General features: G+C 34.6%; 14 protein-coding genes, 1 non-coding gene and 1 pseudogene across 17 annotated transcripts in view; 12 read left to right on the top strand and 4 right to left on the bottom strand.

Annotated features, from left to right (window-relative positions):
- The first annotated feature begins 30,055 nt into the window (after positions 1-30,055).
- On the top strand, positions 30,056-31,221 carry LOC116141338 (annotated as a pseudogene).
- Positions 31,222-35,402: 4,181 nt separating this feature from the next.
- On the bottom strand, positions 35,403-38,183 carry LOC116141384 (1-aminocyclopropane-1-carboxylate synthase). Its single transcript, XM_031426895.1, has 4 exons — positions 37,970-38,183; positions 37,716-37,847; positions 37,415-37,575; positions 35,403-36,581 (listed from the first exon to the last, which is right to left on the bottom strand). Exons 1-4 carry the CDS (start codon positions 38,114-38,116, stop codon positions 35,582-35,584), a joined length of 1,440 nt encoding a protein of 479 aa, XP_031282755.1. The 5' UTR covers positions 38,117-38,183; the 3' UTR covers positions 35,403-35,581.
- An 8,079-nt stretch (positions 38,184-46,262) lies between these two features.
- Positions 46,263-49,742, bottom strand: LOC116141321. Its single transcript, XM_031426840.1, has 9 exons — positions 49,591-49,742; positions 49,230-49,500; positions 48,993-49,094; positions 48,802-48,884; positions 48,591-48,707; positions 48,168-48,270; positions 47,410-48,079; positions 47,072-47,265; positions 46,263-46,723 (listed from the first exon to the last, which is right to left on the bottom strand). The coding sequence occupies exons 1-9, from the start codon at positions 49,707-49,709 to the stop codon at positions 46,607-46,609; spliced, it is 1,776 nt and encodes a 591-aa protein (XP_031282700.1). The 5' UTR covers positions 49,710-49,742; the 3' UTR covers positions 46,263-46,606.
- A 6,317-nt stretch (positions 49,743-56,059) lies between these two features.
- On the top strand, positions 56,060-65,984 carry LOC116141369 (exocyst complex component SEC10b). The gene is made up of 25 exons (XM_031426877.1): positions 56,060-56,236; positions 56,813-56,896; positions 57,011-57,274; positions 57,365-57,439; positions 57,882-57,983; positions 58,110-58,160; positions 58,456-58,561; positions 59,253-59,363; positions 59,929-60,020; positions 60,428-60,596; positions 60,675-60,751; positions 60,904-61,002; positions 61,098-61,188; positions 61,316-61,401; positions 61,482-61,655; positions 62,364-62,417; positions 62,488-62,616; positions 62,736-62,828; positions 62,920-63,066; positions 63,327-63,424; positions 63,733-63,817; positions 64,228-64,286; positions 64,827-64,925; positions 65,010-65,093; positions 65,490-65,984. Exons 2-25 carry the CDS (start codon positions 56,813-56,815, stop codon positions 65,563-65,565), a joined length of 2,505 nt encoding a protein of 834 aa, XP_031282737.1. The 5' UTR covers positions 56,060-56,236; the 3' UTR covers positions 65,566-65,984.
- Positions 65,985-69,706: 3,722 nt separating this feature from the next.
- Positions 69,707-75,498, top strand: LOC116141371 (WRKY transcription factor 22-like). Of its 2 annotated transcripts, XM_031426882.1 has the most exons (4): positions 69,707-70,350; positions 70,467-70,577; positions 70,736-71,289; positions 75,424-75,498. In XM_031426882.1, exons 1-3 carry the CDS (start codon positions 69,929-69,931, stop codon positions 71,253-71,255), a joined length of 1,053 nt encoding a protein of 350 aa, XP_031282742.1. In that variant the 5' UTR covers positions 69,707-69,928; the 3' UTR covers positions 71,256-71,289; positions 75,424-75,498. The 2 variants fall into 2 exon arrangements, with proteins under 2 accessions (XP_031282742.1, XP_031282739.1); XM_031426879.1 differs by lacking the exon at positions 75,424-75,498 and having other exon boundaries at positions 69,708-70,350; positions 70,736-71,598.
- Positions 72,576-75,318, bottom strand: LOC116141370 (pentatricopeptide repeat-containing protein At5g28460-like). The gene has a single exon (XM_031426878.1). The coding sequence runs from the start codon at positions 75,283-75,285 to the stop codon at positions 72,997-72,999; it is 2,289 nt and encodes a 762-aa protein (XP_031282738.1). The 5' UTR covers positions 75,286-75,318; the 3' UTR covers positions 72,576-72,996.
- Positions 75,499-76,722: 1,224 nt separating the features above from the next.
- LOC116141387 (pentatricopeptide repeat-containing protein At5g28460-like) lies at positions 76,723-79,535 on the bottom strand. Its single transcript, XM_031426897.1, has one exon. It carries the CDS (start codon positions 79,430-79,432, stop codon positions 77,144-77,146), a length of 2,289 nt encoding a protein of 762 aa, XP_031282757.1. The 5' UTR covers positions 79,433-79,535; the 3' UTR covers positions 76,723-77,143.
- A 1,748-nt stretch (positions 79,536-81,283) lies between these two features.
- LOC116141376 (proline iminopeptidase) lies at positions 81,284-84,625 on the top strand. Its single transcript, XM_031426888.1, has 10 exons — positions 81,284-81,659; positions 82,086-82,222; positions 82,317-82,490; positions 82,727-82,963; positions 83,056-83,156; positions 83,265-83,337; positions 83,423-83,491; positions 83,694-83,801; positions 84,015-84,140; positions 84,284-84,625. The coding sequence occupies exons 1-10, from the start codon at positions 81,338-81,340 to the stop codon at positions 84,476-84,478; spliced, it is 1,542 nt and encodes a 513-aa protein (XP_031282748.1). The 5' UTR covers positions 81,284-81,337; the 3' UTR covers positions 84,479-84,625.
- A 335-nt stretch (positions 84,626-84,960) lies between these two features.
- Positions 84,961-88,486, top strand: LOC116141391 (54S ribosomal protein L17, mitochondrial). 2 transcript variants are annotated; one of them, XM_031426903.1, is made up of 8 exons: positions 84,961-85,021; positions 85,186-85,347; positions 85,722-85,787; positions 86,556-86,630; positions 87,419-87,548; positions 87,632-87,757; positions 88,005-88,153; positions 88,233-88,486. In XM_031426903.1, the coding sequence occupies exons 2-7, from the start codon at positions 85,193-85,195 to the stop codon at positions 88,146-88,148; spliced, it is 696 nt and encodes a 231-aa protein (XP_031282763.1). In that variant the 5' UTR covers positions 84,961-85,021; positions 85,186-85,192; the 3' UTR covers positions 88,149-88,153; positions 88,233-88,486. The 2 variants fall into 2 exon arrangements, with proteins under 2 accessions (XP_031282763.1, XP_031282762.1); XM_031426902.1 differs by lacking the exon at positions 84,961-85,021 and having other exon boundaries at positions 85,034-85,347.
- A 1,272-nt stretch (positions 88,487-89,758) lies between these two features.
- LOC116141408 (probable WRKY transcription factor 43) lies at positions 89,759-91,199 on the top strand. Its single transcript, XM_031426920.1, has 2 exons — positions 89,759-90,198; positions 90,816-91,199. Exons 1-2 carry the CDS (start codon positions 89,798-89,800, stop codon positions 90,991-90,993), a joined length of 579 nt encoding a protein of 192 aa, XP_031282780.1. The 5' UTR covers positions 89,759-89,797; the 3' UTR covers positions 90,994-91,199.
- Positions 91,200-92,764: 1,565 nt separating this feature from the next.
- Positions 92,765-93,932, top strand: LOC116141328 (desiccation protectant protein Lea14 homolog). Its single transcript, XM_031426847.1, has 2 exons — positions 92,765-92,991; positions 93,683-93,932. Exons 1-2 carry the CDS (start codon positions 92,786-92,788, stop codon positions 93,930-93,932), a joined length of 456 nt encoding a protein of 151 aa, XP_031282707.1. The 5' UTR covers positions 92,765-92,785.
- A 531-nt stretch (positions 93,933-94,463) lies between these two features.
- Positions 94,464-94,536, top strand: TRNAA-AGC. Its single transcript has one exon. It is a non-coding gene; the product is annotated as a tRNA-Ala (tRNA).
- A 404-nt stretch (positions 94,537-94,940) lies between these two features.
- On the top strand, positions 94,941-95,552 carry LOC116141337. Its single transcript, XM_031426855.1, has one exon. It carries the CDS (start codon positions 94,941-94,943, stop codon positions 95,550-95,552), a length of 612 nt encoding a protein of 203 aa, XP_031282715.1.
- An 18,780-nt stretch (positions 95,553-114,332) lies between these two features.
- LOC116141413 lies at positions 114,333-115,225 on the top strand. The gene has a single exon (XM_031426928.1). The coding sequence runs from the start codon at positions 114,418-114,420 to the stop codon at positions 115,075-115,077; it is 660 nt and encodes a 219-aa protein (XP_031282788.1). The 5' UTR covers positions 114,333-114,417; the 3' UTR covers positions 115,078-115,225.
- A 2,600-nt stretch (positions 115,226-117,825) lies between these two features.
- On the top strand, positions 117,826-118,863 carry LOC116141324 (RING-H2 finger protein ATL67-like). The gene has a single exon (XM_031426843.1). The coding sequence runs from the start codon at positions 117,949-117,951 to the stop codon at positions 118,549-118,551; it is 603 nt and encodes a 200-aa protein (XP_031282703.1). The 5' UTR covers positions 117,826-117,948; the 3' UTR covers positions 118,552-118,863.
- Positions 118,864-119,704: 841 nt separating this feature from the next.
- LOC116141323 overlaps positions 119,705-120,153 on the top strand; it is a 1,689-nt gene continuing 1,240 nt past the window's right edge. The window contains exon 1 of the mRNA XM_031426842.1: positions 119,705-119,788. The gene's annotated coding sequence lies outside the window, so the exon portion shown is untranslated. The remainder of the gene's footprint in view (positions 119,789-120,153) is intronic.

Raw genomic sequence — 120,153 nt, 5'->3', positions numbered from 1 at the left:
AACTGAAAAACTCCCTTAGTGTTCTATTTTCTGCCATCTCAACAATTATGACCTCTGATTCAAATGTAGCCTCTCTTTCTCTTCTTTCTCTGTTAAGTCTTCTAGTGGTTCTTTCAATCTCATGATCAGCAGCAACCACTGGTTGACGTCTTGCTCTTCGCATAAACTACACAGAAAAATAGAAAAAAGTGAGACCACAAACCAACCAAAAAGAACAACAACAATTAAAACAAAAATTAAACTCCAATCTAGCTAACACAAGAAAACTCAATGTTAACACAAAACTCAATCCCCGGCAACAGCACCAAAAACTTGATGCGTTGTTACTACAACATGCAATGATATCAAGTACACTAGTCGCACAAAGTAATAGAGTGATGAGTGAGTATCGTTCCCACGAGGATTGATTGTTAAGCACTAATTTTCCTAAGTGTTTTTTCAAGTTGGAGAAACCGAATTTGTTTGGATTAATGGGAGAGATTAAAACTAAAACTAAAACAAAACTTACTAAGTATTAAAATCTAATTAATGAAGGCAAGATTTAAAGGCGAGAGTAATATCAATTTAACAAAAGGTTAGGGTTTTGACTTCATTCGGACTCTATGGATGAATTCTACGAATTATGCTATTTTCACACTCACATGCACGGATCGTAAATCGAATTCTCTAAGTTGTCAAACATACCTTCTGAGGCTATGAATTCCTACTTTTTCCTATTAAACTTCCGCACCCAACAATTTGAAGAATAATAGATCCAAGTTCATTAAGCTAATGGAATCCTAGATTGATTTCATTGATTCTCAAATCTATCTCTAGCATTCAATACTACAATAGTGATTACCCAAGAAGCTTAATATGATTCATCTCTTAATCTCATCATATTCATCACATAAAATCAATAAAAACGGAATAACCACACAATCTGCGCAATAGAATATCAAAATAACAATAATCAACTGATTAACCCATAGAAATTCGAGTTACATCAAAACTCTAACCCAAAATGGGTTAGTTCATAACTAAATCAACACAAACATCAAGAATAACAATAAATGTAGCATTCAACATATTGAAATAAAGAGAAAAGAAAAGAAATCTCCCTTAGTTGAAGAATCCACGAAGTTGAATCTCAAATCCTCTCACTTTCTCAACAAAAATGTCAAATCTATCAAAACTCAATGAAAACCAGATGAAACTAGACGACCCCCCTCAAAATGGCAAGGTTTTTCTTATATAGCTCGCCCCAAAAGACCTAAAACTTTCCTAAAATAAAACTATGTGTTTTGGAGAAACTAAAATTCACAGACTTCGCTGCGGCGAAGGTAAAAATGATTCTCGTGCTTAACTTCTTTCGCCGCGGCGAACCTTCATGAAGAATTTTGAAATTATAGAATTGCCCTCCGCTCGCTTCTTTGCTTGAATCTTTGATCTTCGATGCTCTTCCATGGGAACAAGCTTCATAGTGCTTCAATCTACTTCCAAACTCTCCCAAATTTTGAGATCCGCTTACTTATGGGTCCAGAAACTCCAATTCGCTCCTTATTTGCTCAAAATGTCTGTTTTAGCCTGCAACACAAAATGTATAGAATTAAGTAGCAATTCAGGCATAAATGAACTAAGAAGTATCTAAAATCCGGCCAAAAAACCTAATTAAAACAGTATAATTCTCGGATTATCAGCCACCTCCTTATACCCTTCTAAAACCCAAACCGATGGGGTGTACTCAAAAAACCCTAAAAAGCTAATGTGGCCATAGCAATGGCCACCCTCAACAACAAAGAAAGCTTGAAATACATAGGGAAGAAGACAAGAGCCTTACTGAAGTGTAAAATGTGGTGGGAGTTCCCTGGAAACTCATCATAAATGTGAGAGAGCAACGGCGAAATAAGAAACAAATAAACTTTAGGGAATTGCAAATGTATAATTTTGATGAAGGATGCCCACTTTTATACGGAGACGAAGAGGCGGGATTCGACCTCAACCATCGATCTTTGACGAATCTCAACCCTTTATTCATCTAGCAATATAGACCGTTCGATGTGGCCATGTGTCGATCATCCACAAGGGGCGATTAACTGTCAGAATTCTACAATCATAATCATCCTCGCACGTCGCCTCGACTTCATGTCTAGACAGTTGTAGTCACCCACGTGTGAAGAAAAGTAACTGCAAAAGCCGACTACCTTTAATGCGACACGACCACGTGAAAATTACTCGCATGCCCCTAGTTTCAAATTCCAGGTTTATCATGAATGTCACAATAGGAAAAAGGCTAAGTCTTGTTCACGTCAACTGAAATTAAGTCCGACTCATGAAGCTCGGCCAAATCTGCATTCAACATACAACTTGTGAAGTTCGAGCTTAATATCACATCGAGCAATTAGTCTTTGAAGTTCAAAACAAGCACCAAACACTAAAGGACAGATGTTGTGTGTGATTTTTCCATTAAGCTCAAAGTAGTTAGAGTTCCGCAAGGTTGTAGTCCGACCCAAAATCAGGTCAGCTCAACACTTGTTCGACCCAGCATATATAAGCCCGTCAAGATATAGTTCGACTCAACATAAGCTAGTCGCGACCAATCCAGACAGTTGTTTGAGCAAATCATAGATAAGCTCAAATCTCGGATAATTTGGAAGAGATCAGATCAACAGCAATGATAGCGCGATCCTAGCACTCAATCACAAGAATATCGGAGTTGCACCTTAATCTTGATTGTAATTTCTTTAATTTCGCTATTTCCTTTGTAAAAAACTTGTATATAAACCCCTTCCAACGATGGAAGAGGGGTTAGGAAATTGTTTAAGGCATAGTACTAATTTCTTGTAAGCTCTTTAAGCAAATAAGAAAAGTAGTGGACGCAGACTCAAGATTTAAACTTGCCGAACCACTTTATAAACATTTCGTGTTCTTTACATTACTGTTCTTGCATTCATATTACATTGCTGGTTATGTTTAATCACGCGCACATCGGTTCCGATTCCACCAAGATCAATCGGATCACTCTTGGTGTAATTCTTGCATCAACATGTTACAATACAAAAATTGAGGATATTCTTATCTTTGCAGCAATAAATTTAAGATTCTACGTGAGATAAGGTAGAATAATGTCGCCTCAAATTGCGGTAATTTACATGAATTTCCAAACTTAAATTGAAGTATTAAGGTCAATAATATTAATAATGTCATCATATGGACAGATATATCACCATAAAATCTCAGACCGTAACAAACCGTAATCGAGTTCGGTGTATACTCATAAAATTCAACCAATCTAATTATAGATAATTGACAATGTAGATTCCACTATGTTTTTAATTAGTCCAGACAATGTCTTCAATTGCACAAATCATGTTACTCATGGCACAAGAGGAATTCAAAGTACAAAATAATTTGGTTCCTTGAAGACTTCATAACCTCAACCACGTGCGATGCCTATTCATTTTTAACAAATCTTTCAAATGTACATATTTACTAATTAATATTACGTATTTTAGATTTATTTATCAATTTTGTACCTCAAATGATTTGACTCTACTCTTAAATGATCAAAGAACTGATCAATCAAATGTCAAATATTGATCAATGTTATGTCACTTAATTAAGATTTAAAAATTGAAATAATATAACAATTCATTTAAAATGAATAACTTAATTTCTCTCTTCTTTAAAATGAATAAAAGCACAAAAAGTAGGTTGACTGTAAATGGAAGTTTTCCAGGGCCAACAATTCAGCCTCCAAAAGGCGATACTATGTTCGTTAATGTCATCAATCAAGGAACATATGGCGTCACCATTCACTGGTGATAACTTAATTTCTCTCTTCTTTAACATTAATCAGAGCTAATGAATAAAATATCCAAAATAGCTTAAGAATTTTCCTTAAGCAACATCTTAATTTTATCCATGGAAAAGTAAACTCTATCAAACAAGAGGTAGTAGGAATTTCCAATATAAATAATACTACATAATCATACAACATTATGTGACAAAAAATGATTGGATGAAAGTTTAATTTACATTTAAAATCAACCAATCATACTTTGCCACATAATGTTGTATTAATACTATTACTCTTTTAACATTATCTTACTTATGATGAAACAGGATTTTTTTTTTTTTTTTTTTTTTCAGAAGGCTATTTTTTTATTTATAACAATAAAATGCCTACTTCATTGACCATAAAAATTGTTTGATAAAAAAAAAAAAAAATTCTATTTAATATAATAATTTTACATTTAAAGTGTATATTTTAATTTTTAATTTTTTTAAAAAAGAAGTTAAGATAGTGCTTATGTCTTCATGATAATTAAACTTATTTAATCTTGCCGAATAAAATTTTTTGAATTTTTAACAAAGGAAAGGAAGAGAACTGCTAAAATAAGAAATGGTATGAATAACTCTAACAATAATATATTTTTTCTATGAATAGTGATTCGGACATTTATTATTTTCTTTTAACAAAAAGCGTTCCAAATTACTGGATCAATATTGTTTCTCAGGATTAAGATTATTATTTTTTAAATTAAATATTAAATTTGAAAATTATAAAATTTTGTTTTTACAAAAATTTCACCCAGGCTACAGCCTAGGTGTATTTGCTTCCTCCCTTGATCTTACTGAAAGAAAAAAAAAAAAATTAAAAATTAGCACCGCAAATGGTTCCTTGTCACAAACACAAATTATGTTTGTCAAAATTTCATAAGGATTCATAATACTTTTTAATAATTGTAGATGCGTTATATATATATATATATTTTTTTTTTTTTTTTTTTTTTTTTTTCATGTAGTATAAGTTGAGAGACAAGTGAAAATAAATTACTTTTTCATAGGAAATCAAGTCAATTAGTTGAAAAGATAAATCACCTATTTATTGGAAAAAGACAAGATCATTAAACAAATTGGATTACTCGAATATTTTTATTAATAATTTAAGTTTATAAAAGTTTGATATGATATTATGCAATTTATATATGCTAAAACCTTTATATATATATATATATATATATAATAATATATATTATATATTATATATAATATATATTATATATTATATATATATATATAAATACCTTTTATCATTTACTTTAACACTTAAAATTTGTTATTTCAAAAATAGGGGAGAAATCATTTATTCGATATATCCTTCCATTTTTTAATCATAATTTTATTTTGCAGAGACAACCTATCGCCTTTCGGTTGAGTACGATAAAACATATCTTCTACGCATGTGAATGCATCAATTTTTCGGAATCGCGAACCACAGCCTTACAGTTGTTGCGCAGATGCAGTATACATAAAGCCAATAAACCAGTTACATAATGATAACTCCTGGACACACAATGGACGTTTTGTTCACAGCAACCAAAATCAGCAACTATTACATGGCTTTTTCTCCTTTCCATGACAGTGTTGCCACATTTGCAACTCCACCGCCGTCGCAATCGTTCAATATGAAGGCAATTATTCAATCCCTTCATCTCCTTTCTTCCACCTCTTCCTGCTTACAATGACATGGATGCTGGACAAACTGCAAGTTTTAACAATGTTAGTTTTGATACTCCTCAGATTGATATATTGAAGCATACACGGGTAAAGCTTTCAATTAACTTTATGATATTCAATTTTGGATATGCTAAAACCTCAAATTTTTTGCGGGAGTTTGAATAATGTTTTCGACAGGACTTCCCAAGTCAGCCACCTTTATTTTCAACTTCACAGGAATGTGTCGAACGTATCAGAGACACAACACAAGCACAAAGGCGAGGATGATCAAGTATGGTGAAGCAGTTGAAATTGTGTACCAAGGGACTCCCTATACCTTAGATGGCGTACATGGGTGGACAATTTGTTTGCTGGAGTTATTCGTTCTTTTTTTTTTTTTTTTTTTTTTTTTTTTTTTTTTGTTATCGCTCGAACTCTTTTTAATTTATCACTGATTATGTTTTTGTTTGTTGTCTTTGTTTCATACTTATCTCTATGCTTTGATGATTATGTCCTTATGAGATATGTTTTTGTGGTGTTTTAATTTTTGCCTCTTGTTGATTGATTGTTGATATGTTTTGAGATAGGTTTATGGATGAAAAAATTGTATTTTGTTCATAAGTTTGACAAAAAAGGGGAGATTGTAAGTTATTTTGTCAACCTATGATTCTAGTGGTATAACACTAGTCATGGTATGAACATTTCACTTTTAATTTTACACAATCATTCTGTTTAAATTTCCAGTATGACCACCTCATGTTTAAGGTAACCACCTTCTCTTATCGGATGAGCACCTTTGAGTCAAAGTGATCACCTCGTATCTAGCAGTTTTATTTGAGTTATACGTGTTATGCTTCTAGAATGCATGAGTTGTTATATTCTCTTTTGAGATATTTGTATTGTCCATAACACTTGTCAATTTCATATTCAATGTGCTGGAAAGTTTCATTTTCTTTGATAGGTGGTATCTTGATATTGGGATAAACTTTTATAAAGGTGAATTCAACAAAGTTATTCCTTGCCACACGTTCCCTTGCATTGGAGCCCGAGTTTTCTATATATCGGTCTTCTCCAATGCAATTCTTTTTAAGACTAATTATTCTTCTGATAGTACTCTGAAAATTGCTTGAGGTTTCTTTTGATTTGAATAAGGTTTCATATGCCTTAGGTAGGCTTACAAATACCTTTGATAAACTTTGTTTATTTGTTCATGGCTGGAATGTGGCTTTCCATTGGTGATGCTTGATGGGATTTCAAGCTTTTGAAGCTGAAGTGAGTCTTCAATGTTGATCCTTGAGAGGGGCTCAAGGCTGACTAGGTGGTCTTGTGAACGTGGAGCTTTTTATGGTAGTTCAAAGTTCGACCAAAGGATGGAGTTTGAAGCGTTGCAAAACAGGGGTTGTTCTTGCAACTCATGCTTAACTTTGGCTTTGTAATCAAACTACAAATGTTTACCATAGTGGATTAGTTTCATCTGGATTTGGTCCCATGGATGTAGGTATTTTTCCAAACCATGTAAAATCCCCTGGTGTGCTTTATTTTGTTTCATGGTTATTGTTTTGGAATGGTGATGAATGAACACTAAAATCAACTTAGCAACTCATTCCGCTTTAGGTTTAATTCACTTGGTAAATGATTAAGGGTGCGTTTGTTTTAGTATTTGAGATAGTATTTTTGATATTTTTAGAGTTAGGTAGGAATAACGAGGTAGGATTTAACAATTAACAAAAACATCCCCTATGTTTAGTAATTTACTAAACACCCCTGTAATAAAAACATTAAAAATTATAAAAACACCCCCACCCACCCATTAAATACCGGCAGCCAGCCACCACCATCGGAGGGTGGTCGGAGTCACCGTATTGGCACACGACTGATTAGATCTTGCCGGTCTTGCACTGTGATAGCCTTTTCCAACCATATTCACCATGGATCTGATCGAAAAATGTCAAATCTACGGCCAGATCTGGCCGTGTTTGGTCATCAACGACGGCCAAAGATATCCATCAACAACGGCCAAAGATATAGTCATCGTTGATGGTCAACGACGGCCATATTTTGGTTGTCATTGAAGTCCAGCTACAGCCAAAGATCTGGCAATCGATGACCAGATCTTTGGTCGTAGATGTGGCCAAATCCACGATGGATCTAACTAGTAAATGATAGATTGGTGCACTACCGGCCAAATCCAGTCGGTAGTGCGCCATTATACCAAATTCCGGCCACCTATCGAAGGTGGTGGCTGAAATCTGACAAATGTAGGTGAATGGGGGTGTTTTTGGTTAATTTTTAAACTTTTTTGGGGGGTGTTTAGGTAGATTAATAAATTTAGGGGGTTTAAAAAATTGAATAAAATATAATAATATTTTCAAAATAGGGAAATAGTATTAATAGGATAGGGAAAAATATTAAATCAAATAGACCCTAAATCTTTCAAAATACATCTTTACTTTATAGTTATGCAATTGTTTTAAATTTAATAGCTAGCAAACCATCTCGAATGGGTAGAAACTTAGTATTAAATATCCCTCCATGCTTTGTAATCTCTTAATAATTAATCCATAGTCTTATACCCCATCTAATTAGATTACTCTCTCCTAATAACATAATTTATCACGTGAACCTGCACCTTTGTACTTGTTTATTGTTGTGGCAGTCAGCAGAAGTACAATTCTACAAGTTTACACAAAGATGAGTAACTAAGCTGAAGTATATGTGCTAAAAGTTGAAGTGAAGTAAAAGATCTTTTTATCAACGACTGAGAATAAAGCTTTTTAAGTCAACGGCTGAGATTTAAGATTTTGTTTTTGTTGATAAATTTAAGATTCTACGTGAGATAAAGTAGAATAATGTCGCCTCAAATTGCGGTAATTTACATGAATTTCCAACTTAAATTGAAGTATTAAGGTCAATAATATTAATAATTTCATCATTTGGACTGATATTATCACCATAAAATCTCAGACCGTAACAAACCGTAATCGAGTTCGGTGTATGCTCATAAAATTCAACCAATCTAATTATAGATAATTGACAATGTAAATTCCACCATGTTTTTAATTAGTCAAGACAATGTCCTCAATTGCACAAATCATATTACTCATGGCACAAGAGGAATTCAAAGTAAAAAATAATTTGGTTCCTTGAAGACTTCATAACCTCAACCACATGAGATGCCTATTCATTTTTAACAAATCTTACTAATTAACATTACGTATTTTAGATTTATTTATCAATTTTGTACCTCAAATGATATGACTCTACTCTTAAATGGTGAAAGAACTGATCAATCAAATGTCAAATATTGATCAATGTTATGTCACTTAATTAAGATTTAAAAATTGAAATAATATAAGCTTGGGAAGCATATAATTACATTTTTTTTTTTGTTTTTTTTTTGTATTATCTGATCTAGGATTGATCTATAATAAGTCGAATTCATTCTATTAAATTTGCATCTTAAATCTACAAAAATTAAAGTTCATCTCTGTCTATCACTTAGTTAAGATTAATGATTGCTAATCTAATCAATGCATTAAAACATGATAATAGAAAGTTAGGTTTCCATCGCTTTAGCACTGTTGGGGAATCTCTCTTAGGCCGCACCTTTTTTCAGAAAAGCCAGCTATGAGCTTTGAAAATTTTTCCTAGATTTATAAATTCGTTCGTCATTCATTGAACTTACTTGCTGTCGGTATACATTGCACGGGAAAGACAAAAGAATAGATTAATTTACTAGACGTACTAAAATAAATATTATAAAATCTGCATGATGTGAATGCTTACATTTTATATCTTTGTCAATATCTTAGTCTAAAGTCTAAACCAAATTTGAAAAGTAATTATTGATATCCCCATCACTAGCGAGGGGTATTTCCAATTCGATTTAGCCTACACAAACTTAGATTTTAATTTTTCTAATTCAACTTTATCTTTAGTCATGCATTTTGTTGAGTGTATTATATAATATGTTAGTCTGTAATAGAGTCTCTTCTGGGGGTAAGAATGATGTGTGTCTTTTTACATTCTTTGCATAATTCCCTTGTTCCCCTGATATTCACATTAGGAAAAAAAAAAAGAGAGAGAGGGGTAAGTTCGTATATTATTTTGAACGTGATTCACACTATAAATTTTTTACATGTTTATCTATAAAATTTGGTATAATAGTGCCACTTTACATGATAGAAAGATGTGTGATTGATACATAGGTGATTGGCTCTATACGTGCTAAAAATATGTTTACATGAAAATATATTATTAAGAAAGTAGTACTCCAGACCTCGTTTTTAAAAGCAGCCATGAATAATTAATTATACATTGCGAAGTTATTTTCATAATTAACGTCTACGTTACATGGGAAAACACAAAACAATTCATCATCGTATAATGTGTACTAAAATACATGTTGGAATAATTAAATCAAAGGGTTCAAAAATTTATTATATAGTCTTAAATTAACTTAATTTTCTGTAATTAAAAACAACGATTGATAATCACGAAAGGAAAATATTTTAATCGATCTTAAATTCATTTTTCTATAACTATATTGTTTTTTAGAGAACAACAAAACAATGACATTTTAATTTTGAGTAAAATTTAAAAGCCGTAACTCAATTTTGTATACCGGCAATTTGACTGGTCGGATGACAGAAACGTGTGGAAGGCTTCCAATTTTTTTTTTCCCTCTCCAAAAGCACTTTACTTTTAGTATAAGTAGCTGAGAGATGTGCTAAGATCACGAAGAAAGAATTAAGGCGACTGAGAACACGAAAAGACAGACAGAAATGGGTAAAACAGCATGGGTTTCATCTTAGGATTTTGTTTGTAGGGCGCTTCTCTGCATAGCAACCGAAGTCATTATTATGATTTTGTTGTAAGTGCTTTATTTAGCATTTACAGTTTTTGTTCTTAAACTTTCTTGTTTCTGTAAGATTTATACTACACAATACAGTTTTTTTTATCTCTTGTTATTGCTGGGATGTTTTTGTAGCTAAAAGATGCGAATTTTACAAAGATGTGTAGCACAAAAAGCATGTTGACTGTAAATGGAAGTTTTCCAGGGCAACAATTCAGGCTCGAAAAGGCGATACTATGTTCGTTAATGTCATCAATCAAGGAACATATGGGTCACCATTCATTGGTGATAACTAATTTCTCTCTCTTTAACATTATACAGAGATAATGAATAAAATATCAAAATAGCTTAAGAATTTTCTTCTATTGTACTGGCATGGAGTGAAGCAACCAAGGAACCCATGGTATGATGGTCCCGAGAACATAACGCAGTGTCCAATTGCGCAGGATCCAACTTCACTTATAAGGTGATATTGTCCCTGAAGAAGGAACTCTTTGGTGGCATGCCCATAGTGATTGGACTCGGCCACAGTCCATGGTGCCATTGTTTTTTACCTCCTCGTGGAAAATATTATCCGTTTCCTAAGCCTTACAAGGAACAAACAATCATACTTGGTATTCAAATTTTACATCTATATTAATTTGCTGAAGCACTAAAACATTTGACTTTCAATATTAATGATTGGCAGCATGTGGTTCAAGGGAGACGTGATGGCGATTATACTTAATTCAATCGCAAGTGGAGCCAATCAAGTATCGAAGATGATACACCATCAATGGCGAACCAGGGGACTTTTATGGTTGCTCCAACGGTACTTTATCATGTGAAATTAAAATTCATTAGTCACATCTTAATTTTATCCATGGAAAAGTAAACTCTATCAAACAAGAGGTGTAGGAATTTTAATAGATAATCTATACATACAACATAATAATCAACACATTTCATACAATTTATATTAAAAAATGATTGGTGAAAGTTTAATTTAATTTAAAAATTAATAATTATATTTTATCACATAAATTGTATGTGTGATTACTCTTTTAACATTATTTACTACGGTGAAAGGGATTTTTTTTTTTTTTGGGGAGCTAATTTTTATTAAATATACATAAAAAAATGACTACTTCATTGATGCATAAAAATGTTTTGATAAAAAAAAAAAATCATTTAATATAATAAATTACATTTAAAGTGTTATTTTATATTTTATTTTAAAAAAAAAAAAAGTAAAGATAGTGTTAGTGCACATGATAAATAAACTTATTTAATCTGCCGAAATAATTTTTTTGAATTTTTAACAAAGGAAAAGAAGAGAACTGCTAAAATGGAAGAAAAGATGGTATGAGTAAACTCTTAACATAATATATTTTTTCTATAATAGTAATTCGGACATTTATTATTTTCTTTTAACAAAAAGCTTCCAAAATTACTGGATCAATATTGTTTCTAGGATTAAGATATATTTTTAAATTAAATATTAAATTTGAAAATTATAAAATTTTGCTTTTACAAAATTTACCCAGGCTACAGCCTAGGTGAGCCTGTATTTGCTTCCTCCCTTGATCTTACTGAAAAAAAAAAAAAAAAATTAACACCAGCAAAGGTTCCTTGTCACAAACACAAATTATGCTCTGTCAAAATTTCATAAGGGATTCATAATACTTTTAATAATTGTAATCGTATATATGTTTAATTTATATATATATATATATTTTTTTTCATAAGTATAAAAGTGAGAGACAAGTGAAAATAAATTACTTCTAGGAAAATACAAGTCACTTAATGTTGAAAAAGATAAATCACTATTATGGAAAAAGACATGATGTCATAAACAAATTGGATACTAGAATATTTTTATTGATAAATTTAAAGTTTATAAAAGTTTGATATGTTATTATGCAATTATATATGCTAAACCTTTATATATATATATAATATATATATATATATATATATTATATATATATATATATATATACCTTTTTCATTTTTTAAAAACTTAAAAGGTGTTATTTCAAAAATAGGGGAGAAATCATTTATTCGATATATACTTCCATTTTTTAATCATAATTTTATCTTGCAGGGAACCATCGCCTTTCTGTTAGGTACGATAAAACATACTTTTACGCATTGTGAATGCTGGATGAACGAAGATCAATTTTCGGAATCGCGAACCACGCCTTACAGTTGTTGCGCAAGATGCAGCATACATAAAGCCAATAAATACAGTTACATAATGATAACTCCTGGACAACAATGGAGTTTTGTTCACAGCTAACCAAAATCCTAGCAACTATTACATGGCTTTTCTCCTTTCCATGACAGTGTTGTCACATGCCAACTCCACCGCCACCGCAATATTCAATATGAAGGCAATTATTCAATCCTTCATTCTTTCTTCCCACCTCTTCTGCTTACAATGACTGGATGGTCGCAAAACTTCACTAAAAGAATAAAGAGCTTAGCAAATAAAGAACATCCCGTCAATGTTCCAAAAAATATCACCACGAAAATCTTTATAGCAGTTCTTTAAACAGTTTGTTGTGTCCCAACAGTTCATGGTATACTGACTCGGTGATAGGACGGCTGCAAGTTTAAACAATGTTAGTGTTATACTCCTCAAATTGATAATTGGAAGCATACTACGGGTAAGAGCTTTCAATTAACTTTATGATATTCATTGCGATATGCTAAAACCTCAAATTTTTTGAGGAGTTTGAATAATGTTTTCGACAGGACTTCCCAAGTCAGCCATCTTTTTCAACTTCAAAGGAAATGTGTCAAACGTATCAGAGTACACAGCACAAGGCACAAAGGCGAGGATGATCAAGTATGGTGAAGCCGTTGAAATTGTGTACCAAGGGACTAATTCGGGTCTGCTTCTAGTCATCCAATGCAATACATGGCTTCAGCTTCTATCTCGTCGGGACAGGCACTGGAAATTTCGATAATGTGACTCCATCCAGTCACTTATAATTGGTTGATCCACCGAAAGTTAACACCTTTAATCTTATTAAGAAGGATGGGCTACAATTCGATTTGTTGCTAATAATCCTGGTAACTAAAATCTCTACCCTTATACTTAAGTTGTTTGTTTATTAAGAATTACTTATATGAAGTTGTCTTGCCACTTCTTTTTGTTCAATAACATAATAACATGTATAGTCACATATTTGCCAAAAAAAAAATTATTTATCTACCTATTACCATAATTTATGAATAATTATCCATTATTATTTATCAATAATCACCACCATAGATAATTTCGAAATCTAGTAATACTTGTCTTTGTGTTATTGAAAGGTATGAAGATGTTAACAACGTGAGGAGATGAGATTGTCTCATATATAAGCTTTTCTCGTTTCTTTTATCAAACCTTAATTTGCAGATAATGTTTCTCTCTGTAGTGTTGTTTATGAATTTTAATTATTGATCTCTAACTTAGAATAATTTTAATTTTCAACAGGAGTGTGGTTTATGCATTGTCATTTTGATAGGCACGCAACTTGGGGAATGGATACAGTTCTTATTGTAAAGAATGGTTCCACTGCGAAAACGTCGATGCTACCGCGTCCTGCTTACATGCCGCCTTGTTCTTGATTAATTATATTTTCATAATAAAGTTGTTTGTGTTTAAGTAGCCTACCTACAAAGGCTAATTGAACTTTTGTAATGTACCAAAAGCTTTAAATAATATGTTCTGGGAATAATTTTAGCTTCAATAAACGGAATATAATAATTGAAAAAAGATAAATAATACTGTATTTGTAATTTTGGTATAATGGTTTCTTCAATGAAGTATGTTCCTCTTACTCTTCGAAATGCCTCCTTAAATTGCGGTAATTTGCACGAATTTCCTAACTTAACCTAAAAAATGTCCGTAAAATATTAATTGAAAGAAGGGGTAGGTCAATAATATTAACAATTTTGATTTGGACTCGTATATACTACAAGAATTTAAGCTTTCCGCAACAAAATAATTTATTACTATAAATATCCAAATTGTGACAATTTCACTAATGTGAGGAATTGTATTGGTCACATTAAGCTCGTACTCTTAAGTACTACAAGAATTTAAGCTTCTCATAACAAAATAATTTATTACTATAAATATCCAAATTGTGACAATTTCACTAATGTGAGGAATTGTATTGGTCACATTAAGCTCGTACTCTTAAGTACTACAAGAATTTAAGCTTCTCGCAACAAAATAATTTATTACTATAAATATCCAAATTGTGACAATTTCACTAATGTGAGGAATTGTATTGGTCACATTAAGCTCGTACTCTTAAGTTTATAATCACGAAAGAACGTTTGATCATCATAATATAATTATTTATTACGATAATAATAATTTGTCACTTTAAATTAATTTATTGTGATAAATTATTTATAGCAGACAATTTTTATCACCACAACTAATATTTTGTCACAATTGAATTACATTTAAAAATAACATGATAAGCTTTATGATGAAAAAATAATATATTATGCTAAAATTGATTTTGTCAAAATTGTGAATAGTGACTAAATTATTTGCTCATAATTTTAATCAATAACACTACGGACACCGAAATATTTACACCGAATTTTTGTACCGGCCGACGTGGAACGCGTTCTCCCATTTCTTTATAATTTTTTTCTAGTGAACGACCGTCCATCAAATTTGGACGGCCGTTCACTCACATAGACGGGCGTCCATATGCGAGGGACGGCCGTCCATATAATATGGACGCCCGTCCCTATTAAAATAAAATAAAAAAATTTGTAAAAGTTTAGGGACGGCCGTCCATCCATTATGGACGACCGTTCATTAATTTTGGACGGGCGTCCATATGCGAGGGATGGCCGTCCATATAATATGGACGTCCGTCCCTATTAAAATAAAATAAAAAAATTTGTCAAATTTTATGGACGGCCGTCCATCCATTACGGACAACCATCCGTTAATTTTGGACGGGCGTCCACAAATATGGACGGGCGTCCATATGCGAGGGACGGCCGTCCATATAATATGGACGCCTGTCCCTATTAAAATAAAATAAAAAAATTTGTAATAGCTTAGAGACGGCCGTCCATCCGGACGGGCGTCCATTATTTGTGGACGCCCGTCCAAAATTAATGGATGGCCGTCCATCCATTATGGACGGCCGTCCATTAATTTTGGACGGGCGTCCACAAATAATGGACGCCCGTCCTTCACCCAAATATGAAAAAAAAAAATTTCCATGGGGACGCCCGTCCACCAATTGTGGACGGCCGTCCCTTAATTTTGGACGGACGTCCGTAATTTTTGGACGCCCGTCCAAAATTAATTCGTAAAAAAAATATTTTTTAAACACTGAATGGTCGTCCCAAACTTGTGGACAGCTGTCCATTAATTGTGGACGGGCGTCCATACTGAATGGACGCCCGTCCATTCATTATGGGCGACCATCCCTTTTGTAAAGGACGGCCGTCCAACCCTTATGGACGGCCGTCCATAATGTTATTAAAATTTAAAAAAAAAACATTTTCGCGTTTTAGTAATAAATTATTTTTTGTTTACATTAGCTTCTCCAATACGTTCTCCAATAACAAGCGCTAAAGCAAAAGAAAACCAGCGCCAAAATTCGTTGTCCCCTTCTGCTTCGTCGTCCCCTTCTGCTTCATCGTTGCCGTCTGTTCCTCGTCTCAGTGTTGCGTCTGCATTCCTCAGCCATTTCTTCTCGCAACAAACGTTTTCTCCTCATTTTCCAGCTACCGTGTGAATAACGAAAGCTATCATCTGTTCATTTCATCAAACTTCGTTTCATCAAACTTCATTTCATCAAACCATAGCCAATTTTTTACAGTCGAAAGAGAGATACACCATAGCCAATTTTTTACAGTCGAAAGAGAGATACAGGAAAGGGAGATTACAGAGATTTGTGCAAAGGGAGATTAGAGAGATTTGTGCAAGTTAATAATCGATTTTTATATAATTTATACATTTATTTAGTTTTTTACCGTGAACATTTGTATATAACTTATCCATTTATTTAGTTTTGTATTATATTTTGAATTGAATATATGTTACAATAGAAAAACACTGATACAGAAAATTTGTTGCTGATTGTTATGAATCAGATTTCATGAACGTGAACACTAGTATTGGATTTGCATTAAATTACAGAATATGGAAGAGTCCAGTTTGCCTCAAAATATGGAAGAGTCCAGTTTGCCTCAGAATATGGAAGAGTCCAATTTGCCTCATTTCAATGATATTGAGGTAAATTCATTGTATCGTATTGTTTATTTATTTTGATGTGTTGTATTAGTACATTCTAATTTTATGTATTATAAAATATTAAATCAGGAAAAAGCGGGGAGGACAACTAGGCATGTATGTTATACGTGTCTTCGTAATATTGCGTTTACGGCAGTTAGATTTAGTGCATGCACAATTTGATTTAAGGTAAATTACATACACCTCCCTGCCGTCTGAGAAAATTATAATGGCACCAAAAAGTTAATGAAATGAGAAAAAAAAAAAAAAAAAAGACCTCTCTAAGAGTCTAACCAACTCCAAGCAATTATTTTTAACCAAAATCACTCATTTCAGAGTAAATATATTTTATCGCATAATTAATTTTCACCTATTCTAAGTGAATTTCTTTTTCTTTGTGTAATTTAATCAAAATTTTGACTGATAATAGTTTGGGAAGAAATTCATTCATATATTATGGTGTTACTAAATGCATAAAATATTTATCAAGTACACCCCATTGGATATAGTTATATCAACAAAGCTACGGACATCGGCACTTTTGCACTGAAAATGTGTACTAGCCTACGTGTACCCCTGACTCACACCAGCTGTTGCCAGCAATCCAGACGCTTATTAAACAATAAATATTTTTTTAGTGAACAGTCGTCTATCAAATATGGACGGTCGTTCACTTACATGGACTCTCGTCCATATGACGGGGGTCTATTTGCTACAGACGGGCGTCCCCATTTAAAGGAAGCCCGTCCATAAGTAAAATGGATTAAAAAAATTTTATAAAAATTTTGGACGGTCATTCATAGGTTATGGATGGTTGTCCCTAAATATTGGACGGGCGTTCATATTTTAATGGATGCCCATCCATTAACAATTCTTTTTAAAAAAATTAAAAAACATTTATGGATGGCCGTTCATCGGTTATGGTGGCCGTCCATTCATTTTGGACGGGCGCCCGCAAATAAGGGACACCCGTCCTTAACCAAAATATGAAAATTTAAAAAAAAAACTTTGGGGATGCCAGTCCACCAATTGTGGACGGTCGTCCCTTACGTTTGGACGGACGTCCGTAAGAAATGGACGCCCATCCATTATTTTGGTTTTACAAATCAAAAAAGAAAAACTTTGGACGACCATCCATAACATGTGGACGGTCGTCCCTTAAGTGTGGACGGGCGTCCGTAAGTAATGGACGCCTGTCCACTATGTATGGACAGCCGTCCATAAGGGTTGGATGGCCGTCCATTATGTGAAGGATGGTCGTCCACACTTTAATGAAATGTTTTTAAAATAATTTTTTTTTTTTTATTTGCGAAATAACACTAGCTTCTCCAATACGCTTCTCCACAAACCAATGCCAAAATTCTTCAAGCAAAAGAAAACCAGCGCCAAAATTCTTCGCCGCCTTCTGCTTCATTGTTGCCGTCTGTTCTTGGTGTCTGCGTTGCGTCTGCATTTCTCAGCCATTTCTTCCTTAACAGCCGTTTTTTCCTCATTTTCCAGCTACCGTGACAAGAACGAAAGTATAAACTTTTCATCAAACATTTTTTTACAGTGGAAAGGGAGATAAGAAGATCAAAATTTGTCCAGATTAGAAAGATTTGTTGAGGTTGTTAATTGATTTTTATTTAACTTATGTATTTATTTAGTTTTGTATTATATTTTGAATTGAATATATGCTACAATAGAAAAAAACTGATAGAGAATATTTGTTGGTGATTGTTATGAATCAGATTCGTGAATACGAACAGTAGTATTGATTTTGCATTAAATTACAGAATATGGAAGAGTCCAGTTTTCCTCATTTCAATGATGTTGAGGTAAATTATGCTCGAATCCTTAACTTTTTCGTTAACATGATTTTAAATTTATTGTATCGTATTGTTTCTTTTGATGTGTTGTATTAGTACATTCTAATTTTGTCTATTATAAAACTATTAAATGATCAGGAAAATGAACGTGATGAATTAGAAGATATGGGATGTGCAGAGGAAGAAGTGGAGCCTCATATTGGAATGGTATTTGATTCAGTTGATAGTCTGGTGAAGTATTACAAACGGTATGGTAACAAAATGGGATTTGAAGCAATAATACGTACGTTAAACATAGGTGAAGATGAAGAGATGAGATATGTGACAGTGGCATGTTCTTGTTCTGGGAAGGAGAGATGTAAGTCCAGAAATACCTTGGAAAAACAACATGTTGCCAAAACAAATTGTAAGAGTCGAATTAGTGCAGCTTTGAATGGTGAATGCAAATGAGAAATTAAATCAGGTGTACTTGAACATAACCATGATCTTACAAGTCCGACAAAAAGAAGATATTTCAAGGTTAACCGAACGATACAGCCTTATGTGAAAAGGCGACTTGAAGTTAATGATGTGGCTAGGATTAGATCGTGTAAAAATTTTCAGTCATGTTCAGTTGAGATAGGAGATGTAGAGAATTTGACGTTTCTACAAAAAGATTGTAAGAACTACATTGAAAAAGTGAGAAAGCTACAACTTGGAGTTGGAGATGCTTCGACAGTACTTGAGTATTTTAGGAAAATGCAAAAGAAGAATTCAAATTTTTGGTGCATGATTGATGTAGATGAAGAGACTCAATTATAGAATGTACTATGGGTTGATGCTAGATGTAAGGCTGCATATAAAGAATTCGGTAATGTTATCACCTTCGACATAACGTATCTGACGAACAAGTATGACATGCCATTTGCTGCTTTTGTGGGGGTTGATTATCATGGACATTCGACGTTGTTAGGTTGTGGGTTAATTTCTCATGAGGACATTGAGACATTTGTATGGCTATTTCATTCCTGGCTTGAATGCATGGATGTTGCTCCTAATGGAATAATCACTTATCAAGTTAAGGCCATGCAAAACGCAATTGAGATTGTTTTCCCTGATACAAGACATAGGTTGTGTTTGTGGCATATAATGAAGAAACTGCCTGAAAAGTTAAGAGAGTATAAGGAATATGAAACTATAAAGTTTAAGTTGCAAAATGTTGTGTATGATTCCTTTACGCGTGAAGAGTTTGAAGAGCGGTGGAACCAATTTGTTGCTGTGCACAACCTTCACGAGAATGTATGGTTATGTGGATTGTATAAAGAAAAAGTACGATCGGTGCCTGCATTTCTTAAAGATACTTTCTGGGTAGGTATGTCTACTATCCAACGTAGTGAAAGTATGCATGCATTTTTTGATAGATATGTAAATTCCAAAACCACTTTGAAACAATTTGTGGAACAATATGATATTGCATTGTGAGCTAAAGTAGAAAAAGAAAGGGAGGCTGATTTTAGATCTTTCAAATCTTGGATATTATGCATAACTAATTACCCTATTGAGAAACAATTTCAAAGTGCATACACAACTGCAAAGTTTAAAGAGTTTCAAGAAGAGATTGCGGGGAAGATTTATTGTGAGTTATCTGTTCTGAAAAAATGTGATTCATACGAGGAGTATCAAGTTTTGGAAGATGTTTGGTTTAGAGATAATAGTCGCCGTGTTCCGTATGCGATATACTTTAAAGAAAGTTCATGTGATATTCGTTGTACTTGTCATTTGTTTGAGTTCAGGGGGATTTTATGCAGACATGCCATTATGGTGTTAATTCATAAAAGGGTTTCACATGTTCCGGAAAAGTATATTTTACGGCGTTGGAGGAAAAATGTGAACATATGTCATACGAAAATTAAGGTCAGTTATAATAGATGGAGCATCAACATTGAAAGATAACGTTTTGATAAGTTGTCTAATTTAATGCTGACAGTAGCAGATATGGCATCAAACAATGAGGAAGATTATAATATGATGACGGAGTTTATGATTGAGATGAGGAAAAAGTTTGAGCAAAAGGAAACCGAGGGAGGGCTTGGTACAAAAGTGAACATCTCTTCCACAACTGGTTTGACTAGTCAAGATGGGGATAGTCCTCCGAAAGCCAGTCTAATTATTAGTCCACAGGCAACTCGTAGCAAAGGTCGTCCTCCATGTAGAAGAAAGCAATCGAAGATTGAAGAAATTGTACATAGGGTTAAAAAGAAAGAATTACAAAAACAAAGAATTGATATGACTTATACATTATTTGAGTATTTTTTTTTAAACATTATTTACTTATTTGAAGTTTATAATAATATCGACTTGATTATTAATGTGTTATGATACTTTTTAGGAAAAGGATCATCGGTACAGTGACAACAGGAACAATTTCTTTTATGTATTTCCGTGGCCGATGCAAAAACTCAAGTGTTGTCGAACGATGTTGTTACTACCCAGGTATGTGTTATGTATCTTGTATAATTGTAATTGCCTTAAGTTTTCTATAACGTGTGCTAAATTACGGTTGTTAAACAATGACAGATATAAAATGGTCCAATTCCAAATATCGCAGGACAAAGTAATTTCTATACTGGACAGGAGTTTGTAATTTCTATACTGGACAGGAGTTGTTGACATATGTATAAACAAAATACAATCTTTATTAACAGCATCTACTCAAATCAATCTATTTATAAACAAAAGGCAAAAATTCTTCATCATGGTGCAGAGGGTGGAGGTTGACTGAAGGATAAGGAGGCTGTTGAGAAGTTCTTCATCATGCTGAAAATTTCTGTCATGCGTTCCCCAATGATGTTAATTGTTTCTTCAATTCTTGATGCAAACGTGTTGAAATCACTTTGCAATTGATCATGTTGTTCTTACATTTGCCTCTCAATATGTGAAAAAAACTCTTCTTGAAACTTTTCCATCCACTCAAATCTGCTATCTATTTCCTATAAAGTATGAGAAGACATATCTTCTACATTTTCAAATGATCCAGGTTCAGTACTCGTTCTTCTTCTTTTGTACACATAGACTTGTCCTTCATTAACCCCTTTTGGAATACTGACACCTTCCTGAACCGTTGCATCTCCCTCCATTTCATCCCCAATCACAAACCATTGTCTTGCCATAGTCTTTTTAATCAAACCCATTTTATTCAATGTCACATCCCCCAACACATTATTTGTTAACGTAATCTTATTTGTTGCATCATCAGGGGTGATCTCAATATTCAACTTCTCACATATTAACGTAACAAGCATTCCCCAATATATTTCTCCTTTTTCTGCTTGAATCTCTCCCAACTTCTTAATCAATAACTTCGCTGAATTAACTTACCTCCCTGCTACTGTTGCTTCCATGAACATTAAATCTTTAACCGTCACATTTCCATTTGTCTATTTCCTACCGTTAAATGTGAAAGTCAGGTATCTGTGAAATACTCTCATAGCAGGATTCTTTAACTTTGTAGATTTACACCTATGTGGATGGTGAATCCCTATCCCAAAAACATCAATTCAAGCTTGTTTGGAATCTCAGGTTCTAGATACGTTTTCCAAACCTTCACAATCAAATCCTATCCAGGTTGCTAAATCTTATGGTGTCACTACAAAGTTCTGATTCTTTAACCTAAAGAACATTGTATACACCTGAAACTCATCACTATCTGTCTCTGCAACTTCCAAACTACCAAAAAACTCATATATCAAATGCTTATATCCATCATATCCCATACTGACCAAACGGTCCCATTTCAAATTATTAATCCAACCATTGATTTCATCACCTAAACCTAAACTTGTTAGAAGTCCTAAATCCAAACTTCTTCTAAGGCAAATATCTCTTTTCGACACGCTCTTGTATTGTTTTTTATGTCGCAAGTCTTGAAATTGAATTTCAGATGAGGATGTGCCTTCCTGAGGAATGGTTGTATTTTTTGCCCTCACCATTTAAAAATTAATAAAAAAACAAAAAAAAAAAAAAAAGTCATCATCATAATCTGCCAAAGACACAGAGCCAATTACTCTTAACATATACACTTTGAGATAAGAACTCAATTTATACAACATAGAAAGGACTGTGTGAGGTCTGTGCATATTTGACACTAGAAGTAGTTTTGACAGTCAAAATGGCCTACATTTTTCAGTGAACAAACTGTTTTGAGCTTAACTCTTGCCTTACAGTAATCATCAGAGTCAAGGCATCAATAGTTACAAAGGATGTCACAACAATGAAGATGGATCTGTCAATGCAGTAAACTGTGGACATGAAATTATTATAGTTGTTATGTTGGCAAACTGTACTAGTTGATCCTATGACATTCTGAAAATGAAAACATGAAATACTCATGCATTGTAGACAAGCCTAAATATCGTTTCCAAGCAATAAACCCAAAAAAAAAATAATAATAATAATAAAAAAAGAAAATATTAACTGATATGCCTCCTATAACTAAATTGTACAAGAAGAAGAAGAAGAAAAAGGGCAAGCTAGTAAATTCAGTGGCCAGGGCAGCAAGGGGAATTCAGTTTAGAAATTAGAAATTGATGAGAACACCAAACCAGGCTGCAAAGAATTTTGTTAGTAAAAACTCACTGACACAACTCTGTAATTGCAAACAAACTGGTATATATATATAGAATTGAAATGGGCAAAACTCTGCAAGCAGTATATGTTTACTAACAGAATTCTTTGCAGCCTGGTATGGTGTTCTCATCATTAACATACAAGTTACAGTTTGTTCCCTATCAACCAAAAAAAAAAAAATGCGACAACTAAATAAAACTGTGAATGGTTTCTAGGATTTACTACCCTTAAACACTAAGTCCTAAACCAAAATCAATTCAGCAGAAGAAACATGCATGAAGACCACAAAAAAACACCCACATAGACTATCCCTTAGTGGAAAAATTGTCAAGAAACAAATACAATAAAACGAACTATTTTAGGAATAGCAGTTGTTGCCATTGAACCAACATCACCAAGAAATGTCACTTAATTTAGTTATCTGCAGGAAAAATTTACATGAAGCTACTACAATGGACTATGACTCTTGATATCAATCAAATAACCTGCTGCACATATCTCAACCATCTTATTATCCATCAATCACACAACTAAAACAATCTTCTATCACTAAACTTTGCACAATATCAGAATTGCAGCTCTCGACCAAACTTTAACCACTGCAAAATTATTCCCAAGGACCAAATATTTTGTCTCTACAGATGAAAAACCAAGCAATATATTTGTACTTTATTTTGTTTAAATTTGACAGAAACAGTTTCAAGATTGCATGCAGTGTAAATGCAGAGAATCAAATTCAGGCCTAACACATTCATCCAATGGCATGCAGTGTAAATACAGAGAATCAAATTCAGGCCTAAGACATTCATCAAAATAAACTAGATTTCTCTTTATCAATGGCAGAACACTTCTATTTATCAATCACACAAACCAGTCCCACCAAATTGACTGGATTTCTCTTTATCAACTCAACTCCATTCAACACATCCATCCAACAAAAAAAGAAAAAATTCAAAAACAAAAGTGTGTAATTACCAATTGCAGATGAGAAAGACGAAGAACAAGCGCAAAACAGGAATCCAGAAGAACGAGAGCTCGAAGACAAAGAAGGAATAACGCAGATGGAAGACGAAGACGATAGTGATGGCTGTGTGTTTTAATTTTAAATAAAGCTTCCCCAAAATTTTTAACCTAATACGGGAGGTTTTTTTTTTTTAATTTTAAGTACAGTAAAGGACGACCGTCCATAACTTTTGGACGGTCGTCCATTACTTAAGGACGCCCGTCCATACTTAATGGACGGGCGTCCACAAGTTATGGACGGCCGTCCATAGTTTTAATTTTATTTTTAAAAAGCAAACATCCATTCCTTATGGACGCCCTTCCAAATGTAAGGGACGGCCGTCCTAATTTTTTCTTTAGTTTTTAAAAAGCAAAATAATGGACTTACGGACACTCGTCCAGAGTTAAAGGACGGCCGTCCACAAATTGTGGACGGCCGTCCAAAGTATTTTTTTTATTTGTAAAACCAAAATAATGGACGGGCGTCCATTTCTTACGGACGCCCGTCCGAACATAAGGGATTGTCGTCCACAATTTGTGGACGAGGGTCCCCAATTTTTTATTTTTTTTATTTTCATATTTTTTTTAAGGACGGGCGTCTATTTCTTACGAACGCTCTTCCAAAATTAATGGACGGTTGTCCATAAAGGGTGAACGGCCGTCCTTAATTGTTTTCTAATTTTTTAAAAAGATTTGTTAATGGACGGACATCCATTAAAATATGAACATCCGTCCATATTTCATTTTATTTCTGGACGGGCTTCCTTTAAAGGGGGACGCTCGTCCATAGCAAATGGATCCCCGTCCATATAAAATGGACGGGAGTCCATGTAAGTGAACGGCCGTCCATATTTTATGGACGCCCGTTCACTAGAAAAATATTTATCGTTTAATCACGTGTGGTGTGAGTCAGGGGGACACGTAGGCCGGTACACGTTTTCGGTGCAAAAACCCCGGTGTCCGTAGCTTTATTGATGGTTTTATGGATGTGCCAAGAAATAGGGGTGGTGCATTTAGTAAGTGTTACATTAAGATGAACTCTTTTTTAAGCCCAAAACTTTATTGAGATTGATATACGATTTAATGCCGTTAATTTTCTCGGCCCAGTAAACTGGCATCCTCCTTCTATAATACGACATGAAGGGCCCATTGAGGGTATAAAGGCCGACAACCTATCACATTTGAAAGGCTGACAGTGGTGCCCTTAGAATTGACGAAATTATGGGAATTTCTGAATTTGTTAAGCTGCAAGGCTAACTTTATCCCCTTCTTATAGCCCTTGCATAGAGGACAACCCTCAATCAAAATGTTACCTCACCTATTATATATTTTACTGTCATGTTCATGTTTATGCCCCTTAGAATTTAAAAAGGAGTAATGATATGCTTACTCACGATTTTACTAACTATTTTACTATCCTTTATAAATATAACGCATAGTACGGGTATTATACTCATAGTACGGGTATTATATGTAATTTTAACAAAGGTAGTAAGATAGTTAGTAAATTCGTGAGTAAGCATAACATTATTGTTTACAAAGTAAAACAAGCGTGAGAGAATGAAAAACGAGAGTAAAAATAAACAGTGTTTCTATTACAGTATTACCATTTTCAAGTTCCAGAAGTATGTAATCTTAAAAAGGTAGTAATGGTGTGACTTATTCTCAACAATTAAAGTATGTGACCTTAACTATATAGTATTAAAATGGCGTAATGATTAGGGGTGTTCAAAATAATGTAAAATCCAAACTGAATTGACAACTAAACCGAATTTTCGATTATCTGAAAAATCAGTTCAGTTTCAGTTCAAAAAATTAAAAAACCCAATTTTTTATTCGGTACTAGTTTCGGAGAAAATGGAAATCGATTTTACTAACCGGTTTACTATAAATATATTAAATTAAAATATAAAACAAAAAATCATATTTATTATTAAAATATTAAATATTAAATTAAAACCAGTTTAAAATGGGTTAACCGATTTTTTCCTTAACCAGTTCTGTTTCGATTAAAAAAAAATTTTAACCGAAAAATTAAATCGGCTTACAAAATTGGTTAACCAATTCGATTTTAAACACCAACGATGTGGCTCATTTTCAACAATTGCGTACGTGACCTGCACCATATACACAAATGACCAGGCAGAATCTTACACATCAGAACGTCAGTGTCCTCAACTCATTAAATGTGGATATAAAAGAAGATGCTTGTTACAAGTAAGTATTAACTGATAAACAAATGTTGAGAGGTTGAACAATGTACACTTAAAAAAAAGTTTGGCCCCATATTATAAAACTGACTGAATAGGAATAGGCGAATAGCCATTAATGGTTCGGAAAATTTCTGTTTTTAGTTTGCATAGATGAAATTTATGAACCACGCAAGCCCCCACTGGCTGTGGACCTCGCGTATTGTCGTGTCATGGCAATATAGGCCGGTGCTACGTTTAACCTTAAGGCTGGACAAGAAAAACTCCTACGTCATAGTATTAATTGTCTGCATGCAATGAAAAAAATAAAAAAAAAAATTGATGACGTGTAAGAAATTTTCTCGTCCAGGTGGATTGGATACGTTCATTTATAAAATTTTCATAACCCGCCACAAACGGAAAACCGAGTTTATCCGAACCGGTTACAAAATAATTCACTTAGAAGCAACTTAAATTGATAACCAAAATTAAAAAGCTATATCAATTGTTAAAATAATAATTAACGTGTTAGATTATTGTTAAACAAAATTTTAACGTAGATTTGAAACACAGATATATGATTATATAATTTAATCAAATGGATTTAAAAGATTATCAATTAAACATTATCTAAATCATTGAATTGCATTGCATCACAAATTTATGTCAAAATTTTATATTATAATAGTTTTAACAATTAATTAATTAATATATGTCAAGACATTTAAATTTTTGGCATAACAATAAATTTATATAAGATCATTTTTCTTTACAGGTGCTTAGTAATGTTAATGTTAAGTGCCTAAGAGCCCATACTAATGTTTTTCTTCTTTTTTCCATCACACATTAAACTATCTTACTGCGAAAGAATCAATCAGAAAACAAATAGTGATAAAATAAATTTTCAACAATATAAGAAATTCAAAAAATACATCCAATTAGGCAATCACACTATAATCGTGCTCCAATTATTATTTTATTACCTTATTACTTCATATTAGGGGTAGGCAAAAAAATAGAATAGAACCATAACCAATGCGTACTCGAGGTTTCGGTTCTGATTTCTACCCAGAATCGGCCCTCACAGGGTCAGTTGAGGGCTTGTTCTGATTCTAAAAAATGGGAATAAGTGTTATGTAGTTCTGGTTATGATTCCACCACTGTAGGAACCAAAATTAGGACTAAGACCCAAGTTGTCATTTTTGTGAATACTAAGAGGTAATTATACTTTTCCCGAGTACTTGAAATTGAAAACTAGCCGGTCCGATTTCGTTCCAAATCCCAGGAGCTTGTCAGTTTTGATTCCATGGGATTTGGGCGGATACCTAGACCTGCCCACCCCTAGTTCAGATATAGCATTGCCTCATCTGTGATGACGTAGAGAGTTGAGTGTGTTGTAGCTTCAATTCTTAGGATGGCCCAACAGAATTTCGTAGACTACAAAATTGCAACAGCAAAGGAAGTGGTGTGAGAAATCAGTGACTTTTCGATCAAACTTGTGATGACAACGTTTTAGACTTGTTAAAATGTTAAATGTGCATAAAATATGATCCCTCACTAATCAAAATTCAGTTAACATGATGATGGTTTGGTAATGCTACTTTAGCTCCTTCAAATATGGTGATTACGTTATTATTGCACATATTATTATAAATTTAAGTTTAAATGATCAAATAATATAACCATTTTTAAACACTTTTTTTTTGATATTTTAAAGTATTAACTTCTACCTAATTCATTCTCTTATGAAGTATTAAAATGAAGTTATTTGAGATTAATTAATTTTTTAATTGATCAATACTGTATACAGATTAATTGATGAAATATTTAAAAATTAATAATTTAACTTTAAAAGGACCATGGATGAATTCAAAAAAAAATCTATTTGGTTATCCAGTAATACTGAATGAGAAGTCTTATGTTCCTATTCAATCAATGCACAGGACAACGGTGGTTCAAAGCTTTAATTAAAAGTTGTTTTTAAAGCCATACATAATTAGGAAAAAGAAACCTTGAAAATCCGTGGGTAAAAAACCCATCTAATCAACTAGTATTTGTGATTCGCTTAATCTACGTAGCCTTATGGGTCCATTTGGGCTGCTAGTAGTGGCAAATTTAGGACCACCTATCCTCACTTAAATTATTAGTAAGAATGTCTGCATTTTAAATTCACTGCTGGCATGGCATGAAGGCTCATGTTTGGCTTGGCAGCCCCCGATTGTAAAAAATGACTGTTGTGTGTGTTGATACTTTGACTGCTGGGGTCCATAATTATCTTATGGCCCACACTGACGAATGACGATTCACAGTCACAGACGGTTTTTTTCATTCGATTACATCGTTGGAAAGTTCACGCGCTAAAAAAAGGGTAGAAGAATTTTTTAATATCCTAAACTCTAATATAAAGAGTCTATTCATAAAAATAAAAAATTTAACAAATTTTATCTTAAAATATAAATTAGAGAGTAAGTTTGACTCTCTATATTTATAGAATCAATTTCACTCTCTATCCTAATTTAATTAATAAACTACAAGTTCTTATAAATTTTTATTTAAATTATCCTCTCATTAAGCTCTTCTTAAAATAAAAAAATTTCATTAAATTTAAAAAATTTATTAAATTTAAAGAAATTAGTTTTATATTTTAAAATAATAAAGTATGCTTTATTTATATGAAAGATGTTCTTCAAAATAAAGAGCACAATTAAAGTGCTCTTATAATTTAGTAGTACAAGTTATAAATCAAATTTAAAACAATAAAAAAAATATATATTTACTTTTTAAATATATTTAAATAGTATAATATACTAATTAACTAGTTTTATTGTGTGATTTCTTATCTAAAATCTAATTACATTTAATCATTTTAAGTTGATTGCTGGTTTAATTTGAAAATGAAAGACCGGTGGCACAAAATTAAGCATGTGGTGGTTGTGGTTGTAACGCCCCTATCAATCGCGTGGACATGAAATAGAAAGGTATGGATGTCTAACCTATGCCGTCATTGAATCATGCTCTTGAGGCAGACGGGCGTTTATAGCTCCACTAGTTTACACATCTTCAACATTCGTGCAGTGGCGAGGGTGAAGTTGATCCGATTCCTTCTCTCTCCCTCTATTTTCTCTTTCCTATTCTGCATTTCTTGTTTTGATTCGGATTTTTTTCGTTGCAATCTCTTTATCTTTTTCAACAAAGCATTATTCCATTACGTCTTCTCTACTCATATTTTTTTTTTTTTTTCAATGATATTATCTCTCTTATCTCTTATTCTCTCAACATTGTCTCTGAACTCGTACCACTGATCTGCAATTTCCCTCTAAAAGCAACCAGGAATGAAGGTTTGATTTCCACTATCGCATCTTTTAACTATTTATCATTTCTTACTGGATCTTGTTCCTTCATCTTTTTATTTATGTTTTTATAGGAATATAACGCTTATGTTGTTTATTTTATTCAGATTAGTAATTTGTTTAGTTGTTCTATTTTATGAATTGAAATGGATGGGCCATGGGTTCATCTGGGTCTCTTTCTCAAAAGGCTTTGAAAATTGATTAATCTTTTTTCCTCTATATAATTTTATTTATTTGGTTTTTTGTTTTAGTAAATAAACATGTCTTGTGTTTTAACAACGTATTTTTGCTTTTGAGCTGTAACAGTTATTGTCTGTCCAGTTTACATCGATCTAGCTTTGTTTAACATTTGTAATTGTTTTCATATAGAACATCTTTTAACGTTATAAATCAAGTTTGATATCGTTGATGGGTTTGTTGTATCATGTGATGTGATTCTCATTGGAAATAAATATCAGAAGATTGGCTGTTTCTGAAAATAGATCTTCGGGATTTGCGTGTTTGCAGAAGTTTGTGTTGAAGTGTGTTTGCACGATGACAAAGCCAAGCAGAAGGCCTTGAAGACAGTCTCTACTTTTCAGGTATCAAATCGATTTATTTATTTATTTTTCAAAAAAAAAAAAAAAAAAAAAAACATTGGAAAGAATTAAAAACTTCAATTTTAAGCGATTATTATAATTATATTTAAATATGAACATTCCTTGCATGACATCTGCAAAGAAAACTAATTGATATTTACTGTACCACCAACTTTTTTAAGTTAATTAATTTGGTGTTTGACAATTTCTCACTCTTTAAGAGTGGTCCACTATTAGAAAGTTCACTAGATATATATGGATCATTAACAGCTTTGACGAAAGAGGAAGAAAAACAGGGAGAAGTTTGTTAATGGATCATTTTAACTGTCCTTTTCGCTTACGCTACTTGGAGGATAATCAATACTAAGCATAAATTACAGAAATATCCAAAAATCAAACCAATGCATGAGCTATTAAACATTTGATTACACGTGGAGCTTTTACCTGTATGCTTGACATCTATATATTCCCACATCCTTCAATAATTGAATAAAACCACATATTAATTATATAAATTTTAAAGATTTATTGATGCTAATCTATATTATATAATAGTGGTAAGTACTTATGGAATTAAAATTTCAGTGGTTATTTGTGAATTAGATTATTTATAAGAGTTTTTTTGCTAGAAAAATAGTTTTATAATCCAGTGTTTGTAAAATTGTAGGAATCGATGCTATCTCGATGGACATGAAGGAAAAGAAATTAACAGTGATAGGAACCGTTTGTCTGTAAACGTAGTGAGCAAATTGCGAAAATACTGGCCAACGGTATTATCTTAGTTGGGCCAGCAAAAGAGCCGGAGAAGGAGAAGAAAGAGGAGCCTAAGAAGGAAGAACCTAAGAAAGAGGAGAGAAGCAAAGAAAGAAGAACCCAAGAAAGAGGAACCACCAAAAGAGGAGGCTAAGAAAGAAGAACCAAAGAAAGAGGAAGAAAAGAAGGAAGAGCCAAAGAAAGAGGCTGCACCAGCTCCACCACCACCAGACCCAGTTTTAGAGCTAGTTAAGCTTACAGAGCTTATAATCCTCATATACACATATTATCATGTTCAAAGCATCGAAGAAAATCAAATGTTGTGTTATATGTTAAACTTTTTTTAGGCTGTGAAAAGTGAATTCAAAGACAACTTTCTGAATTGGTGATGGATTTGAATGTCATCAATTTATGCATATAAGAGGCAGGACAACACCCAGAACAAACTGTACGTGTATATATAGTCATATGCCTCGTTGTTTTGTTCATGCATGAGACCGATGTAGAGAGAATAAATAAAATTTTGTGTTATTTGTTTTTCGATGTATACCTAAGACTTACTTATTGGTCTTCTCTTCTTTCTGCAATACCTATTCGCAAATTTTTTTATAAAATCCATTCTCACTTTAGTTTAATTTATAGAATCAGTTGGTAAATAAAGTTCATAACGTCAAAACTTAATTCATATACTCTGCATAAATTGAAGTGTTCTGTGATTTTCAAACTCCGAAAATGATAGTAGTCGTGTCATTCGAATTAGTCTATCAAATTCTCTTCGATTTGCTATTGCTATCCTCTGGCCGGAAAAGGACGGTGAAAGTCGCTGTGGCTTTAAAAACTCGGGTGGGTCACATTGAAGCTTTTCCTTTCAGAATTTTCTGCCATTATTATTTGAGGCACACTTGTTTATACAGAAACTGCAGGGTCATGTTTCCTTCAGATTTGGGGTCTTAACAATAATCTAACTGAAGAGGCATTTTCTGTGGCCCATGGTCGGTTTCATATATCTGTATTTTTTTTTTTTTGTGGTTATTCTTTCCTTTCCTGATCATAGAAACAGTGAGTTTGACGGTGATGTGAAATCTTTGTTTGAGAACCAATGGTTTGTTTCATTATTGTTTCAGATCTTATAATCTAAGTTACTGCACCTGATTTGGTTAGCATCTCATAATTGATGCAAGGTAAATAGAAAAGATTAATCCAAAAGTTGCTTCCTTAATTATTATAATTAGTGACTTAACCAACACTAAGAACATCACTTTAAAAATGTGTTCCAGGTAAGATCCACGTCATGGATTTGCATTATCGTCCTTAAAAATCAGCAATTCCATGTGAACAACATGTGAAGCACAACATGTGACCCACTCTCACACCTCCTGTATATACTACCGTCTCAACTTATTCAGTAAAAACAGTGGAGCTACATTGTATCTGGATCTGGTCTTCAGTAACCATGAAGAGTGTTTAATGAGTAAAAACAGTGGACCTACATTGTATCTGGATCTGGTCTTTAATAACCTGAAGACTGTTGATACTTGATTTGGACAACGATTTTACAAATGCAAAATGCTAAAAAGTCACACATAAGCATATTATAGTGAGCAAGTGAGGTATTATGATAGCAATAGCATGCAAATACGTAAAGCAAAGATGACAAGAGAGTTTTTATCATATACTTAAAGTGAACCATACATTCATTGTGATTGTTTATATAAATATTTTTTTTCTGATCGTTACAAAAGTTTACAAGAGATAGCGATCTGCGATATGAGATTACAAGTGTTTGTGTTCTAAGAGAATGTCAAACTAGTTTTTTTCTAGTAGTGTGTCTTTTCAATTTTCTTTGTGAAAATCGTGTGTGTCTAACACTATTTTATGAGGGAGAGCTATCTATTTATATACGTTTTGCTCAAAGTAATGATTACATTTTGCAAGCGGTCTGATGTTGTGAAGATCATTTTTGCCTTCCCATTCATTGATAACTCTCATGTATATCCTTAAATTAAATGAGGCTTGGATATATGTACGAACCAAATTCACTTAGACACATATCCTTTAGATGATTTGAGTAGAGCTGGGCATTTGAGACTGGGTCTAAAAACCTGACCCAAAAACTCGATTAGGACTAGTCCTAGTAGGCCTGGTCCCAAAACCGGACCAGGCCTAAAGAGGAGGGCTCGGTCCCTCCACTGGGCCCAAACCTTTTTGGTTTATTTTTTTTAGCCCTAGATAATTACATAAAACCCCCTATAAATTTTGAAATAGACAAAAATTATAGGGGTTAATTTTTTTTTTTACAAAATTAAAAAAATTTGCTTTTAATAACCTTGGCTGCTCCCCTTAAAATTACTAATCTAACCCTAAAAATCACATAAACCCCCTTATAGAATTTTATTTCACCCCTAACCTATAAAAAAAGATAGGGGAGAAAATAAAATTTGACAGGCCCATAGGATTGGTCGTAGGGACTGGGCTGGGTCCTGAAATTGCTCATGGGCATGAGCAACTGGTCCCAAATGGGACCAGTCCCTAATGGGTCTAGGCGCGGGCTCGCTTGGGACCGGTCCTTGACCAACTATAGGTTTAAGTTTTGACAGCTATATTCCTTTTGCTTTTAGATACGTGTCAAGCATAATTTAAACAGTAAAACGTTTTACTGGATTCTGATTGGTACTTGATGATTTCAGAGTTTATTTTTAGGTATAACAGAGAGATAGACTGAAGACTTTAACATTCCACTCAAAGAAAATGTGGGACTTGCCAAAATTTTACATCCTTTAATTATGATTCAAGGAACGTAAATAGCAACGTTAATTAATTAATTAATTAATCTCCTGCTTGGTCCTCCGACCAGTACCTTCATCTTTTACTGGTATTGACGAGTGAGCATATATGTATTTTTTTTACACCAAACTTTACACCCCATTCGTCAAGTGCTTGCCGGTCACTGAGCTGAGTTTAGTCTTTTCACATTCGGATGACTTCAAACTTCAAAGCAATCTTCATGCAGGAAATTAATACTAAGAGAAATACAAAATTCAAAATCCTTGACCATTAGTGTCGAATATACGTGCAAGGAATAAAATAGACAATTGAAGTTTTAGAGATAATATCAAAGGCTAAAGCATACAAATTAAATTTGATTAGAAATTGATTTGTGTTGAATTGAAGATCTAAACGGTACGTTTGGTGCCTCAGTTTCCATTTTTGTTGGAGAAGAGACGTGTGTTTATAAATAACTTTTTTCAGTCAACGAATTTAAGAGCACGCTTCCTGAGATATCGCTGACACTTATGACTTGTGTTTTTAATTCTGTCTCACACATGAGTAATTTCCAATTTTACATTACCAAGATTCCTTTCTTCTTGTCAAGTCCTGTTTAGATGATCACCATTAACGAGTCAATGGATAACAATGGCGGGGGAGTAAACTTCAACCACTTTTTCGTTTTCATAAACACAATTAATAATCGTGGGTTCATGTTGCTGAGTAGATTGGACCTAAGTTAGGCAACCAAGGAAATTGAGTATGTTAATGTTTTGTTTGATGATGATTGGTGGGGGCAGTCGTGTCTCGTCAGAAATGATAAAAGGGATGGATTAAACTACATTTTTTATATAATAAAAAATAAAAAATCATATTTTATATAAATAAAAAACATTTAGTTGATTTTTAAATATATAAAAAAAAATTATTCAAATACAATAAACTTTTTAAATTTTAGGTGAAAGAATATATTTAAAAAAAAAAAAAAACTTAATAGGGAAAATAAATCATATATAAAATATATATAAATTTATTATTTATTATTTAAAATAAAAAAAGAGACTCTTTAATTTATATTTAAAAAATAAAAAATTTATTAAACTTTTATTTTTATGAATAAATCAAACGTATAAAAAAACTTTTGAATATGCTTTAATATCATATTCAGTTCATTAGTTGAAGAAGAAGTGTGTGGAAATAAAACACATATATAAATATTAGAAGCACACGACACGACAGATTTGACAACAACAGTTCGCCTCAAAAAAACAAAAATAAGAAATAGCTATTAATGCAGTGCGAGTCATGTTCCTTATTATCCGGATTAAGTTAATTAATTAATTAAGACAACGCAGCTCTTTTGTCTCACAATTTTTTTTTAGTATATTTAAGATAAAAATTGGCTCTGTAATTTGATATTTAAGTGTAACATGTTTTTATTAGCACATTTAATAATTGCCCATATGTCACTGTCCCATCATTCTGTACTTTATACAAATTGCACGAGGCATAAACAATACGGGCCGGCATGACGCATTGCTGCTTGCTAATTGCACTTATATGCCATCTCATTTAGCTACTTATAATAATTAATTAGTAATTATCAATTATCAATTCAAACAGTATATAAAAAATATTTGCTGAGATTCGATATATATAATTATGTTAAACATAGAATCGAGAAATAATTTTCGGACTCGACGAAACACATAAGTCTATGACTTTAAATTACACAATTTAACCTTTCCTGGCAATTGTTAATTGCCTTGTGGAATTAACCCCACAAATACAAATACAATAATACCATTTTCACAATGTAAATTTTTATTCTCCCACAAAAACGCTCCACTGCATTAATGGGAAAAAAAATTTACTGTTATTTCTTCAAGGAATTGAGTGATTTCCGTAAATATACTTTACTTGTATGCTATATATTTCTGATTAAGTCCTTGCTAGAACTAATGGTGACTTAGGCATTGGAGAGTGAGGAGACATCATATGGGGTGTCAAAACACCCTGATCACATTTCCTAGACTTGAGGCTGAGACGAAGATTCGGTTGCCAATGTTTCCTTGTTGCTGTATTCTCACCACCTTCCTTGCCTTGACTCACAAATGCTTCAATTCTTTTGAGTGCGATGTCCACAGTCTCATCATCCATATTTGCAAAGCACACCCTAAACCAACCTGGCTCTTGGCAACGAAAGGAGGAGCCTGGTGAAACATTAAGTTTCACATTGTTCACTATCGTGTGCCATAGTTTCATTTCTGCTTCAAGTGTTTTTTGTGGAAGGAGGTGTCGCAAATCCATCCAGAGGAAAAGACCTGCATTTCCCTTCAAGCAATTAATCCCCACTTGTTCAAGTCTCTTTGTGAAAATATGGTACCTTTTCACCAGCCTCTTTGAGCTTTCCGCCAGAAACTTTTCAACAAATTCATCATCAGATAGCATTGAAGCGAGAAAGAATTGAGTTTGTGAGGATACTAAACCAAAGCTTGACATTTTGCGGCCACAACTCACAACTTCATCATTATAAGAATAAACAATGCCAACCCTAAAGCCAGGGAGGCCCATGTCCTTAGACAAACTGTAAACAATGTGGATGAGATCGTGATTACAATCCATTTCTTGGATGACTTCAGCGATGCTTATGAACTTGGGAGAACAGAAGAGAGTGGCAGCATATATTTCATCGCAGACAAGGTGAATGTTCTTTTCATTGACGAAGCTCACTAGGCTTTTTAGTGTATCTCTGTCAAGGGTGATGCCAAGTGGATTTGAGGGGTTTGTTATGATCAAGCCTTTGACATTAATGTTGGCTTCTCGAGCTTTTTCATATGCTTCTTCCAACGCAGCTCTGGTTATCCGGAATTTGTTTGAGCTGTCGCAGTGAACAGGAACTATTTCAACTCCAGTGCGCCATCCCAGGTCCCGGTCAAATCTGCAATCCCATATTCGATTTATTCAGTATAACCGATAAGATTATGAAACATTTTTTTTCTTAATCTAAGTTTGGATAAAATAAAAGGAAGAAAAAGTACACATTTGAACTTTCTGGGAAATTAAGAAATTCTTTTTTTTTTTTCTTCTATTTTTTTATTGTAAGTGATAGACTATTCACATTAACGTGGTCCAAACAATTGAATATGGAAGAAGAATGTAAACTAATTGGAAAATAAACTTAAGCCTGTAGAAATTGTCCAAAACACCAGCTGTATACTGTTTGAATTTTGACGACATGTAGCATCAGAGAAAAGTTCTATACATTTTAATTGGCACGGAGTTCTGTGTCAGCGGCACCTAGCAATTAATAGTCAATCTGAGTAGCTGAGTAATTTCATAATATTTTAAATTCACACTTAGTATTTATGAGGTTGACCCTAATTTATGGAATCAAACCAAATTTTTTATTTTTTTATCTCACTGACCTATAATTTAAATTCATTAATTAATTCCAGATATGGGAAATTGACCTCTTATTATAATTAGTTGGTGAAAACAAAGTCGACAATTTCGTAATGAGAACACCTAATTGTTTATTCTTTGAAAGCCTTGTGGGTGTGACCACGACTTCAAAGCCTCCGCAATTAATTTTTTTTGGAACTACCTTTTCATGTAGTACACTAGTGCTATTAGCGTGCATTTTTTTTTTTTTTTTTTTAATAACTTAGCTCAAAATCACTCAAGAAATTACCGCAGAAAGCACAAATTTGATCCGGAACCATCTTAGAGAAACAAAGACGTTAGTGTAAAAGAGAGAGAAGAGGTGCCTACGCAGGATAATAAGGTGTGGGTACAAGAAAAGCATCCCCAGGGTCGGCTAAACAGAAGATGATTTGCTCGTTTGCTCCCGTAGCTCCACCGCCCATAACTATACGGTCTGGATCAAATGTTACTCTACCACCTCTCACTCTTCCCATAAAGTTCGCCACAGCCTGAAATATAAGATAATTAATGCCACTTCTTGGTTCAGCTTTCTTAATCAGATTATTCATCGTATATTTAAAGCGATGAATTGTATATACGTAAACTGTAGCATGCATAAGAATATATATGTAATCATCAAACACAATACCTGTCTAAACTCTGGCAAGCCATGATAATCCTGGAAGTTTGCAATATCCTTAAACTCGCCAACTCCTTCAGCAGTACAAATGGAGGCATAGGGATTTTTGCGAATCCAGTCTTCGATTAAATCAAAGCAAAGCTGAAATAAAAAAAAAAAAAAAAAAACTACATGTTTAGTTCTCATCTCTGGTGACGTTAATTCCTCTGCCATTCTCATAGTATATATAACAGAAAACTTGAGGTTGAAGATATTCGGCAAACCTGATTCTCTGCAAGACCCATTTGGATAACTCCTTGAGGATTCTGAGTAAGGTGAAAAGGATTCCTATCAAATGCCTTCCACCCCTCAAAATAAGGAGAATCTTCCCCGTGGCGGTTATTAGTAGCAATCTTGGACAAAACTCCCATTTTCAGTGTTCAAAAAACTGTTCTTCTCTCTGTGGATAGAGCAGTGTGTATGAATATTAGAATATATTCGCAGTTTGAGTGTGCCACAAGCAGAGAGAAGTAATGCCTATTTATAGGCAGTGCCAGAGTGGATTGGGCTAAATGTTTGTTGACGTGGTGAATACTGAGAGAAAAGTCAGTTCAAAACTTTTGAAAACCGACACTACAATTGGAAATAAATGGAGTAAATTGGTCTTATTCTAAATCGTAATGGCTTGCGTGATTCATGCATAAGCATACACATGTGTTAAAAAAAAAAACAAGTGTATACTTGTTAGTAGAATTTTAATTCTCTTGTATTTATTCTTGGAATTAAAATTTATTGAATTTTGCGGGTAATAAATAAATTAGTCGTTCTTGTTAATACTCCATGTAGGAATGAAAAATAATGAAATTTCCCTGAAGCAACAGAAGATTTACACGGTTTGAAGTTTTAGGATAGGAAGGGCAATGTTGACTTAAATGAGGTTTTTGGACGGTTTTTTGGACTTATCCACTATCAATTTTTGGTGATTTAGTACATTCCTTCTTTTTTTCTAACTTAATACAGGAAAAAAACATATCACTTGGCCGCTTTGCATGATTAAAATCAGAACCATGCAATTCTCATTTTACACGTACACACACAGTGATCAGATTATGCTAGAGACAGATCGAACCCACCTCCGACCACACTATACGTGTAACTAAATGCTGCCCGACACGGTTGGTTTTCACATAGGCGGACGGTCTCTTTTTTTTAATCCGCGTTTGGTCATCATCAAGAAGAAGCAGTGCTCAATCTGTCCGTATCAAGCAACAAATCTTTCTTTTCCACATTACAGTGTTCATATCGTAGTTCAGTTTTAAGTATACATTGGCACTAAAATGTGGTTGAGAATAAATTAGTTAAGGTGTAACCACCAGAAATGGCAATAAGCTTTACCAGTTAACGTGCGCCATGGCCAAATCCATGGATTTCCATTATTAACTTAATTTCTTACACGTTTCTTATACTCCCAAAAAATTTTCTTTCTTTCCTCTTATCTCTCATTTCACCAAATATTTCTCCTCGCTTAAATGGCTTTCACTTGACTATCCATAAATAACAATACAAAATGTGTTATTGGGAGATTGTGACTCACAATCTTATTTATTCCTATGTAAAATTGTATGTCTTTAAGAAAATTATTTAATAAAGAATATTTTTATGCCAAAAATACATACTGGTGTCAACATCACCAATTAAAACTAAACAAACACTCAAAAACAAAGTGGTATTAACTGTTAAAACCCAAACCTCCTTAAAGAGATATTTTATATCAATTCTATCTCATTTTAAGATAAAGATTAAAGAGTGATCTCTATGTGTCAAGACTTATAAAATCACTCATTATATTAACCTTAAAGGTATAAATAACAACTCTTTTCATGAAAGAAGGAGGTTGGAGGCTGGGCATATGAGAACTAGGTATATATTTGAGCTTCTGCCATTATTTTTTCTATTTTTGTATGCCTTATAGGCAATATCAGCAAAATAGTCAAAGAATAATAAAATAACAGTCGATGTAGGCTTCGCTTTAAGCATCCGAACCACTATAAAAATCCCTCTTGTTAATCTTTTATTTATGTTTCTTCAAACATATATCATATCAACACCATAATCAACTCTCATAATTATATCATATGTAATTTCTAAGACTTGCTTAGCACTTAGCACGTGCGAGGTCGTTGGTGTCAAAATCAAACATCAACAATTTGGCACTAGAAGGAGGGCATGATTCACATCATCTCTCCATGTTTTTCCAGCAAGTCTCAACTTCTTCAGCAAATTCTAGCTTCTTTTCACGTTATAACATGTGAAAATTTGAGCAGAATAAAGTCTAAATCTAGAAAAGCGGCAAACACAATAGTTGTAGCCCTTCAAGTAAGCTTTCTGATGGTCCAAGAATCATTAAAATCCGAGGTCTACAGGTCAAGTTATCGTCAAAATACTAAAGCTTGTTTCAAATAGCGTGGCCAGATCACTCAGACCGCACGTATCAAAGCTCTCAGATCGTATGGCTAGATCGCTAAAATCGTGCGCATTAGAGCTCTTAGATCGTGTGGCCAGATCATTCAGATCGCACGCATCAAGCTCTCAGATCGTGTGGCAAGATTGCTCATATCACACTCATCAAAGCTCTCAGATCGCGTGGCTTGATCATTCAGACTGCACCCATCAGAGCTCTCAGATGACGTGGTTAGATCGCTCAAATCGCATACATCAGAGCTCTCAAATCGCGTGGCCAGATCACTCAAATCGCACGCATCAGAGCTCTTAAATTGTGTGGTCGGCCTTCAGCTTTAATTCTTATAATGGTGCATGACCGACGAGATTTGGTCGGTCATGCGCCTTTAAGGCCTTTTCTGGCCATGGATCCGGAAACAGCTAGATCTGGCGTTTCTATGGTCGTTTCATGGCCGAAGATGTGGCCATGAAACGGCCACAGATCTGGTAGTGAAAAGGCCAGATCTTTGGCCGTGAAATGACCATAGATCCAGCCATTTTTTCGGCCATGGATTTATGATCCATGGTCATTTCTGGCTTTGCCGACGCACGGTCGACCATACGATTGGCCATGCACCATTATGTCGACTATTGGTGGCGGCCGACGGCGGTGGCTGGTTGCCGTCAGTGGCTTGGGGCGGATGGGGGTGATTTTGCTACAAATTAAAGTTTTATATGGCTGGGGTGTTTTAGCAAAATTTCAAACGTAGAGGGTTAAAAAGGATGGTTCAAAAAAAAAAAAATATTATTCTATTAATATTTTAAAATGAGGGCAAGATAGTAATCTATATGAAATATTACATACCCATCCATTGATCCTCCCAACTAAACATATTATTTACCAATTTATTTGAATCAACCAAACATATTTTATAAACATTCTCAATAATATTCAAGGTAATCTTTCTTGCTGTCAATATAATATACCCTTATAATAAAATATTATATGATCTAAACGCCCCTTATGGATAGAGTGTCTTAGAAACTAAGATTGTTTTCGCTCTAGGTATTAAGTTGAACGTGGTTTGAAACTAAAATTGTTTCATTCTGTTAATTATGTACCGGGTTTATGGTATTTTGTACTTTTGTATATCATGTTTATAAAAGCATAGTGAATTTTTCTCATTTGTGGATGTAGGCGTGTTATACCGAAACACGTAAATATCATGTTTCTTTGTGTGATGTGATTTTATTCTTACTTAATTAATGTCAAATGCATATGGATGTATCTCCTAGCATGCATATCAAAGTTTTAAAGATTTTGGTTGGTAAAAAGTATTCTCAAAAACTCATATTTCTATATCTTACTCTATTGATATATATCTACCTTGAAACAGCGAAAGGAAAATCGATTTAAATAAGAAAAAGTAGATATTTGACCTCATTATTCAAAGCAGAAAAACTCTTCTCCTTTTCTTGCATCTCAAGGGTCACTCGGCATACTAATTGAGATTTGGTTAGCCTCTGCCTTTTACAGGCTATGTTCAAATGCTTCAATCATTTCGCATGGGAACTTGAGTTTATTATTTTAAGGGTGTTTTGTATCAATCGAAATCATTTTCAAATAAAAAAGAAAAAGACAGTTGCAGGCTTGGAATTGGATGTATGAAATTATTTACAGAATATACGGAGAAAGGATAGTTTAACATAAATAAACAGTATGAAATTATGAAGTTAAGAAAACTTAGGCTCCAAATGCATGCGCAAATAATAAATTAATTGCAGTTCTTTTCTTACCAGATACAGAATTAGGTAAGCAATCCAATAGCTACACCATTAAAGATAATCTAGATCAATGGGCTGGAACACAGATTAAGAATATTAGAGAATTACGTACTAAATTCCAGATCTTCTATTTATCTAAAACGTATACGGTATACCTCTACTCTTTTCGTATTAAATAAGTTAGTATAGGCAAAATACGGGACTTCAGCCTCAAAATTTGTCTTCATTTTTTATGCATGCCGTGTATAGCAAGTAATTAATCAATTGGGTCTGATTATCCCCTGCATGAAAGTTAATAGCTTTGTCGATTACAGGAGCTAGCTAGCCGGAATACCCAAGTCTTCAGGTGGTCATTAGTATTGTCTACACTGCACTTATACAGTTATACAAGCAACATCGTATACTACTACTGGTCCACTAAATTGACTCTGGGATTTTCTTTCCGACCAAGTATCTTAACCTAACCTTTCCTTTCCTTTCCTTTCCATACACTGTAAGTCAGGCCAAGGATTTAAAATTGACTTTGCATCTAATTATGTAATAGTGTATTTATAAATTAAAGTAAACGCCTTTTTCCCACCTAAGGTTTGACGTAATGACACATTCTTACTCAAAAAGTTTCAAAATATAAATTTTTCACCCAAAATTAATATTTTGTTATTAGCCAAAGCTGATTTCGATGTCAAAAATGCTCTTCATCACCATCATTTGAAACTCCGATCTCCTCTCTACAAAACTTTTTTACTTCGACACTTGATTTTTTGCCGATTATCTGTCACTGCAAAACTAGAGTTTCCTATTCTTAGTTGATTTTTAGTGTAAATATTCAATCAGTCATACCAATTTGATCTACCGATTTTTACTCTACAAAACATCTCTCATCCTTGTTCTTGGTAACTCGTTGAACGTCGACTGAGAAAGTGAAATGTATTTTGAGTATTAACAAAATATAAATTTTGAGTAAGAAAGTGTCGCGAAGGCAAATCTTGGGTGAGAAAAATTCGTTTACTCTTATAAAATAATATGGTAATGACTAATGTGAGGTCAGTTCATGGAATCCGGTTTGAAACTATATTACTCTCACGTAAAACTGTAGCTATAAACCAAATCGCATGCCACACAGCTTTGACTTTGCTTCAATTTAACTTGCTGTGGTATTTATTAGTCATAAATATAATAAATATAGCAGAAGAAAATTTGTCGGTCAAACTTGAGTTTTTTATCAAACCTTTAATCGTGTCCAATGAGGTTCATGTGAGGTTTTTTAATAGGATTCAATTCAATTAGTTCATAAAATATTTATTAAAAAAAAAAACAACAATGTTGAAAATTCTAGATAACAAAGTCTAAGAATGAAAGTCTACAAAAAGACTTAAAAGAAGTCCTCAAACGAAATCAAAATTCAAGTTAACATGTTGTCAAGTGAACAAGGGCCGTCAGTGGTCCCGAAATTTCCAGTTTATTGTAAATCCATCATTCATAAACTTATGTATTTCAATGGTGATAGAGACATGTGGGTGGCTATAAGAATTTGGACTATCTGTCAGACTGTCACCATCACGGTCAACCAAAGTGAATTTTCTCTTTCTAAGGTGTGTTCATTTGGAGTATTGGACCCGCTTGTCAGGCTGTCTTCCAATATTGATGAATTTTTGAAAAGGATAATACCGCGCCAATAATTCTTTTTTACACATGTTTTTTCTAATAATTCTGATGCAGTAGTTTATAATTAGTGAATTTATAATTAATTAGTAAAATTTATAAAAATTTATTATAAATTAATCAATTATAAAATAATTATGTCAAAGTTATAAGATAAAATTTGTGAAAGAGAATTGATAACGTTGTATTATTATTTTAAAAAATATTAAATCTTGTTTTTGAAACTTGAAAGGTTAGCAGACACATGTATTTATCCTATATTCTCGCCACCCATTATCTGACAATTGTTCATCTTAACTTTTCTTACTTTGTCTATTTGGATGTATCAAAACAAGACTTAGATGGCTGCAACTGCATGGCAAGAACTAATTTTCAATTTGAATTGTCATAAATTTTTTGATTCTTTTAACTTCGAAAATTAATAAACTCCCCTTTTTTTTTCCTCAATGAAAGGAGCATGATATTCTTACGTATAAAGGTATGAGACTAATTCTCGATCGAGGTTTAAGTAAATGTCTCTGACCACAAACTACTTCTAGTAAAAATCAAACCCGTGATAAAGTTTGCTCAGACAATTGTTCATCTTAACTTCTCTACTTTGTCTATTTGGATGTATCAAAACAAGACTTAGATGGCTGCAACTGCATGGCAAGAACTAATTTTCAATTTGAATTGTCATAAGTTTTTAGATTCTTTTAACTTCAAAAATTAATAAATTCCCCTTTTTGTTTCTCAGTGAAAGGAGCGTGATATTCTTACGTATAAAGGTATAAGACTAATTCTCGATCGAGGTTTAAGTAAATGTCTCTAACCACAAACTACTTCCAATAAAAATTAAACCCGTGATAAAGTTGGCTCAGACAATTATTCATCTTAACTTTTCTACTTTGTCTAGTTGGAGTATCAAAACAAGACTTAGATGGCTGCAACTGCATGGCAAGGACTAATTTTCAATTTGAATTGTCATAAGTTTTTAGATTCTTTTAACTTCAAAAATTAATAAATTCCCCCTTTTTTTTCTCAGTGAAAGGAGCGTGATATGTTCACGTATAAAGGTATGACTTATATGAGACTAATTCTTGATCGAGGCTTAAGTAAATGTCTCTGACTACAAGCTACTTCCAATGAAAATCAAACCTGTGACAAAGTTTGCTCATGAAAGTCCAATTACCAACTAGACCACGACTCATGGTTATAAAGCCATACAGGCCCCCTTTACTGTTAGAATTTATACGTTATTCATGGGTTTCTTCTTGGCTCTTGCTCTTGCTCTTGACCATTACTTAGAAGTTAAAACTACTCAGTAGAATTTGGATGGCAGAGGAAGGCGAATTCAATATCTTAAACATTTCTGAGTTATAGTCTTCTTGGTAGGTATATAAATGTTATAGTAATCTTCCAATCATATTTTAACCATTACCAACTATCTTAGAAATCTTCAACCTCTTTTAGTAATAAAATTACCCATATTCTAAAGCAAAACTTACAAGCTTCCCTTCTGGTCTTGTTCTCGTTTCATCTTAACCAACGCCTGCAAGTTGCCCTTTCGGTCCACTCCTAACTTCACGTGTTTCAAAGTCCGCAGACATGGTGTTGTTAATTCAACACTTCTACTTCAATACTATAACATATCCACTATGCAGGCACCAAGAAAACTCAAATTTCTGCAGGCCAAAACCATGGAAAAATCAACAACTAATCCTTTAGAAACTATCGAATTTCCCTTTAAAAAACAAGAAACAACTACCCCTTACTTTATGTGATTAGTAACTATCATCCCTCACACATTGTTGCACGTGGGTGGTTTATTGTTGAAATTGAGTATCCATATATTCACTTTTTCGATCAGAAAGTTGTCCGAAAGTTCCTCTCCCTCCATGCCAAACTTCAGACAGATTTATGACTACATATTCCTTTTTGCCAAATTTGTAAGACAACTAAAAATTAAAAATTAAAAAAAATGGTGAAATTCAAAATTTCATATAATTATTTTGAGTTTTGACCATGCCTTGTCATAATTGAAAGCACATTTTTAACATGTTCACTGCAGCTAAAATCAAAATAAATATGGATTACCATTCCAGGAAATTATTTTGGGGAGGCTGAATTTTTTTTCAAATTAGTGTTAAATTTATATTAATTTTTTGGATGAATATTGATGGTACAAAAACATTTCATTAATTGAAGGTAATCATACTTCAAAGGACAATATGCAAATGATTTTTTTTTTTTTTTTAAGTTTTGAAATACAATAGATAAATATATAAAATGGAATTTTGAAATTTGCATTAACAATAAGTGGCTTTTAACCATGTAAAGATTATTATATTGCTTTTTAAAACAATTCTTTAGTATTTAGTTGGCTTTCTTGAAGTTGGACTGATATGGTAAAAATAAAAACTGTAGAATCAATAAAATTTAACCAATCTAATATAATTATTATTATTATTTTTTTAAATTGGCAACAATTTCCTCCCTAATTCAACAAAATCCAATTGAATCGCGGGAAAAGTTAGAGACAGTAATTTTATGTGAACTCAACAACTCCAAACCATTGAATTGTATTGCATCAATAACCAAAAATTGGTATTTTAAATTTAAACAAAATGTTTCTATTTCATTAACTTAATCCTTTAAGGTTTATATAAATTAAAAATACACATCATGTACATAGGCAAAGCATAGCTTGTTACTAACCCAATCCCATCCACTGATGTTTCTCCAAATCCATGCAAGTTATGACTGCACAAATTGAACTTCAATGCTCCTAATTTGAGGAATGAAGAACATAGCCGCTTATTCCCATCCAAAAGGCAAATAACTCAATAACATGGAATAGTTTCAGTCTAAAGTTTAAACCCCAAACTGTTATCAGAAAGGTGGATTGACTTAAAGAGACATCAACATAAATTGCCTCTTGCTCTATATTTTTCTTTCGGCATATTGATGGTTACAAAAGAACTTCAGGCTTTTCTTTGTGGCCACAAATATAGTCCTAATTAAGAAGTTGTCAACATAGTGATGTGTGCAGTTAATTACTGGCTGACCCTTTCAAAGAAGTGTTCTATTTGCAAGCAACCTGGGGACTGCACATTACTTGTCTTTGCTCCAAATTTTAACCTCTTTGCAGATAACAAATTCTCTTTACCATGCTGCATAAAAGAGGAAGATGCAAACCCACGTCTCAAATTAGCTAATACCAGGAAAAAAAAGGACCAAAAAACAAAGTTTTAAGAGAAAAGTACAGGCAAAAAATGTCTATGGGCAAAACATTCAAAATTCGTTAATTCCCTACAAAACGAAAGTCTAACAGCAAGTATACTCAAGATAACATGTAACTATCAGTTTGTAGAAATTCACTAAGTTAGCCAAAACTTCAGACCAAACTATCTGTTAGGAGTAAATACTGTTAATAAACTGATAGAGGATATAGCTTACAGTTCAAGTCAAATGTTCCAGACAAAAATAATTTGGATGGGAAAGTGAGTGTGTATAGGCACCTGTGAAGATTGATTTGCAGATCTCAGAACTTTAATTCTGCCACCTCTCCCGTCAGCTCCAACAGCAATCAAATCACCACTGTTTTTTATTGAACCTTGCATGGGCACTTTGTTTTGGCCACGCTTGCACCATTTACCCAAATACCGGTTTGTTCCATCAGGACCAAGCAACCCACTAGAAAAACATACATCACCTGGATTTCTTTACAAGTTAAATTCAAAATATCTTGACAACAAAAGAAGCATTTGGTTGATGTAATTAAATCACAAAATTCTAGCTCAATCCACCATCTGAAAACCCTTGCATAAACTCAAAATTGCACCAACCTTAAAATTACCTGGTTTGGAAAGAGGAACTGGCATTGGAGACTCTTTTCTGATGTTGAGGACAGGTTGAACTTGTTCAAAGTCATCATCATCATCAACAATCAAAGTTACTTCCTCCGTAGCAGCAGCAGGAGCAGTGCCATTATCATTATTGATACCAGATCTTGAACCCAGATTCCCGAGCAGATTATGAGGGCCATGCCCAGCAACTTCTTTGTTGTTAACATGACTTGCATTTAATCTTGACAGAGTAGGGTTATGGATGACATCTACATTGGCTTGATGTTTTAAATGAGGACTTGAAAGTTCAAGCACAACTGTAGAAGATCTTGATGTTTCCTCAATTAATGAAGCATTTTTTGCTTTTTTATGAGCCATTATACCTACAACTTCTTCAGCGTGATTTGCATTCAGGCTTTCAAAGGAATTGAAGTTTTCTAATTTTGTGGAGCAAGATAAATCACCTTTCACACTTCTAGTCCCATCCAATTCACTCATTGGTACAGAACATTGTTCCACAAAATCTTCTGATATATGATTAGTTGTATGCGAAAATTTAGAGCAATCAACATTGCCATTCAGAATATCATTTTCATGACTGGTTTTCTTTAAGGCTTTCAAAGACCTCAAAACTTCATTATCTTTTAATTCTCCTGCTGTTTCCAGTTCTTGTACCCTAGTCTGATGATGTCCAAATAAAAAATGGTTTGCCAGGGTCAAATTAAGAACCCACCATAAACAATTTTATAATGGTTGATCCGAGACTTACCTTTAGTTTAAGTATCTTTTCTTTAGCTTTCTCAAGTTTGGCACATGAACGAGTCTTTTCTCTTCCAAGAAGATTACACTTGGCCATCAATTCTATATAATTCCTGCTCAACATTTTGCAGCCAAAAAGTATGTGTACTGTCAGTTCATATGTATATATATATGACAGATACGGAATAAACAAGAAAATATGATGCAGTGCTATTTCCTTATTAATTTGCAATTGCCATAGATAAAGCATGAAAACATAGTTGAATGATGCTTTTAATCTATACCGGTAAATCCAAGCTTCAACCACTTCTATGAACTGTGCTGGGCAGTTAAGTTTGATTGGTGTCAAAAGACAGAGTGAAAGCTCCAATAACTTTCCATGTTGATGAGTACTAGTAAATTAACAGAGGGATAAATATAAAAATTAACTCACCTGTTACGAATGACCAAAGACTTTCTTAGAACATCGATTGTATCTTTGTTGTTAGCTCCATTACCCAAAGAGGCAAACTTTAAAACTTCATTTTCATCCAGGTTCAAATCTGATACCCTAAATTGAAAACCACACAACCAGGTCAGCAGCAAACAAGGATTCATTACAAGCATCGAATTAATCAAATAATCATTTGACCAAATACACTCACAATTTGAGGGCTGCAAGCTCTTTGGCCAAGGCCATATTCCTCTCTTGAAGCCTCAAGCACTCGGATGTCAATTTATCAAGGTCCTATATAACACAATCAACCTAAGAATCATTTGAAATTTCTACTTAAATCATGGACATATACTTCTTACGTAATACAAAAGTATTCAAAACCACAGTGAATTAATTCACCTGGGATTTCAGATGAAGCTGCTGTTGAATATATGTTTTTTCTCGCAAAAATTCATTCTTCAATGCTACTTCCTTCTTTGTATGCTCCCTGCTAAGACACAACTGAAACAAGAATTGCCTAATTAAAGGACTATCTAAAATATCCTGACATTTATTTGTCCCCCTTGCAATTCCAATGAAAAATAACCAAAAATTTAAAATCTAATAGAAAAATCATAACAATAAATAACCATATACCTCCTCGTTGATTTGTTTAAGCTCCTGCCCTTGACTCTCCAAAGCCGAATTAAGCCTCGAAACCTTGACTTCCAATCTCTTCACTTCACAGCGCAAAACCTCTGGGTCTTCTGCTTCACAATCTTTCGGCTTCTGTGAAACCAACGTTTCGGTCTGATCACCAATCGACTGAAAGTAAATTCGACTGACATCATTCGATTTACAACTTTGCTTGCACACAGGACATGTGCACTTCTTCGTGCTTGAACAGTACTCGAACCACTGCTGCAAGCTAGAGTTTGAAATAAAAAGAAACAAAAATTATTCAAAAAGCACACATACTTAATAAATACATATTGTATGCAGATATACGCCCACAGACCAGAGCTCATGGAAGACGTGGCCACAAATCGATATAACTTGCAGGTCTTCGACGATTGGCTTGAGATCTTCATAGCAGATTGAACATATTGGCTTGCCAAATTTGTTATCAATAGCCATTGTTTCATTTGTTTGTGCCTCGTTTCTCCGTGTTTGCCTCTTTGCTTATTACTCTGCTGTCTGCTCGTCTTGAAAATGGCGCGACTCTTCAAACTAAAATGGGCGGAACGCGGGAGGGGAGGGAAAACACTAAAAATTTACTTTGTTCCGGGAGAAGCCACGTGTTCAATACCACGTGAACGTCACGTGACCTTTAAATATTCTTTATTTTTTTTACTTTAAAGAGAAAACAAAAAAATAAAAGTTTGTCGGCTTTTGTCGATTCTTCGTATTAGTCGATTCTTAGTATTATTAAATCTTCGTGCATAAATTTCCACGCACTTTGGCGATTTGAGGCAGAAAGATCTACATTGCTACAAAAAGCGGCTTAAAATTTAGTTGAAACGTATCAAATTTTCAATTAGACGAGAACCCAATAGGCCAATACACCCTAAACGGCGGCATCAAGTCACCGTTTGGTGTGATTTTGAATCGCCACCGGAGAAAAGATAAAAGAAACAAAGACAAGAAGATTGGTCCGGCATCTTGCCTTCTGGCTCTGGGTTGTGAATAGAATATAACGTAAATAATGTTTATTTATTTATTTTTAAATGATATGAACGTTATGGTTGAACTTGAATCCTTTAAACGGGACTGAGCGGCGGGCAAGCAAGGCTTCGGTTCATGAACTGGGCTTGTCAGTGTAAAACTTGGGGCCTTCATCTGAATTCTGTTGGGCTACAATTCTAGGGCCTGCGTACTTTTTAAAGAGACAGCCAATGTTTCCCAGTCAACTATCAACTCCATCCTATGACTTTAATTAAAAGGTAAACTGTATTTAATAACTCGTCTTCTCCAAAAGTGAATGAATAAATGATATGACAGTGAATAATTTAAATCAAATTCTTTCAGGTTTTACGCTTTTTAGAAATTGATTAAATAGATTACGTGGGCTCCAATTAAATAATCTGATTAAAAGATCGTAAATCTCTGAATATTGCCATTTGTTATACTTAAAGATCAAAAAATAAAAATATGAAATATTGTATTTGTTATGCCAAAAATACACATTATTGTTGTCAGTACCATCAATTAGAGCTTAACAAGAACTCAAAGATAAAGTGGTATTAACCCTCAAAACTCAAACTGCCTCAAAGAAATATTTTATATCAATTCTATCTCATTTTAAGATAAGGATTAAATAATGATCTCCACATGTAAAGACAACTTGCAAAAACACTCTTATATTGACTTCAAAAGTATAAATTGGCACCTTTCCTCACGAAAGAGGAATCTAGGCATATGAGAGCTGGGCACAAGCGTGAGCTTCATTGGATGCGTGTGGTTTCATATTATTATCCATATTCTCAATCCTATTTTCCAAATATTGTTTGGCACATTATTTGAGAAATATTATTGTATTTTTTTAATTATTTTTAGACCCCTTAAATTTATTAATTTCATTAAATACCCCCAGAAAAAAAGTTTAAAAAATAACAAAAACACCCCCTAAACCCATACTTGCTAGATTCTGGCAACCACCATCGGTGGTAGCTGGAATCTGTTACAACGGCCTACACCATGACCGGAAAAGGCCAGTAATTCACCGATCTGGCCATCAGCGACGGCCAAAGAAATGGTCGTCGTTGACCGACAACGACAGTTTGCGGATGTCGACGGCCACATTTGGCCTTCAATCTGGCCTTTTTCGGCCAGATCCGTAGTGGATCTGGACAGAAAAGGCCATATCGACGCGTTACGACACAGATCCGATCGGTCTGTGCCGTAACGCAATTTTTCAGCCAAATTCTGGCAATGGTAGGGGTGTTTTTTTCATTTTACAAAAATTTTATATATTGGGGTGTTTAGTTAAATTAGCAAACCTATGTGGTTTTTTAGAAATTTTTAAAGTTTACCTCGTAATACTCCCATATTCAACTACCCAATATTATTCCCAAAATCCTATCCAAAATAATAAACCAAACACACCCAATTATTTCTCTGTAAACAAAGCATTTTTCCATTTTTGTATCCCTTACAGACAATATTAGAAAAATAGTCAGAGAATAATAAAATAACAGTGGATGTAGAATTCGCTTTAAGCATTTGAACCACTATAAAAATCTCTTTTGTCAATCTATTATTTATGTTTATGCAAACATATATAATCTCTACACCATAATCAACTCTCATAATCATTCATGTGTAATTTCTAAGACTAGCTTAGCAATTTGCAAGTGCGAGTCATTGGTGTCAAAATCACGCATCAACAGCTTAACGCTAAAGGACATGATTCGCATCAGCTCTCCATGTTTTTCCAACAAGCCTCAAAATCTTCACATTATCAAATGTGAAAATCTAAGCATGATAAAGTCTAAATTTGGCAAAGCAAAAACGCAAGAGTTGTAGCCCTTTGAGTCAGCTTTTCGATGGTCCATTAATCATCAAAATATGAGGTTTACAGCTCAAGTTATCGTAAAAATACTAAAGCATGTTCCACATCATATCTCTCAGATCACGTGGTCAGGTCGCGCACATCAGAGCTCTCAGATTGAGTGGGTAGATCAAATCGCGCGCATCAGAGCTCTCAGATCACGTGGCCAGATAGCTAAAATCTCTCATATCAGATCGCGCCCCCAAGCAACCAGATCGTGCTTCCAAGCATCTAGATCATACGTTTAAGATCGTTGAGATCATAAGTTCAAATCGTTTAGACCGTACTTCCGAGCGGCCAGACTATGCTTCCAAGCACCTAAATCATGCTTCCGAGCAACCTAGATCGTTGATCTCGAGTTCTCAAATCAAGCTTCGCACTTTCTGATCGAACTCCTTGAGTTCTCAGATCAAGCTTTGCGCTTTCTAATCGAACTTCTTGAGTTCTCAAATCAAGTTTCGCGCTTTCTAATCGAACTCCTTGAGTTCTCAGATCAAGTTTCGCGCTTTTGGATTGAACTCCTCATGTTCTCAAATCAAGCTTTGGGCTTTCTGATCGAATTCATTGTATTCTCAGATGAAGCTTCATGCTTTCTAATCAAACTCTTTGTGCTATACGCTTTCTAATTGAACTCTTTGTGCTCTCAGATCACAAAGAGCTTTTAAGCTCTCATGGTGGAAATAACTATCGAGTTCTTAGATCAAAGCTCCTTGCGCTTCATATTGAGCTCCTTATGCTTTCTGATCGAGCTCATAAGCTCGCTCATTCGCTAAGATCGCACGCATCAGATCTTTCAGATTGCGCTTCAAATCGCTTAGATTGCGTGCACATATTAAGCTCTTTAAGATTTCAGATTGCTCAAATCGCAATCAACTCTTAGCTCTGAGATTGCGAGCAGCCTCAGATCGTGTTCTCAACTCTCAGATCGTGTTCTCAACGCTCATATCGCGATTAGTTCTCGGTTCTTAGATCGCGACCACCTGTTAGCATTAGAAAAAACATGTAGAAAACTCAAAATGGCATCGAAATATTGGATTTTGGCCCTGAAAATGGTCTCAACCGAGTTTACCTATTGCCATGATGTAGAGCTCAGAACGAGCTTTCCATGAATATCTTACGGGCTCCAAAACTCCTCCTGGATAAAAAGTTATAGCTATTTAAGTTGGCTTGTCTATTTAGGACCTTTGAGTCGCAAGTTTGGGCATCTGATGCTCAGTTTGTAAGATTTCATGCTTAGAAAGGGTAAAATTGGTGTAAAACATGGTATAAGGTCATATGACATGTTATTGAAACTAAAAATGGTGAAATTGTTACCTTTTATGTTTTATAACTTTTGTAACTTGAAAAGGAGTTCAAGATTTTCAACAAATTTGATAAAAATCCTCAAAATAAAGTCCACTCCAAGATTAAGAAAAGAGAGCCGACCATGAAAGATCAAGAGAGAGATTTTCAATCAAAATGAAAAATTAGATTAAATTTGAGAATATCACTTATTTATATACAATGACCATTTTACTATAATTTGAAATTCTTCTTAAGTTCTTAAATTAATATGAATCATATATTAGCGCTTAATACAAATTCAATATTATTTTCAAGTCCTTTAAATAATTTCAATTTAATATTAACTCTTTAATATTAAATCATTGATTTAAACAAATTTATAATTTTATGTCACATAAAATAATCCCGTTTAATATTTAACACATTCTTGAATCCAATTTAATAATATATTTTAGTCTATTATTGAATCTAATATAATAATTACCAAATTACATTATTACCCTTGGTAAGTGCTAACTTCCCATGAGTAATCATTTATCACCAATACATAAATTCGGATGCACAAGTTTACATCTGAACATCGTTAACCTTTAACGATATGTATTACTCTCTTTTCTCATACTTGGTTTTTAGGTGTGACCACTTAGGTTCACTGTAACCTAGTCATGGGCCCAATATCACAATTCGATATGTTTCATCATAACTATTTATGATCGAAACTCCCACTGATTATGGTAGACATCTAGCAATGTTCCATAACCCCTAAGCTACAAAGAAGTTAAATTCCAATGAACATTTTTTCCTAATCGTACGTTTTATGTAGTAAAATCCCTTCGTCGTCTAATCTCGATTAATGGTGTGTCAAAACCCTTAACTTAATCTTTATCTGAATTATCAATCAATACAATGGAACATGTCATCATAAAACTCATTTTCATATGAATATTTTGTACTCTGGCCAGAGATTTTCTTTTTCCAATGTTTATTGACATTCGTTTGAGAATTCAAGACCAAACTATTTCGAGTCAACAGATCTCATCTTGACCATCACTTGTCATCGCACATGAATAACATATGATCACACCGACTTCTTACACAAAACATGACTAGTCTCGTGTACATACATCTTAAGAATCATATGCATCCTATGTCGAGTCCAATCGTGATGTCTCAAGTCTAAGGATTAGTGGTACACTAGTACGATCTTACGATGTATCATTGATAACATTCTAAATGTCTATGTGATTTATCATAATCGGTCATATTCGATAAATAGTTCACCAACCTTTTATCCATGCTAATGCCCTACTGATATACCTCTTACAATTACTCACAGTAATACTATCACATGATATTCAATGAAGGCATTTAACATGCCTACTATACAATGTTATTGCCCAATTAACATTACTTATGTAGGGAATACTTCGATGATTTGATCTTCTAAAGATTCATATCATCTGGACATTTCACATGCATTATAAATAGTATAAATGAAACAGTAAACTACATGTGAAATCATAACTCTTTCTTCTATTCTCAAAAGAGTATTTACAAGATATAATACCCCGAAACCGACAACATGATTGGTTCTTAGGGCATACACTACCATAGTTCTCTACAGGAATTCATCTACTAGACATTTTATGTCAATTATTAGATCGCACTTAGCTTTGGATTACTCCAAGCGCTCAGATTGTAGTTCTAGCTCTCAACACCAAATCACGCCAGGCATAGTATGACAACCATTCAGATCTAAGACATGAGTTTTTGAAGTGCAATTACGCACTCCAAATACATACTGATGTCATCACCACCAATTAGAGCTTAGCAAACACTCAAAGATAAAGTGGTATTAGCTATCAAAACCCAAACTGTCTCAAAAAGATATTTCATATCAATCCTATCCTATTTTAAGATAAGGATTAAGAAGTGGTTTTCATGTATCAAGACAACTTGCAAAAACGCTTATTACATTGACCTCAAAGGTATAAATGGGCACCTCTCTTCACGAAAGAGGAAGCTAGGCATATGAGAGTTGGGTACAAGCATGAGCTTCATTATTTATTTGTAAACAAAGTATTTCTCAATTTTTGTACCCCTTGCAAGCAATATTAGAAAAATAGTCAGAGAATAATAAAATAACAGTGAATGTGAGATTCGCTTTAAACATCCGAACCACTATAAAAATCTCTTTTGTTAATCCATTATTTATGTTTCTGCAAACATATATAATCTCTACACCATAATCAACTTTCATAATCATTCATATATAATTTCTAAGATCAGCTTAATACTTTATACGTGCAAGTCATTGGTGTCAAAATCACGTATCAACAGTATTGAACAAAGCTTTCAACAAATATAAAATCAGTCATGTATTTATTATGTATGAAGTTCAATGAATGATTCTAATAAGATTCTTATAAAAATAAAAAGCAATAGTTATTGAAGAGGATTTTATTATAAAGCTTTTTGAGATTGTTAAAGTGAAATTAATTTTTATTATTTTAATAGATTTAAATAACGTTATATTATATTAATTTTCACCTTTTAAGTAATCTTAAATAAAATTCCAATTATTATTTTTTTCTTTATTGGAATTTCTGTTCTGGCTTTCCACTTCAACTAATATAAATATTATTTTCCTGTGGCACTACAAGGTCAAAACCGTCATTCTTGAAAAGAAACAATTTCATCGTAGTTTTTGTTCGTTTCTCCATCACCTGGCTCGATCTACCCAACCAAAGCTTGCTTACAAGAAAGCGCAAGCAATCTCTGTATCGTCTCTGCGTGTCTCTCTCTCGCTCGCTCATCACTTGACGAAGAGGTCCATTTCTCCTTTCCCGCTTACACAATTCTTTATAAGATGAATTTTCTTTTCGATTGTATTCCCAGATTTATGTTGTTCTATAGGAACTGTTGTCGAATTAGTCACACGGAGGGGTAAAATTCTTGTAATTTTCAAACTATAGACGTGATGATTTGTTGAAACGTTTCGATTCTCACTGAACTGTTTGATCAAATCAGGTTTACAGTTGTTGATCACAGTTGGATATTAATTAAGTGAATTTGTGTAAGTTGAGCTATAAATTTAGGGTTAGATTTTCATTTAAAATTCTTTTCTTTCTGACTTATGAGGAATAAAATTACATCGTGTTCTTTAGTTGTGTTTGACTTATTATTAGAGTGAAGACATCTGTTTGCTTATTCATGCAAGCTATCAGCAGTCGTTATTGTATGTATTGCATTAATTAAGCTTTGCCTAGGCTTTTTTTTTTTTTTTTTTTCCCCCCCTCCACTTAATATATTGAAAAGTTGTGTGTACGAGGTAAAATTTTGAGATGGTTGTTGAATGCTGATGATCTATTGTTATATGGTTGTGATTATTACTGACGTGAACCAGATGAAAGAGAGTAGAGATGGAACCAGGAATGATGGAATTCCGAAATCATCATCACCACTTATTCTCGACATAGACGACTTTAAGGTAATATGTTGATGGACATTGTTGATCTGTTTTACTTTTAGGTCTTAACTATTATCTAAGTTTTGATGGCATCTGTACTTTAAATTAACTTCAAGTTGCAAATTCATTTCGCAGGGTGATTTTTCTTTTGATGCACTATTTGGAAACTTGGTAAACGAGCTCCTGCCATCTTTTCAAGAAGAAGAAGCTGATTCAGTGGATGGGCATGGTAACCTTAGTGGAAATGATGTTTTGCCAAATGGGCATAAACGGGCCCCATCTGATGCATTGAAGTTTTCGCAAGGACTATCTGCTCCTGCTCCACTTTTTCCAGAAGTGGATGCTCTCTTATCTCTGTTCAAGGATTCTTGTGGGGAGTTGACTGACCTTCGAAAACAGGTATGACTTTTTGGGTTTTTAGGTAATGGGACTACAAATTGAGATTTTGTTCTGAGTTAATTTCTTCTCCCTCTTGAGTTGTGGTTTCAGATTGATGGAAGACTCTACAATCTCAAGAAAGAGCTTTCCATCCAAGATTCTAAGCACCGCAAGACACTTGCTGAGGTTTGTTTCCTTCGAATCATTTCAGGAATACACTGATAAACATACCAAAGAAGCTGGCGTTATCAAATTTTTAAAAATTAAAAAACATATAAAGTCCTGAGCTTACTTCTTTTATTCAAGTAATCATTCCTTGGTCGCATATTCTATAAAAAGGAACCTTTTTTGCATTTTCCAATTGAAATGTACTATAACTAACAAAATTTTATTGTACATCCAAGACAGCCCTAAGAAAACATTTACCAGAGTGGATGCTTACCTCTTGGGATGCTATTGTTCAAACTGAATACATGTTTGTGTTGTTTCTTCTTCTGCCGTTTGGCATTTTTAGAAACTGTAATTGCTAAAGTACATTGAGTTATGAAATTTGATGTTTCTGAAACTGACATTGAGTTACATCTGAGCCATAGTTTTTACTACAGTTACCATGTATCTTGTTTTTCAGCTAGAAAAAGGTGTAGATGGCTTGTTTGATAGCTTTGCAAGGTTAGATTCACGTATATCAAGTGTTGGACAGACTGCTGCTAAAATAGGAGATCATTTACAGGTAGGTTTGTTTTATGGATTACTCTATGCTTGTGATCCTGCTCATGCTAGTCTTGTTGTATTTGTATAACTATATCATTAGTTTATTTGAATTTATGTTTTTATTTGGATGGATATTTATTGTCAGAGTGCAGATGCTCAGCGCGTAACTGCTAGTCAAACAATTGACCTCATTAAGGTACCATCGAGCTTTAAATTTAGTAAGAAATTAAATCAGATTTCTTAGCAAGTCTGTAGTCCTCTTTGGAAGGATCTTTTTGTAACTTTTTTAGTCTGTTTCCTCTTCTTTTACTGATTTTGAGATTCTTTCCTTGTAGAAGCCATTAAGTAGAGGTGCTTGTATTAAATCCTGTATTTTTTCCCCTTTAGTTTTTTGTAATAATAACTTTTGCTTATCAAAGAAAGTAAAAGGTATGCATTCCTTTTTTTTTTTTTTTAATTGCTTTAACATTCTGTCAATCGAAACCCTGCAGTACTTGATGGAGTTTAATAGCAGCCCAGGAGACCTAATGGAACTTTCACCATTATTTTCTGATGACAGTCGTGTTGCCGAGGCTGCATCAATTGCAGAGAAATTGCGTAAGTTGGCGCTATATTTCACAAGATAAATTCATGTCTGTTTTTTCTGGGCATGATGTACACTCTAAACTTGTGGCTCTTTTTTCATGATCCCTGTTTTTTTTCTTTCCTGCTAGAATAGTGAGTGAGACATCTTTGTTCCTTTTATAAGTTAGCATCTTTGTCCATGACATCATATTAACCATATATGCTGATTTGACTGTCTTTGTCTATCCAGTCCACACCTCTAGTGGTCTGCTTATAAAATCGGTGAAAGAAACAATTGTTCCAAAACATGTTTCTCTCATTCTTGTTTAACAATTTATCTTCTTTTATAAACTCAAATGTGCATCCCAGAAGTCGATTAAGAGAACGAGAGTGATGACTGATTTTGTTTGTGGTAATATTGGAGAGAGAGAGAGAGGGAGAGAGAAGTAACCATTTGTTTGTGGGAATATTGGTTGATACCCAATAAGAAAGGAAAGTTATGCTATTTTATAATGGTAAAAATAGTTTTTCTCTAGGCTGGAGAGAGTGAGAGATGACTTTGTACAGTAAGATTGGTTGATGCCCAATAACAGAGATGAAAGTTATGATACCTTTTAATAGCAAAGAACTTGGTCTTGTGTCTGGGTTAATATTTTGTGTTATGTATTCATGCATCTTTCAGCCTAATGAAAAATTAATACTTTTGCTACTCTGTTGATTTTAGGATCTTTTGCCGAGGAAGATATTGGAAGACAAGGCATATCAGATATTGGAAATGCAACTGCCAGCAGAGGGTTAGAAGTTGCTGTCGCTAATCTTCAAGATTACTGCAATGGTATGTTTTTTATAAAAAAGGGAAGGGAAGGGAAGAGGGGGGGGGGGGGGGCGGGGGTGGGGTGTGGGGGTTTGGGTGTGGTTACTGCAGTGGTACATCTACTTCTGTACTATACTCTTTGTGTGGTTACTGCAGTGGTACATCTACTTCTGTACTATACTCTTTTTAGTTTTAATGTTCTTTTGGGAGGGTTCATTTGATGCACGATCATAGAAAAATGAGTCATTTGTGGCTAATTGTGGGCAATGCAAATGCACACCATCCTCATATATGAAACATTGTATTCTCACAAAGTATATTAATATTCATGTGAAACATTTTATTGTGACATAATGATCACTTATCAATTGCTTATGGGTTTATTTCTACTAAATTCTTTTCCAATTTTCTTTTGCTCCCTATGTTACTTGTCTTTGCCATTCATTTTTATCCGAGAATTTCTGTAATTGAAGCAAAGGAATGGGGAGGAAAAGATTTTGACGGAGTCCGCTTTCTGTTTGATAAGGTTTTCCTATCCTTCAATTATTCAATCACTAAGTTTTGTGTTATCTTACCCTTTGTGTAGAACTGGAGAACAGATTGTTAGCTCGATTTGATGCAGCATCACAGAGAAGAGAGTTGTCTACCATGGCTGAATGTGCTAAAATTTTATCTCAGGTGATTCTTTTTCTAATGACCTCATTGGTCAAGCTCTTCCCTTCCCTAATTTTGGTCTCTTGCTGTTTCTGTTTCTTCTTTTTCTTGGTAAGCATGAGTGAGAGAATCAATTATTTCTCCACTTGGAATAATTTAAAGGGTGTTCTCTGATTAATAGGTATGGGATTTGCTGTAATTAATAGTCTTCAAAAACTATGGAACTTTTGCACTTGGTTTTGAGTTTGTACAGTGATCCCTCTCTCTTTCTGTGGCTATTTTCAAGTCCTTACCTTTCTACTCTGTATTTGTATGCTTGTTAAACAACCCAAAACCTTTTCTTTTTTTCACTATCAGCCTTCTGTCTAGTTTCCCTGGTATCAGTTGAATCTTATTCCTTTCTAATTGGTCAATATCATATTGCAATACAGTTTAACAGGGGTACTAGTGCTATGCAACATTATGTGGCAACACGCCCTATGTTCATTGATGTGGAAGTCATGAATGCAGATGTCAGATTAGTTCTAGGTGATCAGGCTTCTCAAGCTAGTCCCAGCAACGTTGCCCGTGGGCTTTCTTCCTTGTACAAAGAAATTACAGGTTTGGTGGATAATCATTGATCTGATCCTGGGATCGAATTTTTTCAGATTTCCTATATCATTGTTGTTTCCATTGCAGATACTGTGCGGAAAGAAGCAGCTACAATTACAGCTGTATTCCCTTCGCCTAATTATGTCATGTGTATACTTGTTCAGGTACCCTGCAGAAATTGACCTTCATTTGTTTAATGCTCTGCTTTTTTTCCTTTTCCTTGGGTTCTGTTATTACATTCAAATTCAGATATCACATACCAAATTGTGTTGGTAAATTATTAATAACATCTGTTTTTTCTCAATGCCACATGTAGCGAGTTTTGGAGCAGCGAGTTACAGCCATTCTGGACAAGTTATTAGTGAAGCCATCTCTTGTGAACCTACCTTCTATGGAAGAAGGCGGACTTCTGTTAGTGAGTAGAATTACTGGGCTGCATTAATTATGTAAATGAAAGTTTAAAACGATAATCAGATTTTTAATTTTTCTTTATTTGGCTTGAGGTTTCAGTATCTTAGAATGTTAGCTGTGGCATATGAGAAGACGCAGGATCTTGCTAGAGATCTACGAGCTGTGGGATGTGGTGATTTGGATATTGAGGGTAATAAATTAGTTATCAAGATTCTTACTCCCTCATGAATATTTTCTTAACTTTTACCTTACAGGCCCTATTTAAGTTTTTCAGGTATTGATGAAATCCTGACTGATGGATAACTTTGTTGTTTCAGGCGTCACAGAATGCCTTTTTACTGCTCACAAGGAAGAATATCCCGAACATGAGCAAGCTTCTCTAAGACAATTGTATCAAGCAAAGGTTTGCATCAGTTGCATCATTCTTTGATTAGAATCACTAGTCATTTGCTTACATGGCAATAACTAGAGTAATCCTTACAGATGGAAGAATTGCGTGCTGAAAGCCAGCAGCTCTCAGAATCAACAGGGTCCATTGGGCGTTCTAAAGGAGCTTCAATAGCTTCTTCACACCAGCAGATATCAGTTACAGTTGTGACGGAGTTTGTGCGCTGGAATGAAGAAGCAATATCCAGATGCACTTTGTTTTCATCTGAGGTAATATATATGCTCCTGCAATTCATATTACAATTTTATAACTTATGATCCTATACAAGATGTCTGCCAAATTTGGTTTTCATGATGGAAAATTCAGATTTCCTCTATAGGCTATCTAGAATATGTCCTGGAACATAGGATGCATATAACTACTAAACAACATAATTGCAAGTCAAGACTGAAACATCCTATTTTTCCTGTACTTCAACTATATTAGAGGATCATGAGATGACTACAAGTGTGTATTTGAGATGTGCTTTATAAAGTAGCAGATGCATTGGGATACGACAAAAGCAATAGAAATGAATGAAAATAAACAGTAAGCATAGAACTAGTCATGATTTTTACTAGAAAAGGCTGGGGCTTGATAACTTTGGGTCTAGTAATAATTGAGATGGAAATTTAAAAAAAATAGAATGTATTTTCAGTAAGCGAACTAGTCATGAATTTTACTAAAACAGGCTGGGGCTTGATAACTTTGGGTCTAGTAATAATCAAGATGGAAATTTTAAAAAATAGAATTTTTACTAAAACAGGCTGGGGCTTGATAACTTTGGGTCTAGTAATAATCAAGATGGAAATTTTAAAAAATAGAATGTGCTGTAAATTTATGGTTCAGTGACATAGTAAGAATGGATATTTCTGTATTCTGAATTTTTCAAATATTATGTGTATTATTACTAATTGATTTTCACGTGCCTTTTATAGCCAGCCACCCTTGCAGCCAATGTGAAAGCAGTGTTTACTTGCCTGCTGGACCAAGTAAGTTGGTAAACAAAGTGCATTGATTTTCCAGAATTTTGTAATAGGTACTTAGATATTTGTTTTTCAGGTCAGCCAGTATATAACAGAGGGGCTTGAACGGGCTAGAGACAGCCTCACCGAAGCTGCAGCTTTGAGGGAAAGGTTTGTGCTGGGCACAAACCTTAGTAGAAGAGTGGCGGCTGCAGCTGCTTCTGCTGTAACTACCTAATCACACCCTATTTATGAATTCTAAACTGTCTGCGCTCTATTATGATATGCATGTGTAGTTTACTTGGAAAATAGTTGCATAATGGAGATTGATTGGTTGATGTGTAGGCAGAAGCTGCTGCTGCTGCTGGTGAAAGCAGTTTCAGATCTTTCATGGTTGCAGTACAGCGTTGTGGTAGTAGTGTGGCAATAGTTCAGCAAGTATGTTGTTTTGCATTTATGTTCATTAATTGCAGTCAAATTAGCTAATCAGAGTATGGGAAACCAATTTGAACTGAATTTGTATCTGCAGTACTTTGCGAATTCTATATCTCGGCTTTTATTACCTGTGGATGGTGCACACGCTGCTTCATGCGAAGAAATGGCAACGGCTATGTCCAGTGCAGAGGCTGCTGCTTATAAAGGGCTTCAACAATGCATTGAAACTGTGATGGCAGAGGTCGGTTATCAGCATTTAATTTTTTACTCTATTAGGTCCACTGTTTTAAAGTTTTTGTGGATCATAACACATGGCACAACTATATTAGACTATTAGCATCACACATCTAAGTAGTTGGTCTATTAGTTGCTTATAATTGCTTCTCCCCAGATATTACTGCTCGTTCATTGACATTTTAAATGTGTTTCCAGCCTCTAGATCCTACATATTTGCTTTATGCTCTCTGTTTTTCTACCTCATATGGTAAATCTCCTATGCAGGTGGAACGATTGCTCTCAGCAGAACAAAAGGCAACAGATTATCGATCGCCTGATGATGGAATTGCTCCTGATCATCGTCCAACCAATGCTTGCACAAGGTTTGTGCTGCTAGAAACTTGAACTTAAACTTAAACTTAACCATAAAGCTGATGCCTGAGGGGGGCTCAGGACACTGCATGGTTGAACTTTATTTTATCTTATATATTTTAATGCTACATATTCAAATACATACATACATACATACATACATACATACATACATAACACACACACACACACACATATATATCTAACTTTTTGGCTATGAGATAGTATCTTCTGCCACATATTACTGTAATCAAAGTAAGACATTTCATTTCCCTCTTGTTTCCTGATACCAAATAATGTTCTCTTCTGTCTTTTATAGAGTTGTTGCATACCTTTCCCGTGTGCTTGAGGGTGCCTTCACAGCACTAGAAGGTCTTAACAAACAAGTGTTTCTGACTGAATTGGTATGATATTTCTTATTGTCGAAGATTCCTATTTATTATACATTATTTCTTTGACTTTCCTAGCCATGGATGCTTGCGTGAGTGAGTTACGATGCATTTGTTTAATAAACATGATTTGTATGTTTAAATTGGATTGATTTTAATTCGTTCTACGAAAAAGAGTGCCTTTTAACCCATCAAGATATTTCTTCTATCAGTTCATATCCATCATAACCACTTCCACTTGTGCCAATTCCATCCTAAAACAATGTGATGTGGTGATGTTAGCATTTCATTTCTTTAATGTAAATTATTTTTCTCCCTCAAGTTGTGGGTGATGGTGATGTAATTTTTCAGAGTTCAAGCAATAGTATAATTAGTATCTATGTACAAAGTTTGAAGTGATAACATGGTGATGTTCATTGTTCCAGGGAAATCGTTTGCATAAAGGCTTGCTTAATCACTGGCAGAAGTTCACTTTTAATCCCAGGTAATGCTAATCGCTCTAATTTGTGTCTTGTTAATTTCTATTAGGTAAATATGCATGGAATTGTTTCTAGAGTTTATTTCAAAATAAGAAAAAATTTAGAGTATGTTATTAGCTAAAGAAATGATATAAGTTCTTTTATAAGACATAGTCAATGAGTAATTAGTGTTACACTATAGCAATTGCCATAACTCATAACATACAGTAAGAGAAGCTGCTCAGTTTCATACTCAGCAGACGCAATTTGGTTAAAGCGACTTTTGTGTTTCTTTTTCCAGTTGCTAGGTTCCTACAGTTACTGTTTTTGGGTTTTTGTTGTGTTGTGCATCTATATTAGAGACTGGGGAAATTTTCTTATCCTTGATGACTATCCTGTAGAAGTAATCTGTGTTCAGTGAAAACAAAAATGTGTTCTCTATTCCATTGTTTTAGTTGTTTTATGTCACTTCTTAATAATATGGTGCCTTCTATTGCACAACCAAGTCATTTCACATCTTTACATTTTCTGTTTCTCTTCTATCTCTCTGATTTGCTTTTTTGCAGTGGGGGATTGCGCCTGAAACGTGATATAACTGAATATGGAGAATTTGTGCGCAGTTTTAATGCTCCATCTGTTGATGAGAAATTTGAATTGTTGGGCATGTAAGTTGCAAAAATTTTACAAGGTTTTGAGATTGTATTTGAGCATTTTCTATCTCAATGTACTAATAAAATGCTGGTCTCCAGTATGGCCAATGTCTTCATTGTTGCTCCTGAAAGCCTCTCCACTTTGTTTGAGGGAACACCCAGTATTCGGAAAGATGCACAAAGGTATGTTGTTGCTTACTATTAGTGCTGAATTTTTAAGAGCACATCAGGTAATATTCCTTGGGACAAATTTTCTCTTTGATGTGTTATGGTAAACCTTATAAAATATGTATAAATTTATTGTTTACAAGTTATGAGCACAAATGCCTTTTCCCTTCATTATGAGGTGATTTATAACTGATAAAGAATTATAAAATCACACTTCCAAGTTTTAAATGGAAACATTTCTCTTTGGCATATTTAACAAGGACTTCTTATCTCACATGATGTATATGTCTGTGTTTGTAGTTTATTCACGATCTCTTCTTTGTTATCTTTTTAGTACTTTTTGGTACACCTCTCTCCTTTTCTATGTTGTGTTTCTATTGAACCTAAATTTTGATTTGGCTGCTGATTCAGGTTTATTCAGCTTAGGGAGGACTATAAAAGTGCAAAGCTTGCAACCAGGCTTAGTTCGTTGTGGACAAGCAGTTGAAACAGAAGTGGCATGCTGATATGAAGGTAACCTTTCAAAGTTCTTGAAGTTCTGACATCAAGAAGTAAGTAGGGTTAGAGAAGTGACACCTGATTTTGGTGGCACCAGAACTTAGTCATCTCCATGCAGAGAATAGGGTACAACAGAGAGTTCGTGTTCTAATTCTTTCCTTAACTTTTTCCTCCTTTCTGAGTATATATTTTTTAAGATATGAATGGGAAGACACAATAGTTGTATTTTCCTGGTCTCGTATTACTTTAATTTATTCTTTAGGTTTGCAGTTTCTGCTTTGACCAATTCAAAATGGAAAGTATCTTGTGCCTTGGTTTGTGCCTTTTGTAAATGATAACTTTTAGAGAGAAACAGTGACAGTGAAGGGTGATTTTTTGTAGTGTGCGTTACATACTAGAATTTAATGATGCGTATTTATACTCTTCTTCTTCTTTTTTTTTTTTTTTTTTTTTTTTTTCTAAATTTATTTTTGATGCACCGCAAGATTGAACCATGTCATCATTATATTTTATATCCTAGAAATTCATTGGAGAAATGAAATGGAAAACTAGAAAAGACGAAAGAGCCCTATGTTTCAATCAGTGTTCACTTAAGGAAGCAGATGGTTTATAATTTTGATGGCTTAAAGTATGTAATATCTTTGTTAAAATCTGTAGATTATTATCATTTACAAATTACGATAAAATAGCGACTCTGGATTTTTCTTTTTAATGCAAACACGATGGTTGTCTTTAAAAGAAGTAGATATAAAATAAATTAATAAAACATGATGGTTTTGTTGAATGTAGTATAGGAATAAGTTAGTGGACTTTCTTTAGAAGATTTTATGGAATTGATAAACTAATCCCCTGATATAAATTATCATAAAATTTTACAGTTTCGTGTTTGGGCATTTGGGGATGGTCATGTCATGTGTATGGGCTTGAGCACAACACGTAAGGTCAGGATAGCCTCTGCCCTCTAATGAATAATAATGGAGGCGGCACAAATGAAGGCTGAAATTTAATAAAAAGGTTATATAATTCTATCAAGTTCATCGAATCATAAATGGGATTACAAAAAAGTGTAGCCAGTGATTAAGACACTTTGGCACTGCACCTTAATGTGGTGGGTGCCTCCTGTAATTTCACTACTTTGGCAGCCTCTCTCTCACCCACTATAAAGTGCTCTCTCTCTCTCTTTGAAATTGGTACATTGAGAGGGATAGATGGCCGAAGAAAATTTTAGTGGAGATTAAGTTGTCCATCCATAGCTATCTATCACTTATAGGTCCTTCCCTTGTGCCAAACCCATGATACATAATCCTCTCACAAAAAGCTCTCAAAATAACCCACTCCTAAAATGAAAGATCAAACTTGTCAGTGACCCCACAGCCACCACTATAATCAATCGTCGTGGCTTGTCCACTACATTCCATTCCAAATCTTTTCCAGTCTCTATCTATCTACCCATACGTCTATCTAATCTTTTAACGTAGAAACTGAAAATCTTGAATTCTCGTTCCGTTCTAATCCTAACTAGTTTAAAATGAAAGAAATATATTGTTTTGACAGTAAATGTTTGACCAACCAAATCGACAACTCTTGACTAAATCCCCCCACAATATCAATATATTTAGGAAGAAAGATATAAAAATATCTCTACCAACCAAACCCCATTCCTACCCCTTTTTTTTTAAAAGCAAGTGCTTTACAAATCTATCAATATCAGTGTACATATCATACCTTAAAAAAAGCATTAAGAAAAAAAAAAGAGAAAAGAGTAAGCCGGCAGCTTATGTGTTATAGACTCGTTGGTGGTGGTGCTGGTCCAATTCTAGAAATGCTTCATATCTTCTTCGATCTCCACCATTATCACTACTTTGTGGAACTCATTCCTTTGTTTTGATGCAAAAAGCTTTGTCAATATTAAAGAATCAATCTCTCAGCACATGTTTACTTAACAAACTGACTTTGCATTATAATACTGATGAAATCTTGAAAGAACTAGTTTCAGATGAATCGATTAGCTGCGTCATTAAATCCAATAATATAACTAATCAATTAGTCTAAGGAAATAAACAAAAAGATTAAACTTTGAAATACAAATTCAAAATCTTATGAGATTTTTGCCTTTCTTTCCTACCATTTCCCTTCTCTCCTTATTTTTTTTTTTTATTATTATTAATTTTTTTTCATGTTGACATGTTCCAAGAAGAATTAAGAGAAAATCGGCATGCCCATGTTCGGATCCAGTGTTCAAGTGACAACTTGATAGTTGATAGGATAATATATTAATTAGTCAAAACACCTTAACAAAGATATATATATATATATATATATATAAAAGAAATATATAGATAAATTTGGTCAAACAGAAAATAATTTGAATCCCCGGTGCATTAAGATCGGGTCAACCCATTTTGACTTTTGCAAATTGTAAGTAGGAAGCAGGCCCACCTATGAGACATCGACCCCACACGCTTCCCATTGAATATGAATGCCTCGTGCTACCCACGTCTGAACGTCTCGTAAATCCAATTAGCATAAGTTCATTAAGACAGTGTCAGCGAATCATCCGCCGTCAAAAGAGTGGAATAAAGAATCTGATTTACGGTGCAGATCAAACCATATTGAATGAATTCTTAACCGTCAGATTGTTGTATCATAGGATTCTGAAGAAAAAAGAAGCTGTTTCACATTGAATCACGAGGCACGCGATGCTGCTGCTAACGGCATGACTTTTGCCAAAAGACGGCGGGCCCCACAAAATCTGCAAGCTGTCAAGTGCCACTTCACCACCTTATCTCGTGCGACGCCACGCGCCTCATTCAACAACATTGATAGTGTGAACTATAACCCACTTAAAGCCGTCGATCTAAGTGACTGGATAAACCCTACTTTTTTGGCGTCTATGGAAAGCAAATTCGTTACCTACAACACACGTGGCGGCCACAGGCATTTCGGTTTTTTTCTACTCTTTTTACTCTGTCCAGTTCTAGGGGAAGGGAATAATGTGGTGGATGAAGCAAAATTAAGTGAGAAGTGAAATGGAGAAATAATTTTTGTATTATTTTAAAAAATAAAAATAGGTTGACACTTCCCAATTTTCTCTAGTAAATGCATGATAGTATGTAATTGATTAGTTAGCATTTAATTAAATTAGATTTATTATAAATAAGCTAATTACAAATTAATACATCTCGTTTGTAAAAACTAATACATCTCGTTTGTAAGATAAAATTAATGAAATGTGTTATCCTAATTTAAATTTACATTCATTAAACTTGCGCGCTTTCATATTCATTCACATCAAGCTGCTGTCTTAATCTATCTATCAAGTGTCCCCTGCCAAATCAAGTTGTTGGGCATCCACTTTGCTAATTTAGTTTGCCTAAATTTGGCACAAATTGCCTCCTTCTTCACCTAACAGTTAATATTATTTTTTTAATATCCATTACTAAGATTAATGTTTTAACTTTTAAATATTTGATTTTTTTTTTTTTTTGAATAAACCCAATAATCACCTCTTTAAGGATTTGAGCACAAAATCTTTAGGTATAACAAACTCCAGTGATTAAAGGGTTTATTATTTAACCATAAGAAGAAAAGTTAAATATTTGATTTAGTTTGCCTATATGGGAATTACCTACAAATGCTTAGAATTTGTGTTGTCAAATACTTAAATATGGTAAACAAATCAATTGAAAAAAAAAAAACTGTTAATTCCCAACTTTGAAACATGGAATAAAGGCATGAGAAGCGTGTGATGCAGGGTCTAGTAAGCGCGTGAAGGTTGTGGATACATCCCATCCAGTACTGACCGAAATTGATAGGAGCACCCAAATTAACTGGCCTCCACTTTTAATCTTTTTCCCTGTGTCGGTAACTCACGAGCTTCCAGCAGAGCGTGTGGACTTTTTCAATTTTCATTGAAGAGTCCCAAACTTGATTGGGGTTTGACATTTTCATAAGTCAACACAAAACCATAAAACCATTTCCGGTTTTCAATGTTTGAAAGTTAAAAGAGAAAAGGACAAGATAACATAGAGATGCCAACCCTTATTTCTTTCTCTCTCTCTTTTTCTTAAAACAAAACCAAAACTACTTGTTTCTATGTCTCCATTTTTTTGTGTGTTTTATATTTACACTATTTCTCTCTCTCTCTCTCTCTCTCTATATACATCTTTATATATATAATTGTTTTTCCACTTATTGCACCACTCTTGTCTTGCCTCTTCCTCTCTCCCTCTCAAAAGTCAGCGCCTTCTTTTGTCTGTGTGTCTTTTCTCTTTCTCTTTTCTCTAAACAGTAGCAGCAGAGAAGCCAGGTACAGATTCACAGACCTTTGTCTCTAAAAGATTTTAGAAGCCATGGAGGTAGACTGGGATCTGCATGCGGTGGTCAGAGGCTGCAACACCACCTCCACCGCTACCACCACCGTCACTAATTCACCTACTACATCTTTCAAGGATGTTTTTGATTCTCAATCTTGGTTTTCTTCTTTCACTACTTGTGAACAAGTTGCTCCTCTTTTTTCTTTGGTTGACCCTTTTGAAGCAAGAAATGCCATCGAAGAGTTGCATGACCTTTACAAGCCATTCTTTCCTAAATCTAATCCTATTTCACCAAAAAGTAATATGGTTAGCAAACCCATATCTTCTCTTTCCGCTATGAATTCTTCAAGGGACCGAACACACTTCAAACAACTACAACAACAGCCTAAGCAGTCTCATGCTCCCTCTGTAGCCACTTCTTCTACTGCAAATTCTCATACTCCTCGATCCAAAAGAAGGTAGATTTTTTTGTTGGTTTATATTGTCCTACTAAGAATGAAAAACATTAAAATCATCTCATTTTGTAGCTGAGATATATATTAACATATGTATATTCTTTATTATTTTTCTGCAGAAAGAATCAACAGAAGAGGGTTTGCCAAGTTCCAGAAGAGGGTCTTTCTTCAGACGTTTGGGCTTGGAGAAAATATGGCCAGAAACCCATCAAAGGCTCTCCTTATCCAAGGTTTGTCTTTAATTGAGTTCATTAATTCAACAATTATGTGCACCTAAAATTATATCTCATAATTTTTTTATATTATGTGTTATATGTGACGAGTGTAAGATGAGTTGGGGTAATTTTGGTGTAATTGATTGAGGTTTGGTTTGTTTATTGAACAACAGGGGTTATTACAGATGTAGCAGTTCAAAGGGGTGTTTGGCCCGTAAACAAGTGGAGCGAAACAGATCGGATCCGGGTATGTTCATAGTAACATACACAGCTGAGCACAACCACCCAGCACCAACCCACCGAAACTCACTGGCCGGCAGCACGCGCCAGAAACCCGTGACGCCTCAAGGCCAAACCACCACCGCCACCACCACCACCACTAGTGACTCTAACAAACCCCCTTCTTCTTCAGACAAACCCACTTTCTCTTCCTCTTCTCCAACAACTTCCTTAGAAGTTGAAGAAGAAGTTGTTCCTGAAAGTACAAATACGGAAAGCAGAGAACTAGAACTAGATATGCTAGAAGATGAAGAAGAAGAAGATCTTGGGTTCTCAGATGTTGGAATTAGTGATGATTTCTTTGTGGGTTTAGAGGGATTCGCCTCTGGAGAGAATTTTTCCGATAACTTTCCGGCGAATTTTGGACTTCCTTGGGTTGCGAACAGCGCTGCTACCGCTGCCGGCAGTATCTAATTGGGTGGACAAGTCACTGTTATTAATGTTAATGGTTTCTGTTAAATATAAATTATACAGTTATTTAGGAGCTTCTTGTAGAAAAGTAGAACCTAAAACAAACAATGGATTGGTGTGTGTTGAGTCCATTGGCGAGTCTTGTAGATGAAAAGAGAATCAGTTCTATTTTGTTAATGTATACCAGTAAAGTAGCAGCGTAGCGTAGTAATGAAATCCTTTCAAAAAAAAAAAAAAAAAAAAATAACGTTTAAAAGGACTGGTGGTTTAGTTATCAAGAATATGCTCGTCTGTTTTAACTTTTTGTGGGCTTCTTACTGAGAAACCAGAGAATGGTTTTCATCTTTATTCACTTTACTTTATTTTTACAATTTCCATGGTGTTCATTTAATGTGAATGTTTATGACGTCTGTGTCTTTGTGATATTTAAATTAACAGCATCTAACCTTCATTTGGTAAAAGATTAAACAGACAGCTGTGGCGTGTGGGTTCATTAAATTCTTGGTAATTATAATTATTATTTGTGAGGTGGACATGTCTGGACACAAGGAATAAGTCCTTGGTTTCTCAGTGGAGAATTTCTAAGTTACCGGCTCAGTCACATTACAACTCACACCACCAGTACATTCAAATAAACATTTTTATGCAATATCTATTATTTTTCTTTAAATTTAAGTGCACTGGACTTGTGGTACACATTGAATATCAAGAAATGTCTATAAAACTGAATTGGAATTTTAAATAATATTATAATATTTGCTTATTCTAATCTAATAGATAATGTTATTGAATTAATAATATAATTATAATCTAATGTCAATGAGAAGGGTCTTACAACTATTTAATATAGGAATAAAAATAAGTTGTGGTTTTTCTCTTTTCTTTTTAAAAATGAAAAGAATCTTAACTTGAATTCACATTAATAACATGAATTATTAAAACAATAAAGATTGACTTATGAACTAATCGTATAAACTCTCTTACAACCTTAATGTGATAGTTCACAATTGATCAGCTTACAATTAGACAGATGATACCCATTATTGGGAAGACAGGACTCATTGCGAGTTGACTAATTGCGAACTGACACGTTAGGGTTGTTGGATAAAGTTTGTGAGATTAGAATGTAAATGTTGATATAATAAAAATTCTATAATATGATTAGTTGATAGAAATCTGATACAGTAACATTTTCCAGATTATCAACAGATGTTACAGATCCACGGCAACTGGCAAGGAAGTGATCATTTTGAAAAAAGAGTGACACCAACCATTTTCAGAATTTTAACCAACTTTACAGCACCTATCTGTTTGGATTCCTCTTTCATGTAAATGCAACTCCGTATGCTCTACTTATTTCAGAAACAATTCTTGTTGGAATAGACTAATTTGAACATGTACATCAAATTACTATTATTAATACCAATCCTCGGCATGTAATCCACAACCAAAACATGAGCAAATCAGAAAATTTAACATCAGATTACTAGCATTTCTCCTTTATTGTCAAAAGTAAAAATTGAATTGCATACATCTCAGGCCACATGACATGTATCCCAAGAATAAATAGCTCGTCCCTCAGTTACTGCAGGAGGGTATATGCAGCAAGGACTGAAATTTCGCAGAATGGCGAAACTATAGGCTCAGAAAATTTGGAGCTTGAAATTGTTTTCAAATATCTCTTGGGTTGGCCCAACTCAGCAGGTGAATTTCCAGAAATCATAACCTCTCAACTACATCCATTCTATGCAGGGGCAGCAGAAACCTCACATCCTTGCACAAATTTTCTTAATTTTTCTGTTTCACCGACAGCAGAAAACCATTCTGTAAGAATCTCCATTGATACATAATCAGGATGACAAGCATGCTCAGTCATTTTGTCCATCAATTTCAATGCTTTATCCAACATATTCTTCTCCCGAAGGCCTTTAAACATGGCATTAAACGTCGTAGTATTTGGCTTCACCCCCTTAACTTTCATATCATCCATTAGAGAAAGAGCAAGTTCTACTTGATTATTCTTGCACAGTGAGTCTATCAGAGTGTTGTATATCACAGTGTTTGGTGCGACCTTTGATGCAGAACTCATGTCTGTGAAAATCTTCATGGCTTCATCCACCATTCCGTGTAAGCAATATGCATGTATTATAGCTCCATATGTAACAACAGTAGGCACAAAACCATCGTTAAGCATCTCTTTCATCACTCTACGAGCAGCTAAAAAGTTCCCGGCTTTAGATAAATAGGAAATCAAAGTGTTATACGTGACACAATCAGGCCTAATTCCAGCAGCCTCCATTTCTGTAAGCATCTCATAAGCTTTATCCAACATTTTCTTCCTGCAAAACGCACCAATCAGAACATTGTAGCACACAATATCAGGGCACAAACCAGCTTCTTTTAACTTAGATAATACAACACTGGCATCATCCACCCTTCCAGCCAGACACAAACCAGAGATCAAGGTATAGTAAACCATTGCATCCACAGAGCACCCAGCTTGACACATATCATGGAACCATGCCATTGCCTCTTGAATATTGCCAACATTACAAAAAGCATGGATCAAGGTCGTGTAAGTAACAGCATTACCATGCAAGCCTTTCCTCATCATCTCCTTGAAAAGTTGAACTGCACTATTGATTCTTCCATGTCTACACATGCCATCAATCAAAGTATTTAGAGTGATCACATTAGGCACAATTCCTTCCTCCTTCATCTGATCAAAAAGCTCTTGCCCACTCTCAATATTGCCTGCTTTACAAAACCCATCAATCAGGCAATTGTAGGTAACAACATTAGGCTTACAACTGTTTTGTGATCTCATCCTTTCCATCAGACCCAATCCTTCTTCTACCCTCCCTGCTTTACAAAATCCATCAATCAAAGTATTATAAATGATTACATCAGGTTCAATAGGAACCCAATCTATCTCTTTGCTTCCACTCATTTTCTCAAACACCTCTAAAGCTTCATCAACTCTCCACGATTTACATAACCGATTAATTAAAATTCCAAAGGTCACAACATCCGGCTGAATATCAGTTTCCTTCATCTCCAACAATAACTGATTCATTCTCTTAAAATCCCCAGCCTTTCCTAAACCACTCAAGAGCGCATTGCAAGAAGCCACTTCTATAGGAGCGCCCAATTTCATCAAATCATGCAAAACATCCCAAGCTACACCTGTTTTTTTATTTCTACAAAGTCTGAAAATTATCTGTGTTAACCAAACCACGTTAGGAAAAACTCCATGTTCACCAAATTTATACACCAAACTAACTGTTTCCTCATCACTCACATTCCTCCTGATGCGGTTCTTCTTCATTAACGCGTAGAAAACAATATCCCCAGTAACATCATTAGGCGGAAATTCGGATTCCCGCTGAAGCATTTGGTCGAGCACATTGAGCGCGTCATCAAACCGCCCGTCTCTTATTAATACATCAATCAACACATTGCGTATATGAGTGTTTTTAATATTGGGCTCAAGTTCATTGTACACCAGTAGCGACTGATCAACCATATTGGCCTTTCCAAAGCAGCGAATGAGAAGTGTGGCGGCATTAATAGAAAGAGGAACATTTTGGTCTTTGCATTCCTTATAAAGGTCACAGAGCTTGTTATACGAATCCGGTTCACGACTGGCGAGCTCGAAAATGGCTTGAAAGGTGGAAGAGAGTATTTGGGTGTTTTGTTGTGAAAGTGAGTTGGATTTGATATAATTGAAGAAAGTGAGGGCTTGTGAAGAGGAGGGAAAGTGACGGCTGATTTTTAAGAAAAGACGAGGAGTTGGAGAGGAAGAAAAGAGGAGGTGATTGAGTTCAGAAGAGGAGGTCCATTCATTATGTGGGGTTTGGAGAAGGAGGTTTACTGCTTCGCTTATTAATGATGATGATTCAGAGTCCTGTAGAGGTGGCCGTTGCGATGGTGATTGTGATGGTGCTGGTGGAGTGGGTTCGGTCGAGAGGCGACGGAGGAGGAAGAGATATTGGGGTTTAAGAAGGAGATTAGTTTGTTTTGTTAAGCTCATGTTGTAGAAGAAGCAGAATAGAATAGCGGGTTGTGTAACTGTTCAGGCTATGAGGGGTTTAAAAATCTTATTGAAGGGTTTAAGTAGGTGTTTACGAAGGCGTTAATTCTTTTACCCTGGGGTGTATTAATGTTAATGGTTTCTGTTAAATATAAATTATACAGTTATTTAGGAGCTTCTTGTAGAAAAGTAGAACCTAAAACAAACAATGGATTGGTATGTGTTGAGTCCATTGGCGAGTCTTGTAGATGAAAAGAGAATCAGTTCTATTTTGTTAATGTATACCAGTAAAGTAGCAGCGTAGCGTAGTAATGAAATCCTTTCAAAAAAAAAAAATAACGTTTAAAAGGACTGATGGTTTAGTTATCAAGAATATGCTCGTCTGTTTTAACTTTTTGTGCGCTTCTTACTGAGAAACCAGACAATGGTTTTCATCTTTATTCACTTTACTTTATTTTTACAATTTCCATGGTGTTCATTTAATCTGAATGTATATGACGTCTCTGTCTTTGTGATATTTAAATTAACAGCATCTAACCTTCATTTGGTAAAAGATTAAACAGACAGCTGTGGCGTGTGGGTTCACTAAATTCTTGGTAATTATAATTATTATTTGTGAGGTGGACATGTCTGGACACAAGGAATAAGTCCTTGGTTTCTCAGTGGAGAATTTCTAAGTTACCGGCTCAGTTACATTACAACTCACACCACCAGTACATTCAAATAAACATTTTTATGCAATATCTATTCTTTTTCTTTAAATTTAAGTGCAGTGGACTTGTGGTACACATTGAATATCAAGAAATGTCTATAAAACTGAATTGGAATTTTAAATAATATTATAATATTTGCTTATTCTAATCTAATAGATAATGTTATTGAATTAATAATATAATTATAATCTAATGTCAATAAGAAGGGTCTTACAACTATTTAATACAGGAATAAAAATAAGTTGTGGTTTTTCTCTTTTCTTTTTTAAAAATTAAAAGAATCTTTAACTTGTATTCGAAATCTAAACCCCACATTAATAACATGAATTATTAAAACAATAAAGATTGACTTACGATCTAATCTTATAAACTTTTTTTCACAACTCTAACGTGATAGTTCACAATTGATCAACTTATAATTGGACATGCAATACCCATTATTGGGTAGATAAGTTTCATTGCAAGTTGACTAATTGCGAACTGACACATTAGGGTTGTTAGATAAAATTTATTAGATTAGATTGTAAGTATTGATAGAATAATAAAAATGGTATAATATGATTAGTTGATAGAAAATCTGATACAGTAACATTTTCCAGATTATCAACAGATGTTACAGATCCACGGCAACTGGCAAGGAAGTGATCATTTTGAAAAAAGAGTGACACCAACCATTTTCAGAATTTTAACCAACTTTACAGCACCTATCTGTTTGGATTCCTCTTTCATGTAAATGCAACTCCGTATGCTCTACTTATTTCAGAAACAATTCTTGTTGGAATAGACTAATTTGAACATGTACATCAAATTACTATTATTAATACCAATCCTCGGCATGTAATCCACAACCAAAACATGAGCAAATCAGAAAATTTAACATCAGATTACTAGCATTTCTCCTTTATTGTCAAAAGTAAAAATTGAATTGCATACATCTCAGGCCACATGACATGTATCCCAAGAATAAATAGCTCGTCCCTCAGTTACTGCAGGAGGGTATATGCAGCAAGGACTGAAATTTCGCAGAATGGCGAAACTATAGGCTCAGAAAATTTGGAGCTTGAAATTGTTTTCAAATATCTCTTGGGTTGGCCCAACTCAGCAGGTGAATTTCCAGAAATCATAACCTCTCAACTACATCCATTCTATGCAGGGGCAGCAGAAACCTCACATCCTTGCACAAATTTTCTTAATTTTTCTGTTTCACCGACAGCAGAAAACCATTCTGTAAGAATCTCCATTGATACATAATCAGGATGACAAGCATGCTCAGTCATTTTGTCCATCAATTTCAATGCTTTATCCAACATATTCTTCTCCCGAAGGCCTTTAAACATGGCATTAAACGTCGTAGTATTTGGCTTCACCCCCTTAACTTTCATATCATCCATTAGAGAAAGAGCAAGTTCTACTTGATTATTCTTGCACAGTGAGTCTATCAGAGTGTTGTATATCACAGTGTTTGGTGCGACCTTTGATGCAGAACTCATGTCTGTGAAAATCTTCATGGCTTCATCCACCATTCCGTGTAAGCAATATGCATGTATTATAGCTCCATATGTAACAACAGTAGGCACAAAACCATCGTTAAGCATCTCTTTCATCACTCTACGAGCAGCTAAAAAGTTCCCGGCTTTAGATAAATAGGAAATCAAAGTGTTATACGTGACACAATCAGGCCTAATTCCAGCAGCCTCCATTTCTGTAAGCATCTCATAAGCTTTATCCAACATTTTCTTCCTGCAAAACGCACCAATCAGAACATTGTAGCACACAATATCAGGGCACAAACCAGCTTCTTTTAACTTAGATAATACAACACTGGCATCATCCACCCTTCCAGCCAGACACAAACCAGAGATCAAGGTATAGTAAACCATTGCATCCACAGAGCACCCAGCTTGACACATATCATGGAACCATGCCATTGCCTCTTGAATATTGCCAACATTACAAAAAGCATGGATCAAGGTCGTGTAAGTAACAGCATTACCATGCAAGCCTTTCCTCATCATCTCCTTGAAAAGTTGAACTGCACTATTGATTCTTCCATGTCTACACATGCCATCAATCAAAGTATTTAGAGTGATCACATTAGGCACAATTCCTTCCTCCTTCATCTGATCAAAAAGCTCTTGCCCACTCTCAATATTGCCTGCTTTACAAAACCCATCAATCAGGCAATTGTAGGTAACAACATTAGGCTTACAACTGTTTTGTGATCTCATCCTTTCCATCAGACCCAATCCTTCTTCTACCCTCCCTGCTTTACAAAATCCATCAATCAAAGTATTATAAATGATTACATCAGGTTCAATAGGAACCCAATCTATCTCTTTGCTTCCACTCATTTTCTCAAACACCTCTAAAGCTTCATCAACTCTCCACGATTTACATAACCGATTAATTAAAATTCCAAAGGTCACAACATCCGGCTGAATATCAGTTTCCTTCATCTCCAACAATAACTGATTCATTCTCTTAAAATCCCCAGCCTTTCCTAAACCACTCAAGAGCGCATTGCAAGAAGCCACTTCTATAGGAGCGCCCAATTTCATCAAATCATGCAAAACATCCCAAGCTACACCTGTTTTTTTATTTCTACAAAGTCTGAAAATTATCTGTGTTAACCAAACCACGTTAGGAAAAACTCCATGTTCACCAAATTTATACACCAAACTAACTGTTTCCTCATCACTCACATTCCTCCTGATGCGGTTCTTCTTCATTAACGCGTAGAAAACAATATCCCCAGTAACATCATTAGGCGGAAATTCGGATTCCCGCTGAAGCATTTGGTCGAGCACATTGAGCGCGTCATCAAACCGCCCGTCTCTTATTAATACATCAATCAACACATTGCGTATATGAGTGTTTTTAATATTGGGCTCAAGTTCATTGTACACCAGTAGCGACTGATCAACCATATTGGCCTTTCCAAAGCAGCGAATGAGAAGTGTGGCGGCATTAATAGAAAGAGGAACATTTTGGTCTTTGCATTCCTTATAAAGGTCACAGAGCTTGTTATACGAATCCGGTTCACGACTGGCGAGCTCGAAAATGGCTTGAAAGGTGGAAGAGAGTATTTGGGTGTTTTGTTGTGAAAGTGAGTTGGATTTGATATAATTGAAGAAAGTGAGGGCTTGTGAAGAGGAGGGAAAGTGACGGCTGATTTTTAAGAAAAGACGAGGAGTTGGAGAGGAAGAAAAGAGGAGGTGATTGAGTTCAGAAGAGGAGGTCCATTCATTATGTGGGGTTTGGAGAAGGAGGTTTACTGCTTCGCTTATTAATGATGATGATTCAGAGTCCTGTAGAGGTGGCCGTTGCGATGGTGATTGTGATGGTGCTGGTGGAGTGGGTTCGGTCGAGAGGCGACGGAGGAGGAAGAGATATTGGGGTTTAAGAAGGAGATTAGTTTGTTTTGTTAAGCTCATGTTGTAGAAGAAGCAGAATAGAATAGCGGGTTGTGTAACTGTTCAGGCTATGAGGGGTTTAAAAATCTTATTGAAGGGTTTAAGTAGGTGTTTACGAAGGCGTTAATTCTTTTACCCTGGGGTTTTGGTCCACTAAGTCCAAATCCTGCAGTTCAAAGTACTAGAAAATACTCCCTATTATAACAAATGTTAAAAAGAAATAGATGTTTTAGGACAGAAACAAAACTTATATGGGGTATCACTGATTTTTATGGAGTATGGCCTGGACCAGGGAATGAACCATTCATTACTTCTTCCTTATACTCTGAGAGAGCTTTGTTAATCACATTTCCAACACTGGCATACTGTTTTGCAGAACTTTGGGGTAAAGCGTAATTCAAGTAAACTATGTTGTAGAAGAAAATGATCAACTAAAACATAATGGCGCTTGCAAGAATTAAGATTAAACCTTGGCATGATGTGGGTGTTGCAGCATCCCAACAGATCATGTTAAACCAGAACCTGCAGATAATAAGACTACAAGATGAAAGTATTTCATATTATGGGATTAATTTTAATCAAAGTTCGACAAATCAAAAGGTTTTGTATTTGAGTCTTGGAAAAACTTGCGTGGTCAATGTTTAAATCCATGTGACAAGGCTGTTGATCAAGTTTGACAATACACCTGGAGGGGTATATTAGAATTTCATGCCATTATTGAGTCCTTTCTCTAAACATAAGCTCTTGGGATTTATTTTTATTCAATAATCCCTAAACATTGTTTATCTTCTTGGGAAAATACTAGATATACCAGCAAATATATAATGAACAATGCATACTGTATGGGCCAAAAATCATCAAAGCCAAAACCAATGGGATATATTTTCCTTCGCCTATCCACTGTGAGAGTCAAAGCCTCACCTCCGTTGGTTATGCAGCTAAAACAACCCACGACTCCTCTCCTGATTCATCTGAAGAGGAGAAACATTGTGGCCACTAAAAAACAAACACTCATGAAATCACTAACCTGCACTGATCGACTTCTACTCCTCTCATTCCCATTCCTGTTTCCACACCCAAACCTCCCTTAACTCATCTTACAACTTTTGCTCACTGTTTTACTGCCTTGTGGCAACAACCCACTCTAAGCTAGAAAGTTTAACAACTACCTCAAGCCGATGAAATTTTTTCTTAAACTTATGGTTGTGGTATATAGTTAGTTATGGTGGTAGCTTAATAAAACGATTTAATGCTTGTCGTAGGGTTTGTCTTGACTCTCTTACCATCCTTGATCTCTGCTTTGAACTTCTTAGTAATGCCATTTCTTTCCCACTCGCTCACTTGGCTACTTTACAAGAAGTCCTTTCCTTGAGCGTTATCGCTATACTTGCCCATCTTTACATACAAAATTATGTCTTGTACCAACCCATCATGTCTAAGTGGTTGTCCTCAATTGTTTGAAGGAATTCGACAAAGACCTCAACAACAAAAAGACTTCGTCTTCGTCTTCAAACTTTACCCCAATATCGAACTCATTTAAATGCGTCATTAAATCTCCGTCTTCTTATCCTGAGGCCATAAAGTTGGTCCTTAAGAGAGAGTTTACTGGACCCGAATAAAGCTTTTCAAGTTTGGCTCACGTTCCTTTGTCCTCGTCTACTCAAAACAATTTGTACATAACAATTTATATGTATGGTATTATTCTAAAAATAAGGGTGCTTAATAAAATGATGTTTATTCTCTGATATCAGACATCTCCAAAGAGTTACTATTCATCTAGTAATGTGATTTAGAGCTCTTGCATCGAAGAATTTTTTATGTTATATTATTTTGCTAGTAAATTAGACATTTAGACTTCGAAATCTTCAAAGGATAACCACGTGTCAGATAAACTGCTACAGAAAATTCATTCCTCAACTCCTAAATATGCTGGCAACCTACGCGCCACGCTCCTTGATAAAACCACTTTTACTTCGCTTACTTTCCCCCTTATCTCCTCGCACAGTTTCACTAAGTCCAAGGACTACGCTTCACTTCTACTGTTGCCGGAACGGGGAGCGCGGTTTCATCGCCATGGCCGGAGGTAATATCACTGCCGGGGAATCATCGCCGGAACACGTTGCTGGGAAGTGGTTCTCGATACCGGAACTTCGTCTTCGCGACCATCGCTTCACTGTTCCTCTCGATTACTCTATTGATCGCAATGCCTCACCAAAGATCACCGTTTTTGCTCGCGAAGTTGTTGCTGGTACCAACATTAAAGATTCATTAATCAAATCTTTGTCTGAGTAGTAAATTTGTTAATTTGTTAATCATCGTTTGATTCTCGCACTTCTTTGATTTGATTTTGGCGTGTTTGTAAAGTATGCTCTTGTTGAGTCGCTTGTTCCGTTGCCTATACTCTGGAAAAAGAAAGAAAAATCAATTCGGAAAATGGAAGCAGTAAAGGTCCAACTGCAATATTTTTGCTCACGTATCGTTTAATGCTTTTTAGAGGAAAACGAAAATTGAATATGTGGATAACGCGAAATGCATTTAAATACTAGTTGTCGTGGAAAAGGTTACACGTGACGTAGACACAATTCAGGAAGCTACCCGCAAATACATCGGCAATTTCACATTGTATTTTGTGTTTGTTTCTAATTATGTTGGTCTTGTCTTGTTCCTTGCGCAGTTGGTAGAGAAGAGCAACCATTGCCATACCTTTTATTTCTACAAGGTGGACCTGGTTTTGAATGCCCACGACCAACTGAATCCAGTGGATGGATACAGAAAGCATGCGAAGAATTTCGTGTTGTTTTGATGGATCAGGCATTTTTTCGGAATGCTCTAAGCTCCATGTACTTATCATGACCTTTATTAAGTATTCAATATCCTTGTCCCTGCTGATTATATTTTCTTGCAGCGAGGAACAGGTCTATCGACTCCTTTGTCTGCGTCATCTATGCTGCAACTAAAGTCTGCTGAGGATTTGGTTGACTACTTAAAACATTTTCGAGCTGACAATATAGTAAATGATGCTGAGTTTATCCGAGTTCGACTTGATCCTGAAGCTAGACCTTGGACTATTTTGGGTCAGGTATTTTGGATTACTATTTGTTGTGCTTTTGGGTGATCGTTGGATAGCTTGTTTTCAGACAGGTTATTTTTTTGTCATATTTCACCATTCTTAAGCTCCATGCCTTTTCATTGTAATGTGGCTTATGTTTATCGAATTCTTGTTCTTCAATGTTGTTGTATTCAGTTATTTGTTATAATATGCAATGCAGTGGAGCCAACATGACAATGAGACTGATGCTGCTTTTCTTTATGTAGAGCTATGGTGGGTTTTGTGCAGTTACCTATTTGAGTTTTGCACCACAAGGACTGAAACAAGCTCTTCTAACTGGAGGAACTCCTCCACTTGGAAATGGATGCACTGCAGATTTTGTCTATAAAGTATGCTTCGAACAGGTTATTCTGCAGAATGAAAAGTATTACAATAGATTTCCTCAGGATATTGAAATTGTACGTGATATTGTGAATCATTTGGCAGAATCTGAAGGAGGCGAGGTGAGGATCTACCACATGATATTGGTAGCTTGCCTGATGCTGAAATTTAGATAAATGTTTGCAATTTCACCATTCTAAACCTTGTTTTGTAGGTGCTTCTGCCATCAGGGGGTATCTTAACCCCAAGAATATTGCAAGCACTTGGACTTAATGGTTTAGGATCCAGTTCCGGTTTTGAGCGCTTACACTATATGTAAGTCATCATGAATGTTTATCTGTTTACAATAATAACTTACTTTCCAGTTTTTTTGTTGATTTTTTATCTCCCTCTTTTTCTGATTTTGATATCTATATCCTATAGGTTGGAGAGGGTCTGGGATCCTGTAATAGTTCCAGGAGCTCCAAAACGAATTAGTTACTATTTCTTGAATGCTGTAAGCAAATTTCTGCTTATTTGATCAAATATTGAATTTACAGATTTCATGTTCAGAATCATCATTAAGTCACTGATACATGCAGGTTGAAAATTGGTTAGGTTTTGATACAAACCCACTTTTTGCTTTAATGCATGAGACTATATACTGTCAAGTAAGTTCCTGAATCCTCTTCATTGTATATATATATAGTTCCCTGGGTAATACATTGTGGAACCAGATTTCTTATTTGATACAAATATTTCACATGAGGCTTTGCTGAGTTGAGTTGCATTGTCTTGCACACAAACAGACGGGTACATTCTAGCTTGAGTATAATGAGTTTCTCAAAATTTCTAATTTTTGTGATATTAAAGGGTGCTTCATCACGGTGGGCTGCTGAAAGAATAATGGCTGACTATGAGGGCAAATTTCATCCAATCAGGGCTGTGAAAGAAGGCCGTCCTGTGCTTTTCACAGGAGAGGTAGACATGAGTTGCATGACTTTATGTTATAAAAACTATGCGAAAGCACAATAGTTGCATGCCATATGCATTCTATGACTTACTGTCTTAATCTTATTTTGTGGCTAATTGACAATTTGCATATTCTCTTTTTCTTGCTTAGCTTTTTTCTGTTTCTTTTTTATCTACTGTCTTGCTCTTCAACTATAAAATCTTTGGCTTTTGCTTTTACAGATGGTTTTCCCGTGGATGTTTGATGAAATTCATGCCTTGAGACCCTTTAAAGAAGCTGCTCATTTGTTAGCTGAGAAGAAGGATTGGCCTCCCCTCTATGATGTTGTCACGCTAAATAATAACAGGGTATATTGCAGCATTATATTTTAATGTTCTTGAATCATGAGTTACCAAGAACATTATGCAACAGAGATCTGATTCCTTTTCTTAAGATTAGCTTGTAATCTTTATCATTCTTTACTGAGAGATTTCGTTTCTACTATTGCCAGGTACCTGTTGCAGCTGCTGTTTATTATGATGATATGTATGTTAACTTTAAAATAGCTAGGGAGACAGCATCTCAGATAGCGGGAATTAGGCTATGGATAACTAACGAATACATGCATTCCGGTCTGCGTGATGATGGAGGACGTGTTTTTGATCAGTTGATGGGAATGTTAAAGGGAAAGAAGCCTTTGTTCTGATATCTATTACTGTACTGCTTTCAATTTTTGTTATTTAAGGTTGCATTTTACCCATCTCCTCAGAATTGGTGGTTTTTGAACATCTTAGAGCTCAAGACGAGGTTTCCATTGTACAACACAACTTAATCTATTAAAATCTAATCTTTTTCCAATGTTATGGTTTTTTTTTTTATTATTAATTCTTTGTTGTATACTTGTATTTAATCTGGTTTTTGATGGTTCCGATTGTGAGATCTATCAAAATATCATGTACCAAAAAATTTAGCCCTACTTTCAAGAACTTGATCATTAGTCAAAGCCATAGCTCCACTCAATTAAATACAACAATTACAATAACGCAGGATTATAACTGTAAAATCAAAAAATTATGATTTATAAGAACTGATGCACATATTAAGCACAAGGTTGTTTCAGCGGCTTTTTGGACATTTAACACTAGTAAACCGAAAAGTCCGGTTGCTTTAGAACAAATTAAAAACAGACCCAAGGGGAAACCCTTAACTCAACAACCGTCTATCCCAGTCTCTGGTATCCTCATTCCTGGTAAACTTTTCACTCTGTTCGTCTTCACTACTCTAGGGTTTAAGTAGGGCTTTTGGAAGCTAATGAAATTTTATTCAAAGTATAAATAAAAAGTACAATTTCTCACTCTCCAACAAGCATTTTTCTATTTATTTTCTTTAAAATTTATGAGTTTCTATCCGTAGATCCATAATGCAGCGATCGTTAACATCGCTGGTTCGTCCTCTCGTGGCAAAGAGAGGGTTTAGCACGAACTCTGAGAAAATCGTTGCATCCGTGCTGTTTGAGAGATTACCTGTTGTTATTCCAAAAATAGACCCCGTAGTTTACGCATTCGAAGAGTTCTCGTGAGTTTCTTCTTTCATTGCCTTTTCTTTTCGAATTCTGTTTGTGGGTGCTGATAAAACGTGCTCCTATAACTTACTGGATGTTGAGTTTCAGTTGTGGTGATTTCTAACTAAAGTTTGGTTCAATTTCAATCTGTGGTAGTAGTTAAGTAGATTAGATAACTTGTCATTTGGAACCTGGAAAACTAAATTTTATGTTATAGTTTCATAGCTATTGGAGGTTGAAATGGCAAGAAACATATGGCTCAATATTTTTCCTCTGGATGGTAATTGATTAAAATACTTGAAGGGTTTTCTTTTATTATTTTATTTTGGTTGCTCTTAAACATATTTCTTTCTTTCACCTGCTTTTGATTTGGGGTTATGGGTATTAGGTTTCGGTGGAGAAATCAATTTCGCCGCAGATATCCGGATGAATTCTTAGATAAGTCTGATTCTAGGTAAGTATGTTTCTCTGCTGTACTTAATCTTATTGAGTTTATTTTCTTGAGCTACTACTTACATGTTGGCATATGTCTTGTCTTAAACTCAACTTTATTGTGAATGCTCAGTAGTAAACCAAGTTGACATAAAGCATCTTTTAATTGTTCTACTAGGTCTATTCTTTTGAACTTTTGTATAAAGGTTGTATAGACCATGGAGTCTCACAATAAACATGCCTTGGTGAATCAGCTAACTGACTTATAAAAAGGAGATGCTATCCTTGGTCTAAGCATATTTTGATTGAAAATTCATTTTACCCCTAAGCAAATAATTTCATTCGAATTTTACGTCTGATATCTTAATGCTAATATGACTGTGATGTAGAGTTAATGGATATTAAAGATGAATTTGATGTCTAGGCTCTGGATAATATGATTTGTTTAGTCTTAAGTCAAATAAAAAGCATGATTTTGTTGCTTTAACTTATTTGAGTTCACTTTCTGCTGCTTGCAAATGTAATTAGGGGTGAATATAAATTAGAGTATGAAACCCTATGTTCATATTATGTATCAATAAGGGCTGACTCTTAGCTTCAAATAGCCTTCATTTTTTAATTTTGGCATATATGTTTAGTGTATCTCTAAATCATGATTTATTGGATCATTTATGCAATTTTTTTTCTCCTTCTCTCTGTCACACACTTTGCAGATACATATGCATGTGGGGACTAGTGCAGGTGAAGTTTTGATTGTTTTTAACAATTCTTGTCTGATACTTTATAACAGGGGAAAAGGTGACTACCAAATGGACTATGTTCCAGCTCCTCGGATTACTGAAGCTGACAAAACGAATGATAGAAAGTAAGATGAAGATTTTTATGGCTATTTAACCATATTGCAGTACATGGGTTTCCTTGTCCTCCTTGGGTTCAATTTAGATATGTTGTGACTTGTTGCTGCTACTAATTGAATGCTCATTAATCATCTTGTATTATCTGAGGACAATTTTTATGTCAAATTGACTGGGCATTTTTTGGAGACTGGGGGAAGTGCATTGACACTGTCTAAGGCGACATATGTGTTTCCACAAAGTATTGACAGCTATAACTAGATGAACTATATGGAGAAGATTGATTAGGAATTAGTTGATAAAATGAACTTTGGGGTATGGTTAATTGATTTTCAGCTAATGAAGTACATGAAATAATATGCAGAGAAAGATATCATTAACCGATTCAGGGATTGTGCGCATAAAGCTCCTATGTAAGATAGCTAATTGACTAACTTGAACTCTTATTGATGATACAACTGCTATGTTGTGCCACAAACACTTGGCTTACTGTTTAGGTAAGAAAGCAATGTCATCAGTGGCTTTCAACTGGAGTTCATTTCTTTGGGGTGCTTTATTAACCCATTGCTTGATATGACTCCATCATAGTTCGTCTCTTATTGTGGTGGCCATGTTAATATTCATGTTTTCATGAGATTGATGAAAATTCTTGCAATTCTTATAGTCTGTACTGAAGCTTCTGATGCCATTTATGTTGTAACTTGATCTAGTCACTACATAATTACATTATGTGGGAATTACTTCACAGTTGACCTTCTTTTATGATTTTGTTCCTGAAATTTATTATTTGTTTCCGAAGATCATTACAGAGAGCACTTGACAGAAGACTGTATCTTCTTCTCTATGGCAATGCTTATGGAGCTCCCGATGGTAAGCCTTTTTGGCATTTTCCAGAAAAAGTATACGAATCTGAGGAGACATTGCGCAAGGTGATTTTTCTCCTACCCCTCCTGCTTCTCTTTCTTCGTCTTCTTCTTCTCCTTCTCATTAAAATGTTTTCAAATGTTTGCAGTGTGCAGAGCTTGCTTTAGAATCTGTCCTCGGAGACCTTTCCCGCACTTATTTTGTTGGAAATGCTCCTATTGGTCATATGGTTGTACAGCCTACTGACAAAGGGCAAGATTATCCATCTTTTAAGGTATATTTTCTGGAAAATATATATTCATCTAAGAAGGGCTTTATCAATATGTATGCATGGCATTCCTTTTGCTTTTGGTGATAAAAATATATATCAATTATAGTAACATGCTGTCAATGTAATATCGTTTTTCACAAATATCTATGTGATAAACTTTTAAATGGCATCTCAATTTCTCTTTATTCTGAATCTGACTTTTAGTTGTTTGTATTTAATCGTCACTTCCTTAATTCCTTCCCTTTGCCAGCGATTCATCTTTAAGTCTCAAGTGATTGCAACCAACAAGTTTAATATTGGGAAGTCTGAGGATTATCTTTGGGTGACCAAGGATGAGCTTTTGGAGTATTTCCCTGAGCAAGCTGAATACCTTAACAAGATGATCATCAGCTGATGAGGGTATCTTAGTTAACTTCTGAGCCACACATATATTTCTGGAACTGGTTACCAATATCTGTTTTGCATTGAATTCTTGCAGTTTGCCAGAATGAGTTTTGTCAGTCTAGATGAAAAGTTCAAGGCGACAGGGAGAGTATGAGCTGCAGATCACCATTATGCTGTCTAGATGAACTCTTTTTTTTTTTTTTTTTGGACTATGGGATATTTGGAATCTGTTGTTCTATTTATATTTCTCCTCTCATCTGCTTTCCTATCTTGAAACTTATAAATTTTGGTCGTGACTAAATTCTGTATTTGGATGGCTTTATATCATAGTTTAGTTCTGCGGATGTATATTTAATTGCTAGATTGCTCACAAAGTACCTACTGTACTAAGTAATTTGGTTTGCTGTTGCAACTACAGATTGTGTTTGTGTGCCTTTTTTTCTCAATTTGATGGATGATTTAGTCATTTTTACTGTGCTTCCTTGAGATGTTACTTTACCAATAGAAGAAGAAAACAATTCTAGGAAGTCCCTTGTAGGTGACCTACTCAGGAGTTTCCCAGGCATCTAAACAACGCATGTTTTCAGGCTGTCGGGGTTGAATATGAATTGGAACATCTCCCGGGCAGGCCTCAAAACCAAACAGAGGAAATACACTGGTCTATGGGTTTTTTAGGTTGGGGTTTTGATGACCGAGATTACACGTTATTTGTTGCTGATTTATGGCGTAATTTTTTATAGATTTTAAATATCGAGATTACTAGTTATCTCATATCTGTTTACTCTGTTGTCGAGCTCTGAAGAGTGAAGAGTATACTTGGTTTGGGTATGAAATCCCATAGGTGGGCAGTTTTTATCTCAGATTTTACTTATCATACATCAATATACGCCTTCCAAAACTTAAATCCTTTCATTTATATAATTTTTTTTTTATACAATCTGATGTTATATTGATTATTATAAAATTTATTGGAACTTTTTTTCATATGCTCGTACTAATAGTCTAATATTCGTTAGAAACGAGACACCGTAAAAGTTGAATCCAAGTACCTGAACGACTTTCTTCTATTAACAAAGTTTTTTTCCCATTCTGTGCGTTAGTAATTTTCAATCCGTCATTATCTGATTACGGTCACCTATCTTCTGATGACGAGAACACAATACGACATCATTTTAAAGAAACAATTTGATAATATAAAATATAATAAAAGACCGGGGACTGGTCAAAACTTAGTCTGTGGCGTATTGTTTGGTGAACAGTATCATATAGATTAAAATTATAGTGCTTTAAGCAAGTGTGTACTGTTACATTGCTATTGAAATTGAATGTGAGGTGATCGACAAAGATCCATGCATTACCATGAACCACATTGGTGATAACGATGCATGTTGGGCACGTCTCCATTGTAAGGGCAGTTGAACAGAAGTAGGTGAGATTTAGTTGGATTTACATTGGGTGTAAGAGAGGGAAATATGAAAGAGTCTCCTAATTAATCTCCTTTCAAACTCCCATCAACCTGTCTCTATCTCTCTTTACGTATCTGTTTTGTGGGTCTGCCCAACCTCTTCTACCTTCCAACACACTTTTATTCACACTTTTAAAACTTCCATTATCCAACATTCTCGGTTCCTCTTTCAATATTGTTTGTGGAGCCCCACAATGGAAGGCCATGAGTTCTCAATCCCATCAACACCACCACTATTGCCACCGCTTAACCCTAACCCTCCCTATCTTTTCACACCTTCACTTCCATCTTCATCACTGCCCCCTCCTCTTGAATCTCAGATACTTCCGGACATTGACTGGGCTACCCTTTTTTCCGGTCAATCAGGGGTGGGGGGTGAGAATGGTCCGATGATGGAAAGTAGTTGTGTGATGGCTGAGAATCGAGGTGAAGAAGAAAAGGGATATAAGGAGAATAAGAGGAAAAGCAGCAGAGTGAAAAAAGCGAGCCGGCCTAGGTTTGCGTTTCAGACTAGGAGTGCTGATGATATCCTTGATGATGGTTACAGGTGGAGAAAATATGGACAGAAAGCCGTCAAGAACAGCACATATCCCAGGTGACCACACCTCTTCATATTATGATTATACTACTTCTTCTTGTTAAATAAAACATGGATCGTTTATATATTGCTCGCATCGCATTCGCATCTTTTGTGACAACCATGTTCAATATAATTCTCATTCCTTTTAGACTTTACACTTCATTTCCTATACTTTTCAGGTTTTTACAGTAAAAATGCCACACATATACATATTCATGCATGAAATTAACCAAAATATATTTTTATTTTTCACGCAGGAGAGATATATAAATGTAACGTGGTTAGCTGTTTGTGTTTTCTTGATTTTCATAATTTCTTTAATATAAAAATCGATCTGCATTTGCTAAGGATATATATTATCAAATTATGGGAACTATGTTCCTCATTATGTCCATTAATTTGGATAAAGAGAAATTGATTGCAGAAAAACCCCTCACCATCCTCTTTGAGTATCTGGTTTTATTGTTGAACCAAAATTCTACGGGATGAATAGTTTATCAACAACAAGTTCAATCTAATATCTATTCTCTCCTTCACGTTAATCTCAAAGCACTTCTTTGCACCTTATATTTACATAATATATTACTGATGTATATTTACTGTTTTGTTTTGTTCATAAAAATGTACAAAAGGAGCTACTACCGCTGCACACATCACACATGCAACGTAAAGAAGCAGGTGCAAAGGCTATCAAAAGACACGAGCATTGTGGTTACAACTTATGAGGGAATTCACAACCACCCGTGTGAGAAATTGATGGAAACCCTAACTCCTCTTCTCAAGCAAATGCAATTCCTTGCTAGGTTTTAATTAATAATTAATCTCACTCATTTACTAGTATGTGCATTAATTATTCAAGAACCAATCAAGCAGAAGCCATTTGTTCTTGACATGTTAATTACTTTCTTTCTTATCATGTAATTTAATGTGAACTTTTATGTCCATGGACCAATATCAGGTTATTTACTATAATAAACTTGTGTAAATTCCCTTTCTTAACATAGATTATCTACCCTTATGGGTATCTGAGGAGAGATTCGAATTCAGAATCTCTTGAGTAATACATTCAAGAGTTTCTTTCGAACCACTTAGTCAATAATCCCCATGTCTCAAGAGATTACTTGAAGTACGCGTAAACTGACCTAGACACCTTACTCATAAAAAAAAAAAAAAAAAATCTATATAATTTTATCTCTTATATTACTTGATTTGTGCAAAGGAACAGTTTAAAATATTTATAAGAAAGACAAGTTTATCGGTCTACACATTTTCTTATTTTATTTTTATTTTAAAGTAGAAACCTATTACAAAATATTTTTACTACTAATTAATAATAAATGATAGGATACTTGACAGTATCTCACAATGTAAGCCAGATTATCTTGCCTACCATATAAAAAATGCATCGTGCATATATTTCCCTTTTTAGTGGGAGCAAAAAGATACCCAATAAGCAACAAATTATTGTCTATAAAAAGTTTTAAGTGTAAAGTATAATATTATTCAAATAAATTATATTTATTACAAGTTTTTTATACACCTATTACTCCCCCAGAATAAGCAAATGCTCTATCACGACCGTGCATCATCATCATCAACGACAACAAAGACTGCATGATCGTTATAGCAGGAACTTTCAAGCACTTTAACGTTTTAACAATATTGTTAAGCACATATATAGATTTTGAGAGAATTTTCTTTTGATGAACCTGATCTGATGCATTGAGCTTCAAAGTTAAAAGGCAACGCGACGATTTTGCTAGTTGAACTTGAATTCGAGTTCATTCAGGTTTTCACTTTAAAACTAGGAAATTTCGAACTTGTGCCAAGTTTAGTGGCAGATTTGACGAAACAAAAATTGTCATGAAAGTTTTGTCTCTGTTTTAACAATAACAACGGGCTTGCTTTGACAGCGGTTGCCATGGAACCCTAATTGAGGTAGAAGAAGAAAACACCTATAATATAGAATGGGATCATATGAAAAAGAAATCTTTAACTTGTATATGTCACAAATTATCACTTGGTTATGCCGTTTGAATATTCATATACTACTATGTGAAAGTATTCTTGGTTAAATTTACAAGGTGAGTTGGGCTAACAGAAATGTGGAAGCTAAAAATAGAGAAAATGACACCTGAAGATTAGCATCAATGGAGGATTATATCTATTAATTGAGAAAGAGAATACAAACAATTTTATCTATTATAGACAAGGTATTTATTGTTCTCTATAACCAGCTAAATCAAAACTTTTCCATCCTTGTCTTTTCCCGGTTCATAACAATTAATTCTAGTGGCAACGAAGAACAAATAATAAGAAAAGAAATCTTAAGTTAAGATGGCATAGGTAAATGAATTATTCAGTACGTTCTTAATCACTACTCAAATTCTCATAAGAGAAAATCTTAAATACTCTTTAATTAAGAAGAGAATACAGATCTCCTAATTACACCGAAAAAATCACATCCTCACTATTACCAAACAACATTTACACGTGTCACAAACACCCAAAGGCACATCCTATATATCTATATATGTAAAGTTTATGATTGATTAATCAAATCTAAATCTGTGCAGTCTTGGTGTTTTTCTGTCTTTGTAAAATGTCGAATTTATTGGAGAAGGCAAAGAACTATGTGTCAGAGAAGGTGACAAACATGAAGAAGCCAGAGGCCAGCCTTACAGGGGTTGGTCTGAACACCGTGAGCCGTGATGGTGTGGAATATAATGCAAAGGTCTCTGTGGACAATCCCTACAGCCATGCACTTCCCATTTGTGAGATCTCTTATATCCTCAAAAGCGCCGGCAGGTTTGATCAGTTCTCATTATTTTCCTTTTATTTCTTCATTTTCATATTCATCAGCGATTTTCATCTTCTGATTTGAATTGAACCATTGCTTTTTCCAATTTTCAAGTTAATTTTCTAATTTTGGTTTTCTTGTAATTTAGGATTTTCTCTTGATTGTTACGATCTTCCTCAACAGCATTACACATCAACCAATGAATATGCATGATCAATCAGGAAAAAACAATATGTATTGTGACCTGATGAATCAACAACCACAATTTTGTCCTTCCATTTCTTTTCTGTTCCATTCATTGTTACAACTCATTACCCTAAATGAGCACTGTAATTAATACCTATGATTAATATTTTTAATTGATTTTTGCACCTAACATGTATGCATTATATATCTACCTAATTTGATCATTTATATGATATATAGAAGAAATTCTAGAAGAACCAATGACAAATCCTAATTCTCTTTTGCTACTTTCTCTTGTTGTTCATATCTCTCTTCCTAACAAGGAATAGTTCATCCACGTTCCAAGGATTTGCAGAGCATGGCTCCAATCCTATGTATATATGACGGATCTTCCAAGTGAATATGTCGATAACATTAAAGATGCATCTTATTTTAATCTCATGCTTTTAAATATTTTTTTTAATAATATGATTATTAATGCAAATGACTTTGTATATATTGCATGTGGATCAGAGTGATTTTATCCGGGAAAATGCCAGACCCTGGCTCACTGAAAGCAAATGAGAAGTCAATGCTAAACGTACCGTTGAAGGTGCCACATAGTGTAGTAGTGAGTTTGGTAAGGGACGTTGCAAAGGATTGGGACATTGATTATGAGTTGGAGTTGGGTCTTACGATTGATCTTCCTGTCATTGGTGACTTCACCATTCCTCTCTCCAGCAAGGGCGAGATCAAGCTCCCTACCTTCAAAGATTTCTTTTAATTAAACTTGTATCTCTCTACCAGTACCAGTTTGATTATGCTATTCCAATCACTTTTATATAATAATACAAGAATATAAAGTGATATGAGTAATGTTATCTTTATACCATTATAATTACATCATGACTATTTTACTAATAATAATTCTATTATAATATTAAAATAGAATTATTATAAGAATTATAAAGTGATTTCACTTGGATAGTTTGTGGAGTTATTAGAATTATAACTGGCAGCATATCGGTGAATGCTTAATGAAAGTTTAAACAAAACCACCAAAAGTTTTAAGGACTTATTGTTCGAAATTTTATTTTTCCTTTATATTAAGTGAAGATATTTAAGATTATATATTCAACTCAATCCTAAATTTCTTATTTCTTGTCTTAAAAGATGTGGTATCTTGATAATATTACGAAATTATTTTTTATATTAATATAACAGTTTATATCTTAATTCTTAGTATTAAGTGGGTGTGATGATATTTACTTAGTTAAAAATAATTAGTGTAAAGTAAGACAACCCCAACATCAAGGGGGATGTAGCTCAAATGGTAGAGCGCTCGCTTAGCATGCGAGAGGTACCGGGATCGATACCCCGCATCTCCATTTGATGAAAATTTTTTGTCTTTTAAGTCATCTGATAAAATGAAACCTTCCAATTTATTTTTATTTATATTTTGTTTGTTAAGACTTAAAAATATTCAACTAGGAAGCGTCACCAACGGAAGTTTCAGAGAAGTTGTTACGGCTGTTACCTGCTGGTTATCTTTAGTCAAACATACAAATACAACAACTCAGTCGTCACTGTCCTTGATAATGTTCAACCAAGTTATGCCACCGCTCTACTTTTTCCTACTATAACCTTTTATTATAATTTATTACTTCATGCATAACTCATTGATCTCTACAAATCTCCTCATCTACAGACTACTTCTATGATCTAACAGAACAAAAATCAAAAAGCAATTCGTCAACTCCTCCATAGCCTCTCAGATCACAGAATAGCCACAATGGAAAAGCCAATTTACAGAACGAAAGACGAGGGGTTGGCGCAAATTTTCTCATCGAAGGTGCTTCCTAGGCTACGAAGACTCGAGTTTTTTGGGATTATAATGGCTGCTATCGTACTTTTAGCTGTAATATTAGGTGTACTTGCGCTAACTGTATTTCGCTTCAAAGTTCCTGACATTAAGTTACGTGCAGTAACCATCGACAATTACAGTAATTTGTCCGGGACACTAACTCGCTTCAACTTGACGATAAGGGAAGAAATTGTGCTTAAGAATCAAAATTTGGGGGAATTCAAATACGATAAAAGTGAGGCAATCTTATCTTATGGAGGTAAAACTATTGGAGAAGAGGAGATTTCAAGCGGGTGCATTGAGTTGAGATACACAAAGTTGGTTGTTGTGTTGATAGAACCTAAGTTTGAAGGTTTAGGGAGTAATCAAAATTTGGGTGGTGGCACCAATTCTGGGATTTTGACATTTAACAGCTACATTAAGTTGAGTGGAAAGGTGAATTTGATGATGATAAGTATTAAGAAAAGGACTAGAGAGATGAATTGCACTTTGAAGATTAGTTTAGTTAGGCAAGCAATCCAAGACTACTACTGCCACTGATATATATTTCCCACTATCTCCTACTCCTTCCACCTTTTTATTAGTTATTCAATTCATATATGTGGCCTTTATTTGAGAATTGTGCCTATATTTCTACAATTCTTGGTGCTATTTATTTTGTGTAATACTTTTTAGATTGACATTAAGGTGCCGTCGGAATCATAATCATTTCATTTTTTTTTTTTTTTTTGTTTTTTACTTCTTTTCTATATGGTGTTGATAGGACTATCAGCTCAGCTGAGCTGAGCCCAACCAAGCCGCTCGCGAGTTGGTTCAGCTCGACTTGTTAAATATTAGAACTCGGCTCGAGTAATAATTGTAATAGATGTTGAGCCGAGTGCGATTTTACCCCGGTTCGGCTCGACTAGGCTCGCAAGTCAATAGTGACTCGTTTAGGTTTTTATGCGATAGTTACAAGTAATAGGTCTGTTTTATAATTTGACATGCAAAAGGTTTAAAAAATCGTAAATTAACCCCCAAATCCCAATTAACCCAAATCGCAAAAGCCAATTTCCCCAAATTCGTAAACCTTATTTTCAAATCAACTAAACACCCATTTGACTATCGACCCTAAACATACTCAGCAAATTGCCAATGACCGTCGCTTCCTGTCGCCTTCTCAATTGTCGACAGCACCGGATTTTGCAGAGAAGTTGTGAGGTGTTTGTTAACTGCCATTTTTCAATTGCAACAGGTTTGTTCCTTCGCAAAATCCAAATTTTTTGTGACTAATTTGAATGGCAATGCATGGTGTAATGTTGATCATATTAGAATTAAACACTGCAGTTCCTCTTGTTTATGTTTTTCCTAAGATTATGGTCTATGTTTTTCCTAAGATTATGATCGCGGTCAAAAAATTTCTGGTGTGAGTTGAAAAAATTGTTTCTTATTAATGACATAATTCATGTGGTGTTATTCCTTGCTCATAATGTTAATTGTCTTTGCTCTGATTGAAAAGTAAATTTATAGAAATGAAAGGATTTGCAATGAAGTGGGTGGCATTCTTGGAATCTCATCAATTCATTCTTTACTCGGCAGCACAGTTGTTTCAAATATCTTATTTCTAACTTCAATTAGGAACATAATTTTAGGTTTTGAGGGCTTTGATGCCCTTTATTGGCTCGGAATACTGTGCTCCCTTCCCGAACCCATCCAATTAAAGTATGCACTTTTCTCTTATTCATTTTTATAGTTGTGTTTGCAAACAGGTTCAAATGGTTTTCCTCTTTTCATTTCAAATATATGTTCTTGACTAATACCCCCACCCCCATTTTCTCTGTCAAGAAGATTACAAAGTTCTAAGTTTATTAAAATCTTAACTAGTCGTATTAAGATTTCTGTTATTCTCCAAGAGTTTCTGAATACTTTGTTTAGTATGTATAAATATGATGGAATTTTAAAACTTTCATTAAGCGATTGAAACTGTACAGATAAGAATCCTTGCAGCAACAGGACACGTCCTTTTTTTTATTTCATAATCTTTTAGACAAATGGCGAAGAAGCTTACTAGTGATTATAGGTTCTGCTTAAGGATTAGCTTTATTCCAAATTGGTTGCACTTGTTTTGGTTGCTGCATAATAGTAATAATATGCATAATTAGCTTTATTCCACTTGTTTTGGCTGTTGTTTGCTTGGTGGGAAAACTTTAATATTATGTTGATATTATTTGCAATTGAGTTGACATTTTAAGTTTTTCACATGTATCCTAAGTTTTATAGTATGAATTTGTGGTTAATAAATTGTGTTAGGCAGGATTGCTTACAAGTTTTATTTGCTTTTTACAGGTATGGCCTCAACATCCACTAGCCAGCCGACATTGGATGATTTAACTCCCCATAACTGGGTTGATGAAACAACGAATACGCAACCAAGTGTTACCAAATCAAGGTGCAAATAATAATCTCTTGAAAAGGAGAAAGAATGCTAAGACATCTACCATATGTACTAAATTTATAGAAGTGGTCCTTCCTAATGGTGTGAAGAAGGCAAAGTGTATCCATTGTAAATATAAGCTTAAAATGACTGCATCTGGAAGCATTGCACAGTTTACAAGACATTTACAAAGGCATGTGAAACGAGCAGCTTCCATTAGGCAACAACATATTAATTTTCCCCCAGCTGATTCTAGTGCTAGAGCATTTGTCCTTCCTGCTCTTATTGGCAAGTTTGACGTGATGGTGATGAGGGAATTAGTTGCACAATTGCTGCTTATGCATGAGCACCCATTTACCATTGTTGAGGAGGAGGGTTTGAACAACTTGCTGAAATATGGAATTCCAGAATGGTCTAGAGTTTCGCACAATACATGTAAAAATGATTGTGCGAAGGTATATGAAATGGAGAAACAAAAGTTGAAGACATTGCTGGAAAGTATGAGGAGGATTAATTTGACCACAAATTTATGGAATGTTGACAACCAAAAGATGGAGTATATGGTTTTGATAGGGCACTAGATAGATGATAATTGGAGGTCGAACAAATATGTTCTTAACTTTACTCATTTACCTCCTCCAGAAGGTGGTAAATGAGCAAAGTTAAGAATGATGTAAAGGTAGTAAAAGGTGGTGTGCATATTATGCAGATGCAATTTACTGATGCTTGACAGAATGGGAAATTGAAGACAAGGTCTAGACAATATCAGTGGACAAATCTAGTAGTCATGATGATGCAATTAGGGTGTTGAATGAAAATTTTACAATGACAAGGCAGCTGAGTTGTGGGGGTAAAATGTTTCATGTCAGATATTGAGCACACATCTTAAACTTGCTAGTGCAAGATGGGCTTTGGCAGATTAGCCATATCATCTACAAGATCAATGAAAGTGTGATATACATCAATGGTTCGGAGGGTAGGCTAAAGGTTTTTGCAAAGATTGTGCAACAATTACATTTGTTGTGTCGAAAACTTATCCTTGATTGTAAAACAAGGTGGAATTTAACCTATGACATGTTGCCAACTACAATTAAGTTTAAAGAAGTGTTTCCAAGATTCCAATAAGGTATATGGGTTACAAACATTCTCTAGATGATGAAGATTGGGTGAAAGTAGAGAAAGTTTGTGAGATACTAAAGATTTTTAGTACGATGATCAATATCATCTCCGGGAGTAATTATCTAACATCAAATGTGTTTCCAAAGCAAGTATGTATAACCAAAATCTTGTTGGATAAAAATAGTGAAAGTGAAGATGATTTCCTTGGACACATGGTGAGAAAAATGAAAGAGAAGTTTGATAAGTACTGGAGGGAATGTAATTTGTTGATGGCTGTGGCAACTATATTGGACCTTAAGTACAAAATGAGGTTGATTGAGTATTCTTTCCCTAAGATGTATTCTGAATTTGATGCACAGGCAAATGTTACAACTGTCTAGGATGCCTTGTATAAGATATATAAAGAATATGTTACTGATAGTCACTCATCTGGTGCAGCCTGCAGAGGTACAAGTGAAATGGTTGGAGTTGGAGTAATTCCTGAGGGGTCTGCGGGAGGAGAAGCCTCAAAATGAGAATTTGATGATTTTCTAGATGAGGTTGAAACTATTGAGCCAAATAAATCTGAGTTGGATATTTATCTAAGTGAGGGATGTTCTAAGTGTCAAAATGATTTTGAAGATTTCGATGCTTTGGATTGGTGGAAGGCGAATGCTTTGAAATACTCTATCTTATCTAGGATGACTCGTGATATACTAGACATTCCAATCACTACGGTGGCTTTAGAGGCTACTTTCAGTGCCGGTAGTAGAGTTATTGACACGTATCGATCTTCGTTGTCTCCCTAAATAGTGGAAATGCTATTATGTGGAGCCGATCGGTGTCGCATTTTAAATGGAGTGAAAAAAAAGAATCACGGTACATTTATTATAATATATTTATGTATTTATTCTACAATTACTCTTATTTCATTCGAACATTAATATTAACTTTTTTTTCTGTTTTAAATTTCAGATACAGAAGAAACCATTGGAGATTCAACTTCTTGAAGTTTGAGTTGTGTGATGTGTATTTTGATGATTCATTATGTTTGTTTTGGATGATTTTTGTATTTTGATGGAAATTTTTGTTTCTTTTTGTTTTTTATTGTATAATTTGTTATGTAATACCTACTATTGATTTGGATGCAAATTTACAAGGAATTGGATTTGATTTGTGTAAAAAAGAACTGCAGGTTTAAAAAAAGGGGCAATTTCGAGATGTAATCGAGCTTAATTGAGTTGAGTTAGTCGAGCTCACTCGAGTCGAGTCAAACAAGCTTGAGTCGAGTTACAATCCGGCTCGACTATAAATGAGTCAAGTCACGAGCTGAAATTTTTTGACTCGACCGACTCATGACTTGACTTAAACTCGACTAATAATACACCAAGTGAAGCTCGTTTAAGGTGAAACTCAACTCAACTCAACTCGGCTCATTTATAGTCTTAGGAGCATAGGTCATTCCATGTCAGAGTGGAGGTCCACCTCAACATCTTTGATAGAGGAAGCGAAACAACCATTCTAGTGTTTGATAAAGTTGTGTCAACACTCGTGTTGCAGAGGCCAACAAGAACCAAGGCTAACAACCGTTTTCAGTCGTCCACAGAAAAATCATTGCTCGAAAGATCCCTCATCACCCTTTTTAGGGCTTTTAGGGACAAAATGTCACGAGCTTTAATTATCGGATCACAAACATCCTTCAGGTCCAAAGTTGAGGCGGTCTTTGTCCGAAGGTTGTCTAGGAGCTTGCTGCTCATGAAGGGAATCCCTGAGGCCTTGGAAGGGCTCAGATGAGGAACACTCGAAAGGGCTCTTCAGAGGCTTAAGGAGGCTCAGGAGTCACCTTTGGCAAGTGGTAAACATGGCTAAACTCACAACACTTTAGACACCGCTTTGGCTTCCATTCATACTCGACATCAATTGAGATTGATTCGCTCTCAATCTTGAAAGTAAACCAATGTAGGGTAGGCTTGGCGGAATCAATCTCCACACACACTTGAGCATAATCAAGTTGGGTGAACTCATAGGTCGATTGGTCGCACAATAACGGGCAACCAACTACACCGAACGCATAACCCAAACCCTAATAAGTCTATATAGCAAAAGGCAATCTTGACAATCGGATTTAGACTGGGACTTTAGTGACCTAGGAAGATCCAGGAGATTCATAAGGTTTCCATTGAAAGAGGATAATGTGTTTTCCCCTAAACATCCAAGGGTCATCTACTAAATCTAAGCGAAAGGTAGCTTCGTCCCTGAAACGGAAGTAGAAACAGTTCCCCCTGGATAGGACTTGTCGAAGTCCATAAGTTGTCCACACACATGTCGCAATGGACTTGACGGTATAGAAAGGCATCTTGCATCCGGAAAAAAAGCCCTCAAGGCAAAGCTGTCATTGGGCTTGACCCTTCTTAAGCAAATCAATCAGAAGCAAGATATCTAAATTATCACCTTCCACATTATGGTGAGAATAGGGAAGAATGAAATGGGACTTGAAATTAGTGACCCATAATTTTTCAGCCCATGAAGAATTAGGCTAAGATGGACTGCTTTAGGAGGGGGTAGTTGATTGGCGTTGGCTTGGGTGGGGATTAGAGGTGTAAGGGTATGATTTAGTAAAATTGGGCATTTTGTCAAACAGATGGAAGGGGCAAGAAAAGGGTGATTTTTGAGTAAAGGGAGGGGTGGAAAGGGGGTCAGGATGGTTTAGCGGGTGTATGAGGGGAGGTGGTGGATGGGAGCGAGAGGCAAAACCCTATATAAAAAAAAGGTTGTTTGCAGTAGGTCTATGCTCGCACTAGGCCCTTGGGCTAATTAGGGCCTTTTCTCGAATAGGTTGTGGGCACAACTTTGAACTCCAATTTTTGACGATCGGGAAAAAAAAAAAAAGACCAAACAACATACCACCACAAACAACAAAAAATAGTGATTCGGGTGATGCGTTTGATCGAGGTTGGAAGTACTCCAATCGATCAGAATTGGACCACAAATTTACCTAACTTCGCAGAATGGCAAGAAGGTGATGGCCGGAAAAGGTGAGAGAAAACGGCAAGTGGGGGTATGGGTTTTGAAGAGGATGCCAACAGGAGTTCAATGGTGGTTTCAGAAGTGATTTTGGAGATTGGGATCAGCCGAAAAAACCAAAAAAACTAGTAGCTTCAGGCGATGCTAGCATGGGCCAGATTCAATTAATGTGAGCCCACCTAAAGCCAAAAGGAACGCTAATGTGAGCCACGCTCAAATAAAAAAAAAAAAAAAAAAAAGAGAGAGAGAGAAAAATGCTCTCAATTTCAATTTGTCATCTCCCAAATTTTGCGCTTCAATGAAAAAAAAAAAGAGAAAAAAAATTCTTTCAATTTCAATTTACGTTACCCCAAATTTTACAAACCCTAACCACGCCTTCCAATGAACAACCACCAGTAGTTGCGCCTTCCAAATGATGACCACCATAATTACTCAACAATCTTTTCTTCTCCAATGCGTTTCTCCTTCGTCTTCCTTTGCCCCCACCACCACCGTCACTCCCTCTTTCTTACCCTCTCCTCTCGCCACTTATTCTCTTTCTTCCCTTTTCTCCCTCCTCCTCCTCCATATAAGTATAGTGACGTTGTGTCTGAAAACAATCACCCAGGTTTGGTGGTTCGTGTGGACATGGTCGACAAGCTAACTAGCTCATATGCTTCATACACTACATCCATTCTGCATCGGGTTTTGCCTAAGTTAGAGACGGGTGAATGCCAATACATACGAGAATCTTGTAAGTAGTGGCTTGCTAACTTATTTATGCGACTGGTTTTGATCCTCCAATGTTAATTTTTTTTTTTTTTTTTTTTTTTTGAAATTTGCCACAAGTTTACAATGCATGATATGGGCGTTTCATCATAACAAACTTGGATAAGTAGTCATATAGTTGCTGCGGAGGTTAGAATTAGTACTAGTGAACTGACATGCCCTATTTACATTTCAGGCTACTGTTGATCTTACCATCATTATTTCACTTGCATTCTTTTAATTATTTATAAGCTTTTGTTCTTTGGTTCCAGGTCATGGCTAAATACCATCCATATGGAGTAATTACTGTGTTTGATTCCTTGGTTTGAATGATGCAAGTAAAATGAGAGAAAATGTTACTCTCTTCTCTTATTGATGTGAAATTCACCATATGATCTTTCTTGCAGGGTTTCTCAATAAATCATCCTTTAATTTCAACAGATTCTGCTTACATGTATCATGTTGGGTGCAGAGTTAGACTGGATGTATGTATTATAATTTAATGCTCATTTGAACTTACGTTATTTTGCTTGGATGAATTTTCTTAACTGAAGATGTTTTTCTTTAACTGAAATAATGCATGATTTGATAAATTGTGACGTAGCGAATTAGTTGTAGGGCAGTTAGATCTTAACAATTAGGCCATAATAGGGTGATTGTGGTTGGAACAACAGACGATAATTAGGTTTAAGGTGATAAGGGTTGGCTTTTAATGTATGCTTTATGAGACTACTGCTTAATACTTAAAAGCCTTAAATGGTTAATCATTTCGTCGCACTACAACTTACCTCCAGTTCTCCTCAAAGAAACATTGCTTCAACCTTTCTCTATACCTTTCTCTATAGGTTGATTATTCAAAAACATAATTGTTTGTTCTTGTGAATCACTTTGCTTCATAGTTCTCCTTCTTTGCTTTAAGTTCTTAAAGATCATTTGTTTTCTTTAATTTTTTGTTGTGTAGCCACTAGTTGAAGCAGTGATGTTGGTAGATTTAGAGCTAGATACTACAAGTGTTATTTCTTGTTTCACAATAATTTATAATTCGTATGCTTTTAATGATCATTATTATAATTTACGCATCATATTTGATCTCATTGCAAGTGAATTTTGTTCCGAACTTTGACGCATCTGTCAAAGAGCCCTCAATTCTGCCTGCTCGACTCCCAAATCTGTTACTAAATGGATCATTTGGGATTGTGGTGACTTCTTCTAACTATTTTTCACTTAGTTGTGCATTTTGTTCGATTTTCATTGTTCCTGCTACTTTCTCTCACGAACAGTGTTTATTTCAGGTATGAGTAAAAATTTTTTATGTCATATCATTTTATGTTTTATAGGTTGGCATATCAATCAACATGCCTCCTCAAAATCTTGGAGAGTTTGTTGACGTGTTTTATGCACTGATTCATAATCCAGAAACCCTAGTAACTTCCCCTCTCTTTCTTTGGTTCTTTATAGTTCTACTTGCTATATAAGTGTTAGTATTTTGGCTAATTTTATTGTCACTATTATTGATAGTTGTAATAAATGTTGATTTTCACATTATCTCGCTTTCTATTAGGTGCAAGAATTACTAGAATATATGTTTGGGCCTGATCTTCCAACTGGAGGGATTATAATGGGAAATAGTGGGCAAGTTTTTCCTCGCATATTGACTATATATCATTTATTGCAATTATAAACTATCAATAATTTCATTGCAATTCATTCAAAATGTTTGTAATATCATGATTTTTTGTAAATTCAACAAATGTAGGGTCTAATATAAAATCTAATTGTGAATATATAGAGAAAACAATAGAGTCAGGAATTGAAAGGGTTGTTTAGGAGCATGATTTATCAATGTATTCAAACAAAAGGAACATAGTTCGTTTCCACTATGTCATGACTCTATCAGACATAGCTAATAGGTATGACACATGCGGCCTCCTCAATATTGTCTCTGATAGTGTGTAAATAAATAGAGTGAAAGAGAAAAGCATGTCAACCAACCAGTGAGTATTCCAAGTTCAATTTGGACATCAAATCATTCTTATGATTTCCATCAAACATTATGCTTGAGTATAAGTATTGTTAGAAACATATTTTTTCAATGCGGTATAGCCTTATTTAAATCCTGAAACTGTTTTGTGATTAGTGTCCTAAGATTTAATTGTTTTGTCAAGGATCTTAAGTACATATCGATTTGGGAGAGGATGTATTATTATTAGAGGAAAAACTGATGTTGAATTGCTCGATTCCAAGACAAAGAGGATGTCAATTATTATAAAAGAGGTGAATATCTTGGTTTTCCTTAAGGGTTTTGACAGATGTGCGTATTAATTTTCAAATTGGCATTGAAATGTTAAGTTCAGAGTAATGATATTACTTAATTTTTTTTCGAATGAAATAGATTCTTTACTTAGTCAAAAAAATCCTTTATGACCTTGTTGAGAGTAGGGATGGGTACAGGCTGGGCCGGGGCGGGGTTGGGGACCCTTGTCTCCAACCCCGACCCGTAAGCCTAAGGGGATTCCCCGATCCCGGCCCGAAGCCCGTTTGGGGAATCCTTGAAAAAAGCCCGTTCCTCAAATGGGGATTTCAGGGATTCCCCAAATTCCCCGTTTGGGGCTTTTTTGTATTTTTGTATCCTTAGTTTTATTATCCTTTTCTCCAAATTATATATACCAACAAAAAAAAAAAAAAATTAAATATATAATATACATATTAAACGTAAAGACTATATCATAAAAAAAAGAAATTAAATATATAATGTACATATTAAATATAAAAATCATCATACTAATATACAATGTATAATGTCAAATGTATACCATATATAATATATAATATATAATGTTGAATGTATAATTTTTGTTTCATAGCATTAACGTATATATATATATATAATGATTTATTATATTTAATCTAGTTTTATTTATTACCTATTTGTATATAGTTTCATAAAATACTTACATAATTATAATTTGTCATTGTATAATGTATAATTGATTTTCAAATATTAAAATTATTATAGGTATATATGATTGATTTTCAATTATTAAAATTAATATATATATATTTATAATGATTTATTATATTTAATCTAGTTTTATTTATTATATATTTGTATATAGTTTCATAAAATACTTACACAATTATAATTTGTAATTGTATAATGTATAATTGATTTTCAAATATTAAAATTATTATAAGTATATATGATTGATTTTTAATTATTAAAATTAATATATATATATATAATATACGGGCCGGGGAATTCGGGGCCGGGCCGAGGCAAAACCTATCCCAGCCCCGGCTCGTCCCCGAATTCTGGGGACAATCTTTGGCCCGATCTCGACCCAAAGCCCGAACGATTCGGGGAAAATCCGCCCCGTTCTGGCCGAGTCGGGGGCGAGTCCCCGCGAGCCGGGCTTTGTGCCCATCCCTAGTTGAGAGCAAGGTAAATGTATTTCTAAAATGTTTATTTCTCTTTGTATTTGTTTTCATCAACAAATAGAGGAACAACAATTGTGACTTGGCTATACTACATGTTTACTAGCCATATTTGATTAATGTGGTTGTTTTTTAGCAAACCTTTTACTTGCATGTGTTGCTTTATTCTATTTAACAGAGGTTAAATGGCGTCAATGATATCCGAGATGAAAGTGATCGTTATAGAATGCGTATAGTCATTGAGGGATGATAATATCAATTAATATGCTCTTCTTAACATTTCCTAGTTGTTTCATGTGACTATTATTTATGATTTCTTTTTTGCTAAAATATCTTTGACTGAAAGAACTCTGATTAATTAAGTTATCTAATCCCTACAACTACAACGGGGAGCTGACCCATCAATCATTTTAAACAATCTTCATCGTCAGACGCCTCTATAATCTAGTTTTATCAAACATGATGTGGTGAGTGGTTTCTTTTCTACCATCAAGACTATGAAATGAAATAAATTATTTTGAAGTCTAGTATTACTTTTCATCCAGTATGGGTTGATTGCTTATCTATGGAGATGATGTGGAGGATTTAGAAGTTTGTGAAAAGCTAGCTATGTTAATTTACGTCCAATAGGATATAGAACTTTCTTATATATCGCACAATCTGATGTAGTTCTTGCCTTATATTACAGTATACTGAATGGAAAACCCAAACAGATGGGTCTAAAAGATGTACTTCAGGTGATTGCTTGTCTCGTGTTTCTTCACATCTCTCTCTCAAACTTTCAAGTGCAATTTTACTTTGTATTTTTGTGTCTTTTAGTGATAAAATTTCTTGTAATTTCATAGTTTACCATTATTTTCCGATAGAACACCACTCCTCTGTGTGTGTGTGTGTGTGTGTGTTATGTTTCAAGACGATACACTTAAAGAGCACTATTGCACCAACTATCAAGCAACAATAACAACAATAAAATGAAATGAAAACAGAAAAATAAAAGATACGATTAAGCTTCAAGGGTCAGCCACCTCCTTTTCCCTTTTGTTAACTTTTTCAAGAATATCCACAAATCCCACTGTCCTACCCTTTTATTCTCTTGACACCTTTTCTAATAACAAAATTCTTTACTCTCTTAGTGCCATGAGTCCTCCCCAAACGCACTCCTAACACTCACGCATCAAGAGTTTTTCTGCCCTTACACAAATATTCCCTTACTTACCACCCTTACTTCTCCTATTATAGACCAACGTACCAATCATCTCATCATTTTCTTTTGTTTCTTTTATCTTGTCAGACTTTCTTATATTTTATTCTCTCTATCCACAAATCCCACTGTCATACCCTTATATTCTCCTGACCATTTTCTCATAACAAAATTCTTTACTCTTCCACTCTCTTAGTGCCATGAGTCCTCCCCAAACGCACTCCTAAGACCATCTCCAACCCATTGCACCAATTTGGTACAATTTTACACCAAATTGGTGCAAATTTTGGTGCAAAACACTATTCCATCTCCAACCCACAACACCAAATACTACACCAAAAAGAATATTCTTTAAAATATTCTTATTTTTTCTTTTATTGTAATAATCAACAATTAATCTATTTCACTCATTATTTTTGTATATATTAATTAAATATTGGGAATGATATTTTTATTAAATAATAATTATTTTGAAAATTATACTAATTTAATAAAATTAAGCATTATTTATCAAATAAATATTTTTTAAGAAAATCATTACATCTAATATAAAATGATACAAAAAAAAAAAAAAAAATGAGCAAGGATTTGAATTCTATAACCGATCCAAGCTACGTGAGTTTTTTCAAAATAAGCAATTAAGAATTATGCAAAAAAGAGTTCAACAACAAGGTCAAGGATCTCAAAATAACTCTAGTTCTTTTTAATATTTTGATAATCTTACGGATCCGGAACTAATCTACTGGAATATTAAATTGTTATTTTAGTTTATGTTGTATTTTCTTTTAATTTTAGTGTTTTAAATTAGTGTTAATTTTTATTTTGAGTTATTGTAGTTTAATATTTGCATTGAATAAAGTTCTATTTTTAATTTTTCATCATTTTTTAAATTATATCATTATTATAAATAAAATCAAATTAAATTAAAAAAATACTCAAATTTGGTGTGATTTTTGGTGTAAAATTTATATTCAAATTAACTTAACAAAATTAAAAAAAAAAAAACAAAAAAAACCAAAATTAAAAAAAATATTTTTTTTTTATTTGTGCAATTTGGCGCGGCACGTAGCACTACGCCAAAATGGCGCAGTGTTTAGGTGGGTTGGAGTACCAACCCACGCCAAATTGGTGTTTTTTGCACAATTTGGCGTGGGTTGGAGATGCCCTAACACTCATGCATTAAGAGTTTTCTACCCTTACACAAATATTCCCCTACTTACCACCCTCACTTCTCCTATTATAGACCAGCATACTAGGTATCTCATTTTCTTTTTGTTTCTTTTATCTGTCAGGCTTTCTTATATTTTAGATTCTTTATTACGTAAAGACATGCTAGGTTCAAGCTTTACGATTGTAGAAGAGAAGACCTATTTTTGAGGTATGTTATGGTTTTTACTATATGAATATGCAAGATGTTTGAGGGTCCCATCAACACGATTGGTCTTTTTCGTATGATTGCATATGTGGATTAGTTGGTTGGTTCTCCAACACTTAAGTGAAGTTCATTGCTTTATCTAGTGAGATGATTTATTTCCCATCATAGGTGATGTTTATGTCTATTTAAGTGCATGGCATGTGGTTGGTTTGCATTATGTAATGGTTTACATCTGTTACACATGTATCTTTAGGGCATCATGTGATATTGGATAATAAGTCTAGAGTGCTTCAAATAGTTGAAGAAAACTTCTAGTGATGTAGCCAAGATGGATCTCTAAGGAATGGTAGGTTTCCCAATAAACTTATTCTTTTCATATTGTCTTATGACATACTTCTTTTCTAAGTTTTATTGTGGTATTTTATGTCTGGTAGAATGGTTTTGTTTTCTAATAAATATTACTTCCTAGGATTTGAATTTTATTTATACTAGGGTGGCGTAGAACTGTCCGCAGAGTGACGGTCTTAGCTAGGCTCATTAAATGCTCGAACTCAGCTCGAGTAATACTCGTAATAGGTGTCGAGCCGAGTCGAGTTTACCCCAATTGGGCTCGACTAGGCTCGGAGTCAATAATGATTCGTTTGGGTTTTTATGCGATAATTATAAGTAATAGATCTGTTTTGTAATTTGACGTGCAAAAGGTTTAAAAAATCACAAATTAACCCTAAATCCCAATAACCCAAATTGCAAAAACCAATTTCCCAAATTCATAAACCCTATTTTCAAACCAACTAAACACTTAACCGATTACCGACCCTAAACGTACTCAGCAAACCGTCATTGACCGCTACTTCCTGTCGCTTCTCAATCACCGATGATGCCAGATTTTGCAAAGAAGTTGTGGGTGTTCATAACTGCATTTTTCAACTGCAACAGGTTTGTTCCTTTGCAAAATCTAGATTTGTTGTGACTAATTTGAATGGCAATGCATGGTGGTAATGTTGATCATATCGGAATCAAACAGTGCAGTTCTCTATTATTCTTTGTTTTTGTTATTCCTAAGTTATGGTCGCCGTCAAAAAATTTCTGGGGGTTGAAAAAATCAAATCATTCTTGATTTCCATCAAACATTGTGCTTGAGTATAAGTATTGTTTGAAACATATTTTTTCAATGCGGTATTGTCTATTTAAATCCTGAAATGTTTGTGATTGTGTCCTAAGATATAATTGTTTGTCAAGGATCTTAAGTACATGTCGATTTGGAGAGGATATATATTATTAGAGGAAAACTGATGTTGAATTGTCGACTCCAAGACCAAGAGGATGTCAATTATTATAAAAGAGGTGATATCTTGGTTTCCTTAAGGGTTTTGACATATGTGCGTATTGCTTTTCAAATTGGCATTAAAATGTTAAGTTAGGTAATGATATTGTTTAATTTTTTTTCCAAATGGAATAGATTCCTTACATAGTCAAAAAATCCTTTCTGGTGAAGAAGATAACTGACCTTATTGAGAGTAGGTAAATGTATTTCTAAAATGTTTATTTTTGTATTTGTCTTCATCAACAAATAGAGGAACAACAGTTGTGACTTGGCTATACTGCATGTTTACTAGCCATATTGATTAATGTGGTTTTTTTTAGCAACACTTTTACTTGCATGTGTTGCTTTATTCTATTTAACAGAGGTTAGATGGCGTCGTGATATCCAAGTGAAAGTGATCGTTATGAATGCGTATAGTCATTGAGGGATGATAATATCAATTAAAGCTCTTCTTAACATTTCCTAGTTGTTTCATGTGAACTATTATTTATGATTTCATTTTGCTGAAATATCTTTGACTGAAAGAACTCTGATTAATTAAGTATCTAATCCCTACAACTACAATAGGGAGCTGACCCATCAGTCATTTTAAACAATCTTATCGTGGATGCCTACAATCCAGTTTTATCAAAACATGTGTGGTTAGTAGTTTCTTTTCTACCATCAAGACTATGAATGAATAAATTATTTTGAAGTCTGATATTACTTTTCATCCAGTGTGGGTTGATTGCTTATCCATGGAGATGATGTGGAGGATTTAGAAGTTTGTGAAAAGCTTGCTATGTTAATTATGTCCAATAGGATATAGAATTTCCTTATATATCGCACATTCTGATGTAGTTCTTGCCTTATATTACAGTATACTAATGGCAAACCCAAACAGATGGGTCTAAAAGATTACTTCAGGTGATTGCTTGTCTCGTGTTTCTTCACATCTCTCTCTCAAACTTTCAAGTGTAATTTACTTTGTATTTTTGTGTTTTTAGTGATAAAATTTCTGAATTTCATAGTTTCTCATTATTTTCCGATAGAACACCACTCCGTTTAATCACAAAAGCAACAAACAACCATCTTCCTAACCAAACATAGCAACCAAGTGTTAGTGGCCCGCTGAATGAAGATGCAAATGATAATCTCTTTCAAAGGAGAAAGAGAGCGAAGACAACTGCCATATAGACTGAATTTAACAAACTGGTCATTCCTAAAGTGTGAAGAAGGAGAGTGTATCCATTGTAAATACAAGCTTCAAATGATTGTATCTAGAAGCACTGCCTAGTTTACAAGACTTATAAAAGGTTGTGAAGCGAGTAGCTTCTATTAGGCAACAACATTTAATTTTCTTCGGCTGATTCTAGTGTTGGAGCATTTGTCCTTCCTGCTCTTACCGACAAGTTGACATGATGATGATGAGAGGGAATTGGTTGCACAATGGGTGCTTATGCATAAGCACCCATTTACCATTGTGGAGGAGGAAGGTTTGAACAACTTGCTGAAATATGGGATTCCCAAATGGTCTAGGGTTTTGTGCAATACATGTAAAGTGATTGGTGAAGGTTATGAAAGGGAGAAACAAAAGTTGAAGACATTGCGTGAAAGTGTAAAGGATTAGTTTGACACTAATTTGTGGAATACTGAAACCAAAGATGGAGTATATGGTTTTGATAGGCACTGGATAGATGATAATTGGAGGTTGAACAAACATGGTCTAAATTTTGCTTGTTTACCTCCTCCAAAAGGTGGTGTGCAGACTGTGATGTAATTTACAGATGCTTGACGGAATGAAAATTGAAGACAAGGTCCAAACGATAATTAGTGGACAATGCTAGTAGTAATGATGTTGCAATTGAGGTGTTGAATGAAAATTTTACAATGATAAGGTAGCTAAGTTGTGGGGGCAAAATGCTTCATGTCAAATGTTGTGCACACATCTTAAACTTGCTAGTGCAAGATGGGCTTTTGTAGATTAGGCATATCATTGACAAGATCCATGAGAATGTGATATATATCAATGGTTCAGAGGGTAGGCTGAAGGTTTTTTCTAGAGATTGTGCAACAATTGCGTTTGCCATGAGGAATTCAACCTATGACATGTTGCCAACTGCAATTAAGTTTAAAGAAGTGTTTCCAAGATTCAAAGTAAGGGATGAGGATTTCAAACATTCTCCAGATGATGAAGATTTGGTGAAAGTAGAGAAAATCTTTGAGATTCTAAAGGTTTTTAGTACAATGACCAAAATATCATCTCAGGGAGTAATTATCCAACATCAAATGTATTTATGAAGCAAGTATGTATAATCAAAACCTTGTTAGATAAAAATAGTGAAAGTGAAGATGATTTCCTTAGACACATGGTGAGAAAATGAAAGAGAAGTTTGATAAGTACTGGGGGGAATGTAATTTGTTGATGGCTATGGCAACTATATTGGACCCTAGGTACAAAATAAGGGTGATTGAGTATTCTTTCCCTAAGATGTATTCTGAATTTGATGCACGGGCAAATGCTACAATTGTCCGAGATGCCTTATATGAGGTATATGGCGAATATGTTACTGATAGTCACTCATCTAGTGCAGCCCGCAAAGGTACAAGTGAAAAGGTTGAACTTGGAGTAATTCCTGAGGGTTTTACGGGAGCAGAAGCCTCGAAATGGGAATTTGATGATTTTCTGGATGAGGTTGAAACTATTGAGCCAAATAAATCTAAGTTGGATATTTATCTAAGCGAGGCATGTTATAAGTGTCGGAGTGATTCTGAAGATTTCGATGCCTTGGATTGGTGGAAGGCGAATGCTTTGGAGTACCCTATCTTATCTTGGATGGCTCGTGATATACTAGCCATTCCTATCGCTATGGTGGCTTCAGAGGCTACTTTCAATGCCGGTGGTAGAGTTATTGACATGTATTGATCTTTGTTGTCTCCCGAAATAGTGGAAAAGCTATTATGTGGAGCCAATTGGTGTCGTATTTTAAATGGAGTTAAAAAAGGAATCACCGTACATTTATTATAATATATTTATGTATTTATACTACAATTACTCTTATTTCATTTGAACATTAATATTAACTTTTTTTCCATTTAAAATTTTAGATACAGAAGGAACCATTGGAGACTCAACTTCTGGAAGTTTGAGTTGTGTGATGTGTATTTGGATTATTCCTTATGTTTCTTTTTGTTTTTTATTGTATAATTTGTTGTGTAATACCTTATTTCTATTACTTTGGATGTGATTTATATTGATTTAGATGCAAATTTACAAGGAATTGAATCTGATTTGTGTAAAAAAGAACTATAGGTTTGATGATCTTGTAGCTTATAACTTGCATATCATTAATTGTTCAACAACTGCAGCGTGGCATACATTGAAAATTTATGTGGTTATAAGTTCATAATTCGTTTATTAATGAATTTTTTTTTTCTTAACGAAGAAATGTTTTCAACTTGGGTTGATTACTTGAGATTATCATCTGAATCAAGTTAAATCTTATTAAATTTAGAATAGCCTGGAAACTACTTCCCTTGTGAATCGCAGCGAGAAAATGGTTAGCGGTTGGTACACTTATTAGTCTTCATTTATAACTATGCTGATGTGTTGATCATTTTCGAAAAGAAAACTTGTCTAAGTTGGCACAAATTCCGATTCTCCCCGTCTATGGACCAGTTTACACGCATCTTTATTAATCCCTTGGAGTTTATTGAATATACTACAAGTCCAATGTATCAGGTGAGCACAAATCTAATCCCCGAAGTTCATTAAATATCCTACAAGTCCAATGGATTAGGTAAACACAAATCTAATTCTCGAAGTCCATTGAATATCCTACAAGCTCAATTAACTAGGTAAGTCACAAATCTAATCCCCGGGATCCATTGAATATCGTACAAGCCCAATAAACTAGGTAAGTCATAAATGTGGTAGATAAATCACAAATCTAATCCCCGGAGTCTATTGAATATCCTATAAGCTCAAATGACCAGGTAAGGCACAAATCTAATCCCTGGAGTCTATTGAATATCTTATAAGCTCAAATGACCAGGTAAGTCACAAATCTAATCCCTGGGTCAATTAAATATCCTACAAGCCCAATAGACCAAGTAAGTCATAAATATGGTAGGTGGTCATTTTGTAGGACTCGAATATAAGACCTCTGGATAACCCAAAGTCTTGCCATCCGATCACAATCTAAGTGGTTTATCGAGCTTTCTTTCTTTTAATGAATTTCCTTGAAAATATATACATTACTTGTAGTGTTACAAAAATTTTCTTTGATTGTCATGGACAGCTTAGATTTTTGTTATTGAACTTATAATATTTTATTTTTAATATCTCTGGTTACAAGTTTATATATATTCTGAAGTAGGGAGGAAGGGAATCAAATTATCTTGTTACATTATATATTAATTTCCTAAGAATAATATACCAAATTGCGATTATATTGTGCAGAACTTTGATAGCAACTAGAATTAGGCACAGTATCTTTTCATTCATTGTGCCTAAATAACCACTCCATCAGTCCATGATCTGATGATCCATTCATCCACGTGTAAGATGTCCAATACCCAGATTGACAAAAGATGTGGAAAAAATATAAAACAACTTTAAAATTTGGTTCGGACTTCGGACGCAAGACTAAATTCTAATTACTTGAAGTCAATAATAGCCGACATTAGACTTCGTTCACATTACCAAACAATTAAACTTTATAAAACCACATACCAGCAGCCAGTATCACATCCTTCCAAATTGCCAACAGCTCCTTAAATTTTCTCCTAGTCATCTAGTCTCTAGCCATGGTAGAAAAAGAGCAAGTATGGCCACTAGCTCTGGCCACGGACCGTTTGAGCAGCGACGATGGGGTGTCGGGTTTAACTGCAAAGAAAGTTTGCCGCAGAAAATGCATCAAATGTTGTGGTTCCGTCGCTGCTGTATTGCTCATCCTAGCGATAGTGATGATCATTCTAATTTTGACGGTGTTCCGTGTGAAGGATCCTGAAATAAAATTAAATAGCTTTACAGTAAGTCAGCTTCAACTAATTAGCGGTACAATTCCGAAGCCTGGTGTCAACATGTCATTTATAGCAGACATTTCTGTGAAGAATCCAAACGTAGCTTCATACAGATACAGTAACACCACCACAAGCCTTTATTACCAAGGCATGTTTGTGGGTGAAGCCAGAGGGCCACCCGGCCGCGCCAAGGCCCAACAAACTTTGCGCATGAATATGACGGTGGATATTATCACAGACCGGTTGTTGTCCAGCCCGAATTTGCAATCGGATTATGCGTCTGGGCTTTTGCCTGTGGACAGCTACTCGAGAATTGGTGGAAGGGTGAATATTTTGAATGTTTTTAAGAGGCATGTTACCCTGACCATGAATTGCAGCATGACATTTAATATTTCCAGCCAGGGAATTCATGAGCAGAAGTGCAAGAAAAAGGTTGATCTTTAGAGTTTGACTGCTTATTATGCCTATGATAGCAGTTTTTGACATGTAAAATACGGTAGTTTTGCCTTTTGTCTTTGATTTCCGGTTATTATGATTTTCTGTATGCTGTAATTTTCACTCTGTATATATTATTGTACTCTTCTTAGTTTCATTTTAATCATTAACTTTAAATCAACTTCACCTACTTCAGGATTGAACTTAAAGCAGATTCAACCTGAAATAATTGGACAAGAACAAGGTCAGATTAAGTAATAATTAACACATGCAGAATTTCTCTTCAGAAGGCCTGCATAAATGGGGACTGAAACAATTCAGATCTATGGTGGAAGATTAGCAAACAAATTGTTTTAAATGGCATTTTACTGCTTTCCGGTGGTCAATAATAATATCCTAGACTGAGTCAAACCACTTGGTTCTTTGATGCTTCCTTCCTACAGCATGATTAACTCACTACTCAAAGCTAAAAAAGAAAAGAGACAAATTCAGTTTTTTCTGATCGGATTTTGGAGTATCATAACCATGCCTTGTTTGGTTGCCTGTTAAATTTCTTCTGGCGTGACCATACAGGCACACTTTCTTACTTAGTTCATGCCTTGTGTCAGACAGGGATCTTTATCATTTTCCAAAAGAAAACTTGTCTAAGGGAGTAGGATTGTTCTGATCATAAACCGTCCAACTTTGATCGAATTCTGGTCTTTCTGAATAGAGGGACTTTTCCATCGTCTGCAAAAGATTCTATGACGAGCAAAGAAATTTAACCGAATTCCTGTTCATTATTCTAGAATATGATTATAGTCCACTAATTTTGCTTTACTTTTAATAGACCTGAAAGTGCCAGATGAACCAACTGAAAAGCAGTAAAGCCTTTTTCTAAATTATGATGGTTACATTACAAGTAAACGAAGTCAGCCAAATTATATCCACTTCATGGGCCAAACTCCCTACTTCTTCCACCATTACACATTCATATATGCTGGCAAGAAAATACGCCAATAGTTGGATAACTTCTGTGGAACGCTACACTGATATGGACAACATTTTACCCAACTATAATTTTAAAACGAAACTGGGATTGGGGCCCAAATCTTCATAGTTGATTTGAATTACTCAAAAGATTTTTGTTTTGCAAATTAGCAAAGAGACATGTATAATATATATATATATAACAACACGAGAACAGAGGAGAATTGATTACTTGTTTTGGTAAATTAACATCATGTGAGCACCTCATATTAAAAACTTTATGCTAATTATTTTCTAGGTCAATGCAGTTTTCTCGGATTAATGGGTATTTTTGCAATTTTCTTGGGTATTTGGAACTTGGAAGCTACCAAACCCAATGTTAAGAAATAAAGAAAGATTCGTTGACCAGACACCACAGAAAGCTCAAAACATTGCAGGATTCATGTGAACTTTTGACCCGCTGAAGAATAGTGGTTTTTGTTCAGAAAATCGATAAATATGAAGAGGCTGCGGGAAAAAAAAGTGTTGGAAGAGAGAACTTTACTTTGGAATTAAAGATGCAATGGACCACAGTCTTATCTTGGCCCCGCCAAGTTGCAGCTAATTTTATCAATCTTTGCATACAATTGATTATTGAGTGTAGAAGGGTAAGTTTTAAAAAGAAAATAATGTACAATGCATTTATAATTCACTAAAGAGGTGATAAAGGAATAAAGGACGTTTTTTTTAAATAAAAGTTTTTCTATTGGAAGTATTTTAAACAATATCCTTAGTTATTTGTTCAAAAGAGTGAAGACATCTTATTAAATTTAGGAAGATCAATAATTACTCTCCCACTACCTAACAAACCCACGCTTAGCAAAGCTAAATAAGAATTATTCAAAAAAAAAATAAAAAAAATAAAAAAATAAAAAAATAAAAAAAATTAGAGCATCTAACAATTGTATCTGGGTCCTCAAGTTCGAGTCACAACGATTGTTAATAAAAGTGGTCATTAGAACTCTTATCGGATTAATAATTCAAGATTTTATGAAATTAATTGAGATGCATGCAAATTGATCTAAACACTCTCAATCATTAAAAAAAAATAAGGTCCTAAAACTGAACCCTTTCATGCAAATGACTCAGGAAAGAAAAAGAAATGAAGTAAGCTCCTAGTTTAGGCCAGAATTTCCAGCACCAAATTCTGTTAATCTGTTTATGATTTGTTATCTGTGATGGATATTCAGTTTGAGTATCTATATTGGGCCAAAACACTGGGAAACTATCTATGTTTTATGATCTTTTAAATTATAATGCTGCTTTAGTAATACCCAACTAAACTAGATTGTTATTTGGAGATAATATTTGGTTGATACGTAATTAACTTTTAAGATTCTTTTTTGCCATGGCCGGAATCAATCAGTTTATTTTTCTTACTAATCTTTGTTTCATATTATAAAAAAAGAAAAACTAGTACACTTTCAGACTGTCTTACAAAAAGGACCGAATTGGGGTGTGTCGGATTTGCTTGGTTCATGCGAGAAGAAAGATTCCAGCATGTTATAGAGTTGACCAATAATCCCAGAGTGAGAAACTGAAAAAAATCTCATTGAAAAGGTTATTATTTTGTAATGAGCAATATGTTTCATGTAATGAGGGGAAGATCGCACTTGAAACACAAACAGACACAATATGGTAAGAAGAGATTCAAAAGTCATATAGTTATACGCACTAATTAAAAATGAAGTCATAATATATTCTCTTGAACACACTCACAACTCACATAACAAATCATAATAAATGTCACCCTCTGTTTCCAAACCTAGTATTAAATGCTGCAGCTGGAAAACCCACCCACCTTCCACAAAAAACCTCCCCTAATCTTGTTCACCTTTTCCTCTCTCTAAATGGATCCTCCAACACCTTCAAATGTCCACTCCAACTCCCACCACAACCGCTGCTTCACCACCCAATTACCTAGCAAACCTTGGCCTTGGCTATTCCATTGCCATTGCTCTTGGTTTCTTGGTTCTTTTTTCTACTATTCTTCTTGCTTCTTACATCTGTTGCCGTTATTCTCGCCATCGTAATTCTAACCCTCAAAACAATAATCCAAATATTACCAACAACCCTAACTCTGATGGAATCATTCTCCCTCGTGTATTTTTCGTTGCTGAAGATGATGACCAAGACCAAAACCAAGATGATGATAACGTAGTTGTTGGTTTAGACCAATCTGTTATCAACTCATATCCCAAGTTTCAGTTCACTAAAGATAATATTTCCGGTGGTGGTGTTAATAGTAATAACACGACCTGTTCGATCTGTCTTTGCGAGTACAAAGATTATGAGATGTTAAGAATGATGCCCGAGTGTCGACACTATTTTCATCTCTGTTGCATTGATGCTTGGTTAAAGCTTAATGGGTCCTGCCCCGTTTGTAGGAACTCACCGTTGCCGACCCCACTTTCTACGCCGTTACAAGAGGTCGTGCCGTTGGCCCAATACGCTGCGGATCGCAGGAGGAGGTGATATGGGTTTAGTTTGGTTTGGGTTCTTTTTTTATTTTGAGTTGGGTGGGTGATTTGGGAGTTTTGTTTGGTGTGTTTGGGCGTGGTTTGGATAATTGTAAAATTTTTAAGTTTGTTTTAATTTTTTAAAAGGACGTAGTAATAGTGTTATAGGGGTTTTTGTTTGATGGATTGTGATTTTGATTGGTTAGGTATTTAGAGTACAAAAGATATGACTGAGTGATGCTTTTATGTTCGGCAGAATTGATAATCAACTGAGTAAAGTTAATCATCTGATTTTTTATTTTATTTTTGATTTGATTCATATATTCAAGATATCCAGTTTTTTCTAGCTGAAACTTCTTTTCATTCTAGAGTATAATGTGAACAAGGAGTTTCTTCTCTTACTCGTTTTACACAAGTACAGATCCAGCTGGTTCCCCCTCATTTCCCATTTGTTTCCAATCATTCTTTTGTCTTTTTATTGCTAATCCAGTTTAAAAACGAGTTTATACATATAATCTTCGGCATTGACGAAATGCATGAATTGTTTCTTAGAATTCAGGTTGTCTTCTTTGGTGATTATGATGTACCTTTAACACAGAATCCTATGGAGAATGCATACTACTTTATTTTCTCATATTAATATTCCTGTATTAAAGTGAAGTTTAGCTTAATTTGTTGGCAATTCAGAGAACCTAAAAACATTAAGTAGTTGATCCATAATCATGGACGGCTTTTAACTTCAGTGGTAGAATGCCAAGCTTTTTCTTCTATGATTTTTTTTTAACAGTTGTTGTTGGCCATCGTGTGCATATTATAGCACAATACTGCAGTCAGATGAAGTTGCTTCCAACCACTTTCTGTCAAACAGAAAAATACATTAATAAATTGAAAATTTCAGGCTTGTATTCTGCAAGACGTGTTCTTGGTTTCCTTGGAGCGAGCAAAAAACTTTACTCAATTCAAGCAATCGGATATTTTATTGGAAGCGTTGACTAGCTATCGTATGAGTATTGCTGACTTCCTAAACTTCAGTGGATTGCTTACTCCGCAGGAAATGCTCTCAAGAAGCGCAAAACCCAATGATATTAAAAATGAAGAAGAAAAAAAAAAGCTAGAGAACTCTGATCTCAAAAAATTCCAATCTCCAATTCTGCAATTAAAATATCTGAACTTCGTCTAATTCACCTCTCCCAAACCTTCCTCTGCTCACTCAGCCAATAGCTTTCAGCTTCAGGCTTCAGGTACTCTCTACGGTAATAATATTTTCTTAATTCTTGTCCTAATTTCTTATTGACTTGAGATGTAAATTTTGAGGATATCCAAAGTTCGTTTAGACTTGTTCCATAACTGTTGACTGTCACTCTTTTTTCTTGTAACTTCAAATTTTCGCTTAATTTTCTAATAAAGATAGAGATGCGAAAGCCAAATGTTGTCATGAAGTTAGGAACATTTAGAGGGGTTCGCAGCTCAATCTTTATTTTGGGGACCTTTGCTCTTCTCATTTCTATTGCTACATTGTCCAAGTTCTACTCTATAAGATCTCTTCTTGTTACTGATACCTTCTGTAATCACATTAACCGTGAGAGTCAAAGCATGATTGGAAATGAAGTGAGAGTGA

This window comes from Pistacia vera, unplaced genomic scaffold (assembly GCF_008641045.1).
Source record: "Pistacia vera cultivar Batoury unplaced genomic scaffold, PisVer_v2 Contig398, whole genome shotgun sequence".
NCBI lineage: Eukaryota > Viridiplantae > Streptophyta > Magnoliopsida > Sapindales > Anacardiaceae > Pistacia > Pistacia vera.
This window is presented reverse-complemented; position numbering and strand designations above follow the sequence as displayed.

Bases quoted from the DNA above. Each gene is read 5' to 3' on its own strand.
- LOC116141324 (XM_031426843.1), top strand. From the start codon at position 117,949: ATGTCCACTCCAACTCCCACCACAACCGCTGCTTCACCACCCAATTAC.
- LOC116141321 (XM_031426840.1), bottom strand. From the start codon at position 49,709: ATGGCTATTGATAACAAATTTGGCAAGCCAATATGTTCAATCTGCTAT. The intron at 49,501-49,590 runs GTCTGTGGGCGT...TTCAAACTCTAG, and splicing joins CACGTCTTCCATGAGCTCTG to CTTGCAGCAGTGGTTCGAGT. The intron at 48,080-48,167 runs GTAAGTCTCGGA...GGACATCATCAG, and splicing joins AAAAGATACTTAAACTAAAG to ACTAGGGTACAAGAACTGGA.
- LOC116141384 (XM_031426895.1), bottom strand. From the start codon at position 38,116: ATGGGAGTTTTGTCCAAGATTGCTACTAATAACCGCCACGGGGAAGAT. The intron at 37,848-37,969 runs GTTTGCCGAATA...TTTTTATTTCAG, and splicing joins TGGGTCTTGCAGAGAATCAG to CTTTGCTTTGATTTAATCGA. The intron at 37,576-37,715 runs GTATTGTGTTTG...CTTATATTTCAG, and splicing joins GCTTGCCAGAGTTTAGACAG to GCTGTGGCGAACTTTATGGG.
- LOC116141387 (XM_031426897.1), bottom strand. From the start codon at position 79,432: ATGAGCTTAACAAAACAAACTAATCTCCTTCTTAAACCCCAATATCTC.
- LOC116141413 (XM_031426928.1), top strand. From the start codon at position 114,418: ATGGTAGAAAAAGAGCAAGTATGGCCACTAGCTCTGGCCACGGACCGT.
- LOC116141391 (XM_031426903.1), top strand. From the start codon at position 85,193: ATGCAGCGATCGTTAACATCGCTGGTTCGTCCTCTCGTGGCAAAGAGA. The intron at 85,348-85,721 runs GTGAGTTTCTTC...TATGGGTATTAG, and splicing joins TACGCATTCGAAGAGTTCTC to GTTTCGGTGGAGAAATCAAT. The intron at 86,631-87,418 runs GTAAGATGAAGA...TTGTTTCCGAAG, and splicing joins GACAAAACGAATGATAGAAA to ATCATTACAGAGAGCACTTG.
- LOC116141337 (XM_031426855.1), top strand. From the start codon at position 94,941: ATGGAAAAGCCAATTTACAGAACGAAAGACGAGGGGTTGGCGCAAATT.
- LOC116141370 (XM_031426878.1), bottom strand. From the start codon at position 75,285: ATGAGCTTAACAAAACAAACTAATCTCCTTCTTAAACCCCAATATCTC.
- LOC116141408 (XM_031426920.1), top strand. From the start codon at position 89,798: ATGGAAGGCCATGAGTTCTCAATCCCATCAACACCACCACTATTGCCA. The intron at 90,199-90,815 runs GTGACCACACCT...AATGTACAAAAG, and splicing joins AAGAACAGCACATATCCCAG to GAGCTACTACCGCTGCACAC.
- LOC116141376 (XM_031426888.1), top strand. From the start codon at position 81,338: ATGCTGGCAACCTACGCGCCACGCTCCTTGATAAAACCACTTTTACTT. The intron at 82,964-83,055 runs GTGAGGATCTAC...CTTGTTTTGTAG, and splicing joins CAGAATCTGAAGGAGGCGAG to GTGCTTCTGCCATCAGGGGG. The intron at 83,338-83,422 runs GTAAGCAAATTT...TGATACATGCAG, and splicing joins GTTACTATTTCTTGAATGCT to GTTGAAAATTGGTTAGGTTT.
- LOC116141369 (XM_031426877.1), top strand. From the start codon at position 56,813: ATGAAAGAGAGTAGAGATGGAACCAGGAATGATGGAATTCCGAAATCA. The intron at 58,161-58,455 runs GTACCATCGAGC...GAAACCCTGCAG, and splicing joins AAACAATTGACCTCATTAAG to TACTTGATGGAGTTTAATAG. The intron at 61,402-61,481 runs GTTTGCATCAGT...TAATCCTTACAG, and splicing joins GACAATTGTATCAAGCAAAG to ATGGAAGAATTGCGTGCTGA.
- LOC116141328 (XM_031426847.1), top strand. From the start codon at position 92,786: ATGTCGAATTTATTGGAGAAGGCAAAGAACTATGTGTCAGAGAAGGTG. The intron at 92,992-93,682 runs GTTTGATCAGTT...CATGTGGATCAG, and splicing joins ATCCTCAAAAGCGCCGGCAG to AGTGATTTTATCCGGGAAAA.
- LOC116141371 (XM_031426882.1), top strand. From the start codon at position 69,929: ATGGAGGTAGACTGGGATCTGCATGCGGTGGTCAGAGGCTGCAACACC. The intron at 70,351-70,466 runs GTAGATTTTTTT...ATTTTTCTGCAG, and splicing joins ACTCCTCGATCCAAAAGAAG to AAAGAATCAACAGAAGAGGG. The intron at 70,578-70,735 runs GTTTGTCTTTAA...ATTGAACAACAG, and splicing joins AAAGGCTCTCCTTATCCAAG to GGGTTATTACAGATGTAGCA.